Source organism: Heptranchias perlo, chromosome 7, assembly GCF_035084215.1.
Source record: "Heptranchias perlo isolate sHepPer1 chromosome 7, sHepPer1.hap1, whole genome shotgun sequence".
Classification (NCBI taxonomy): domain Eukaryota; kingdom Metazoa; phylum Chordata; class Chondrichthyes; order Hexanchiformes; family Hexanchidae; genus Heptranchias; species Heptranchias perlo.
In genome coordinates, this window is record NC_090331.1 from 85,337,818 (window position 1) to 85,478,969 (window position 141,152).

The 141,152-nt window shown below is 46.6% G+C and overlaps 1 protein-coding gene and 3 non-coding genes across 4 annotated transcripts; 1 reads left to right on the forward strand and 3 right to left on the reverse strand.

Moving 5' to 3' along the window:
* The first annotated feature begins 3,458 nt into the window (after positions 1 to 3,458).
* Positions 3,459 to 60,605, forward strand: LOC137324056 (cyclic nucleotide-binding domain-containing protein 2-like). The gene is made up of 16 exons (XM_067988226.1): positions 3,459 to 3,641; positions 7,472 to 7,507; positions 18,944 to 18,976; positions 22,208 to 22,243; positions 25,602 to 25,637; positions 26,770 to 26,910; positions 30,878 to 30,934; positions 32,103 to 32,266; positions 36,829 to 36,985; positions 37,794 to 37,945; positions 38,770 to 38,899; positions 44,023 to 44,137; positions 46,599 to 46,872; positions 53,108 to 53,258; positions 58,064 to 58,227; positions 59,290 to 60,605. The coding sequence occupies exons 1-16, from the start codon at positions 3,558 to 3,560 to the stop codon at positions 59,630 to 59,632; spliced, it is 2,073 nt and encodes a 690-aa protein (XP_067844327.1). The 5' UTR covers positions 3,459 to 3,557; the 3' UTR covers positions 59,633 to 60,605.
* Positions 60,606 to 65,968: 5,363 nt separating this feature from the next.
* On the reverse strand, positions 65,969 to 66,132 carry LOC137324088 (U1 spliceosomal RNA). The gene has a single exon (XR_010963493.1). It is a non-coding gene; the product is annotated as a U1 spliceosomal RNA (small nuclear RNA).
* A 6,143-nt stretch (positions 66,133 to 72,275) lies between these two features.
* Positions 72,276 to 72,439, reverse strand: LOC137324089 (U1 spliceosomal RNA). Its single transcript, XR_010963494.1, has one exon. It is a non-coding gene; the product is annotated as a U1 spliceosomal RNA (small nuclear RNA).
* An 11,556-nt stretch (positions 72,440 to 83,995) lies between these two features.
* LOC137324077 (U1 spliceosomal RNA) lies at positions 83,996 to 84,156 on the reverse strand. Its single transcript, XR_010963486.1, has one exon. It is a non-coding gene; the product is annotated as a U1 spliceosomal RNA (small nuclear RNA).
* Positions 84,157 to 141,152: the final 56,996 nt, after the last annotated feature.

The window sequence follows — 141,152 nt, forward strand, 5'->3', positions numbered from 1 at the left end:
TTGATTTTGGTCTTTACAGTGTCCAGTCTGTGGCTATGGTGTGCAATAAAATATTTAAACCAAAAACCTACCAGACACATTGTGAGTAATAAACACGTTACTGATACCTGCATGTGTTTGTGTATTGGAATTATACAATAATGAAGGGTTACAGTTAGACCATAAGAGATAGGAGCAGGAGTAGACCATTCGGCCCCTGGAGCCTGCTCCGTCATTTAATGAGATCATGGCTGATCTGATTTTTACCTCAACTCCACTTTCCTGCCCTTTCCTCATATCCTTAGACAAATTTTTGATCAGCAAGGGAGTCAAACTCCGCCTTGAATGTATTCAATAACTCAGCCTCCACAGCTTTTTGGGGTAAAAAATTCCAAAGATTCACCACCCTCTGGGAGAAGAAATTCCTCCTCATTTCCATCTTAAACGACCCCCTTATTCTGAAACTATGCCCCCTAGTTTTAGATTCACCATGAGGGGTAACATCCTCTCAGCATATACCCTATTCAGTCCCCTCAGAATCTTGTATGTTTCAATAAGATCTCCCCTCATTCTTCTAAAATCCAGTAAGTATAGACCGAACCTGTTCAATCTTTCCTCATAAGACAACCCTTCCATACCCGGAATCAACCTAGTGAACCTTCTCTGAACTGCCTCCAATGCAAGTATATCCTTCCTTAAGTAAGGGCACCAGAACTGTACACAGTACTCCAGGTGTGGTCTCACCAGCACCCTGTACAGTTGTAGCATGACTTCCCTGCTTTTATTCTCCATCTCCCTAGAAATAAAGGCCAATATTCCATTTTCCTTCTGGATTACCTGCGGCACCTGTATGTTGACTTTTTGTGTTTCATGTACGAGGATACCCAGATCCCTCTGTACCGCAGCATTTTGTAGTATTTCTCCATTCAAATAATATTTTGCTGCTTTATTTTTCCTCCCAAAGTGGATGACTTCACATTTTCCCACATTATATTCCATCTGCCAAATTTTTGCCCATTCGCTTAACCTGTCAATATCCCTTTGCAGACACTTTGTGTCCTCATCGCAACTTGCTTTTCCACCTATCTTTGTATCATCAGCAAATTTGGCCACAAGACATTCTGTTCCTTCATCCAAGTCATTGATATATATTGTAAATAGTTGAGGCCCCAGCACTGATCCTGCGGCACCCCACTAGTTACAGATTGCCATTTTGAAAATGACGCTCTTATCCGACTCTTTTCTGTTAGCCAATCCTCTATCCATGCCAGTATATTACCCCCAACACCATGAGTTGGAAGGAAAGACAGGTGAATTGGAAAATGTGCAGCTACAGTAAGTGAAGGTTTAGGATGAGATATTAGTGATCATTAGTCTATAAACAACAGATTAATATGAACTATAATTATTGTGAGTTAAGTGTATATGACAGCATACTGCAGTTTGTGTACCCAAAACTTTTAGCCCGAGTTAAGGAACATGGGAACAGGAGTAGTCCATTCAGCCCTGCAAGCCTATTCCGCCATACAATTAGATCATTGCCGATCTGTATCTTATCTCCATTTACCTGCCTTGGTTCCATAACCCCTTTTGCTCATGCCTAACAAAAATCTATCAATCTCAAGTTTTAAAATTTTCAATTAACCCCCAGCCTCAACAGCTTATTGGGGGAAGAGAGTTCCAGATTTCCACTACCCTTTGTGTGAAGAAGTGTTTCCTGACATCACCCCTGAAGGGCCTAGCTCTAATTTTAAGGTTTTGGACTCGCCCACCAGAGGAAATAGTTTCCCTCTATCTACTCTATCAAATACTTTAATCATCTTAAAACACCTCAATTAGATCACCCCATAATCTATACTCCAGGGAATACAAAACTGGTCTAGGCAATGTACAAGCATAGTCTATGCAAGGGGTTGTGATCAAAAGAAAACTTGACCAAGACAATGAATCTGGGTTCATTATTTGTCAGTTGAAATTTAATAATTTTGTAATATCTTACTCTTAAGAAATTAATTGTTTTGTAAACTTTCACTGCAAAGGTCAGGATTTTCCTCTTTCTAATTTAATTCCAGTTATATATATATATATCCAGTTGAGGGAACTGCGGATTGTCATAAGTGAAGTTTGTGACAACCTGCCCATTTCATTGGTCCATTATGTCTGCGCTTGTGTCGTATAGCGGATGTGTTAAAGATGAGAAGCAGTACATGTTGGACGACCAATGCATTGATTGAGATAAGTTTATTTTCCCATCTCTGCTGAGTTTTTGAACTCGACTGCAGCGAAAAGAGGAACTGAGCAGAGATCAGGTCCCTTCCTTTGAGAGGGACTAAAAATCACAGTGAGTCATCCCTTGACCATTCTTGCATCCCTCCTAGCAGCAGCCTTGACTATTATTGAAGTTCTGTCCCTGCTTGTTCATGTAGGCCATAGCTGTGCAAGGCCTCAGCAATGAGAAAGTAAGTTTTAAAAACCAAGCAAGTAGGGGAAAAAAGCTGGGAGGAGAGCACCACTGTAGCAACTCCATGAAATTCAGGGTGCAGGAAGGCTGACACAACTATTGTAAGCTGGGTTAAACTTGTACAGCACATCAGCTGCTATATAGGTTAATAATGTAAATCCATCAAGCACTCCACAATAGTTTTAAAGTTTAAGAAGTTGGGTGATGGGACTCTTATGGTAGCAGATGTGCATCCAGCTCATGATGCTGGAGGATTTTCTTTTACAAGGAATCCCAATCTAAGCATAGAATGTCAGTGTGCAGATCTTTAATTGATCCCATTATATAGAGTTGATGGTGGTGGGATTGTGCGATAAGCCATGCTGCGGAGTGGTACAACATGGGTCTGGCCTTGTACCTGGGCTCCTTTTAAAATGCGTGAAGGAGAGAATATTTGCTGTTGGAAGAAAATTAACCATCTCAACATCCCAGACCCCTCGTGCACTGTGTAGCCTGCTCAAGAGCTCTAGAAACCTGGTAACAAATGGCCTACCTGAGAGCTGGAGCATACATTGGAGAAGGGCGAGTTGAGAATTTGAAGTTGGAGTTAAAGATGCAATGTTGAGTGAGAAATTTATTTATGATCTGGTGGTTTAATGGTTATTGCTCAATTTTTTGTGAAATGCCCCTTCCCCCAGGTAGCTCTGTTCCTGCACGCCCTTTAACGTTTTAACATTTAGTTTATATATGCTCCTCATTCTTCCTCCCAGAAGTCAGTTGCCTTATCTTGCTCCAATGTTTAGGTGCTTGTTATCTTGAACTTTCCAACTAATTTGGGAAGAGGTTGAAGGTGGTGGGGATCGAAACTCAACGAAGGGCGCAGTGAAGTTGAAAGGGCGAGATCTCAACTTTTCTGTCTAATGTGTTGGGCTGCCCCCGGGGGTCCCGAGTGGATTCCAAGGGAGGACCTAACGAATTCCAAGAGTTCTTCTCGGATTGAGGTCACCAGGCTGGGCGACGTTCGGTGGTTGTTCCGATTCCAAACGGCGGGCTACTTTTCGAAAGATGCCGCGCACAAACGAAGCGAGAAACTGGCCAAAAGTTTCACCGCACTGGGGAGAGAGATCCGCGGTAGGGAATGAGCGCCTCAGAGAGTATAGACTTCTCTAGGAAAAGCAGCGAAGAGTCCGACCTCCAAGACAAGGCGGAGTCACCAACACAAGTAACACAACTTTAATCATATACGTGGCCATGAATTTCATCTTGGTTGCAATCCATTAATTTTGAAAATTTGGTTTTGCTTCTAGCCCATCGTTTGTATCACTGTGATTTATCTGCTCATTAACTTCGAAAGTTATCAAAAGCTGCCAAACAACTTTTTTTAAAAAAGTCTTAGGCAGTCCCCCAAAAGCCTGATCATTGAATCACACAGCACAAATGGAGGACATTCGGCCTATCGTGCTTGTGCTGGCTCTTTGAAAGAGCCAGCCAATTAGTCCCATCCACCCATAGCGCTGCAAAAATTGGCCCCTGCAAGTATATATCCAACTCCCTTTTGAAAGTTACCATTGAATCTGCTTCCACCGCCCTTTCAGGCAGATAATCCAATGGCATTGGTTGACCAGTCACGTGACAGGTGAAGACTAGTAGCTGCCCAGGCTTTTGGTAGAGCCAACATTTCTTCACTGGTGTTAGAAAGGCAAAAAAAAACACACACAAGTACGGGAAATTCTGATGGGGAAATCCAAACGTTCAAGGCACAGAATTTTATTTTCCAGCAGGACCCAAAGACATACACCCCCCCCCCCCTGAAAATGGTGCACTCGGTTCACTTAAAACATTTTCAAACTTTATATTAATAGATTTCTTAATCTTAAAAAAAGGAAAAATAAAGTCAGTTGACTAACCAGACCACCACGTCCCTAAAAAGCCACCTCAGCAGTCACTTTCCCTTGCCCCAGTTCACGGAGCCATTCGAACCCCACAAATACATTTTCTCCTCCTCCATCCTTCCCAGTTCATGCTTACACTGACCCTCCCCCCCACCCCCTCCCGGCCATTCAACCTGGTGCACCTCTCCTCCTCCTCATACATGCTGCCAATGACTTGTCTTCCAGCTTGATTCAAGATGGTATTCTTTTTCCAACCCTTGTTCAGTCTAGCACGATTTACCCTTGCCAGTTCAGGTTGGCACTCTTTTTCCCCCTCGAACCCCTTCAGTTCAAACTGGCGTTCACCCTTCCCTATTTCCTTTCAGTTAATGTTGGAGCATTCCTTCCCTTCATTTCCCCCTTCTTGCACTTGGTTCTTGCTCCTTACCTAAGTCCTACACTATTTAGAAGCAATTCTGGTTGTTGCATACTGTAGGTTGGAATTCCTGTTCTCATGACTGGAACAACTTCAAATAGCAGCAGGACTCGTACGTTTTGGGGAGAGGGTTACTGGCCCATGCTGACCTTTGTCTCTGAACACGAGCGTACAGACCGAGTTCCCAGAATGCTGATCGCTCATGGATGGTTGGCATGTATGAATTTAGTGCATCTCTATTTTTCATAATGCCAACTTGGTATTTTTCAGGGTCGACTGAAGTAGTTAATGCAGCTGCTGGTCACAGTTCATGGGTATGAAAGCAAGACAAAGTATTGCTGCTGGATAGTTTAGTCTTTGCTTGTATATTTCCTTTGTTCTAGAACACAAGAACAGGAATAGGCCATTTGGCCCCTCGTGTCTGTTCCGTCATTCAATTAGATCACGGCTGATTTGTATCTTAACTCCATTTACCCACTTTGGTTCCGTTACCATTAATACCCTTACTGTACAAAAATCTATCAATCTCAGTTTTGAAATTTTCAATTGACCCCCAGCCTCAACAGCTTTTTGGAGGAAGAGAGTTCCAGATTTTCCACTACCCTTTGTGTGAAGAAGTGCTTCCTGACATCACCCCTGAGACTCCTGGCTCTAATTTTAAGGTTATGCCCCCTTGTTCTGGACTTTCCCACCAGAGGAAATAGTTTCTCTCTATCTACCGTATCAAATCCTGTAACCATTTTAAACACCTGAATTAGATCATCCCTTAATCTTCTATACTCAAGGGAATACAAGCCTCGTCTATGCAACCTGTCCTCATAATTTAACCGTTTGCTCCGTATCATCCCCTCCAAGGCCAATATATCCTTCCTGAGGTGCGGTGTTCAGAACCTAGTTTGTCTTCTCTATACTACCTCCACACCAATATACACCAAGTTACCCTCACCATTATTACCTTCCCTTCTCATCCCTACCCTCAGGAATCAGCTGGCCTCCCCAAATCCATTGGAAGAGGAGACCTGGAATTGTCTATACTGTGCATCCTGTTCTGAAAGCGCTTTTGCTTTACTGCTAATTAAAATCCAGTTTCAGGAGAGCGCTACTACACTGACCCCTGTGGACTGTGCTCTCCCATTCACATTGGACTCACCCATAGGGCCGTAACATCACTTGCACTAAACTACCTCCACACATTTACAATTGGCCTGAAAGGGAGCCACTGAATCTGACGGCAGCTAGCAAAACCTAGTGGCTCTCAGCCTTTACAGCTAGAACAACAAAGATAGTAAATAGTATAGAAAAGGTAGACCCAGAACAGGACATTAAACTAAACTGTGACAGTAAGTCAAGGGAGCAGATTGAAAACTAGTAAAAGGCAAATTTAGGAGTGATGTTAGGAAGTTCTTCACACAAAGAGACATCAGCCGATGAAATACACATCCTGTGGACTAATGGAGGCACAATCTTTTAAGAACAGTTAGGTACTGTGATGGAACTGTAGTGTCTTTGTCAATAGATGCAGTAAGCTGGGTCAAATGCCTTCCTCATCTATCATTGATCTTGTTAACAGAACATCTCCATATAAAAGATTTGCATCTAACTCCTGTTTTGTCCATCACCATTCAGACACCAATCTGTGTCATATTTGCTCCCAATTAGGTCAAATTTCATATTCATAAAACAGTAACAGATTACAATTGAAGAGATTGGGAGTGTGCCAATGAGTAATTACCTACCAATCAAAAATGGACAGTCAGCAAACAGCTACAGGTAGCAATGACAGAAGGGGGAACCAATGAAATTGGCTCCAAATACTTTCTGAAAATCTTGACTGCCATCTTGCTTTTTCTCAAAGGTGAGGAATTAATGCTGGAAATAAGATTTTTAACATAATAAACACATAAACAGGATTACATTTATCTTTTGTTTAAAATGTCTCCAATAAGGGGTTTGGTCCCTTCCTGAGAAGCCTGAGACTTGAGGTCAGAGCTGTCAGTTGAATGAAGAGACTAAACGAGGTAGCAGACCACAACTCCCAAAATGCACTCATGCCATTCTCTGCAAGCAAGCAATGCACTGCAGCTGCTAGAATGAATTTAAGGCTGCCTCCTTCGAGTCTAATGAACTCCACCATGTTTTGGAGCTGGGTGAGGGGAGCATATAAGACACCCATGATTTTATGTAAATTGTGTCTGGCAGAAGTACTGTAACAATGTGTTATAGGTGGTGCATCTCAAACTCAACACACTTTCCAGCCAAAGCCCCAGCACTCCCTGAAACTCTGAATCTTTATCAACTGGCTCCTCAAGGAATGCAAATCTCCTACTAGATTTATTCCTCTGAAGTGACATCCCAATCAGCAATTTTAATTGAGTGTGATGAAAAGATTGTCTTTACTCTTAATTCATTTTCAGGCTGTAGGTGTTGCTGGCATGGCCAGCATTCATTGCCCACCCCTAGTTGCCCTGAGAAAGCATGAGACATCCGAGTGGCTGAGATTTAATCAGTGTTGTATTCTGATGGTAAATAGACCGATGAAGAAAGGGATGGACGGGACCAGGAGGGACTGTTGCAGTCCACTTGATTGGTCCCAAGGTTCAAGAAATACACCTGTCTGCACTGCCAGCCCAGGCAATCTGCTCCCCATGTTCACCACCCGCTGGAATTAAATCTAAGTTATTTGTTCACCTTCACCTCTTCTAAGCTCTTTATTCAAAGCCTGTATTTTTATTCCTCTTTCCCCAGAATCCTGAGTCTGATCATGAAGAGGACAATCTTGATGTGAGTTACAGTGTTATCTATTTCTTTCTGTGATGTGTTTTAGAGTGAAAATATCGCCTCCAGAAGGAGTAACACTGTAGGATTATGGGCACGGTTAATAACAGGCACTTAATAACAGAGAGTTATAATGTCCCGTGTCCTCGATATACCAGTGCGGTGACATTAAATTTAAAACCAGCCACAGTCTAACCTCCACTTTGTGCTGTAATCAACATGGATTACAGGTGCTGAAGCAAAGCTGATGGGCTGGTTTTGCATTGTTTAGATTTGAACTGCTGCAGTACAATCTGTGGTCTGTTACCTGTCGAATGAATCCATTATAACCCTAATCCTAGGTTATTGAAAGCATGGGGAAGGGGCAGGGAGATTATAGAGAGTACTAAATTGTTTCATAGAAAATTTGTCTGAACTTCAGTCTGGTTTCCACCCTGCTACATCACCAACACCTCCCTGATCAAAATTACCAATAACATAGTTTTTGAATGTGTTCTTGTCTTCCTTGATCATTGCATCCACCTCCACCATCTCTCCTCTGTGGCCCACCTCCAATGTATCACCTGGTTCCACTCCTACCTGTCCCAACATAGCCACCACATCTCCTTCAATGGCTTTAAACTAAAAAAAGGAGGGGGGGGAAGAGGCAGGTGAGGGGAACTTTAGAAATCTAATGAGGAAAGTCAAGACAACAGAGCAGTGTAGTGAGTTGGGTAAAGATAAGCAAAGTGTGGCAGGACAGAGAGTTTACCAATAATAGAGCATCAACAAATAATGTCAAAGCAGGAAAAAATGGTTTAAAAAGTCAAAATTAAAGGCTCTTTATCTGAATGCACAGAGCATTCGTAATAAGAAAGATGAATTAGTTGCACAAATAGATTTAAATGGTTTGATCTAGTAGCCATTACAGAGACATGGTTGCAAAATGACCAGGCTTAGGAACTAAATATTCCGGGGTAGTTGACGTTTAGAAAAGACAGGCAGAATTGTAAAGGAGGGGGTGTATCCCTAACAATAAAGGATGACATAAGGACAGTGGTGAGAAAGGATCTTCTCTCGGAAGATCAGGGAATAGAATCAGTATGGGTGGAAAGAAATAACAAGGGGCAGAAAACACTGGTGGGAGTAGTTTATAAGCCCCCTAATAGTGGCAATACCGTTGGACAGATTAAATAATAGGAGCTTGTAACAAAGGTAATGCAGTAATGATGGGGGACTTTAATCTGCATATAGACTGGGCAAATTAAATTGGCAAAGGTAGTTTGCTGGACAAGCTCATGGAATGCATTCGAGATGGCTTCCTAGAGCAATACGTCATGGAACCAACCAGGGAACAGGCTATTTTAGACCTTGTATTATGTAATGAGACAGGGTTAGTTAGTAATCGCACAGTAAGGGATCCTCTGGGGAAGAGTGATCATAATATGATAGAATTTTACATTGAGTTTGAGAGTGACATACTTAACAAAGTTGACAGAAACTAGAGTCTTAAACTTGAATAAAGCCAATTACATAGGTATGAGGGGCGAGTTGGCTACGGTAGATTGGGAAACCAAATTAGAGGGTATGATGGTTGTAAAGCAATGGCAAACATTTAAAGAAATATTTCAATAGTCTCAACAAATATACATTCCATTGAGAAATAAAAACTCCACGAGAAAAGTGATCCATCCGTGGCTAACTAAAGAAGTTAAGTATAGTATTAGTTTGAAAGTGAGGCCTATAATGTGGCCAAGAAGAATAATAAGCCTGAGGATTGGGAGAGTTTTAGAAACCAGCAATGGTTTCGACCAAAAAATTGATAAAAAGGGAGAAAATAGAATATGAAAGTAAAGTAGCAATAAATATAAAAATGGATTGTAAGAGCTTCTACAAGTATGTAAAAAGGAAGAGAGCAGCAAAAGTAAACATTGGTTCCCTAGAGGCTGAGACAGGAGAAATTATAATGGGGAAATCAGGAAAAGGCAGATATGATAAACAAATATTTTATATCTGTCTTCACAGTAGAAGACACAAAAAACATACCAGAAATAGTGGGGAACCAAGGGGTAAATGAGAATGAGGAACTTAAAGTAATTAATATCAGTAGAGAAGAAGTACTTGAGAAACTAATGGGACTAAAGGCTGATAAATCACCTGGACTTGATGGCCCACATCCTAGGGTTCCAAAAGAGGTGGCTGCAGAGATAGTGGATGCATTGGTTATGATCTTCCAAAATTCCCTAGATTCTGTAACGGTCCCAGCGGATTGGAAGGTAGCAAATGTAACCCCGCTATTCAAGAAAGGAGGGGAGAGAGAAAACAGGGAACTACAGACCAGTTAGCCTGACATCAGTAGTAGGGAAAATGCTGGAATCCATTATTAAGGAAGTGGTAACAGGGCACTTAGAAAATCATAATATGATTAGGCAGAGTCAACATGGTTTTATGAAAGCAAAATCGTGTTTGATAAATTTATTAGAGTTTTTTGAGGATGTAACTAGCAGGGTAGATAAAGGGGAACCAGTGGATGTAGTATATTTGGATTTTCAAAAGGCATTCGATAAGGTGTCACATAAAAGGTTGTTACACAAGATGGGGCTCATGGGTTGGGGGTAACATATTAATATGGATAGAGGATTGGTTAACAGACAGGAAACAGAGAGTAGGGATAAACGGGTCATTTTCAGGTTGACAGGCTGTAACTAGTGGGGTGCCGCAAGGATCAGTGCTAGAACCTCAGCTATTTACAATCTATATTAATGACTTAGATGAGGGGACCAAGTGTAGTGTATCCAAGTTTGTGAAGAAACAAAGTTAGGTGGGAAAGTAAGCTGTGAGGAGGACACAAAGAGTGTGCAAAGGGATATAGGCAGGTTAAGTGAGTGGGCAAGAAGGTGGCAGATGGAGTCTAATGTGGGAAAATGTGAGGTTATTCACTTTGGCAGGAAGAATAGAAAAACAGAATATTTTTTAAATGGTGAGAAACTATTAAATGTTGTTGGCCAGAGAGACTTGGGTGTCCTGGTACAAGAAACACAAAAAGTTAGCATGCAGGTACAGCAAGCAATTAGGAAAGCAAATGGAATGTTGGCCTTTATTGCAAGGGGGTTGGAGTACAAGAGTAAGGAAGCCTTACAATTGTACAGGGCCTTGGTGAGACCTCACCTGGAGTACAGTGTACAGTTTTGGTCTCCTTATCTAAGGAAGGATATACTTGCCTTAGAGGCGGTGCAACGAAGATTCACTAGATTAATTCCTGGGATGAGAGGGTTGTCCTATGAGGAGAGATTGAGTAGAATGGGCCTATACTCTCTGGAGTTTAGAAGAATGAGAAGTGATCTCATTGAAACATATAAGATTCTGAGGGAGCTTGACAGGGTAGATGCTGAGAGGTTGTTTCCCATGGCTGGTGAGTCGAGAACTAGAGGGCATAGTCGCAGGATAAGGGATCGGCCATTTAAGACTGAGATGAGGAGGAATTTATTCACTCACAGGGTTGTGAATCTTTGGAATTCTCTAGCCCAGAGGGCTGTGGATGCTGAGTCGTTGAATATATTCAAGGCTGAGATAGGCATATTTCTGGACTCTAGGGGAATCAAGGGAAATGGGGATCGGACGGGAAAGTGGAGTTGAGGTCAAAGATCAGCCATGATCTGATTGAATGGGGGAGCAGGCTCGGGGGGCCATGTGGCCTACTCCTGCTCCTATTTCTTATGTTCTTATGTTCTGCTCCCACCCCCACCTCCCCACAAAGTCACGTCAGCAGTGCCCCAACATGCCATGCTGGGACCCCAACTATTCCTTCAAATAACTACTTCCCCTCAGCGACATCATCTGTCAGTTTCTTTATGTCTGCTGATGACACCCAGTTCTACCTCTCCATGAATACCGTCAATTCCATGACCATCTGACTGGTTGGAAACATTAAGTCATGGATGAGACAGAGCTTCCTCCAAATTAACATCAGCGGGACCACCAGCAGCTCCCGGCAGAAACTCTACACCATTGCTGCCAACTCCACCACCCTCCATAGCTGCTCATTCAGGCCAAACCCAACGGTCCACAACCTCATTGTCTTGTTTAGGCCCGAGCTGAGTTCCAAAATCCGCCCATGTCCACCTCTGCAACATCACCTGCATCTGACCTTCACTCACCCTTTGGCACCTCTCGGCTTGACTTTTTAAAAAATTCGTTCACGGGATGTGGGCGTCGCTGGCGAGGCCGGCATTTATTGCCCATCCCTAATTGCCCTTGAGAAGGTGGTGGTGAGCCGCCTTCTTGAACCACTGCAGTCCGTGTGGTGACGGTTCTCCCACAGTGCTGTTAGGAAGGGAGTTCCAGGATTTTGACCCAGCGACAATGAAGGAACGGCGATATATTTCCAAGTCGGGATGGTGTGTGACTTGGAGGGGAACGTGCAGGTGGTGTTGTTCCCATGTGCCTGCTGCCCTTGTCCTTCTAGGTGGTAGAGGTCGCAGGTTTTGGAGGTGCTGTTGAAGAAGCCTTGGCGAGTTGCTGCAGTACATCCTGTGGATGGTACACACTGCAGCCACAGTGCGCCGGTGGTGAAGGGAGTGAATGTTTAGGGTGGTGGATGGGGTGCCAATCAAGCGGGCTGCTTTATCTTGGATGGTGTCGAGCTTCTTGAGTGTTGTTGGAGCTGCACTTATCCAAGCAAGTGGAGAATATTCCATCACACTCCTGACTTGTGCCTTGTAGATGGTGGAAAGGCTTTGGAGAGTCAGGAGGTGAGTCACTCGCCGCAGAATACCCAGCCTCTGACCTGCTTTTGTAGCCACAGTATTTATATGGCTGGTCCAGTTACGTTTCTGGTCACTGGTGACCCCCAGGATGTTGATGGTGGGTGATTCGGCGATGGTAACGCTGTTGAATGTCAAGGGGAGGTGGTTAGACTCTCTCTTGTTGGAGATGGTCATTGCCTGGCACTTATCTGGCGCGAATGTTACTTGCCACTTATGAGCCCGAGCCTGGATGTTATCCAGGTCTTGCTGCATGCGGGCTCGGACTGCTTCATTATTTGAGGGGTTCATTATGCGAATGGAACTGAACACTGTGCAGTCATCAGCGAACATCCCCATTTCTGACCTTATGATGGAGGGAAGGTCATTGATGAAGCAGCTGAAGATGGTTGGGCCTAGGACACTGCCCTGAGGAACTCCTGCAGTAATGTCCTGGGGCTGAGATGATTGGCCTCCAACAATCACTACCATCTTCCTTTGTGCTAGGTATGACTCCAGCCACTGGAGAGTTTTCCCCCTGATTCCCATTGACTTCAATTTTACTAGGGCTCCTTGGTGCCACACTCGGTCAAATGCTGCCTTGATGTCAAGGGCAGTCACTCTCACCTCACCTCTGGAATTCAGCTCTTTTGTCCATGTTTGGACCAAGGCTGTAATGAGGTCTGGAGCCGAGTGGTCCTGGCGGAACCCAAACTGAGCATCGGTGAGCAGGTTATTGGTGAGTAAGTGCCGCTTGATAGCACTGTCGACGACACCTTCCATCACTTTGCTGATGATTGAGAGTAGACTGATGGGGCGGTAATTGGCCGGATTGGATTTGTCCTGCTTTTTGTGGACAGGACATACCTGGGCAATTTTCCACATTGTCGGGTAGATGCCAGTGTTGCAGCTGTACTGGAACAGCTTGGCTAGAGGCGCAGCTAGTTCTGGAGCACAAGTCTTCAGCACTACAGATGGGATGTTGTCGGGGCCCATAGCAGTGTCCTAGGCCCAACCATCTTCAGCTGCTTCATCAATGACCTTCCCTCCATCATAAGGTCAGAAATGGGGATGTTCGCTGATGACTGCACAGTGTTCAGTTCCATTCGCAACCCCTCAGATAATGAAGCAGTCCGAGCCTGCATGTAGCAAGACCTGGACAACATCCAGGCTTGGGCTCATAAGTGGCAAGTAACATTCGCGCCAGATAAGTGCCAGGCAATGACCATCTCCAACAAGAGAGAGTCTAACCACCTCCCCATGACATTCAACGGCATTACCATCGCCGAATCCCCCACCATCAACATCCTGGGGGTCACCATTGACCAGAAACTTAACTGGACCAGCCATATAAATACTGTGGCTACGAGAGCAGGTCAGAGGCTGGGTATTCTGCGGCGAGTGACTCACCTCCTGACTCCCCAAAGCCTTTCCACCATCTACAAGGCACAAGTCAGGAGTGTGATGGAATACTCTCCACTTGCCTGGATGAGTGCAGCTCCAACAACACTCAAGAAGCTCGACACCATCCAAGATAAAGCAGCCCGCTTGATTGGCACCCCATCCACCACCCTAAACATTCACTCCCTTCACCACCGGCGCACTGTGGCTGCAGTGTGCACCATCCACAGGATGCACTGCAGCAACTCGCCAAGGCTTCTTCGACAGCACCTCCCAAACCCGCGACCTCTACCACCTAGAAGGACAAGAGCAGCAGGCGCATGGGAACAACACCACCTGCACGTTCCCCTCCAAGTCACACACCATCCCGACTTGGAAATATATCGCTGTTCCTTCATTGTCGCTGGGTCAAAATCCTGGAACTCCCTTCCTAACAGCACTGTGGGAGAACCGTCACCACACGGACTGCAGCGGTTCAAGAAGGCGGCTCACCACCACCTTCTCGAGGGCAATTAGGGATGGGCAATAAATGCTGGCCTCGCCAGCGACGCCCACATCCCGTGAACGAATAAAAGAAAAGCCTTTGCTGTATCCAGTGCACTCAGCCGTTTCTTGATATCACGTGGAGTGAATCGAATTGGCCGAAGACTGGCTTCCGTGACAGTGGGGATATCGGGAGGAGGCCGAGATGGATCATCCACTCGGCACTTCTGGCTGAAGATGGTTGCAAACGCTTCAGCCTTGTCTTTTGCACTCACGTGCTGGACTCCGCCATCATTGAGGATGGGGATGTTTGCAGAGCCTCCTCCTCCCGTTAGTTGTTTAATTGTCCACCACCATTCACGACTGGATGTGGCAGGACTGCAGAGCTTTGATCTGATCCGTTGGTTGTGGAATCGCTTCGCTCTGTCTATAGCATGTTGCTTCCGCTGTTTAGCATGCATGTAGTCCTGAATTGTAGCTTCACCAGGTTGGCACCTCATTTTTAGGTACGCCTGATGCTGCTCCTGTCATGCTCTTCTACACTCCTCATTGAACCAGGGTTGATCCCCTGGCTTGTTGGTAATGGTAGAGTGAGGAATATGCCGGGCCATGAGGTTACAGATTGTGCTGGAATACAATTCTGCTGCTGCTGATGGCCCACAGCGCCTCATGGATGCCCAGTTTTGAGCTGCTAGATCTGTTCTGAATCTATCCCATTTAGCACGGTGGTAATGCCACACAACACATTGGATGGTGTCCTCAGTGCAAAGACGGGACTTCATCTCCACGAGGACTGTGCGGTGGTCACTCCTACCAATACTGTCATGGACAGATGCATTTGCAACAGGTAGATTGGTGAGGACGAGGTCAAGTAAGTTTTTCCCTCGTGTTGGTTCGCTCACCACCTGCCGCAGGCCCAGTCTGGCAGCTATGTCCTTCAGGACTTGGCCAGCTCGTTCAGTAGTGGTGCTACCGAGCCACTCTCGGTGATGGACATTGAAGTCCCCCACCCAGAGTACATTTTGTGCCCTTGCTACCCTCAGTGCTTCCTCCAAGTGGTGCTCAACATGGAGGAGGACTGATTCATCAGCTGAGGGAGGACGGTAGGTGGTAATCAGCAGGAGGTTTCCTTGCCCATGTTTGACCTGATGCCATGAGATTTCATGGGGTCCAGAGTCAATGTTGAGGACTCCCAGGGCCACTCCCTCCTGACTGTATATCACTGTACCGCCACCTCTGGTGGGTCTGTCCTGCCGGTGGGACAGGACATACCCAGGGATGGTGATGGAAGAGTCTGGGACTTCATCAATGATGCCCTCGCTGACCTCTTTTGTTGCACCCTGCACAAACTCAAACTTTTCCAAAACCTTGCTGCCTGCAATCTATCCCACACTGAATCCCGCTCCCTGTCCTGCCCGTTCCACTCCCTGTCATGCCTGTCCCACCTGACCTGCTCCCTGTCACGCCTGTCCCACCTGACCCGCTCCCTGTCACATTTGTTGCAATCCCTGTCATGCCTGTCGCATTACCTGTCACATCTATGCTGCTCCCTGTCACACCTGTCCCGCTCCCTGTCACACCTGTCCCGCTCCCTGTCGCCCCTGCCCCGCTCCCTGTCGCCCCTGCCCCGCTCCCTGTCACGCCTGTCCCGCTCCCTGTCGCCCCTGCCCCGCTCCCTGTCACGCCTGTCCCGCTCCCTGTCGCCCCTGCCCCGCTCCCTGTCGCCCCTGCCCCGCTCCCTGTCACGCCTGTCCCGCTCCCTGTCACGCCTGTCCCGCTCCCTGTCGCCCCTGCCCCGCTCCCTGTCACGCCTGTCCCGCTCCCTGTCACGCCTGTCCCGCTCCCTGTCACCCCTGTCCCGCTCCCTGTCACCCCTGTCCCGCTCCCTGTCACCCCTGTCCCGCTCCCTGTCACGCCTGTCCCGCTCCCTGTCACCCCTGTCCCGCTCCTTGTCACCCCTGCCCCGCTCCCTGTCACCCCTGTCCCGCTCCCTGTCACCCCTGCCCCGCTCCCTGTCACCCCTGTCCCGCTCCTTGTCACCCCTGCCCCGCTCCCTGTTACCCCTGCCCCGCTCCCTGTCACCCCTGCCCCGCTCCCTGTCACGCCTGTCCCGCTCCCTGTCACCCCTGCCCCACTCCCTGTCACGCCTGTCCCGCTCCCTGTCGCCTCTGTCCCGCTCCCTGTCACCCCTGCCCCGCTCCCTGTCACCCCTGTCCCGCTCCCTGTCACCCCTGCCCCGCTCCCTGTCACCCCTGCCCCGCTCCCTGTCACCCCTGTCCCGCTCCCTGTCACCCCTGTCCCGCTCCCTGTCGCCCCTGTCCCACTCCCTGTCGCCCCTGTCCCATTCCCTGTTGCCCCTGTCCCGCTCCCTGTCGCCCCTGTCCCGCTCCCTGTCACCCCTGTCCCGCTCCCTATTGCCCCTGTCCCCTTCCCTGTCACCCCTGTCCCGCTCCCTATTGCCCCTGTCCCGCTCCCTGTCACCCCTGTCCCGCTCCCTATTGCCCCTGTCCCCTTCCCTGTCACCCCTGTCCCGCTCCCGGTCGCCCCTGCCCCGCTCCCTGTCACGCCTGTCCCGCTCCCTGTCGCCCCTGCCCCGCTCCCTGTCGCCCCTGCCCCGCTCCCTGTCACGCCTGTCCCGCTCCCTGTCACGCCTGTCCCGCTCCCTGTCGCCCCTGCCCCGCTCCCTGTCACCCCTGTCCCGCTCCCTGTCACCCATGTCCCGCTCCCTGTCACCCCTGTCCCGCTCCCTGTCACCCCTGTCCCACTCCCTGTCACCCCTGTCCCACTCCCTGTCACCCCTGTCCCACTCCCTGTCACCCCTGTCCGGCTCCCTGTCGTCTCTGTCCTGTTCCCTATCCCGCTCCCTGTCACGCCTGTCGTGCTCCCTTACATTTGTGGCATTCCCTGTCATGTCTGCTGCATTACCTGACACATCTATGCTGCTCCCTGTCCCGCCTGTCCCGCTCCCTGTCGCCGCTGACCCGCACCCTGCCACACTCCCTGTCACACCTGTCGTGCTCCCTGTCACGTTTATCCCGCTCCCTGTCACGTCTATCCCGCTCCCTGTCACGTCTATCCTGCTCCCTGTCATACCTGTCACGCCTGTCATGCTCCCTGTCACGCCTGTCGCCATTTACAAAATCCTCCATGGCTTTGCCCTCACCATACCATCTGCAACCACCTCCAGGGCACACTCTTCTGACTCTGGTCTTTGCATCCGGCCTCCCCCCGCGCCCCCCACCCCTCGTTCTACCATGGCTGGCAGAGCCTTCAACCATCTGGACCCTGCTGTCTGGTATCATGCAAACGGCAGTGAAATCAGCTCAGAAATCAGTTACAGTCTGGCTGCTGCCTGGCATGTGTGACGGAAGTGGATTGAAGGCGTTGATTTTTATGGGGGGCTGTGGGGGAGCCCATTAGCGGGCGGTGCACCCGGACAGGTCGGAGATGTGGAGGACCTGCCCACCTTAGCGGCAGAGCCTCATTTCATTAAAACTTCCCTGAGTCCCGCCAGACGTCGGGCCAGACTCACTACCTGGCCAGCAGGCAGGAGCAGGAACGCGGCCACAGCCGGGGAACCGTGGGAATAATCCTGGCAGCAACTGGGCTGGGGATTCCCTTGCCATCGGCCTAAGAATCGGGAGCGATGGCGATTCCCTGTTTATGCTGAGATCGGGAGGGCTGAGGATTCCCCGAAGACCGTGGTGGGGCCTGGGGGGAGCATTCCTGCTTCTCCTGGTCCACGAGGAGTTCAAAGAGAGGGAACATTTAATGACTTACCTGGGCGTCTTCTGGCCGGTCTCCCGCCGTGTTGCTGCAGACAGCGTAGGATTCCCCTGCGTGGGCATTAAAATTACCTCACAGCACCGATGACTTCATGGGGCCGAGACGTTTGCATCTTAAGTAGGCCCCCGCCTGCTTTTAGTGGGAGCCTCATCCAGGGCCTGAGTCACAGCCGTTAATATTAGGCCAGCTGGGAATGGAATGGAGTGAGGTTGGAGGCAGGATCTCGATTTTTAGGATTTTAACTCCTTGCTCGACCCTTTCCTGCCCATCGGGGAGAGGGGTTAAAATCGAGGCCGCAGTCTGTGGCTGATGGAAGTCACTATGATCACGGCATTTCAGCTCCTAGTTATTGACGCAGCAGATGTGACGGGCGACAAGGTGGTGCTGCCTTTCTAGGTTTTCAGGCACTCTACACGATGGCTAGGTCCCTTTAATCGGGCCCACTCAGGGCCTCAGGCCACAGTAGATCACTCAAGGGCACTGTGGGGGTAATTAACTCCTACCAAAGAAACACACTTTGTGGTGAAAATGAAAGGTGCCAGTGAAAAGAATGGCCTAAAGTCTGCGATTTCCACCCGAACTGCAGTGGCCTTTATAGATTTTTATTTCTGGCCACGGTTGCTCCAAAAGAGGCAGATTCCGTAAGTGACCCTGTTACATGTCGCTGTATGTTTTTTCTTATCTCCTTACCCTTCCTCCCGTCTCCTGGGTGAGGTGACTCCTGCTGCTGTCCGGCTCCTCGGGCAATGGCAGCCCTTCTGCACCTTGCCCACGTGGCCCATTCGACCTGCCCCAGCCTGAGAAGTGGGCTGTTTGTCCATGGGAGGCATTGGAATCGAGACTGTGTCTCCCCCTCTCCCCCCACCCCGTCTTCACTTGTTGCTGGCACTTCTTATCAGGGTTCGATGGATGGAGATAGGGAATCCTGGTAAATAGAGGCAATTCAGAATGAAGGTAATGCAAGATTGTTTTGTTCTCGATATTTTGCGTGTTAAATATTCAAACCTATATTTCTCGCCCCCCTTTCCACCTCTCTTTCCCCCCCACACAGGAAGCTGTAGGTCAAACAGAGGAGAAAGACACTGTAAGTTATGCCTTTGATTGTCTCTTTCACTCATTCTGACACATGGGAAAACACTCAATGTGAGCTAGTGACAGCTGAAGCAGGTCTAACACGTTCCAAGAGAGCCTAGACCTGCGAGAGCTGACACTATAACCCCACACACAGTGACCATTTTAATGTTATGATGCCCCATGGCACGACAGTCACATCAGCTCTGAAACCAGCCACAGTCTGATCTCTGTTCTGTCCTGGATTGAATCAGAGGTCTTCAGTGCTTCCTTTCAATCTGACGCTGATTTTAAAACAGGTGGAATCTGGAAACTTGACTCCCTGGGGGAAACCAAAGTGTGGTTATCACAGATTGGACCCTTCCGAGTGTAAACATTTAACATACTCTAAGTGAACACATTTTATGTACAACTACAGATTGTTATAGGGTGGTATGACCACGTCAGGTACAATAGTGTACTAGTTATGTCACTGGTCTAGTAACCCAGAGGCCTGGACTAATAATCCAGAGAACCTGAGCTCAAATCCCACTGTGGTAGTTTGAGTAATTTGAATTCAGTTGAAAAACAAAATCTAGAAATAAAAAGCTGGTCTCAGTAAAAGTGACCGTGAAACTGTTGGATTGTCATAAAAATCCAATCGGTTCACTGATGTCCTTTATGGAAGGAAACCTGCTGCCCTCACCCGGTCTGGCCAATATCTGACTCCAGTCCCACACCAATGTGGTTGACTCTAAAATGCCTTCTGAAGTGGCCTAGCAAGCAACTCAGTCAGGGCAACTAGGGATGGGCAATAAATGCCGACCTTGCCAGAGATACCCAGATCCTGAGAATGTTTTTTTAAAATCTGGAAGTTCTTGAGCAGGTTAAATTCCTGCAACAATGAGTCATATTCTAGTTTTAGTCTTGATGAGGGGGAAACAAAAATGAGTCAAAAATGAGTTTTTCTTTTTCTGCATTTTCATTCTCATCTTTTCAAGATTTTTTTTTAAAGTCCTCAAGCATCTCAGGAGGCTGCAAAAAAGGCCGAGGAATAACAAACTAGGGCTCGAGTAACGACGCAGACTTTACTCATCCCTTTCAATTCCCAGTGTCTGTTCCAAAAACTGAGCATGACTGACCAGTGTCTCAGTGTGGGGGCTCATTTTAACCGAACCCGCCCGGCGGGAAACTGAACGGGATGAGATGAAGGCCGGGCACCCATCCTGCACGGTTTAACTCTCCATTGAAGTCAACGGAGAGCAAAATCGGGTGGGATCTAAAACCAGCCTTCAACAAGATCTGTCCAGAACCTCGCCCAGCAAGTTAGGTTAAAATTAGTCTCTCGAAATAGTTCCATTTTAATTTTAGTCTCATCTCTTTATCTCATATTTGCCCTGGTTTTAGTTTTAGTCTTCACGAGAAATTTTTATTTGGTGACTGAAATACAATCATTTTAGTCGATGCCTGTTTTCTTCCTCATTTTCCATTGATGGACCATCTCTGGCTCACAACAGTCAAACCAGCCACAACCCGATCTCCATTCTGTACTGTAAGGCCTCGAATCACAGGTGCTGGATCAGAATGGGCAAAAATTGGCCCACTGCCGGTACAGGTGCTATTGTATGGGGGTGATTTCCCGCCCTGATTAATCCCAAACTAGTTGTCAGGGGGTTTAAGAGATCTTACAGAGAAATGAGAAGCCAAGAGGAGCTGGAGAGATTCACCTTCTTGGAGGGAGATTGTCAAATACTTTACCTGCTGTCTGTGCCCTTCATTGGGGCACACGGGCACTACAGGGAGTAATAAATTGTTACCAAACAAACCTGCTTTCTTATAAAAGGTAAACTGTGCTACTGAAAGGAATGGACTAACGTCTCTCCACAATAGCGGCACTAATTAAATTTCTATAGTGCTTCCCATGTGCGAAAACTTATCAAAGTGCTTTATAGGGTGGGGGACAGGTAGTGCTAACCAAGAAGGGATAAAGGGAGTAATTGAAAGGTTGGAGGGCAAAGGCACAGTTGAAGGGAAGGGTTTTTAGCAGACATTTGAAAGTGGGGAAGGGAGTTCCTGAGTGGCTAAAAGAGCCGAAGGGGCTGGAAAAAGAAGTAAGCTGTATGGGATGTGGAGGATGTGCGGCCAGAGTATTGCTGGAGGGGATCATTGAGGTTGGGTGGGGGTGAGGCCATGGAGGGATTTGAAATCGAGCTTGAGATCCACTTAGTCAATTGTCTGAGGCATTGGGAGCCAGTGGAGATGGCAAGGAGGGGGATGATTTTAGCTCAGAGCTTCACGGGGAGAAAACACGGGAGTTCTGAATGGATTGTAATTTGTGGAGGTTGGCTGGGGGAGAATTGGTAAGTGAAATCTTGAAGTGATTAAGAAATAGGTTAGGATTGAAATCTTCTTGTGTCCGATGCCTGGAACTGCAGTTCTTTCCTTCTTTCTTTCTTTCTTTCTCTCTTTCTTTTTCTCTTTCTCTCTTCCTTCCTTTCTTTTTCTCTTTCTCTCTTTCTTTCTCTTTTCTTTCTTTCTCTCTCTCTTTCTCTCTTTCATCTTCCTCTTTCTCTCTTTCCTCTTTCTCTCTCTCTCTTTCTTTCTCTTTCCTTCTTTCTTTCTTTCTCTTTCTCTCTCTCTTTCTCTCTTTCATCTTCCTCTTTCTCTCTTTCCTCTTTCTCTCTCTCTCTTTCTTTCTTTCTCTTTCTTTCTCTTTTTCTTTCTTTCTCCCTTTCTTTTTTCTTTCTTTCTCTATCTCTCTTTATCTCTTTCTCTCTTTCATCTCTCTTTCTTTCTTACTCTCTCTTTCTCCTCCCTCCATTAGAAAAGCACTGTATTTTTTCTCCCCTAATTTCCTCTCCGATTCCCCTCCCTTTACCGTACTGCTGAAGCCCGTGACTCACACTGGGATAAAGTTCCACTGCCCCCTTCCCCCCCACCTCCTCCCCGCCTCACCCAGGAGATCAAGCCACATATTGAATCACTGCCCACCATACCCATACAGTGTGAGGCAGCAATAAACAAAGAGATTAAGATCCATGTGATGAGTGAGCAAACGACTGAGGGAGTTTTGAGTGTGGGGGGCCTCAGAACGGAGCCTGGTGAACCAGCGGCAGATGTCACTGGACAGTAATCAGGAGCAGAAACCTCGACCAACATCAGGAACGTCAATGGAACATGATGAAAATATTTGTTGAAATTGCTGTCATTTTCAGATTTTCAAAGCCTGGGGGTATTCTCATTCTCTTCACCGTTTACTCTACAGGACCTTGTGGTCGATGCTGAATTTCAGGTTCTCGATGTAAGTTGCACTGTTCCCTATTTCTCTCACAATGCGCTTTGTGATATGTTTACAATCAAAACACTTCTGAGTGAGTGTTGTGGCTCAGTTGGTATCATTCGCACTTTGGAGTCAGAAGGTTAGGGTGTTCAAGTCCCACTCCAGAGACTTGAGCACAAAATCTAGGCTGACACTCCTAGTGCAGTATTGAGGGAGTGCTGCGCTGTCAGAAGTGCCATCTTTCAGATGACGTAAAAGATCCCATTGCTCTATTTCTCCCCATTGTGCTGGCCAAAATTTATTCCTAAACGAACATCTAAAAACAAATTACCTGATCATTATCACATTGCTATATGTGGGATCTTGCTGTGCGCAAATTGGCTTCTGTGTTTCCTACATTACAACAGTGACTGCACTTCAAAAGAACTTCATTGGCTGTAAAGTGCTTTGGGATGTCCTGTGGTTGTGAAAGGCCCTATAGAAATGCAAGTTCACTCTTTCTTTATAGTGTCAGCCTGAGAAGGAATAGCCCAGGATCACAAGCCGGCAGGGGCCTGGACCTGTGTTACTGTTCCCCAGTGAGTGCGGGCATAGAGTGACACTTTCTATTTGTGTTGTCCTGTGACCCTCTCTATACCCAAAGCAGGACAGTGACATTGGCTCTGAAATCAGCCACAGTCTGACCTGTGTTCTATACTGGAAGCTGCATTCCTTCCCCCCTCGCCCTCCATTTCCAGCTATTCTGGCCTTCAGATTAGCATAGAATCATACAGTAAAGAAGGAGGCCATTCAGCCCATTGTGTCTGTGCCGGCTCTTTGAAAGAGCTATCCAATTAGTCCCACTCCCCCTGCTCTTTCCCCATAGCCTTGCAAATCTTTCCTGTTCAAGTATATATCCAGTTCTCTTTTGAAAGTTATTATTGAATCTGCTTCCACCACCCTTTCAGGCAGTGAATTCCAGATCATTACAACTCGCTGCTTAAAAAAAATTCTCCTTATCTCCCCTCTGGTTCTTTTGCCAATTATCTTAAATCTGTGTCCTCTGGTTACCGACCCTCCTGCTCGTGGAAACAATTTCTCCCTATCTACCCTATCAAAACCCCTATATTAACGCATTCACACATTGCACTGTGTGAATATTAGTGTCGGAATGCTTAGCATTCATTGGAAATTCCATTATTTGCTTTTTCAAGGGAGCATTGGCTCATTTATTTTAAAGGGTTCAGCTTCTGTTAAAATAGCAGTCAAGCAGATTTTCATTCAAACTCCTTACACGTTTGTGCACTAATATCTGCAGCAAGATCTTAATGCCTGTGTGCTTTTCGAAATGTGACTCTGGGTTGTTAAAGAGACAGTGTACACACTGGGGAGTTTTCCAGCAGGTGAAATTCCTAAAGGAGCCTGTACAAACTTCACTCCGATTGTGCCTGCGTCCTGCTCCCCGCTGCACAGCACAGCAGTGGGTTTGGTAATCTACGTGGTGCAGACACATCCATGAAGCAACATGTCCCATCCGTGTTTTAAACCTTCGGCTGCCAGAACCTCCGAGGCAATTCTGATCTTCCCAGGTGCATCATTTTTTTACATCAGAACTGTCACATTGCTTTACAGTGATAGTGTTGTTTAGATATAAGGTTTATCACTGTAATGTTAATGTGAAATTAATAAGGTATACACTCTTAATTAGGTTGCATTTGAAAAGTGTCACAGCACATAAAGTTTTTCTTCAATATTTTACTTGTCCTATGTTATAGGATTGTTCACTTTAGAGCAGAGAAGGTTAAAGGGAGATTTAATAGAGGCATTCTAAATCATGAAGGCTTTTGATAGAGTAAATAAGGAGAAACTTTTTCTTGGCAGGGAGGTCGGTAAGCTGAGGACACAGAATTAAGGTAATTAGCAAAAGAACCAGAGGAGGAGATGAGGAGAATGCACTGCCTGAAAGGGTGGTGGAAGCAGATTCAATAATAACTTTCAAAAGGGAATTTGATAAATACTTGAAGGGGAGAGATTTCCAGGGCTATGGGGAGAGAGCTGGGAAGTGGGACTAATTCGATAGCTCTTTCAGAGAGCAGGCATGGGCACCAAGCCTCCTGCTGTGCTCTATGATTCGCTAATAACTTTTATTTTACATTTTTGTTAATTTTTTCCCCTTGAGCTGGGACTCACATCAATAAAATTTGGTTTCTGATTGACTCTAAAAGTTCAACATTAGTGTTTGACCTTGTTGCATCATTAAAATCAAACCTCTGAGTTTTATTTTTCCTTTTTTTAATCTCTCTCTCAGGAGATTACATGATTGGGAGAGGGCCAGTTGAGTCAATGATGAATGAGGCTGCACCATGTCTGAATGGGATATTTGGGCAGAGGGAGCTGGCTCGATAAACCAGATAGTCTTCTCCCATCTTCCTTTTTCCTATGTCAGGCACTCAAATGCATTGAACAAGATCATTTGGCAGCAGCCCAGGGAGATAGGCATACTGAAACAAGTGAGTCGTGACAAACGGGTTATCGTTTATGAAGCACTAGACGTGATTGGTGGTGCTTGGCATCAGTGCATCGCAAACCAGGTCTTTTTGCTCCCCTCTGTTTAAAGACCGCCTCAGATACTTTACCTATAGGAACATAGGACCGGGAATAGGCCATTCAGCCCCTCAAGCCTGTTCCTCCATTCAATTAGATCATGGCTGATCTGTACCTTAACTCCATTTACCCGTCTTTGCTCCATATCCCTTAATACCATTACTCATCAAAAATCTGTTAATCTCAGTTTTGAAATATTCAATTGACCCCCAGCCTCAACAGCTTTTTGGAGGAGAGAGTTCCAGATTTCCACTACCCTTTGTGTGAAGAAGTGTTTCCTGACATCACCCCTGAACGGCCTAGCTCTAATTTTAAGGTTATGCCCCCTTTTTCTGGACTCCCCCACCAGAGGGAATAGTTTCTATCTACCCAATCAAATATTTTAATCATCTTAAACACCTCAATTAGATCACCCCTTAATCTTCTATACTCAAGGGAATACAAGCCTAGTCTATGCAACCTGTCCTCATAATTTAATCCTTTTAGCCCAGGTATCATTCTGGTGCTGCACCTCCTCCAAGGCCAATATATCCTTCTTGAGGTGCAGTGCCCAGAACAAAACGCAGTACTCCAGATTGATGGTGTCCCTTTAATGAAGTAATTACGGGGCACTGTAGGACATTAAGGGGCACTGCAGGGTAATAAATTGTTGCCAAACAAGTACGCTTATGTTTAACAATAAAATATGCCAACAAGCGGCACACACAAAGCCCTCCTGTGGCCAATCCTGCTTTTCATCAGGTACGCTCAGACCTGGAGTAGCCTTTCTATTGATCTTTTACTTTGTCCCTCGTAGGGTTCTGTGGTCAATGCCTCAGAGCAGGAAGATGTGGTGAGTGATTTTTGCATATTTGAAAATTCCACATTAGATTGTAAGGGCCTGAATGCTGTCAGTTCAGGTGAAGCTCCATCCAAAGTGCTGGTCACAATAGGAGTGCCAGAGCTCGTCTTCTGAAGCAAGACCCTTAAAGGGAACTGATGGCGTCACACGTTCCAGATCTGCCATAGATATTCTCTAGGGTACAGCAATGCTGGTCACTCCCATAAGAGGTCCAAATTTCTTCTGTTCAGGAGCGCGTCTGAACTACCCAATATCTTATTATGCAACAGCGTAACCCAGGGGTGTAACAATAGGACCCCCCCTCATTATGTGAACTGTACATCGTGTCTTTTGCACATAGCCTCACACGAACATCTCCAACCTTTCAGTAAGAGGACTGAGAAGCACTAACGAGATGAGGCTGATAAAAATCGTTAAGTTGCTTTATTTGCAGATGACACGTGAATGTACGGAGTGACAGTCAAAGCGAATCCCACTTGTGTCACTCGAGTGGTAGCACCCTGGCCTCTGAGTTGGAAGGTCATGGGTTCAAGTCCCACTCCAGAGACTTGAGCACAAAACCTAGGGTAATACTTCAGTGCAGTACTGAGGGAGTGCTGCACTCTCAGAGCTGTTGTTTTTCAGATGAGATATTAAACTGAGGTTCCATCTGCCCTCTCAGGAGGATGTAAAAGATTCCATGGCACTATTTCGAAAAAGAGCAAGGGTGTTCTCCCTGGTGTCCTCATCAATATTTATCCCTCAACTAACATCACTAAAACAGATTATCTGATCATTATCACATTGCTGTTTGTGGGACCTTGCTGTGCGCAAATTGGCTGCTGCATTTCCTACATTACAACAGTGACTACACTTCAAAAGTACTTAATTGGCTGCAAAGCGCTTTGGAATGTCCTGAAGTCATGAAAGGCGCTATATAAATGCAAGTTCTTTCTTTTGTGATATCAATGTTTAATGTGTATTCTGAAAACCTGCAGGAGTTTCTGGTCCTGAAAGGTGGCCCTTCTCTTGGACCAGCCAGCAGTCTAAAGAGTAAAGGTTAATTCCTGCAGCTGTGCACTGTGAGCTGGTCACAGCAGATGTCCTTATTGTTTGCTTTTGAGTTCAAATTTTGTTCTTCCAGTCACCTCACCTGTTCCTGCGCATCGCAAGAAAAGTGGTGCTGATGTGCCGGGTCTGCATGAGGTTACGTGTGGCGTCTAAGGCCTTCATGGAGGTCTGGGCGACAGTGGCAAAGTATGGCAGCAAGCATCAGACCGATGAGGTAAGGCCACCCACCACTGTTCTGAAAATGTTAGCCGCAAACGTTATATGATGGGAAGTTTAGCCCACTCCTGTTAATGCAAATACTCAGTTGCACAGCTCTCATATTAACAGGAATTGCCAGGAGAATTCATCAAATTGGAGTGATCCAGTTGAGAAATGAGGAAACTTGATTGAGAGTTGGAGAAGGGGAGCCAGTACTGGCTATTTACAAGTAATTCTAGGGTTGGTGAAATGGAATAAGGCAGAATCTGGCACTGTGTGCGGCCCGTTCTAGTAACTGACGATGTTCCTATTGTTTTACTAAATGTCAGGACACTTTGATTGAATCTCTGTTTCATTGGTGCTTGTATGAATTTGGGGAGACAAGGGGAGATCTGCTTATCCAAAGCTCAGAGCTGAGCACTTAGCTGGGCTTCGGTGTTTGGGGTGGGGGGGATGCTACAGGTATAGTTGTATGTTGCTAAGTTCTTTTTTGGGGGGTGATGAGAGGAGAGAAGGTGAGACACATAGAATTACATGGAATTTACAGCACAGAAACAGGCCATTTGACCCAACTGGTCTATGCCAGTGTTTATGCTCCACATAAGCCGCCTCCCATCTTACTTCATCTAATCCTATCAGCATATCCTTCTATTCCTTTCTCCCTCATGTACTTATCTAGCTTCCCCTTAAAGGTATCTATACTATTCACCTCAACCACTCCATGTGGCAGCAAGTTCCACATTCTAACCACTCTCTGGGTAAAGAAGTTTCTCCTGAATTCTTTATTTGATTTATTAGTGAGCATCTTGTAGTAATGGCCCCTAGTTTTGGACTCCCCACAAGTGGAAACATCTTCTCTACATCAACCCTAGCAAACCCCTTCATAATTTTAAAGATCTCTATCAGGTCACCCCACAGCCTCCTTTTCTAGAGAAAAAAGCCCCAACCTGTTCAATCTTTCCTGATGGGTATAATCTCTCAGTTCTGGTATCATACTTGTGAATCATTTTTGCACCTTCTCCAGTGCCTCTATATCCTTTTCGTAATACGGAGACCAGAACTTTTTTTTTTCGTTCATGGGATGTGGGCATCGCTGGCGAGGCCGGCATTTATTGCCCATCCCTAATTGTCCCTGAGAAGGTGGTGGTGAGCCGCCTTCTTGAACCGCTGCAGTCCGTCTGGTGAAGGTTCTCCCACAGTGCTGTTAAGAAGGGAGTTCCAGGATTTTGACTCAGCGACGATGAAGGAACGGCGATATATTTCCAAGTCGGGATGGTGTGTGACTTGGAGGGGAACGTGCAGGTGGTGTTGTTCCCATGTACCTGCTGCGCTTGTCCTTCTAGGTGGTAGAGGTCGCGGGTTTGGGAGGTGCTGTCGAAGAAGCCTTGGTGAGTTGCTGCAGTGCATCCTGTGGATGGTACACACTGCAGCCATGGTGCGCCGGTGGTGAAGGGAGTGAATGTTTAGGGTGGTGGATGGGGTGCCAATCAAGTGGGCTGCTTTGTCCTGGATGGTGTCGAGCTTCTTGAGTGTTGTTGGAGCTGCACTCATCTAGGCAAGTGGAGAGTATTCCATCACACTCCTGACTTGTGCCTTGTCGATGGTGGAAAGGCTTTGGGGAGTCAGGAGGTGAGTCACTCGCCGCAGAATACCCAGCCTCTGACCTGCTCTTGTCGCCATAGCATTTATGTGGCTGGTCCAGTTAAATTTCTGGTCAATGGTGACCCCCAGGATGTTGATGGTGGGGGATTCGGCAATGGTAATGCCGTTGAATGTTAAGGGGAGGTGGTAAGACTCTCCCTTGTTGGAGATGGTCATTGCCTTGCACTTGTCTGATGCGAATGTTACTTGCCACTTATCAGCCCAAGCCTGGATGTTGTCCAGGTCTAGCTGCATGCGGGCTAGGACTGCTTCATTTTCTGAGGGGTTGCGAACGGAACTGAACACTGTGCAATCATCAGTGAACATCCCCATTTCTGACCTTATGATGGAGGGAAGGTCATTGATGAAGCAGCTGAAGATGGTTGGGCCTAGGACACTGCCCTGAGGAACTCCTGCAGCAATGTCCTGCGGCTGAGATGATTGGCCTCCAACAACCACTACCATCTTCCTTTGTGCTAGGTATGACTCCAGCCACTGGAGAGTTTTCCCCCTGATTCCCATTGACTTCAATTTTACTCGGGCTCCTTGGTGCCACACTCGGTCAAATGCTGTCTTGATGTCAAGGGCAGTCACTCTCACCTCACCTCTGGAATTCAACTCTTTTGTCCATGTTTGGACCAAGGCTGTAATGAGGTCTGGAGCCGAGTGGTCCTGGCGGAACCCAAACTGAGCATCAGTGAGCAGGTTATTGGTGAGTAAGTGCCGCTTGATAGCACTGTCGATGACACCTTCCATCACTTTGCTGATGATTGAGAGTAGGCTGATGGGGTGGTAATTGGCCGGATTGGATTTGTCCTCTGCACAGTACTCCAAGTGTGGTCTATCCAAGGACACACCTTATTGGTTAGATATTTTTCCCAGCTCACTACCCCTAGGATGGGCAGTTACTCCAGTGTCTGCTTGCTGCCATTCTACAGCAGCTGACACAGCACAATTCCACCCATTGTAGAAGGTTGTAGAGCAGTGTTGCCCAGTAGAAATTGTTCACAAGCCACAGTGGCTATTCAGTCAATGGAAATAAAAATCAGGGAGAGATACAAAAAGGATTGCTGATTCGCTATTGCCAGTCTTACACTATCGCGCAAAGTCAAGATTTTGGTTGAGTGGGACTAATTGGTAACACTTTCAGAGAGCCGGCACAGGCACGATGGGCCGAATGGCCTCCTCCTGTGCTGTTTGATTCAACGTTTCGACCCCCTAATGTCGGAGGGCTGAGTTATGAGGAAAGCTTCCAAATACTTGGAAATGAGGCAAATGAGAGGGGATTCTCTAGCGCCATGTAAGAGATGAAGTTTGTTGGAAAAGGTTAATCTTGATCACTATTTTAAGTTAAGCTGTGACTTTAGGACAAGGGGGCATCAGTACTAACTGGAAAAAGGCCAGTTCAGAAATAATATCAGAGCAATTCTTCAGGTGAAGAGTGTTCAATACCTGGAATGAGCTCTGGGTCGGGCAGTGGAGGGAAAAGGTCTGGAATCATACTGGATGAAGGACTCTGAATGGGTTCCTAGGCCCCAATTTTAACTCCTGGGCCGGGGGGAGCAGTTAAAATGAGGCCAGTCACTTACCCCCCCCCCCCCCGATCCCGCTGCCTTCCCGCTGTGTCCCCATATTAACCTGCTCTTTGAGCAGGCAGGGAGGCAGCAGGTCCTTTTTTTAATATGCAGATCAGGTCCGATGACTTTATCGGGACACGACTGCAATTTTAGTCATAGGCCTGAACGTGGGCGCAGGGACGGCTTCCTCCCCACCGCAGGCCGGACCTGCCAGGAGTGGGGGATCGAGGGCCAGAGAAGGCCCAGGTAGGTACGGTTTAACTTTTCATTTAGCTCTCCCTGTGGGCGGGAGTGCTCCTTTGGGCCTCACAAGGAAGCCTTGAGCCTCTCTTGCCCCGGACTCGACCCCCCCCATCCCCGATCGCATCCAGAGCTCTCCCCCCACCCCCCTCACCGCTTAACTGACTGTCGGGGACCGTTCCTGTGGGTCCCCGGCTGCGGCCTCCTGCTGTCCGAATTCTGGGTTCGGGTTGTGATGGTGGCGGGGGGTGGGGAGTGGGGAGCCGGAGAAAATTGATGGATGTGAGGCCCAGCCGCTAAAATGGTCCGGGCCCTGAGCTCTCAGTTACGCCCGGGTGTGCCGTTCCCACTTCCACATTCAAATCGGGGCCCTAGTTTTGGGATTCTAGCTCCTGCACTGATCACAAGGAGGTGAAAATTACCACACAACGCACCTTCAGTTATCTCTCAGATCTCCTCTCCTTCCCTCCTGAGCTACCACTCTTGAGGCTTTGAAAAGGTTAACTTTCTATTTTATTCTAACAGGAACAGAGGGAAAGCAGCAAAGCAGCTTTTGACTTCCAGTACTTCAAGTCACAGCATGTAAGTCGGTTCCTGATATACCCGGTTTGACTGATTTGCAGAAGGATCAAAAAAAAAAGAAATAGTCAGGGCCTTGGCGGGAATTCGCTGCCCTTTATGCTTTGGTTGGGTTGATAGTGGGGAGAAAGCAACAGGGTAAATCCAGAGCATTTCTTCAAAATAAATCAGACCAACAGGGCCAGAGGACTTAAATTAGTGAAAAGAGCATTTGGAACAAAGAATTACATAGAAATTACATAGAAACAGGCCCTTCGGCCCAACCAGTCCCTGTTGGTGTTTATCCTCCACACGAGCAGTACCCTAATCCCACGTGCCCAGCCTGTTTCTACATCCCTCAGTAGCACTCTCGCCTCTGAGTCCGGTGCCCCAGGGCACACCTATACACCAGTCATGGATGGGAAAAGACCAGTTAGCCTTCAAGGCCTATCTCTTCAGTACCCTAATTCTCATTGCCTACCTGAGAGGGCAGACGGGGCCTCGGTTTATCGTCTCATCCAAAAGACGGCACCTCCGACAGTGCAGCACTCCCTCAGTACTGCACCGGAGTGTCAGCCTAGATTTTGTGCTGGAGTGGGACTCGAACCCACGAGCTTCTGACTCAGAGGACAAGAGTGCTACCCATTGAGTCAAGGGTGACACCTAAAGCTGCTGCAGCTGTTTGATGCCTGGGCAGCCTTTTCCCATCCCCTCCCCCAAGAGGCGAACCTCCCAGCACAGGTGACACCACCACCTGAAACCTGCCAAAATTACGTTAGTCAATCTGACCTCAATAAATCCGTTAGGTTCAGGACTGAATACCATGGGCAGGTCGAAACCCCAGCCTGCCATGCTTAACGCCAGGGAACGCACAAGTATAGAATCTCTCAGCTTTGTTTTTTATGAATTCAATCTGGGGATGTGGGCGTCGCTGGCGAGGCCGGCATTTATTGCCCATCCCTAGTTGCCCCTTGAGAAGGTGGTGGTGGGCCTTCTTCTTGAACCGCTGCTGTCCGTGTGGTGGAGGTTCTCCCACTGCGCTGTTAGGTGGAGAGTTCCAGAATTTTTGTTGTCATGAGATCTACCGCATTGCTGGAGCAGATCCAGATTCCCCTCGTTCTGTTCTTCATCACATATTAAAGCGCAAATATCAGCGATTTCAATGTGATCGATACTTATTTGTATTCCACAGAATAAACTTTCCAACAGAGCGATTCAGACCACTGAAAAAACTTCCGAGTGCAGGTCGATGGAAGAGTTGGAATTGCTGTTAGTTGCACTGAGATCTTTGCTGAGCATCAGACACTACAAGAAGTCCTACCAGCTTTTGCTGGCGAAAATAATGAGATATGAACGGTAGGTGGGCCACACTGAGACATCACCAAGCAGGAGGATCGATCAACACCTCGAGCAAAGAGTTTTGGTGCAAGCAGTAATGGGGAACAGTGTGTTGCTGTCTTCCTGCTCTGTACCATAGTCTGCTAAAATACCCTCAGGGTGAGTTCCTGATTTATGTTCTCTGAATGAGACAATGATCTCAACTTAAGCAAAAAGGAAGGAGGAAGTCTCCGAAAGCTTGTGAATTTAAAATAAAATTGCTGGACTATAACTTGGTGTTGTAAAATTGTTTACAATTGTCAACCCCAGTCCATCACCGGCATCTCCACATCATAAGCAAAATACTGCAGATGCTGGAAATCTGAAATAAAAGCAGAAAATGCTGGAGAAGCTCAGCAAGTCAGGCAGCGTCTGTGGAGAAAGAAACAGAGTTTTCATCAGAACTGGAAGATGTTAGTGATTTAACAGCTTTTAAGCAAATACAGAGCCAGGGGAAAGGCGGGGGGGGGTGGTGGGGGGGAGAACAAAAGGGAAGGTCTGTGATAGGGTGGAGGGCAGGAGTGAATAAATGACAAAAGGGATGATGGTGCAAGGCAAAAGTAGGTGGTAATGGGATAATGGGACAAGTAAAGAAAGAAAGACGGGCCCAGAGGAGGTGTAAATGGTTACAGCAGGACCATTACCAGCACCTGCAGTCTGAGAACACGGGAGCAGTGGTTATGATCTGAAGTTATTGAACTCAGTGTTGAGACTGGAAGGATGTAAAGTGCCTAATGGAAAAGTGAGGTGCTGTTCCTCGAGGATCTAAAATTACCTGATGCTGTGGACTCACAGCCACTAGTAAGTGGATTTTATTTTACACACAAACGTGAAATAACAGGTAAAGGAAGTCTAGCTGGTCCATCAAGCATGTTCCACCCTGGCATTGTGTAATATCTGCACACTAACAACCCCCTCTTTCCAAATCCACACACGCAGCCATGCAATCTACTGGGAGAGGCAAACATAGAAAATAGGCCCTTCTAGCCTGCTCCGCCATTCAATATGATCATGGCTGATCCCCTATCTCAATACCATATTCCCGCTCTCTCCCCATTCCCCTTGATGCCTTTTGTGTCGAGAAATCTATCTATCTCCTTCTTAAATATATTCAGTGACTTGGCCTCCACAGCCTTCTGTGGTAGATAAATCGTAGGCCAATTTAGCAAATAAACTTTGGGAAATTTCCCATCTGGTCCCTGAAGCCAATCAAACAAGCTCTAGGAGAATGTGTTAAGCAAGCTCCAGGAGACCATGTTAAGCAAACTCCAGGAGACCATGTTAAGCAAGCTCCAGGAGACCATGTTAAGCAAGCTCCAGGAGACCATGTTAAGCGAGCTCCATAATATCATGTTAAGCAAGCTCCAGGAGACCATGCTAAGCAAACTCTAGGAAACCATGTTAAGCAAGCTCCATGATATCATGTTAAGCAAGCTCCAGGAGACCATGTTAAGCGAGCTCCAGGAGACCATTTTAAGCAAACTCCAGGAGAATGTGTTAAGCAAACTCCAGGAAACCATGTTAAGCAAACTCCAAGAGAATATGTTAAGCAAGCTGCAGGAGACCATGTTAAGCAAGCTCCAGGAGACCATGTTAAGCAAGCTCCAGGAGACCATTTTAAGCAAACTCCAGGAGAATGTGTTAAGCAAGCTCCAGAAGACCATGTTAAGCAAACTCCAGGAGACCATGTTATTAGAGCTCCAGGAGAATGTGTTAAGCAAGCTTCAGGATATCATTTAAAGCAAGCTTCAGGATATCATTTAAAGCAATCTCCAGGAGACCATGTTAGGCAAACTCCAGGATATCATGTTAAGCAAGCTCCAGGAGACCATGTTAAGCAAGCTGCAGGAGACCATGTTAAGCAAGCTCCAGGAGACCATGTTAAGCAAGCTCCAGGAGACCATTTTAAGCAAACTCCAGGAGAATGTGTTAAGCAAGCTCCAGAAGACCATGTTAAGCAAACTCCAGGAGACCATGTTATTAGAGCTCCAGGATATCATTTAAAGCAATCTCCAGGAGACCATGTTAGGCAAACTCCAGGATATCATGTTAAGCAAGCTCCAGGAGACCATGTTAAGCAAGCTGCAGGAGACCATGTTAAGCAAGCTCCAGGAGACCATGTTAAGCAAGCTCCAGGAGACCATTTTAAGCAAACTCCAGGAGAATGTGTTAAGCAAGCTCCAGAAGACCATGTTAAGCAAACTCCAGGAGACCATGTTATTAGAGCTCCAGGATATCATTTGAAGCAAGCTTCAGGATATCATTTAAAGCAAGCTCCAGGAGACCATGTTAGGCAAACTCCAGGATATCATGTTAAGCGAGCTCCAGGAGACCATGTTAAGCAAACTCCACACTTACCTTATGCATCATCATGTTTAAAAATTGACTGTCCTTTATATCATGCAATTACAGAGCAAATAGTGATCCAGTCACATTTATTGGAGTAATCCAGCACATCATTAATCTGGCGGGTAATATACTGATACTCAATGGTGAACTAATATTGGGTTAGGAATATCAGTTGGCATGTACCCAGGATAATTCAGGTTTATAATGATAATGATAGGCTTTGTAGGACACCAGTTTGATGCGTGGCCAACACAATATCATCAGTGACACAGAGCTGGGAAAGAGAAATTCAGTGGTGCTTTGAGGTTTGTACCTGTCAGGATGACTGAGAAGAAGTGGTCACAATTCTGGTGAAGGGACAGGCAGATGCTTTGAATTAGGACTACATTGACATCATGCCCTTTCCCACCATCCCCCCACTCCCCCCCCTCAAAAAAAAGCTCCAGATTTAATGTTTGTCTTCTAAAAGATTAATATTTTGAAAAAGTGTAAATTTTTGTCTAATTTGGGACGATATGAAGTTGCCTGTCCCTTTAACCAAAGTGTGGGCAGAGTACGGGGAGTGGAGAGAGTTTTACTGGTGTTTGCCCTTCTGCGATAGCACAGTGCCACTTTGAAGTTTCTGCGTCTGTGTTCAACAGTAATATCAGGGGACTGGTGCCATTGATAAGAAGTATTTCTTGAGAGTTTGTTACGTGTCCAGAGCCTTTTATTTGGTAGACTTGATGCTGGGTCCCTTATCTATGATGATTGCACATTTATTCGAACTACACCCTCCCGGTCCGCACTCGAGGTACACCCTCTCGGTACACCCTCCCGGTCTGCACTCACAGTCCACACTCAAGGTACACGATCCTGGTCCACACTCCCGGTACACAATCCTGGTCCACACTCCCGGTACACGATCCAGATCCACACTCAAGGTACACGATCCTGATCCACACTCCCGGTACACGATCCTGGTCCACACTCCCGGTACACGATCCTGGTCCACACTCCCGGTACACGATCCTGGTCCACACTCCCGGTACACGATCCTGGTCCACACTCCCGGTACATGATCCTGGTCCACACTCCCGGTACACGATCCTGGTCCACACTCCCGGTACACGATCCTGGTCCACACTCCCGGTACACGATCCTGGTCCACACTCCCGGTACACGATCCTGATCCACACTCCCGGTCTGCACTCACAGTCCACACTCCCGGTACACGATCCTGGTCCACACTCCCGGTACACGATCCTGGTCCACACTCCCGGTACACGATCCTGGTCCACACTCTCGGTACACGATCCTGATCCACACTCCCGGTACACGATCCTGGTCCACACTCCCGGTACACGATCCTGGTCCACACTCCCGGTACACGATCCTGGTCCACACTCCCGGTACACGATCCTGGTCCACACTCCCGGTACACGATCCTGGTCCACACTCCCGGTACACGATCCTGGTCCACACTCCCGGTACACGATCCTGGTCCACACTCCCGGTACACGATCCTGGTCCACACTCCCGGTACACGATCCTGGTCCACACTCCCGGTACACGATCCTGGTCCACACTCCCGGTACACGATCCTGGTCCACACTCCCGGTACACGATCCTGGTCCACACTCCCGGTACACGATCCTGGTCCACACTCCCGGTACACGATCCTGGTCCACACTCCCGGTACACGATCCTGGTCCACACTCCCTGTACACGATCTTGGTCCACACTCCCGGTACACGATCCTGGTCCACACTCCCGGTACACGATCCTGGTCCACACTCCCGGTACACGATCCTGGTCCACACTCCTGGTACACAATCCCAATCCACCCTTCTTCTCACTTAAGGTGCTGACCCCTGACATCGATGGGCTAGGGAGGGGAGCAATTGGGCCAAGATCCACATTCCAATTGCTATCCAATAACTCCTACTGGAGGGCCTGCTTGCATGGATATTGGATGAAGACAGGATTGGGCTTGAACTTGATGCCTCTCACAGTTGAATGGCCTTCCAACACTCACGGTCAAAGCTCGACGGTGAAGTAAGACCACTCAAGTGAGGTATTGAAGGACACCCCATGGAATCGTGCTGTAATGTGAGTCAGAAGAGGCAGGCAGGCAAAGGAAGGATATTGGGAGGAGAAAGGGGACAAAAACGGCTGCATGATATTCACCCAGTTTGTTGCATCTGCCCTAGGTTTAGGAGGAGGCGGGTGATAACAAAGAAGGGACATTGTGCAAACAGTTTCTATTTCATATATTCGGGGGGAGTTAGCTTCACCACTGACGAAGATGGAAGCAGCGCCTTTGAAGAAGAACACCCAGCGGACTTGCGAAAGGGCGCCAGGTTTGGAGTGAGTACTTTCAGTGTGCGCGTTTGTCCAGACAACTGAGGTGCAACATCTGGGGTAGTGAAATGGGGAGGGATGCGATTGGATGCATCTTCGCCCACCACCCCCACCCCCCCCCCCTCAACAATCATGCTACATCCTTGAGCATGAAAATGAGAATGAGGAGAGAAAATAAACCATGAGGGAAGGAAGGTTTTGATGAAAATAAGAGTCAGAGAGCTCCAATTTCAAGCATTGTATTTTGTTGCCTTTTCCAATGCGTCACATTTTGTTAAACAGCAAAATACAACCCATTTTCTTTAAATACCCTTGGCTCCAATTTTGTCCACCAGCTATAATGTAACTTGAGTCAAAGTGATGCTTGTACCCAGATAGTGTTGTTTGGCTCTATTGGCGGCACCATTGCCTCTTGGGCAGAAGGGTCAAAGGTTGAAGCCTCACTCCAGAGTTTGCGCACGGTCTAGGCTGACACTCCAGCGCAGGACCAAGGGAGGAGGGAAGAGCAGCACCCCATTCCCAGACCAGTGCTGGTGCGGCCATGGCAACCAATGACCAATAGGAGCAGGCGTAGAGTCCAGCCACCTCTCTCTGCTTCCCCCTCCCTCCTTGTTGAGAAAGCCTTCGTTCTTCCACTTGACACGTGCCGACAGTGTCACAGCCGAGATATGGAATTCACTGGGTGTGCGATCCCGAGCATAGGCAAACGGCCTGCCCTGGCCTGCCACCCTCGGGCGCTTTATGAATGACTTGCGAGCTTCCTGTTTACTAAGGAGCACATGGGCCAGATGTAATCCCTTTGTTCCCCTTGCAGGAAATTCCGGTGCTCAAAGGCCTGCAAAGGAGCTACACCACTGTGTGCATGGAGGAGACTGAGTTACTGGTTGTGGACAAAGAGGACTTCTTTGCAAACAAACTCGACGAGGTGCTGGTGGAAGAATCTCATCATCGCTTTATATTTTTCAGGTAGAACAGTTCCTCCAGTCGAGCCCATTTATTCGTTATTGCTGATTCCTTTCCAAAAATTCAAGAAAATCACCACCATGTTCCATACATTACGTGGGTTATTCCAAGGTAGTTTGCGCATGAGATAGAAACTGTTTGCATGCGTGACCTTACAGCACGCATGTAAACAGTGTGGGCTTCAAAATTGCAGCTTATGGACCACAGACGGGTTTTGATAGAGTAAATAAGGAGATACCATTTCCACTGGCAAGGACAGTCGGTAACCAGAGGGCACAGATTTAAGATAATTGGCAAATGAATCAGAGGGGAGATAAGGAGAATTTTTTTTAACGCAGTGAGTTGTTATGATCTGGAATGCACTGCCTGAAAGGGTGGTGGAAGCAGATTCAATATAACTTTCAAAAGGGAATTGGATAAATACTTGAAAAGAGAAAATTTGCAGGGCTATGGGGAAAGTGCAGGGAAGTGGGATTAATTGGATAGCTCCTACAAAGAGCTGGCACAGGCACGATGGGCCAAATAGCCTCCTTCTTTGCTGTATGGTTCTATGATTCTACGTGCAGTCTCCAAGCCCTCAAAGCTCAACGAGTCAGTTCTCTTTGCTTTATATTTCTCATTCGTGGACCATCTTGTATGAACTTTGTGAGACTGAAGGTTGGCGCTGTTGCCTCATTGGTGCATAGACCCCAAAGGTCCACTGGCATTAGCAGCTTGAGATGTATGCTTATTAAGGAGAGCGCTGAGTCAAACTTTATAAGTGGGCCTCTCCCAAATTTCTAGGCAGGTCTGTTTTTTCTCACTCATAGCTTCATTTATTCTTCCAGATCATTAAATCTTCTGGAGTCTTTACCCGACAGTTCCATCGAGGTCCTTTCCAATCACTCAACAACAGAAGAGTTCCTGTACGGCCAGGTTATTCCCAATGATATGGACCACCTCATTTTTGTGATCAAGGTGAATTTCTAAACAAGAGCTGAGCTCTCCTGCTTCATTGAATAGCGTGGTGTTGAGCGGAGCGAGAAGAGTCCCGGGGGTAGCATAGTGGTTATGTTACTGGGCTAGTAATCCAGAGGCCTGGACTAAAATCCAGAGTCATGAGTTCAAATCCCGCCACGGCAGCTGGCGAATTTAAATTCAATTAATTAATTAAATTCAATTAATTAAATAAAAAAAAAATCTGGAATTAAAATGCAAGAATCAGTAATGATGGCCATGAAACTACCGGATTGTCGTAAAAACCCATCTGGTTCACTAATGTCCTTTAGGGAAGGAAACCTGCCGCCCTTACCCGGTCTGGCCTATATGTGACTCCAGACCCACAGCAATGTGGTTGATTCTTAATTGCCCTCTGAAATGGCCGAGCAAGCCACTCAGTTGTAAAATCTCGCTACGAAAAGTCATAATAAGAATAAAACCGGACGGACCACCCGGCATCGGACCACGAGGCACCGGACACGACAACGGCAAAACACTAAGCCCAGTCGACCCTGCAAGGTCCTCCTTACCAACATCTGGGAACTTGTGCCAAAATTGGGAGAGCTGTCCCACAGACCAGTCAAGCAACAACCTGACATAGCCATACTCACAGAATCATATCTTTCAGCCAACGTCCCAGACTCTTCCATCACCATCCCTGGGTATGTCCTGTCCCACCGGCAGGACAGACCCACCAGAGGTGGCGGTACAGTGATATACAGTCAGGAGGGAGTGGCCCTGGGAGTCCTCAACATTGACTCTGGACCCCATGAAATCTCATGGCATCAGGTCAAACATGGGCAAGGAAACCTCCTGCTGATTACCACCTACCGTCCTCCCTCAGCTGACGAATCAGTCCTCCTCCATGTTGAACACCACTTGGAGGAAGCACTGAGGGTAGCAAGGGCACAAAATGTACTCTGGGTGGGGGACTTCAATGTCCATCACCAAGAGTGGCTCGGTAGCACCACTGCTGACCGAGCTGGCCGAGTCCTGAAGGACATAGCTGCTAGACTGGGCCTGCGGCAGGTGGCGAGTGAACCAACACGAGGGAAAAACTTACTTGACCTCGTCCTCACCAATCTACCTGTCGCAAATGCATCTGTCCATGACAGTATTGGGAGGAGTGACCACCGCACAGTCCTCGTGGAGATGAAGTCCTGTCTTTGCACTGAGGACACCATCCAACGTGTTGTGTGGCACTACCACCGTGCTAAATGGGATAGATTCAGAACAGATCTAGCAGCTCAAAACTGGGCATCCATGAGGCGCTGTGGGCCATCAGCAGCAGCAGAATTGTATTCCAGCACAATCTGTAAGCTCATGGCCCGGCATATTCCTCACTCTACCATTACCAACAAGCCAGGGGATCAACCCTGATTCAATGAGGAGTGTAGAAGAGCATGCCAGGAGCAGCACCAGGCGTACCTAAAAATGAGGTGCCAACCTGGTGAAGCTACAACTCAGGACTACATGCATGCTAAACAGCGGAAGCAACATGCCATAGACAGAGCTAAGCGATTCCACAACCAACGGATCAGATCAAAGCTCTGCAGTCCTGCCACATCCAGTCGTGAATGGTGGTGGACAATTAAATAACGAACGGGAGGAGGAGGCTCTGCAAACATCCCCATTCTCAATGATGGCGGAGTCCAGCACGTGAGTGCAAAAGACAAGGCTGAAGCGTCTGCAGCCAGAAGTGCCGAGTGGATAATCCATCTCAGCCTCCTCCCGATATCCCCACCATCATGGAAGCCAGTCTTCGGCCAATTCGATTCACTCCACGTGATATCAAGAAACGGCTGAGTGCACTGGATACAACAAAGGCTATGGGCCCCGACAACATCCCAGCTGTAGTGCTGAAGACTTGTGCTCCAGAACTAGCTGCGCCTCTAGCCAAGCTGTTCCAGTACAGCTACAACACTGGCATCCACCCGACAATGTGGAAAATTGCCCAGGTATGTCCTGTCCACAAAAAGCAGGACAAATCCAATCTGGCCAATTACCGCCCCATCAGTCTACTCTCAATCATCAGCAAAGTGATGGAAGGTGTCGTCGACAGTGCTATCAAGCGGCACTTACTCACCAATAACTTGCTCACCGATGCTCAGTTTGGGTTCCGCCAGGACCACTCGGCTCCAGACCTCATTACAGCCTTGGTCCAAACATGGACAAAAGAGCTGAATTCCAGAGGTGAGGTGAGAGTGACTGCCCTTGTCATCAAGGCAGCATTTGACCGAGTGTGGCACCAAGGAGCCCTAGTAAAATTGACGTCAATGGGAATCAGGGGGAAAACTCTCCAGTGGCTGGAGTCATACCTAACACAAAGGAAGATGGTAGTGGTTGTTGGAGGCCAATCATCTCAGCCCCAGGGCATTGCTGCAGGAGTTCCTCAGGGCAGTGTCCTAGGCCCAACCATCTTCAGCTGCTTCATCAATGACCTTCCCTCCATCATAAGGTCAGAAATGGGGATGTTCGCTGATGACTGCACAGTGTTCAGTTCCATTCACAACCCCTCAGATAATGAAGCAGTCCGAGCCTGCATGCAGCAAGACCTGGACAACATCCAGGCTTGGGCTCATAAGTGGCAAGTAACATTCGCGCCAGATAAGTGCCAGGCAATGACCATCTCCAACAAGAGAGAGTCTAACCACCTCCCCTTGACATTCAACGGCATTACCATCGCCGAATCCCCCACCATCAACATCCTGGGGGTCACCATTGACCAGAAACTTAACTGGACCAGCCATATAAATACTGTGGCTACGAGAGCAGGTCAGAGGCTGGGTATTCTGCGGCGAGTGACTCACCTCCTGACTCCCCAAAGCCTTTCCACCATCTACAAGGCACAAGTCAGGAGTGTGATGGAATACTCTCCACTTGCCTGGATGAGTGCAGCTCCAACAACACTCAAGAAGCTCGACACCATCCAAGATAATGCAGCCCGCTTGATTGGCACCTCATCCACCACCCTAAACATTCACTCCCTTCACCACCGGCGCACTGTGGCTGCAGTGTGCACCATCCACAGGATGCACTGCAGCAACTCACCAAGGCTTCTTCGACAGCACCTCCCAAACCCGCGACCTCTACCACCTAGAAGGACAAGGGCAGCAGGCACATGGGAACAACACCACCTGCATGTTCCCCTCCAAGTCACACACCATCCCGACTTGGAAATATATCGCCGCTCCTTCATTGTCGCTGGGTCAAAATCCTGGAACTCCCTTCCTAACAGCACTGTGGGAGAACCGTCACCACACGGACTGCAGCAGTTCAAAAAGGCGGCTCACCACCACCTTCTCGAGGGCAATTAGGGATGGGCAATAAATGCTGGCCTCGCCAGCGACGCCCACATCCCGTGAACGAATAAAAAAAAAGATGGTAAAGTATAGAATACTCGAGCCCAGTCTTCAGTTGCTTCCAAGCCTTTATTCACAGAGATCCACATTACCCACTCTACACCCTCGAAAGCTCTCACATAAATGGATACGAGTGTCCCCACCTGATACGCACCACCTGAATACAATTAACACTAATTGATATAAATCATATGGATACAATTAACACCGGGTTTAGTCCCTGCTCTTTGCTAAATTACCAGAATATACTTGGAACATTGATGGGGATGTCGGTGGATAGTTTTTATTCATAATTAGATATTCGATCTATTACTCAAAAATCAATCAGGTTCTTGAAACATTGAGGTCAGCTGCTCATAGTTTTATTAGACAGTACATGCAATAGCACTTAAACATACAATTAAAAGATTGGACTTACAACCATAACTGATGGTTGAAGACTCATACACGTTACAGTTCTGTGCTCAGTATTCAGATTGATTGAAACTTTCCGAAGCCAAATCCTACTCTCAAATCGCCACTTTTTATAAATTTCTCTTACCCCTACCCTGTGACCCCCAGCGTTTCTCCACATTACAGTCGCATCAAAATGTAACAACTCCATATAAGGAGAAACCAATCAGCACCTAGCAATACTCAGTTAATAAACCACTTCCCACCCTAACAAGCTCTTTTTTTTTGTTGAACTAAAAAAAGATCAGCCTGACTCCCTACTTCAGTTATCTTTAAGTTTGTCTTTGATTATGTATCATTCAACACTGGTTTCATAGAATCATACAACACAGAAGGAGGCCATTCGGCCCAGCATGCCTGTGCCAGCTCTTTGAAAGAGCTATCCAATTAGCCCCACTCCCCACTGCTCTTTCCTCATAACCCTGCACATTTTTCCTTTTCAAGCATTTATCCAATTCCCTTTTGAAAGTTACTGTTGAATCGGCTTCCTCTGCTCTTTCAGGCCGTGCATTCCAGTTTTGAACCAATCAATGGTTTGATTCTAAACTCTGGTTGGAGACAGTGTCTTACACAGACGTTTTGTCCTTCCACCTACAGATCAGAGCTGCAATGATTGACACGAGTGAAGCTGTAAACATCTTGCTTTCCACTTTATCAGGCTCCTTAATTCTTTTTCAAGGTCACTGAGCCAAGCTTTAATTAAGTCTCAATGGGCTACTGCCACGTAGTACCATGCTCAAAGCTCAGGGAACGATAAGGTGCCAGGTGGGATCTGCCTTTCGTTAAACTGGTGATGTAGTGGAGAATGGAATCTTTGCTATGCGACAGTTCTCTGAACTACTGTCAGCCATGGCTCAGTGGGTAGCTCTCTCGCCTCTGAGTCAGAAGATTGTGGGTTCAAAGACTGGAGCACAAAACTTAGGCTGACACTCCCAGTGCAATACTGAGGGAGTGCTGCACTGTCGGAGGTCCTGTCTTTCAGATGAGTCGTTAGACTGAGGCCCTGTTTGCCCTCTCAGGTGGAAGTAAAAGATCCCATGGTGCTATTTTAAAGAAGAGCAGGGGGGTTCTCCCCGGTATCCTGGCCAATATTGATTGCTCAATTGACATCACAAAAAAAGATTATCTAGTCATTTATCTCATTGCTGTTTGTAGGAGCTTGTAAATTGGTTGCTGCATTTCCACTCAAATCTCTGGAGTGGGGCTTGAACCCACAACCGTCTGACTCAGAGGGTCACGGCTGACACCTTGAGTGGCTCCTCTCTAATTATTTTGGTCTGTTTGCAGGGGCGGTTCGTTATTCTACGTTTGGTGGATCTCACACGCTGTCACTCCTATCACAAGTTAATTATTCAAGAGCTGCCTTTTATGAATGGCTCTATGCACCAAACGGAATCATTTGGTGAGAACCAGGAAAAGTTAACTCCGTGGAGACTTGTTCAATAAGGGATCTTGTTGGTTGAATTGTCTGCAGCAGAAATCACTGAATCAGCTGCGCTAGCGCTGCCACTAAAGAGAGGTGGGAGGTTGTCAGAGGCTGGCTAATGCATTGGGATAAACCATTTTCCTTTCATCTCTGGTGTCTGGGTTAGAATCCATCAGAGACTGGGGCTAAAAGGGTTAAATTATGAGGCCAGGTTGCATATACTAGACTTGTATTCCCTTGAGTATAGAAGACTAAGGGAGAACCAGTGGATGTGGTTTATTTGGATTTTCAGAAGACCTTTGATAAAGTCCCACATAAGAGGTTAGTGTGCAAAATTAAAGCACATGAGATTGGGGGTAATATACTGGCATGGATTGAAAATTGGTTAATAGACAGGAAACAGAGAGTAGGAATAAATGGGTCTTTTTCAGGGTGGCAGGCAGTGACTGGTGGGGTACCGCAGGGATCAGTGCTTGGGCCCCAGCTATTCACAATATATATCAATGATTTGGATGAGGGAACCAAATGTAATATTTCCAAGTTTGCTGACGACACATAACTAGGTGGGATCGTGAGTTGTGAGGAGGATGCAAAGAGGCTTCAAGGCGATTTAGACAAGTTGAGAGAGTGGGCAAATACATGGCGGATGCAGTATAATGTGGATAAATGTGAAGTTATCCACTTCGGAAGGAAAAACAGAAAGGCAGAGTATTATTTAAATGGAGATAGATTGGGGAATGTTGATGTACAAAGGGACCTAGGTGTCCTTGTACACCAATCACTGAAAGCAAACATGCAGGTGCAGCAAGCAGTTAGGAAGGCAAGTGGTATGTTGGCCTTCATTGCAAAAGGATTTGAATACAGGAGCAAGAATGTCTTACTCCAGTTATACAGGGCCTTGGTGAGACCACACCTGGAATATTGTGTGCAGTTTTGGTCTCCTTACCTAAGAAAGGATATACTTGCCATGGAGGGAGTGCAGCAAAGGTTCACCAGACTGATTTCTGGGATGGCAGGACTGTCATACGAGGAGAGATTGGGTCGACTCGGGTCGAGTTTAGAAGAATGAGAGGGGATCTCATTGAAACATATAAAATTCTGACAGGGCTAGACAGACTGGATGCAGGGAGGATGTTTCCCCTGGCTGGGGGGTCCAGAACGAGGGATCACAGTCTCAGGATATGGGGTAGGACATTTAGGACTGAGATGAGGAGAAATTTCTTCACTCAAAGGGTGGTGAACCTGTGGAATTCTCTACCAAAGAAGGCTGTGGAGGCCAAGTCACTGAATATATTTAAGAAGGAGATAGATAGATTTCTAGACACAAAAGGCATCAAGGGGTATGGGGAGAGAGTGGGAATATGGTATTGAGATAGAGGATCAGCCATGATCATATTGAATGGCGGAGCAGGCTAGAAGGGCCGAATGGCCTACTCCTGCTCCTATTTTCTATGTTTCTATGTTTCTAAGAGGTGATCTAATAGAGCTGTTTAAGATGATTAAAGGATTTGCCAGGGTAGATAGAGAGAAACTATTTTCTCTGGTGGGGGAGTCCAGAACAAGGGGGCATAACCTTAAAATTAGAGCTGTGCCATTCAGGGGTGATGCCAGGAATCACTTCTTCACACAAAGGGTAGTGGAAATCTCAAACTCTCCCCCAAAAAGCTGTTGAGGCTGGGGGTCACTTGAGAATTTCAAGATTGAGATTGATAGATTTTTGTTAGGTAAGGCTATTAAGGGATATGGAACCAAGGCAGATAAATGGAGTTGAGATCAGCCATGATCTAATTGAACAGACTCGAGGGGCTGAATGGCATACTCCTGTTCCTATGTTCCTACAAAGAAACTTAGAGCTGGCCCATCAAATACAGGCTACCTAACTGAATGGAGCGATGTATTGCTCATTAGTGCTGTTTTCTCCAATTCACATCTGTTAGGGTGGGGGGGGAGAAAAATCCTTTATACCGACCTTAGCCTCCTCAGAGTCTGTAAGGTGGTCCATACCTTGCGTGGCAGACCCAACTTCCCTCAGCATCCTATCCAGTGCACTTTCAGTGGCCAGTTGGTTTGGCCGCGCTGGCTGGCAATGGCTGCCAACTGGTGTGCAGGTGCATTGAAAACGCAAGGGAGCGGAAGATGTCATTGGTCACCACTCCCCCAGCACTCTGCCTGGATGGATACAGGTGGTGATGTCATCGGAAGTGACGTCACCAACGATAACCAAACGCGGGCAGACTGTTGACACCATCGGGCTGACTGGCAACCTGGACGTACCCGCACGGTGTCGCTAATCACTCTGAAAATCATCAAAGGCAATGGCAGAATGAATTGAAAGATCTGCATACGCAGACATTGGGGCCAACGTACTTGTGTAACAGCCCTTACTGCATGTTGCAGGAACCATTGTGAGTTGTATTCCTTTCTTTATGTATGATAGATACTTTTCTAGTTGACAAAAGATTGCTCAACTTAACCGGGAGAAGAGCGTCAGCCCAACGCCAACTCGGAGCGACAGAAAACTCTTCCAAACGCAAAGCCAGGCCAGTGAGCTTATCCGGGTCCATTGCCCAACGCTATCCAGCCAACAGCATCAAAGACATAGATACCTACAGTTCAGGTGCTTCCATTACTATTGAAGCAGCAGATTCTTCTGATTCGCAACGTCTTGTGAGGTTCAGAGGTGAAAAGCGGAGACAGCAAAACATGGGCAGGTAGATTTATTTTATGTATCTTCTGCAGTCTTGACATGGTGTTAGCTGATGCATCAACAAGTGCAACAGGATCTATTTGAATCTATATAGCACCTTGAACACAGTAAAATGTCCCAAGGTGCTTCACAGGAGCGCTATCAAGCAAAATTTCTCATGAGATATTAGGACAGGTGACCAAAAGCTTGGTCAAAGAGGTACGTTTTAAGGAGCATCTTAAAGAAGGAGAGAGTGGTAGAGAGACAGAGAGGTTTAGGGAGGGAATTCCAGAGTTTAAGGCCTAGGCAGCTGAAGGCACGGCCGACAATGGTGGGACGAAGGAAGTGAAGGATGCGCAAGAGGCCAGAATTGGAGGAGCGTAGCGATCTCGGAGGGTTGAAGGGCTGGAGAAGGTTACAGAGATAGGGAGGGGCGAGGCCTTGGACGGATTTGAACACAAGTAAGTGTTTACAAGTGGGAGAGAATTAACCAGTATAGTCCCAGCAGATCCGAGGAACTTCAGGTTTCCAGGGCCAAGCATTTAAATTTTAAAAAACCTCTTCCGCACACAATAGGGGTAACATTCCATTTCGGAGTGGGCTGCCCACTTTATATTCCACTCAATTGTTCCTTATCTTGACGTCAATGGAAAGGAAAATTAGCAGGGGTACACTCAAATCGGTGATACTCAAATAACGCATATTGGCTCGATTACTGTAATATTAATTCTATGCAATAAAATAATCAAATAACAAGGAAAAAGATCAATAATTTTCTTTTCCTCACTTGTCCCTTTTTCTTTCTCTACATTATAAGAACATAAGAAATAGGAGCAGAAGTAGGCCATATGGCCCTTGAACCTGCTCTGCCATTCAATAAGATCATGGCTGATCTTCTACCTCAACTCCATTTTTCCACCCGATCCTCATATCTCTTGATTCCCTTAGTGTCCAAAAATCTATCGATCTCAGTCTTGAATATACTCAACGACTGAGCATCCACAGCCCTCTGGGGTAGAGAATTTCAAAGATTCACAACCCTCTGAGTGAAGAAATTTTTCCTTATCTCGGTCCTAAATAGCCGACCTCTTATCTTAAGACTATGACCCCCTAGTTCTAGACTCTCCAGTCATGAGAACCAGCCTCTCAGCATCTACCCTGTCAAGCCCTCTAAGAATTTTATATGTTTCAATGAGATCACCTCTCATTCTTCCAAACTCCAGAGTATAGGCCCATTCTACTTAATCTCTCCTCATAAGTCAACCCGCTCATCCCAGGAATCAATCTAGTGAACCTTTGTTGCACACCCTCTAAGGCAAATATATCCTTCCTTAGGAAAGGAGACCAAAACTGTTCACAGTACTCCAGGTATGGTCTCACCAGAGCCCTATATAGTTGTAGCAAGACCTAATCTTATACTCAACCCCCTTGCAATAAAGGCTAACGTACCTGCATCTTAACTTTCTGTGATTCGTGTACAAGGACACCCAAATCCGTCTGAATACCAACATTTCTTAGTCTCTCAACTTTTAAAAAATATTCTACTTTTCTATTCTTCCTACCAAAGTGGATAATTTCACATTTTCCCACATTATACTCCATCAGCCACCTTCTCCCCCACTCACTTAACCTGTCCATATCCTTTTGTGTCCTCCTCACAGTTTACTTTCCCACCTAGCTTTGTAACGTCAGCAAACTTGGATACATTACACTCGGTCCCCTCATCTAAGTCATTGATATAGATTGTAAATAGCTGAGACCCAAGCACTGATCCTTGCAGCACTACGCTAGTTACAACCTGCCAACCCGAAAATAACCCGTTTATTCCTACTCTCTGTTTTCTGTCCGTTAACCAATCCTCTATCCAAGCTAATATATTACCCCCAATTCCATGAGCCCTAATCTTGTGTGGCACCTTATCGAATGCCTTTTGAAAATCCAAATATACTACATCAACTGGTTCCCCTTTATCTACCCTGCTAGTTACATCCTCAAAAAACTGTAATAAATTTGTCAAACACGATTTCCCTTTCATAAAACAGTGTTGACTCTGCCTAATCATATTGTGATTTTCTAAATGCCCTGTTACTAAGTCCTTAATAATAGATTCCAGCATTTTCCCTACTACTGATGTCAGGCTAACTGGTCTGTAATTCCCTGTTTTCTCTCTCCCTCCTTTCTTGAATAGCAGGGTTACATTTGCAACCTTCCAATCCATGGTGACCGTTCTAGAATCTAGGGAATTCTGGAAGATCAAAACCAATGCATCCACTATCTCTGCAACCACCTCTTTTAGAACCTTAGGATGTAGGCCATCAGGTCCAGGGGATTTGTTAGCTTTTAGTCCCATTAATTTCTCCAGTACTTTTTCTTTACTAATCTTAATTACGTTAAGTTCTTCACTCTCATTAGACCCTTGGTTCCCCACTATTTCCATTATGTTTTTTGTGTCTTCTACTGTGAAGACAGATACAAAATATTTGTTTAACATCTCTGCCATTTCCTTTTCCCCATTATAATTTCTCCTGTTTCTGTCTCTAAGAGACCCACATTTCCTTTCACTACTCTCTTCCTTTTTACATACTTGTAGAAGCTCTTAGAATCTGTTTTTATATTTCTTGCAAATTTACTCTCATATTTAATTTTTTCCCTCTTAATCAATTTTACAACAGTGACTACACTTCAAAAGTCCTTAATTGGCTGTGAAGTGCTTTGAGATGCCCTGAGGTCTTGCAAGGCTCTGTTCTTTCTTTTATTCTGAGAGATATGATATTATAGAAGCAAGTCTTTCTTTTATTTGTTCTTCTTCCTAATTCATTTCCTCCTATTTTTATTATTTCAACTTTTAATATTAGTGTTAACGCAGCAAGGTCCCACAAACATCAATGTGATAATAACCAGATAATCTGTTTTTTTTAGTGATGTTGGTTGAGGGATAAATATTGTTCAGGACAACGGGGAGTGCCACGAGATCTTTTATATCCACTTGAGAGGCCAGACAGGACCTTAGTTTAATATCTCATCCGAAAGACAGCACCTCTGACAGTGCAGCACTCCCTCAGTAGTGTACTGGAGTTTCAGCCTGAATTATATGCTCAAGTCTCTGGAGTGGGACTTGAACCCACAGCCTTCTGACGCAGAGATGATCAGAGATGAGAGTGCTACCACTGAGCCACAGCTGATGCCTGTGTCTGGGGCAATTCAAATCGTTTGCAGGTGTTACTGAACATGGTGGAATTCACACGGTCATGGTGGAATTCACACTACAGCTGCAGTGTTGGTGAGAAGCAGTTTCACTTTGCACCAATGCTGCAGTTATATATGTAAATACTGTCTGAATCCAGAGTCACCTAACTCCGGAATGAAGTGGAGTGAGACACACAGGAGGAAGGAATTCTCACTTCACATCGGGCTTTCACACTGGACTTATGTTCTGATTTCAGTATTGGTGGAAAGTGATTTTGGTTTCCCACCGGCATTAACTTGTGTAATGTGAATCACCGATGATCGCCTACAAATGCTCACATTATAAAGCATCTAGGAACTCTCCATACATGAGCTGGAAGAAAGAAAGGAAAATAATTGCAGCCAGTGAAGTACTTTTGAAGTCTAGTCATTGTTTTAACATAGGAATTGTTCGAAGGAAAAAGACCAAGACATCTAGTTCGCCATCCTGGTAGTCACATGATACAACGATACATTGACTAATCATAGCAATCAAATTCTATCAATTAGTCTACAACAGACCCGGAAATCACACAACTTCCTTAACGTGGTTCTGCTAAATCATAAAGCTCATGATTTGGTGCATCAAGAGTTACTAGATACTGAGTAACTTAAAACAGTGTTTTCTTTTAAGTTGCTAGGAGCTAATTGGGACTGAGGGGCTGAACTTTCTATGAAGGAGTTTGATCTTAGTTTCTTTCCCTGCTTGTTGCCAGGAGGTGATGGTGAGTGAATGCATTTGGGTTGAGTTGTGAGCAGGTCTCTGAAGATTAGAGCATTCTTGAGATGCAGTGAAGAACTGACGCAACGTGCAGATGATACCAAATTGAAGGGGTATGGGTAATAATATGGAGGAACAAAATACAGGAAGACATTTAACAGGCTTGTAGAGTGAGCAGATAAATGCAAATTAAATTCAATATAGCAAAGTGTGAGATGGTTCATTTTGGTAGGAGGAATAAAGAGGCCACTTATTCCTTAGAAGGTAAGCAACTAAATAGGGTAGATAGGCAAAGAGATCTGGGAATACAGATGCATAAATCACTAAAAAGTAGCAACACAAGTTGACAGGGCCATAAAGAGTGCAAACAAAGTACTGGAGTTCATTGCTAGAGGAATAGATTACAAAAGTTAATGTTAATCTTATATAGAACCTTGGTTAGACCACACTAGGAGTACTGTGTGCAGTTCTGGTTTCCATACTACAAAAATTATATTGAAGCACTGGAGAAAGTGCAGAAAAGATTCATGAGGATGATACCGGAATCGAGAGGTAGCAACTATCAGGAAAGATTGAGCAGGCTGGGGTTCCTTTCTCCGGAAAAGAGAAGACTAAGAGGAGATCTGACAGGTCTTTAAAATTATGATGGGGTTCGACAGGGTGGATGTTGAGAAATTGTTTCCACTTGTGGGGTGAGTCCTGAACAAGGGGGCATGAGATAGCCACTAACAGATCAAATAAAGAATTTAGGGGGAATCACATGGAGTGGTTGAAGCAGATAAGTTTGCCACACTTAAGGGTGGCTTGATGCATACATGAGGGAACAGGGAATGTAGAGATATGGGGGCAGGGTGGGAAGAGGTAATTAGATTGGGAGGAGGGTCATGTGGAGTATAAACACTGGCGCAGACCAATTGGGCTGAGTGTGTTTAGACTGTCCTGCAGTGTGGCTCCATGTTCTCATTGTTCTTTCATAGCTTGTTTGCACCTAAACAATTTGTAAATTTTGAGAATAACGTGGAGTAATATTCATTATATCCCACATGTGAAAATAAATTCCATAAATCATGGGTTGGTAATTGGTTGGGAGATAGGAGACAGAGAGTGGGGATAAAGGGTTTGTTAAAGTGGTGTTCCCCAGGGACCTGTTCTGGGGCCTCAGCTTTTCACCATATATATTAATGACTTGGATGAAGGAATAGAGAGTTGTATATTGAAGTTTGCAGATGACACTAAGTTAGGAGGCACAATAAGTTGTATAGATGGCAGGAGGAAGGGACAAAGGGCATAGACAGACTAAGTAAGTGGGCAAAACTGTGGCAGATGGAGTTCAATGTGGGGAAGTGTGAGCATCCACTTTGGATCTGAGAAAGACAAATCAGAATATTTTCTTAATGGTGAGAGACTATAACTGTGGAGGAGCAAAGGGATTTACGTGTCCAGGTGCATAAATCACTAAAACCTAGTGCACAGATATAAAAAGTAATCAAAGAGGTTAATGGATTGTTGGTCTATCTCAAGGGAGTTGGAATACAAAAGTGAGGAAGTGATGCTTCAGTTGTACTGAGCCTTGGTCAGCTTCCATCTGGAGTACTGTACCCAATTCTGGGCACCGCATTTCAGGAAAGATATACTGGCCTTGGAGGGGCTGCAATGAAGATTCACCAGGATGATATCAGGGCATAAAGGGTTAAATTATGAGGACAGGTTGCATAAATTTGGCTTGTATTCCCTTGAGTATGGAAGGGTGAGGGGTGATCTATCTAATCAAGGCCTTTAAAATGATTAATGGATTCAACACGGTAGATACAGACAAACTATTTCCTCTGGTGGGGGAATCCAGAACAAGAGGGCATGATCTTAAAATTAGAGCTGGGCCATTTAGGAGTGAAATCGGGAAGCACTTTTTCACACAAAGGGTAGTAGAAATCTGGAACTCGCTCCCCCAAAAGGCTTTGGATGCTGGGGGTCAATTAAATTTTCAAGTCTTGACTTCGATAGATTTTTGCTATATGAGGGTATGGAGCAAAAGCAGGTAAATGGAGTTGAGGTACAGATAAGCCATGATCTAATTGAATGGCAGAACAGGCTCGAGAGGTTTAATGGCCTACTTCTGTTCCTATGCTCCCACAGTTATTAAATTTTATAAATATAGAAATAACTTGCAGGAAAGAATGGTTATCATTTGATGGTCAGAATAGATGGGCCAATGCTCTTCTCCTGTGGGCGATACGTGTTACTACAGATCAATCATGCTGCAGAAGTGTTACGAATATTCCAAGTATTCCCATTAAATATTTCTGTATGTCTGCAGTTCCACCAGTCTGTCAGAGTCAGAAGACATTCCACTCTCAACAAGAAGATCCTCAAGGAAGAGCATCGGCAGCCGCCCATTACAGCTCCCCAAAGCCCTGGCTGTTGCTGTCTACATGAAGTTAGATTCAATTGAACCAGGAGAGGTTTTTGTAAGTTGTTACTGTAGTTCTGCCACCTTTGAAAATGTAAGGAATCTTACAACACCAGGTTATAGTCCAACAAATTTATTTTAAAATCACAAGCTTTCGGAGATTATCCCCTTCGACAGGTGACGAAGGGGATAATCTCCGAAAGCTTGTGATTTTAAAATAAATTTGTTGGACTATAACCTGGTTTTGTAAGATTCCTTACATTTGTCCACCCCAGTCCATCACCGGCATCTCCACACCTTTGAAAATGTCTTGGGTAATGATTTGAGATATCTGACGACTAAAAGGATGCAAGTTTTGACCATTCCCGACCTACCTATATGCTGTGACCTAAACCTACAGTGATGCTCACTGGGTTTGATAAAATTGAGGGGTGCAGAGTTACTATTATATCATGTCTCCAATTTTGGTCATACATCTGCACTTGATCTCATGTGGTTTTGATAATCCTACTTGTATCCTTCCTATCATCTTTCTCTTATTCTTGGTCTCTATACACTACATCAACTCTTTACCCCTCAAAAAGATGCCTAGGGACTAGGGTTGCCAACTCTCCAGGATTGCCCAGGAATCTCCAGGAATTAAAGACTAATCTCCAGGACACTGCTGCAAGCAACGCAGGAGATAAGTCATCGGGGCATTAAAAAACTGTTTTTTAAAAAAAAATTCTTTGAACACATTCGATTATTAGTTATAAAAATATTGGACATGGGAAAAGTTGACAGTCAAGAATCATCCAGTCGGAAGAGTCCGTTTGCTTTTTGATTGGTGTGGGAAGGCGGGGCACCATGAGGATAGGCATGTCGGGCGACCAATGGCAGGATTGTGGGGGCAGGTGGTTGGAGGCAGGAGGTCATGTGATGAAATCTCCAGGAATATGTCCAACCAGAGTTGGCAACCCTACTAGAGACTGACTTAAAAATTGAAGCTAATGGACAGTTAAAGGCCCACAATAATGTAGTCATCACAGAGCAAGGCTTCTCATATTAGATGGCTGAAGCTTAATTTTCCTACGCTGTATTAGCACTCTCCCGCCTCTGAGTCAGAAGGTGGTGAGTTCAAGTCCCACTCCAGAGACTTGAGCACACAATCCAGGCTGATACTCCCAGTGCAGTACTGAGGGAGTGCTGCACTGTCGGAGGTGCCGTCTTTTCGATGAGACGTTAAATCAAGGTCCAGTCTGCCTTCTTGGGTGGACTTAAAAGATCCCACGGCACTATTTCGAAGAAGAGCAGGGGAGTTCTCTCCAGTGTTCTGGCCAATATTTATCCCTCAACCAACATCATTAAAAACAGATTATCTGGTCATTATCACATTGCTGTTTGTGGGACCTTGCTGTTTGCAAATTGGCTGCCACGTTTCCTACATTACAAGTGACTACACTTCTAAAAGTATTTCATTGGCTGTAAAGTGCTTTGGGACGTCCTGAGGTCGTGAAAGGTGCTATAGAAATGCAATGAAAACCCATTTGGTCTGTGATTGGTCTGTAGGGGCTAAACATATTCACAGCAGTGACACTGAGATGCTCCCTCAGTCATAAGAACCTAAGAACATAAGAGGTAGGAGCAGGAATAGGCCATTCGGCCCCTCGAGCCTGCTCTGCCATTCAATGAGATCATGGCTGATCTGATTCTGGCCTCAACACTTTCCCGCCTATTTCCCATATACTTTGACTCCTTTGCTGATCAATAATTGACTAACTCAGCCTTGAATATATTCAATGACTCAGCCCCCACCGCTCTTTGGGGCAAAGAATTCCAAAGGTTCACAACCCTCTGAGAGAAGAAATTTCTCCTCATCTCCGTCTTAAATGGGCAACCCTTTATTCTGAGACTATACCCCTTAGTTCTAGATTCGCCTATGAGGGGAAACATTCTCTCAGCATTTACCCTGTCAAGCCCCCTCAGAATCTTATATGTTTCAATAAGATCTCCTCTCATTCTCCTAAACCCCAGTGAATTTAGGCCCAACCCGCTCAGTCTTTCCTCATAAGAAAACCCTCCTTACCTTGAATCAACCTAGTGAACCTTCTCTGAACTGCCTCCAATGCGAGTATATCCTTCTTTAAATAAGGGGACCAAAACTGTACTCCAGGTGTGGTCTCACCAGCACCCTGTACAGTTGTAGCAAGATTTCCCTGCTTTTATACTCCATCCCCCTTGAAATAAAGGCCAATACTCCATTTGCCTTCCCAATTACCTGCTGCACCTGTATGTTAATGTTTTGTGTTTCATGTACGAGGACACCGAAATCCCTCTGTACCACAGTATTCTGAAGTCTTTCTCCATTTATATAATATTTTGCTTTTTCATTCTCCCTACCAAAGTGGATGACCTCACATTTTCCCACATTATATTCCATCTGCCAAATTTTTGCCCACTCGCTTAACCTGTCTATAATCCCTTTGCAGACATTTTGTGTCCTCCTCACAACTTGCTTCTCCACCTAACTTTGTATCCATGATGTGGAGATGCCGGTGATGGACTGGGGTTGACAATTGTAAACAATTTTACAACACCAAGTTATAGTCCAACAAATTTATTTTAAATTCACAAGCTTTCGGAGGCTTCCTCCTTCCTCAGGTGAATGTTGTTTCCACACCGTTCACCTGAGGAAGGAGGAAGCCTCCGAAAGCTTGTGGAATTTAAAATAAATTTGTTGGACTATAACTTGGTGTTGTAAAATTGTTTACAATTATCTTTGTATCATCAGCAAATTTGGCCACAGTACACTTGCTTCCTTCATCCAAGTCATTGATATATATTGTAAATAATTGAGGCCCCAGCACTGATCCTGCGGCACTCCACTAGTTACAGATTGCCATCCTGAAAATGACCCCCTTATCCCGACTCTCTGTTTTCTGTTAGTTAGCCAATCCTCTATCCATGCTAATATATTACCCCCAACACCATGAGCTCTTATCTTGTGCAGTATCCTTTTATGTGGCACCTTATCGAATGCCTTTTGGAAATCCAAATACACTACATCTCCTGGTTCCCCTTTATCCACCCTGCTCGTTACTTCCTCAAAGAACTCTAATAAATTTGTCAAACATGATTTCCCCTTCATAAAACCATGTTGACTCTCCTTGATTTTATTTTGAGTCTCCAAATGTCCTGCTACTACTTCCTTAATAATTGATTCTAGCATTTTCCCAATGACAAATGTTAGGCTAACTGGTCTATAGTTACCTGCTTTCTGTCTCACTCCCTTCTTGAATAGGGGTGTTACATTTGTGGTTTTCCAATCCGCTGGGACCTTTCCAGAATCTAGTGAATTCTGGAAGATTACAACCAGTGCATCCACTATCTCTGTAGCCAATTCCTTTAAGACCCTTGGATGCAAGCCATCAGGTCCAGGGGACTTGTCAGCCTTTAGACCCATTAGTTTACCTTGTACTTTTTCTCTAGTGATAGTGATTGTTTTTAGTTCCTCCCTCCCCTTTGCCCCTTGATTTTCTACTATTATTGGTATGTTATTAGTGTCTTCTACCGTGAAGACAGATACAAAATATCTGTTCAATTCCTCTGCCATTTCCTTGTTTTCCATTATTATTTCCCCAGTCTCATCCTCTAAGGGACCTATACTTACTTAGCTACCCTCTTTTTATATACTTGTAGAAGCTTTTACTGTCAGTTTTTATATTTCTTGCTAGTTTACTCTCATAATCAATTTTCTCCCTCTTTAATATTTTTTTAGTCCTCCTTTGCTGGTTTTTGAAGTTTTCCCAATCTTCGAGCTTACCAGTAATCTTTGCCACGTTGTATGCCTTTTCTTTTAACTTGATACTATCCTGAATTTCCTTAGTTAGCCAGTCCTCTGTTTAGGTCACAGCACTCATTGCTGTTTCTACAATGAATGGACTGGACTTAGTTAGAGAAAAGGGACAGACCAGGTGAATGGATACAGGGCTCTATCGAACAGGTATTTTAAAAAGTACAATGTACTCTATAATGTGGCATAATGAAGGGGGCATAATGGAAGTTGACGGATAATTTAGAGTTCCTGATTTTTGTTCTTGCGTGTATGGCATATCGAAAGCCTATGACATGGGAATAAAGATAATTCGTATTTATATAACAATATCTCAAAATTCTTCACACACTAAATTAGCTTTTGGAGTTCAGTGACTGAAGGAAGCCATTCTGTGGCAGCACTGTCCCCTAAACAGCAATCAGATGAATGACCAGTCAATCTGTTTATTGATGGTATTGATTAAGGGAAGAGTGTTGATCAGGACATCAGAGGAAATCACTGCTCTTTTACATGAGAACCTGAACCACCAGAACAGGCAGACAGGGTATCGCAATAGTGTCTCATCTGAATGACACCACCTCCAACAATGTAGCACTCCCTTGCGCTGGACTGTCAACCTCGATATGTGCGGGTGTGGGGATTGAACCTACAACCTTCCAAGCTGACAAGAGCCAGGTGAGAAATTACGCATAAGGCCCTTGAACCAACTCCAGCCAAAAGTGCAGCAGAGGGATACAATTCACAGATATTTTTTCCCCTTATATGAAACTGCTTAGCTTTTTCCCTTGGTAAGATATGTGAGACCATGGACCATGGTGTGCGATATCATAATCACTCTCCAATGTCCAGCTATTCTGTTAGAGTGTTTATTTGGGATGAAGTGTTTTTGGGATTCTCCGATGGATGAATGATGTGTTGAACCGGACAGACTAGGGAATTCCCACATTTGACCTATTGCCTGTGTTGAGTTGCCTGATCTCTCAGTGTGTGCGACCAGGGAGCCAATAGATTGGGCGTGCTGTAATGGTCTTGCTGTTGTCTGTATGCAGGGCTTAAGGCAATACTTTGTGTCCAATAACGTTAAGGATAGGCGACCCTTCAGTATCCAAAGCCAAGGCACGAAAATCGTAAGGATTGGCATGGAGATCTTTACTGAAATAGCCGACCAGAAAACATTGCAGAAAGTTAGGAAGCTGAAGTCTTTTTACCCAAGGTGAGTGAAAATCAAAGCGTGGGGAGGTGGGGGAGGAAATTATCACATTCATATCGAAGGATAAAAATGGTCTGCAGTGATAGACGGTGGACTGAACCCAAACACTGTGCAACCTGGATCACGCCTGCGAGTGCCCAGATGGTGAGTTCCTGATCCTGGCCCTGCCACTGCAAGGAGGTCCCAGATGAACTTCCTAATGGGGAAGGAGGGAGGGAGCGATGATCAGAAGGAAGGCCCACAGTCTGGTGTACTACATAATGGCACAGAGTAGGTTCCCTGTCCCCTCTCTTTGCCACGATGATGGACGATGCAACAAGGTAAATCTAAGGGATAAATTAAGTACTGTGAAAAATAGCCATTTGACTGAAAACTTAAAGTTAAATTATAGGGAACATTGGCACAGGAGTAGGCCATTCAACCTCTCAAGCCGGTTCCACCATTCAATTAGATCATGGCTGATCTGTAACTTAACTCCATCTACCTGCCTTGGTTCAGTAACCCTTAATACCCTATCAATCTTAGTTTTAAAATTTTCAAAAAACTGAAAATTGAAGGTGTTTCCACTTGTGGGGAAACCAAAACTAGGGGCCATAAATATAAGATAGTCACTAATAAATCCAATAAGGAATTCAGGAGAAACATCTTTACGCAGAGAATGGTAAGAATGTGGAACTCGCTACCACAAGGAGTAGTTGAGGTGAATAGCATAGGTGCATTTAAGGGGAAGCTAGATAAGTACAATGGAGAAAGGAATGGAAGGATATGTTGATGGGGTTAGATGAAGTAGGGAGGGAGGAGGCTCGTGTGGAGCATAAACACCGGCACAGACCTTTTGGGTCGAATGGCCTGTTTCTGTGCTGCACATTGTACGTAAATCTATGAGTGACCCAGCCTCAGCAGCTTTTGGTAGAGAGAGTTCCAGATTTCCAGCATCCTTTTCTGTGACATTATCCAACACTACAGTTACTTTTGCAACAAAGGGTTTGCTTTAAACTCCGTTAGTGTCAATCCAGCTATCTTTTCTCCGACAAGGTCAACGACCATTTTTTCTTTTCTTTTAAGCGACGACCAGCTCTGTGAGCACTTTATCAAAAATAATATCTGGAAAATCTTTAAAAAGAATATGATTGCCGAGCTCACCAGTAAGTCTCACCACCGTTTGACTATTGGCCAGGACCCAGAGTCAGGACAAGATGAGGCCGTGTACGAGATTGACAAAATTGGCATCTTGAACCTTCCTGCCATTGCCAAGAATCCAAACCTCGTCTTCTCAAAGCCTCCATATTACTTAGCGCCTGCTGAAACAGTGAAGGAAGATGGCAGCACCACATTACCAGAGATAAAACTCCAACTGATTCATGGGATGGCCAAGGCTCCAGCTAGTTTAAAGCACCTACTGTACTGAGCACATCCAGGCCATTCCAGTACACACTTTACTTCCCTTCAGCCAGTTCCAGGTTATTTGTTTACTGTTATTTTGTTTCAGTTCCTTCTCCCCCTTGCTGTGATTGCTGAATAAAATTGTACGGGGATTTTTCTTTCATTGTTTCTTACTCATTCACATGTTTGGCTCTTACCTCGCTCATTCCCTCCCCCATCAGCGCCACCACCATCGCCACAAGTGTTCATTTCATGTGTCCCAGTCAGGAGACTTAGTGACAGAACCAATGCCTTAAAGGCCCAATGTCATAAAGACCCAATTCCATGAAGACCCAGTATCATAAAGACCCAATGCCATGAAGACCCAATGCCATTAAGACCCAATGCCATAAAGGCCCAATGCCATGAAGACCCAATGCCAATGAAGACCCAATGCCATAAAGGCCCAATGCCATGAAGACCCAATGCCAATGAAGACCCAATGCCATTAAGACCCAATGCCATGAAGACCCAGTATCATAAAGACCCAATGCCATGAAGACCCAGTATCATAAAGACCCAATGCCATGAAGACCCAGTATCATAAAGACCCAATGCCATGAAGACCCAATGCCATGAAGACCCAATGCCATTAAGACCCAGTATCATGAAGACCCAATGCCATGAAGACCCAATGCCATTAAGACCCAGTATCATGAAGACCCAATGCCATGAAGACCCAATGCCATTAAGACCCAGTATCATGAAGACCCAATGCCATGAAGACCCAATGCCATCCCACTGGCCATTCCAAATGAACTGGCATCCTTTTGATGATGCCGGCTGCTCTTATTTCAAGAGAAACAATCTGGCAGAAACCCTTACAAAAGAAACCGTTGAATTGAGCACTTACCCCCCCCCCCCCCGGGAGTATTGCTTATTACAGGTGTTTAATTACAGCCTGAAAGGATTCTCGGTTAAGTTTCAACTGTTTGGTTTTTATCAATAAATGAAGAATTGGCCTGTAAAACTGTCCTAATGTAGGAAATGCAAAATAAAAAAAAATAGCATTCATTTTGGCAGTTGTCAGTCATTTGTAAGATGTTTATGATAAAGGATGTTAACCCTATGTCAGTAACTGTAGAAGCACTGGGGGCAGCAGCACTTTTAGTAACATCGTGATCACAACAGCACACCTGCATCTGTGCTGTTAAAGTGAACACGAGCCCTGAAGACCTTGGGAGTGGAGCTAGAATGGGCAGAGAGAGAAAGCAGGAAAGCGCACGGAGCATAACAACGGAGAAAATGTAGCAGTTTCAAAGTTTGCAAATGACACGAAACTCAGGAATGTAGTAAACAATGTGGAGGATAGTAACAGACTTCAGGAGGACACAGACATACTGGTGAAATGGGCAGACACACGGCAGATGACATTTAACACAGAGAAGTGTGAAGTGATACATTTTGGTAGAGTGAATGAGGAGAGGCAATATAAACTAAATGGTACAATTATAAAGGGAGTGCAGGACCAGAGAGACCTGGGGGTTCACATACACAAATCTTTGAAGGTGGCAGGACAAGTTGAGACAGCTGTTAAAAACGCATATCGGATCCTGGGCTTTATTAAGAGAGGCAGAGAGTACAAAAGCAAGGAAGTTATGCTAAACCTTTATAGAACACTGGTTAGGCCTCTGCTGAAGTATTGTGTTCAATTCTGGGCACCACACTTTAGAGAGGGTGCAGAAGAGATTTACTAGAATGGCACCAGGGATGAGAGACTTCAGTTATGTGGAGAGAGACTGGAGAAGCTGGGATTGTTCTCCTTAGAGCAAAGAAGGCTAAGAGGAGATTTGATAGAAGTGTTCAAAATCATGAAAGGGTTTGATAGAGTAAATAAGGAGAAACTGTTTCCTGTGGCAGAAGGGTCGCTAACCAGAGGACACAGAATTAAGGTGATCGGCAAAAGAATCAGAGACGACGTGAGGAAAAACATTGTTTTACTCAGCGGGTTGCCTGGAATGCACTGCCTGAAAGGCTGGTGAAGGCAGGTTCAATAGTAACTTTCAAAAGGGAATTAAATAAATACTTGAAGGGGAAAAAGTACTGGGCTACGAGGAAAAAGCAGAGGAGTGGAAGCAATTGGATAGCTCTTTTAAAGAGCCGGCACAGGCACGATGGGCCGAATGGTCTCCTCTGTGCTGTAACACAGGAAGAAGGAAACAGTGTTTGAGAAATAGAGTGAAAAAAATGAACAAATAAAAGAGACTGTGTCAGCTGGGCTGAATGGAGATCACTGATACCTCTTGGTCAGTTGATAGTGAGTTTGAGTCTCATTACTCGGGTTTGAGTGCATGATCCAGGTTGGCACGCCAGTGCGATCAAACATACCAACATTCAAAATTGATGGGCAGGAAAAGACCAGCTGGACCATCAAGCCTGCCCCACACTCACAATGGCCGGAGTACCATGACTAGATACTTCCTCCCCCCCCCCCACCCTCCCGCAGACATGTAATCTCCCGGGAAAGTTAAAAAAAAAGTGAAAGGAACCCAGGGCCAATAAAGGAAAAAATACTCTGGAAAATTCCTCTCCGACCCCCTCAGGCGATCAAAACCATTCCAGGAGACCACATGGACCAAGTGTTATCTGTAAAGTCACTTACCTTCTATATGATGTGATCTCTGGCCCAGTCAAGAATCGGTCCAGCTCCCTCTTGTAGACATACAGAGAGTCAGCACCCATCACACCATCCGGTAATGTATTCCAGAGACAACACTGAGGGAATGATGCATTGTCAGGAGGTGCCGTCATTCAGCGGAGATGTTAAAGCAAGGTTCTGTCTGCCTTTTCAGGTGCACATTGATGGGAAAATGTTCTGGAGGGATCAGATCAAATAGGGTGAAGGGCATTCTTCATCTGAACATATCAGATATAAAAAGAGAACACTATATAAATATAAGGACAGCATCATAATTATATATTTTTTATATATCTATATATAATTATATATATATAAAATACTTAACCAACACCACCAAAAATAGATGATCTGGTCGTTATCTCATTTCTGTTTGTGGGAACTTACTGAGCGCAAATTGGCTGCCGCGTTTCATAAAATCATAGAAAGGTTACAGCACGGAAAGAGGCCATTCGGCCCATTGAGACCGTGCCAGCTCTATGCAAGAGCAATCCAGCTAGTCCCACTCCCCCGTCCTAGCCCCGTAGCCCTGCAATTTTTTTCCTTTCACGTACTTATTCAGTTGCCTTTTGAAGGCCATGATTGAATCTGCCTCCACCACCCGCTCTGGCAGTGCATTCCAGATCCTAACCACTCGCTGTGTAAAAAAGTTTTTCCTCATATCATCTTTGGTTCTTTTGCCAATCACCTTAAATTAACGCCCTTTGGTTCTAACCCTTCTGCCAATGGGAACAGTTTCTCTCTATCTACTCACAAGACCGTTCATGACTTTAAATACCTCTATCAAATCTCCTCTCAACCTTCTCTATTCCAAGGAGAACAACCCGAGCTTCTCCAGTCTATCCATGTAACTAAAGTCCCTCATCCCTGGAATCATTCTAGTAAATCTCTTCTGCACCATCTCTAAGGCCGTGACATCTTTCCTAAAGCGCGGTGCTCAGAACTGGACACAATACTCTAGTTGTGGCTGAACCAGTGTTTTATAAAGGTTCATCATGACTTCCATATTTTCGTACTCTATGCCTCTATTTATAAAGCCCAGGATCCCTTATGCTTTTTTAACCGCTTTTTCAACCTGCCCTACCACCTTCAACGATTTGTGCACATATACCCCCAGATCTCTCTATTCCTGTACCCCTTTTAGAATTGTGCCCTCTAGTTTATATTGCCTCTCCTCGTTCTTCCTACCGAAATGTATCACTTTGCATTTTTCTGTGTTAAATTTCATCTGCCACGTGTCCGCCCATTCCACCAGTCTGTCTATATCCTCTTGAAGTCTATCCTATCCTCCTCACTGTTCACTACCCTTCCAAGTTTCGTGTCATCTGCAAATTTTGAAATTGTGCCCTGTACACCCAAGTCCAAGTCATTAATATATATCAAGAAAAGCAGTGGTCCCAGCACCGTCCCCTGGGGAACACCACTGTACATCTCCCTCCAGTCTGAAAAACAACCGTTCTCCACTACTCTGTTTCCTGTCACTTAGCCAATTCTGTATCCATGTTGCTACTGCTCCCTTTATTCCATGGGCCGCAATCTTGATGACAAGCCTACCATGTGGTACTTTATCAAATGCCTTTTGAAAGTCCATATACACCACATCAACTGCATTGCCCTCATCAACCCTCTCCGTTACTTCAAAAAACTCTATCAGGTTAGTTAAACACGATTTGCCTTTAACAAATCTGTGCTGCCTTTCCCTAATCAATCCACACTTGTCTAAGTGACTGTTAATTCAGTCCCGGATTATTGTTTCTAAAAGTTTCCCCACCATTAAGGTTAAACTGACTGACCTGTAGTTGCTGGGTTTATCCTCACACCCTTTTTTGAACAAGGGTGTAACATTTGCAATTCTCCAGTCCTCTGGCACCACCCCCTTATCTAAGGATGTTTGGAAACTTATGACCAGTACCTCCACAATTTCCACCCTTACTTCCCTCAGCAACCTAGGATGCATCCCATCCGGACTGGGTGACTTATCTACTTTAAGTACAGCCATCCTTTTCCATAGCTATTCTAAACCTTATGATACTATGATCGCTGCTCCCTAAATGCTCCCCCACTGACACTTGCTCCACTTGGCCCACATCATTCCCTGGAACCAAGACCAGCAATGCCTCCTTCCTCGTTGGGCCAGAAACCTACTGGTCAAGAAAGTTATCCTGAACACATTTCAAAAATTCCTCCCCCTCTATATTATTATTATTGCAGTCTATATTAGGATGGTTGAAGTTCCCTGTTTTCACTACTCTATAGCTTTTGCACCTCTCTGTGATTTCCCTGCAAATTTGTTCTTCTGTCTCCTTCCCACTAGTTGGTGGCCCCCCCCCGCTTTCTTTCCTTCCCTATCCTTCCTGAACACCTTGTATCCAGGAATATTTAGAACCCAATCCTGCCCTTTTTTGAGCCAGGTCTCCGTTATCGCCACTACATCATATTCCCACGTGGCTATTTACTCCTGCAGCTCACCAACCTTATTTACCATGCTTCATGTGTTTACACAAATGCGCTGCAAACCAGTCTTAGACCTTCTTGTACTCTCTCTTAGTATGATCCCACCTAGTACTGTACTATTTCTTACTCTAGTGCTATCTTTCTCTCCCGATCCACAGCACGAGTGAACCTCCCTGCGAGGACATTGGTCTCAGCTCCATTAAGGGGCCTGTACAGGTCCCACCTCCCCCAGAACTGGTCCCAGGAATCTAAAGCCCTCCCTCCTGCACCATCTCTCCAGCCACGCATTCATCTGCTCTATCCTTCTATTTCTATACTCACTAGCACGTGGCACCGGGAGTAATCCGGAGATTACCACCATTGAGGTCCTGCTCATTAATCTTTTTCCTAACTCCATAAAATCTGCCTGCAGGACCTCTTCCCTCTTTCTACCTATGTCGTTGGTACCGATATGGATCACGACCTCTGGCTGTTCACCCTCCCCCTTCAGAATGTTCTGCAGCTGCTCAGTGATATCCTTGACCCTGGCACCAGGGAGGCCATATACCATCCTGGAATCATGTCTGCAGCTGCAGAAACGCCTGTCTGCTCCCCTAACTATAGAATTCCCTATCACTATTGCTCTCCTGACCTTTCTCCTCCCACCCCCTGCACAGCTGAGCCACCCATGATGCCGTGGACTTGGCTCCGCAGAGGAACCCTCTTCCTCACCAGTATTCAGAACTGAATACTGGTTAGGGGCGAGATTTATTTTTTCAAAAAATATACTTTATTCATAAAATTTGCAGAAAAACATACAATACAGTTGTCATATCACATTCCAGATGTACACAATACAGATTATACAATTTGCAGGTTACATCAAGCACAGTTCAATGTACACATTGGACATAATTACAATGATGTGGAGATGCCGGTGATGGACTGGGGTTGACAATTGTAAACAATTTTACAACACCAAGTTATAGTCCAGCAATTTTATTTTAAATTCACAAGCTTTCGGAGGCTTCCCCCTTCCTCAGGTGAACGATGTGAAATAATTACAGTTCATGACACTCTAGGGTGCCTCATTGCATTACACTCAATACACATTCTTTCCAGGTTCATTACAAATTCATTACATTTACATCACATCAATTAGAATTTTACATCTCTGCCCGAGAGGGGTTTTTCCCACGAACGGAAATGGCCAAACCATAAATGATTTTAGATCTATTTTTAATTCTAAGCCAGGGGAGAGCGCGAACGCAGTCCCCCACTACCACAAATTTTGCAGTCGAGTATCCCGCATTTGGGGACATCGCAGGCGTCAGCACACCCGAAGTGCAATGGGCTAGCCTCGTCCTGGGAGAACCTCCTTCGTGATCAAGGTCTCTCCCCTGCCAGGTAAGTATGCTTAAATATCGTCGCAGATCCCCATCCAACGGCAATCAATACTCTTTAACATTAAGGCAAGTAAGTAGCTTAAACCCTTCATTTCCATTTTGCTATGGAATATTCACTGGAAATTTAAGTGTGATTGATTTTCCATAATTTCTTTCGTTACCTACGGTCATTTTGAAGATTGTACTGTATTCACTGCCTCATTTGCATACCACCCATAAAAGGAAAGAGCGCCACCATTGGCCGCATGGAACGGAGCATTCCTGAATGGCTCTGCCCATTTAAACCTCCTCCAAACCCATCTTTCGTTTCTTTCCTTGTCCCATTACCTCCCTCCTTGCACAATCTTTAATCACTCCTGCCCTCCCACCCGATCACAGACCTTCCCCTTGGTTCTCCCCCTTTCCCTTGCTCTGTACTTGCTTGAAATCTGTTAAACCTTTAACTTCTTCCAGATCTGACCTGAAACGTTTTTTTTTCAAAAAATATACTTTATTCATAAAATTTGCAGCAATACATACGATACAGTTCTCATATCACATTCCAAACGCACACAATACAGATTATACAATTTGCAGGTTACATCAAGCACAGTTCAATGAACACATTGGACATAATTACAGTTCATGACACTCTCGGGTGCCTCATTGCAATACACTCAATACACATTTTTGATAACGTTACAGATTCTTTCCAGGTTCATTACAGATTTATTACGGGTACATTACATCAGTTAGAATTTTACATTCTGCCCGAGGGGGTTTTTCCCTGATTTCAGCCCCTCGGTATACAATGGCGGGATGGCTCTAAACGGTTGCCTTTCCCCACAGGGCCTTTGCAGCAGCCGCACCCATCCTCAGTGCGTCCCTCAGCACGTAGTCCTGGACCTTGGAATGTGCCAGTCTGCAACACTCGGTCGAGGACAGCTCCTTGCACTGGAAGACCAGCAAGTTTCGGGCAGACCAAGGGCGTCTTTCACCGAGTTGATGGTCTTCCAGTAGCAGCTGATGTCCGTCTCGGTGTGCGTCCCCGGGAACAGCCCGTAGAGCACAGAATCCTGTGTTACGGAACTGCTCGGGACGAACCTGGACAGATACCACTGCATCTCTCTCCAGACCTTCTTTGCAAAGGCACATTCCAGAAGGAGATGGGTGACGGTCTCGTCTCCACAGCAGCCTCCTCTGGGACAGCGTGCGGTGGCGCTGAGAGTCCGGGAGTGCATGAAGGATCTGACGGGAAGGGCCCTTCTCACCACCAGCCAAGCTAGGTCTTGGTGCTTGTTTGAAAGCTCTGGCGATGAGGCGTTCTGCCAAATGACATTGACAGTCTGCTCGGGGAACCAACCGACAGGATCCACCATCTCCTTTTCCCGCAGGGTCTCGAGGACGTTACGTGCGGACCACTTACTGATCGCCTTGTGGTCAAAGGTGTTTTCCTGCACAAACCTTTCCACGAAGGACAGGTGGGGCGGAACGGTCCAACTGGACGGAGCGTTCCATGGCAGCGTGGCCAGGCCCATCCTTCTCAACACCGGGGACAGGTAGAACCTCAGCACGTAGTGACACTTTGTGTTTGCGTACTGAGGGTCTATGCACAGCTTGATGCAGCCGCACACAAAGGTGGCCATCAGGATGAGGGCCACGTTGGGCACGCCTTTCCCCCCTTTCTCTGGAGATTTGTACATCGTGACCCTGCGGACACGGTCCATTTTTGATTTCCAGATAAAGCGGAAGATGGCTCGGGTGACTGTCGCGGCGCAGGAGCGAGGTATGGGCCAGACCTGCGCCACGTACAGCAACACCGAGAGCACCTCGCACCTGATGACCAGGCTCTTGCCCACGATCGAGAGGGATCCTCGATCCCACAGTCCCAGTTTCTTCTTAACCTCCCAGTTTTTGGTGCACGCCCCGCCCGGCCCCCCCGAACCAGATCCCCAGCACCTTCAGGTAATCCGACCTGACGGTGAAGGGGACAAAGGATCGGTCGGTCCAGTTCCCAAAGAACATGGCCTCGCTCTTGCTACAATTTACTCTGGCCCCCGAGGCCAGTTCGAAACGGTCGCAGATGCTCATCAATCTGCGGACCGAGAGCTGATCCGAGCAAATGACGGCGACGTCATCCATGTACAGGGAGGCCTTGACCTGAGTGCCTCCGCTGCCTGGGATCGTCACCCCTCTTATGCCCGCATCCCTCCTGATGGACTCGGCAAAGGGTTCGATGCAACACACGAACAAGACGGAGGAGAGAGGACAGCTCTGCCTGACTCCAGATTTGATCGGAAAGCTTTCTGATTCCCACCCGTTGATTGAAACTGCGCTACTGATGTTTGTGTAGAGCAGTTGGATCCAATTGCGGATTCCCTCCCCAAACCCCATTTTGGAGAGTACGTCCATCATGTACATGTGGGACATTCTGTCAAAGGCCTTCTCCTGGTCCAGGCTGATCAGGCAGGTGTTCACCCCCCTGTCCTGTACGTAGGCAATCGTATCCCTGAGTAGCGCCAGGCTATCAGAGATCTTCCTGCCGGGTACGGTGCAGGTCTGATCGGGGTGGATCACCACCTTCAGGGCTGACTTGACCCGATTGGCGATGACCTTGGACAGAATTTTGTAGTCCACGTTAAGTAGTGAGATGGGTCGCCAATTTTTGATTTCTTCCCTTTCCCCCTTCCGCTTGTAGATGAGGGTGATGATGCCTTTCCTCATGGAGTCTGACATGCTGCCTGCCAGAAGCATCCCCCCGTACACTTCCAGCAGGTCTGGGCCTATCCAGTCCCACAGAGCCGAGTACAACTCCACCGGTAAGCCGTCGCTTCCGGGAGTCCTACTCTTCTCGAAGGAACGGATGGCCTTTGTCAGCTCGTCCAAAGTCAGCGGCTGATCCATGCTCTCCCGCTCACTGTCCTCTAAAACCTCTGTGATAGACAACACTGGGAGGCCGCGCTGTCTGTGGGCTTTGCGTCGTACAGTCCGGCATAAAAGGATTTGCAGATCCTCAGTATGTCGGGCTGCGAGGACGTGACCGAGCCGTCCTCTTCCTTCAGGCTGCTGATCACAGAGCTCTCTCTGTGCACCTTTTGGAAGAAGAAACGTGAGCAGGTCTCGTCCTGCTCCATGGAGCGGACTCTGGACCGGAAAATGATCTTGGAGGCCTCGGAGGCAAAGAGCGAGGCTTGCTGGTCCATCACCTCTCTGAGTTCCTCCCCGATATCGATCCCCATCGACTGCAGCAGAATATTCTGCATGCTTTTCTGGAGTCGGGACATTTCCCTCTGCCTCTCTCTCGCCTTCTGAACACCTTTGAGGATGAAGAACCTCTTGATGTTCGCCTTGATGACTTCCCACCAGTGCACTGGGGAATCAAAGAGGGGCTTTAAGGTTCTCCAACCTTTGTAATCCCTCGTCAGTTCCTCAATGTTTCCTGAGGTCAACAGTTTCACGTTCAGATTCCATGTCCCCCTGCCCACTCTCTGATCGTCCTGCAGGTGACAGTCGGCCAGGAGGAGGCAGAGGTCAGAGTAGAACACCGGTGTGACCTTGGTGGATCTGACCTTGAGCTTCGGGGATACAAACAGGAAGTCTATCCTGGAACGGACGGACCCGTCTGGTCTGGACCAGGTGTATTGACGCGCCGCTCCGTCTGCAGGGTTGCTGATGACGTCGCACAGCTTGGCTTCTTTCACCGCTTCCATTAGGAGTTTGGATGTGGCGTCCAGTTTGCTGTCGGCTCTGCCGGATCGTCCAGCCGCATCGATGATGCAGTTGAAGTCACCGCCGAGAATGACCGGCCTGGACGTCACCAGCAGCAGTGGGAGCTGCTGGAAGACGGCCAGCCGCTTGTTCTTTAGAGCCGGGGCGTGCACGTTGATCAGTTGGAGCGGAGTGTTTTTGTACATTACGTCTGCTACGAGGAGACGACCCCCCACCACCTCCTTTACTTCGGTGATGGTGAAGTTGCCTCCCCGCAGCAGAATCCCCAGGCCGGAGGCACGGTTATCGTTGCCTCCCGACCAGATAGACGGCCCGTGTGCCCACCGCTGCGACCATTGCCGGTAATTGCTGAGATGCGGCAGGCCGCACTCCTGTAAGAACAGCAGGTCGCTCTTGACCTTGGCCAGGTAGTCCAAGGTCGACACACATCGCGTAGTGCATTTAACGCTACGCACGTTAATGGATGCGACTTTCAGACCCATTTTAACAACAGTTTAAAGTCTCACCCGACAGTCCGTTTGCTGTTTCCAGCTCTTGGCCGTGTCTCTGCATCCCGGTGATCTGTGCAAAGTGTTCCACGCTCCCTGAGCTGAGGTACGAGTCCTGTTCTGCCTCAGAGAGGGGGTCGTCATTCCGCCGGGGTGACGTTGGCGGCCTGGTGTCGGGTGAAGAGTCCGTGCGATCCTCGATCGGTTGGGGCTCCTCGTTGTTGCTTCTCCCGTTTTCCCGGAGCCGTTCTTCGCTCTCTGCGGTGCTGCTCCCGGTGTCCCGGAGCTGGTGTGCGCTGGGCACTGCGATGCTGCCGGCTTCCCAGAGCTGGAGGGTACTGGAGGCGTTGTCGCTCCCAGTGTTCTGGAGATGGGGGCTGCTGATCTCGTCGATGTCACCTTGGACATTTTGCCGCTTTCGGTGGGACATCTGACCACTTCGCTCCTGTCGTCTCTCCTCGTCAGACACGGGGCAGTCTGACTGCGACTCGAGTGCTCTTTTAACCCCTGCTGTAGTGTCGGCAGAGGCTCGTTTCCTTTCCTCTGGCTTCCTCTTTCTGTTTTTCTTGCTCACCAGCTGCCATTCTCCCTCTGCTGCCTCCTCGTCCATGGACTCTGTCGTCTGGTGGGGAGGCTCGGAGCTGGGTGTCGGGGTGTGGCAGTTTTCGGCTTGACCCTTTCCTCGCTCCTTGTCTTCCTGGGCCAGGGACTTCTTGGAGGGGGTCGCGGCCGGGCGAGGACTCTTGGCCTTTTTTGGGGCAGCCTTGCTTGTTGCCCCCTCCTCCTCCGCTGAGTTGCTCTTGGCCGCCTGGGCGTAGCTGAAGCTGCGTTTGGGGCAGACCCTGTAGAGATGGCCTTCCTCCCCGCACAGGTTGCAGCGCTTGCTCTCCTTGCAGTCCTTAGTCTGGTGTCCTTCCTGCTTGCAGTTCTTGCAGACGGTTGCAGTGCAGGAGGCCGCCACGTGGCCGGATTTGCCGCAGGTGCGACAGACTCTGGGTTGCCCCACGTACATGATGTACCCTCGACTTCCTCCGATGGTGAAGCTGGAGGGAGGGTGGACGATGTTGCCATGGTCGTCCAGTCTCAACGTTGCCGTGACCTCCCTCTTGCTGGTCCAGATCCCAAACTGTTCTCCGCCCCGTTGACGTGTCTGGCGAGGAACGTCAGCACATCGGCGACCGGGACGTGTGGGTTGTACACGTGTACAATCAGCTTCCGATTCCTCTGCGTTGGGAGGGTGAAGAGCGGCTCCGCAGTGAGAATCGCCAGCGGTCCTTCGCTCTCCTTCTCCTCGTAGACCTGAAGAAGCTTCTGGCATCCAGCGACGGTCTTAAAGGTGACATCAAAATGTCCGCTTCGAGGGAAATCCTGTAGGCAGAAGATGTCCGATGCTTTGAATCCACAGCAGTCGAGTTAAAACTCGTTTGACGATAAACTCAGGATCCACCGACGGAACACATTCGACTGTCGTTACCGTCACCCTGACGGTGTTTGGCACACCATGGCCAGGTGCCCGGGTGCCCTTTCCTGCCATTGCAGTGTCGATGTGGTCCTTATGCAAATTTAGGGGCGGAGCCAGCACTCGAAACGACCAATCAAGGCAAAGTCCGCACTTTGCGAGCGCATGAGGTCGCAGCCAGCGTTCCAATCCGCTCAGATCCAAATAAGCCCGAATAGGAACAGACTTGATCGTAGCCTCTCAGAGTTACTGGTGAACAGAGCGGGGTGGTGGGGGCTCTGGGTCTGTGTGATTTAGTGTTGAGAATCGTTCATTAACCAGCTGAACTGGAGGGGGTGTGATGGAAGTTTTATCTGTTCCTTTTCACGTGATGCTGAATTTTTGGTTTGAGAGGAAGTTTATATTATTTTTGGCTGATCTGAGAAATATTACTAAATGCCCCACGAACGGAAATGGCCAAACCGTAAACGTTTTATGATCTATTTTTAATTCTAAGCCAGGGGAGAGCGCGAACGCAGTCCCCCACTACCACAAATTTTGCAGTCGAGTATCCCGCATTTGGGGACATCGCAGGCGTCAGCACACCCGAAGTGCAATGGGCTAGCCTCGTCCTGGGAGAACCTCCTTCGTGATCAAGGTCTCTCCCCTGCCAGGTAAGTATGCTTAAATATCGTCGCAGATCCCCATCCAACGGCAATCAATACTCTTTAACATTAGGGCAAGTAAGTAGCTTAAACCCTTCATTTCCATTTTGCTATGGAATATTTACTGGAAATTTAAGTGTGATTGATTTTCCATAATTTCTTTCGTTACCTACGGTCATTTTGAAGATTGTACTGTATTCGCTGCCTCATTTGCATACCACCCATAAAAGGAAAGAGCGCCACCATTGGCCGCATGGAACGGAGCATTCCTGAATGGCTCTGCCCATTTAAACCTCCTCCAAACCCATCTTTCGTTTCTTTCCTTGTCCCATTACCTCCCTCCTTGCACAATCTTTAATCACTCCTGCCCTCCCACCCGATCACAGACCTTCCTCTTTGTTCTCCCTCTTTCCCTTGCTCTGTACTTGCTTGAAATCTGTTAAACCTTTAACTTCTTCCAGATCTGACCTGAAACGTTTTTTTTTCAAAAAATATACTTTATTCATAAAATTTGCAGCAATACATACAAAACAGTTCTCATATCACATTCCAAACGTACACAATACAGATTATACAATTTGCAGGTTACATCAAGCACAGTTCAATGAACACATTGGACATAATTACAGTTCATGACACTCTGGGGTGCCTCATTGCAATACACTCAATACACATTTTTGATAACGTTACAGATTCTTTCCAGGTTCATTACAGATTTATTACGGGTACATTACATCAGTTAGAATTTTACATTCTGCCCGCGGGTGTTTTTCCCTGATTTCAGCCCCTCGGTATACAATGGTGGGAAGGCTCTAAACGGTTGCCTTTCCCCACAGAGCCTTTGCGGCGGCCGCACCCAGCCTCAGTGCGTCCCTCAGCACGTAGTCCTGGACCTTGGAATGTGCCAGACTGCAACACTCGGTCGAGGACAGCTCCTTGCACTGGAAGACCAGCAAGTTTCGGGCAGACCAAAGGGCATCTTTCACCGAGTTGATGGTCTTCCAGCAGCAGCCGATGTCCGTCTCAGTGTGCGTCCCCGGGAACAGCCCGTAGAGCACAGAATCCTGTGTTACGGAACTGCTCGGGCCGAACCTGGACAGATACCACTGCATCTCTCTCCAGACCTTCTTTGCAAAGGCACATTCCAGAAGGAGATGGGTGACGGTCTCGTCTCCACCGCAGCCTCCTCTGGGACAGCGCGCGGTGGCGCTGAGAGTCCGGGAGTGCATGAAGGATCTGACGGGAAGGGCCCTTCTCACCACCAGCCAAGCTAGGTCTTGGTGCTTGTTTGAAAGCTCTGGCGATGAGGCGTTCTGCCAAATGACATTGGCAGTCTGCTCGGGGAACCAACCGACAGGATCCACCATCTTCTTTTCCCGCAGGGTCTCGAGGACGTTACGTGCGGACCACTTACTGATCGCCTTGTGGTCAAAGGTGTTTTCCTGCACAAACCTTTCCACGAAGGACAGGTGGGGCGGAACGGTCCAACTGGACGGAGCGTTCCGTGGCAGCGTGGCCAGGCCCATCCTTCTCAACACCGGGGACAGGTAGAACCTCAGCACGTAGTGACACTTTGTGTTTGTGTACCGAGAGTCTACGCACAGCTTGATACAGCCGCACACAAAGGTGGCCATCAGGATGAGGGCCACGTTGGGCATGCCTTTCCCCCCTTTCTCTGGAGATTTGTACATTGTGACCCTGCGGACACGGTCCATTTTTGATTTCCAGATAAAGCGGAAGATGGCTCGGGTGACTGTCGCGGCGCAGGAGCGAGGTATGGGCCAGACCTGCGCCACGTACAGCAACACCGAGAGCACCTCGCACCTGATGACCAGGCTCTTGCCCACGATCGAGATGGATCATCGATCCCACAGTCCCAGTTTCTTCTTAACCTTGGAAATACGCTCCTCCCAGTTTTTGGTGCACGCCCCGGCCCCCCCGAACCAGATCCCCAGCACCTTCAGGTAATCCGACCTGACGGTGAAGGGGACAAAGGATCGGTCGGTCCAGTTCCCAAAGAACATGGCCTCGCTCTTGCTACAATTTACCCTGGCCCCCGAGGCCAGTTCGAAACGGTCGCAGATGCTCATCAATCTGCGGACCGAGAGCTGATCCGAGCAAATGACGGCGACGTCATCCATGTACAGGGAGCCCTTGACCTGAGTGCCTCCGCTGCCTGGGATCGTCACCCCTCTTATGCCCGCATCCCTCCTGATGGACTCGGCAAAGGGTTCGATGCAACACACGAACAAGACGAAGGAGAGAGGACAGCCCTGCCTGACTCAAGATTTGATCGGAAAGCTTTCTGATTCCCACCCGTTGATTGAAACTGCGCTACTGATGTTTGTGTAGAGCAGTTGGATCCAATTGCGGATTCAATCCCCAAACCCCATTTTGGAGAGCACGTCCATCATGTACGTGTGGGATATTCTGTCAAAGGCCTTCTCCTGGTCCAGGCTGATCAGGCAGGTGTTCACCCCCCTGTCCTGTACGTAGGCGATCGTATCCCTGAGTAGCGCCAGGCTATCAGAGATCTTCCTGCCGGGTACGGTGCAGGTCTGATCGGGGTGGATCACCACCTCCAGGGCTGACTTGACCCGATTGGCGATGACCTTGGACAGAATTTTGTAGTCCACGTTAAGTAGTGAGATGGGTCGCCAATTTTTGATTTCTTCCCTCTCCCCCTTCCGCTTGTAGATGAGGGTGATGATGCCTTTCCTCATGGAGTCTGACATGCTGCCTGCCAGAAGCATACCCCCGTACACTTCCAGCAGGTCTGGGCCTATCCAGTCCCACAGAGCCGAGTACAACTCCACCGGTAAGCCGTCGCTTCCGGGAGTCTTACTCTTCTCGAAGGAACGGACGGCCTTTGTCAGTTCGTCCAGAGTTAGCGGGTGATCCAGACTCTCCCGCTTGCTGTCGTCTAGAACCTCCGTGATAGACGACAAGAAGGAGTGGGAGGCCGCGCTGTCTGTGGGCTTCGCGTCGTACAGTCCGGCATAAAAGGATTTGCAGATCCTCAGTATGTCGGGCTGCGAGGACGTGACCGAGCCGTCCTCTTCCTTCAGGCTGCTGATCACAGAGCTCTCTCTGTGCACCTTTTGGAAGAAGAAGCGCGAGCAAGTCTTGGAGGCCTCGGAGGCAAAGAGCGAGGCTTGCTGGTCCTTCACCTCTCTGAGTTCCTCCCCGACATCGATCCCCATCGACTGCAGCAGGAGAAGATTCTGCATGCTTTTCTGGAGTCGGGACGTTTCCCTCTGCCTCTCTCTCGCCTTCTGAACACCTTTGAGGATGAAGAACCTCTTGATGTTCGCCTTGATGGCTTCCCACCAGTGCACTGGGGAATCAAAGAGGGGCTTTACGGTTCTCCAACCTTTGTAATCCCTCGTCAGTTCCTCAATGTTTCCCGGGGTCAACAGTTTCACGTTCAGCTTCCATGTCCCCCTGCCCACTCTCTGATCGTCCTGTAGGTGACAGTCGGCCAGGAGGAGGCAGTGGTCAGAGAAGAACACCGGTGTGACCTTGGTGGATCTGACCTTGAGCTTCGGGGATACAAACAGGAAGTCTATCCTGGAACGGACGGACCCGTCTGGTCTGGACCAGGTGTATTGACGCGCCGCTCCGTCTGCAGGGTTGCTGAAGACGTCGCACAGCTTGGCGTCTTTCACCGCTTCCATCAGGAGTTTGGACGTGGCGTCCAGTTTGCTGTCGGCTCTGCCGGATCGTCCAGCCGCATCGATGATGCAGTTGAAGTCACCGCCGAGAATGACCGGCTTGGACGTCGCCAGCAGCAGTGGGAGCTGCTGGAAGACGGCCAGCCGCTCGTCCTTCAGAGCCGGGGCGTACACGTTGATCAGCCGGAGCGGAGCGTTTTTGTACATTACGTCTGCTACGAGGAGACGGCCCCCCACCACCTCCTTTACTTCGGTGATGGTGAAGTTGCCCCCCCGCAGCAGAATCCCCAGGCCGGAGGCACGGTTATCGTTGCCTCCCGACCAGATAGACGGCCCGTGGGCCCAGCGCTGCGACCATTGCCTGTAATTGCTGAGATGCGGCAGGCCGCACTCCTGTAAGAACAGCAGGTCGCTCTTGACCTTGGCCAGGTAGTCCAAGGTCGACACACATCGCGTAGTGCATTTAACGCTACGCACGTTAATGGATGCGACTTTCAGACCCATTTTAACAACTGTTTAAAGTCTCACCCGTCAGTCCGTTTGCTGTTTCCAGCTCTTGGCCGTGTCCCTGCATCCCGGTGATCTGTGCAAAGTGTTCCACGATCCCTGAGCTGAGGTACGAGTTCTGTTCTGCCTCAGAGAGGGGGTGGTCGTTCCGCCGGGGTGACATTGGCGGCGTGGTGTCGGGTGAAGAGTCCGTGCGATCCTCGATCGGTTGGGGCTCCTCGTTGTTGCATCTCCCGTTTTCCCGGAGCCGTTCTTCGCTCTCTGCGGTGCTGCTCCCGGCTTCCCGGAGCTGGAGGGCACTGGAGGCGTTGTCGCTCCCAGTGTTCTGGAGATGGGGGCTGCCGATCGCGTCGGTGTCACCTTGGGTATTTTGCCTCTTTCGGTGGGACGGCTGACCACTTCGCTCCTGTCGTCTCTCCTCGTCAGACTCGGGGTAGTCGCTGTAGTCCGACTGCGACTCGAGTGCTCTTTTAACCCCTGGTGTAGTTTCGGCAGGGGCTTGTTTCCTTTCCTCTGGCTTCTTCTTTTTGGTTTTTTTGACCACCAGCTGCCATCCTCCCTGTGCTGCCTCCTCGTCCATGGACTCTGTCGTCTGGTGGGGAGGCTCGGAGCTGGGTGTCGGGGTCTGGCAGTTTTCGGCTTGACCCTTTCCTCGTTCATTGTTTTCCTGGGCTAGGGGCTTCTTGGAGGGGGTCGCGGCCGGGCGCTGACTCTTGGCCTTCTTTGGGGCAACCTTGCTTGTTGCCCCCTCCTCCTCCGCTGAGTTGCTCTTGGCCGCCTGGGCGTAGCTGAAGCTGCGTTTGGGGCAGACCCTGTAGAGATGGCCTTCCTCCCCACACAGGTTGCAGCGCTTGCTCTCCTTGCAGTCCTTAGTCTGGTGTCCTTCCTGCTTGCAGTTCTTGCAGACGGTTGCAGTGCAGGAGGCCGCCACGTGGCCGGATTTGCCGCAGGTGCGACAGACTCTGGGTTGCCCCACGTACGTGATGTACCCTCGACTTCCTCCGATGGCGAAGCTGGAGGGAGGGTGGACGATGTTGCCATGGTCGTCCAGTCTCAACGTTGCCGTGACCTCCCTCTTGCTGGTCCAGATCCCAAACTGTTCTCCGCCCCGTGGACGTGTCTGGCGAGGAACGTCAGCACATCGACGACCGGGACGTGTGGGTTGTACACGTGTACAATCAGCTTCCGATTCCTCTGCGTTGGGAGGGTGAAGAGCGGCTCCGCAGTGAGAATCGCCAGCGGTCCTTCGCTCCCCTTCTCCTCGAAGACCTGAAGAAGCTTCTGGCATCCAGCGACGGTCTTAAAGGTGACGTCAAAATGTCCGCTTCGAGGGAAATCCTGTAGGCAGAAGATGTCCGATGCTTTGAATCCACAGCAGTCGAGTTAAAACTCGTTTGACGATAAACTCAGGATCCACCGACGGAACACATTCAACTGTCGTTACCGTCACCCTGACGGTGTTTGGCACACCATGGCCAGGTGCCCGGGTGCCCTTTCCTGCCATTGCAGTGTCGATGTGGTCCTTATGCAAATTTAGGGGCGGAGCCAGCACACGAATCGACCAATCGCAGCAAAGTCCGCACTTTGCGAGCGCATGAGGTCGCAGCCAGCGTTCCAATCCGCTCAGATCCAAATAAGCCCGAATAGGAACAGACTTGATCTTAGCCAAAAGTTTGAGATTTTTTTTTTCAAAAAATATACTTTATTCATAAAATTTGCAGCAGTACATACAAAACAGTTCTCATATCACTTTCCAAACGTACACAATACAGATTATACAATTTGCAGGTTACGTCAAGTACAGTTCAATGAACACATTGGACATAATTACAGTTCATGACACTCTAGGGTGTCTCATTGCATCGTACTCAACACAGATTATTGCTTACAGATTCATTTCAGATTCATTACAGGTACATTACAGCAATTTGAATTTTACATTCTGCCCGAGGGGGTTTTTCCCTGATTGCAGCCCCTCGGTTTACAATGGCGGGAAGGCTCCAAACGGTTGCCTTTCCCCACAGGGCCTTTGCGGCGGCCGCACCCATCCTCAGTGCGTCCCTCAGCACGTAGTCCTGGACCTTGGAATGTGCCAGTCTGCAACACTCGGTCGAGGACAGCTCCTTGCACTGGAAGACCAGCAAGTTTCGGGCAGACCAAAGGGCGTCTTTCACCGAGTTGATGGTCTTCCAGTAGCAGCTGATGTCCGTCTCAGTGTGCGTCCCCGGGAACAGCCCGTAGAGCACAGAAACCTGTGTTACGGAACTGCTCGGGACGAACCTGGACAGATACCATTGCATCTCTCTCCAGACCTTCTTTGCAAAGGCACATTCCAGAAGGAGATGGGTGACGGTCTCGTCTCCACCGCAGCCTCCTCTGGGACAGCGCGCGGTGGCGCTGAGAGCTCGGGAGTGCATGAAGGATCTGACGGGAAGGGCCCTTCTCACCACCAGCCAAGCTAGGTCTTGGTGCTTGTTTGAAAGCTCTGGCAATGAGGCGTTCTGCCAAATGACATTGACAGTCTGCTCGGGGAACCAACCGACAGGATCCACCATCTCCTTTTCCCGCAGGGTCTCGAGGACGTTACGTGCGGACCACTTGCTGATCGCCTTGTGGTCAAAGGGGTTTTCCTGCACAAACCTTTCCACGAAGGACAGGTGGGGCGGAACGGTCCAACTGGACGGAGCGTTTCGTGGCAGCGTGGCCAGGCCCATCCTTCTCAACACCGGGGACAGGTAGAACCTCAGCACGTAGTGACACTTTGTGTTTGCGTACTGAGGGTCTATGCACAGCTTGATGCAGCCGCACACAAAGGTGGCCATCAGGATGAGGGCCACGTTGGGCACGCCTTTCCCCCCTTTCTCTGGAGATTTGTACATTGTGTCCCTGCGGATATGGTCCATTTTTGATCTCCAGACAAAGTGGAAGATGGCTCGGGTGACTGTCGCGGCGCAGGAGCGAGGTATGGGCCAGACCTGCGCCACGTACAGCAACACCGAGAGCACCTCGCACCTGATGACCAGGTTCTTGCCCACGATCGAGAGGGATCGTTGATGCCACAGTCCCAGTTTCTGCTTAACCTTGGAGATACGCTCCTCCCAGGTTTTGGTGCACGCCCCGGCCCCCCCGAACCAGATCCCCAGCACCTTCAGGTAATCCGACCTGACGGTGAAGGGGACAAAGGATCGGTCGGTCCAGTTCCCAAAGAACATGGCCTCGCTCTTGCTACGATTTACCCTGGCCCCCGAGGCCAGTTCGAAACGGTCGCAGATGCTCATCAATCTGCGGACCGACAGCTGATCCGAGCAAAAGACGGCGACGTCATCCATGTACAGGGAGGCCTTGACCTGAGTGCCTCCGCTGCCTGGGATCGTCACCCCTCTTATGCCCGCATCCCTCCTGATGGACTCGGCAAAGGGTTCGATGCAACACACGAACAAGACGGAGGAGAGAGGACAGCCCTGCCTGACTCCAGATTTGATTGGAAAGCTTTCTGATTCCCACCCGTTGATTGAAACTGCGCTACTGATGTTTGTGTAGAGCAGTTGGATCCAATTGCGGATTCCCTCCCCAAACCCCATTTTGGAGAGCACGTCCATCATGTACGTGTGGGATATTCTGTCAAAGGCCTTCTCCTGGTCCAGGCTGATCAGGCAGGTGTTCACCCCCCTGTCCTGTACGTAGGCAATCGTATCCCTGAGTAGCGCCAGGCTATCAGAGATCTTCCTGCCGGGTACGGTGCAGGTCTGATCGGGGTGGATCACCACCTCCAGGGCTGACTTGACCCGATTGGCGATGACCTTGGACAGAATTTTGTAGTCCACGTTAAGTAGTGAGATGGGTCGCCAATTTTTGATTTCTTCCCTCTCCCCCTTCCGTTTGTAGATGAGGGTGATGATGCCTTTCCTCATGGAGTCTGACATGCTGCCTGCCAGAAGCATACCCCCGTACACTTCCAGCAGGTCTGGGCCTATCCAGTCCCACAGAGCCGAGTACAACTCCATCGGTAAGCCGTCGCTTCCGGGAGTCTTACTCTTCTCGAAGGATCGGACGGCCTTTGTCAGTTCGTCCAGAGTTAGCGGGTGATCCAGACTCTCCCGCTTGCTGTCGTCTAGAACCTCCGTGATAGACGACAAGAAGGAATGGGAGGCCGCGCTGTCTGTGGGCTTCGCGTCGTACAGTCCGGCATAAAAGGATTTGCAGATCCTCAGTATGTCGGGCTGCGAGGATGTGACCGAGTCGTTCTCTTCCTTCAGGCTGCTGATCACAGAGCTCTCTCTGTGCACCTTTTGGAAGAAGAAGCGCGAGCAAGTCTCGTCCTGCTCCACGGAGCGGACTCTGGACCGGAAGATGATCTTGGAGGCCTCGGAGGCAAAGAGCGAGGCTTGCTGGTCCATCACCTCTCTGAGTTCCTCCCCGACATCGATCCCCATCGACTGCAGCAGGAGAAGATTCTGCATGCTTTTCTGGAGTCGGGACGTTTCCCTCTGCCTCTCTCTCGCCTTCTGAACACCTTTGAGGATGAAGAACCTCTTGATGTTCGCCTTGATGGCTTCCCACCAGTGCACTGGGGAATCAAAGAGGGGCTTTACGGTTCTCCAACCTTTGTAATCCCTCGTCAGTTCCTCAATGTTTCCCGGGGTCAACAGTTTCACGTTCAGCTTCCATGTCCCCCTGCCCACTCTCTGATCGTCCTGTAGGTGACAGTCGGCCAGGAGGAGGCAGTGGTCAGAGAAGAACACCGGTGTGACCTTGGTGGATCTGACCTTGAGCTTCGGGGATACAAACAGGAAGTCTATCCTGGAACGGACGGACCCGTCTGGTCTGGACCAGGTGTATTGACGCGCCGCTCCGTCTGCAGGGTTGTTGAAGACGTCGCACAGCTTGGCGTCTTTCACCGCTTCCATCAGGAGTTTGGACGTGGCGTCCAGTTTGCTGTCGGCTCTGCCGGATCGTCCAGCCGCATCGATGATGCAGTTGAAGTCACCGCCGAGAATGACCGGCTTGGACGTCGCCAGCAGCAGTGGGAGCTGCTGGAAGACGGCCAGCCGCTCGTCCTTCAGAGCCGGGGCGTACACGTTGATCAGCCGGAGCGGAGCGTTTTTGTACATTACGTCTGCTACGAGGAGACGGCCCCCCACCACCTCCTTTACTTCGGTGATGGTGAAGTTGCCCCCCCGCAGCAGAATCCCCAGGCCGGAGGCACGGTTATCGTTGCCTCCCGACCAGATAGACGGCCCGTGGGCCCAGCGCTGCGACCATTGCCTGTAATTGCGGAGATGCGGCAGGCCGCACTCCTGTAAGAACAGCAGGTCGCTCTTGACCTTGGCCAGGTAGTCCAAGGTCGACACACATCGCGTAGTGCTTTTAACACTACGCACGTTAATGGATGCGACTTTCAGACCCATTTTAACAACTGTTTAAAGTCTCACCCGTCAGTCCGTTTGCTGTTTCCAGCTCTTGGCCGTGTTTCTGCATATAGGTGATCTGTGTAAAGTGTTCCACGATCCCTGAGCTGAGGTACGAGTTCTGTTCTGCCTCAGAGAGGGGGTCGTCGTTCCGCCGGGGTGACATCGGCGGCCTGGTGTCGGGTGAAGAGTCCGTGCGATCCTCGATCGGTTGGGGCTCCTCGTTGTCGCTTCTCCCGGTTTCCCGGAGCTGGTCTTCGCTCTCTGCGGTGCTGCTCCTGGTGTCCCGGAGCTGGTGTGCGCTGGGCACTACGATGCTGCCGGCTTCCCAGAGCTGGAGGGTACTGGAGGCGTTGTCGCTCCCAGTGTTCTGGAGATGGGGGCTGCCGATCGCGTCGGTGTCACCTTGGGTATTTTGCCTCTTTCGGTGGGACGTCTGACCACTTCGCTCCTGTCGTCTCTCCTCGTCAGACTCGGGGTAGTCGCTGTAGTCCGACTGCGACTCGAGTGCTCTTTTAACCCCTGGTGTAGTTTCGGCAGGGGCTTGTTTCCTTTCCTCTGGCTTCTTCTTTTTGGTTTTTTTGACCACCAGCTGCCATCCTCCCTGTGCTGCCTCCTCGTCCATGGACTCTGTCGTCTGGTGGGGAGGCTCGGAGCTGGGTGTCGGGGTCTGGCAGTTTTCGGCTTGACCCTTTCCTCGTTCATTGTTTTCCTGGGCTCGGGGCTTCTTGGAGGAGGTCGCGGCCGGGCGAGGACTCTTGGCCTTTTTTGGGACAGCCTTGCTTGTTGCCCCCTCCTCCTCCGCTGTGTTGTTCTTGGCCGCCTGGGCGTAGCTGAAGCTGCGTTTGGGGCAGACCCTGTAGAGATGGCCTTCCTCCCCGCACAGGTTGCAGCGCTTGCTCTCCTTGCAGTCTTTAGTCTGGTGTCCTTCCTGCTTGCAGTTCTTGCAGACGGTTGCAGTGCAGGAGGCCGCCACGTGGCCGGATTTGCCGCAGGTGCGACAGACTCTGGGTTGCCCCACGTACGTGATGTACCCTCGACTTCCTCCGATGGCGAAGCTGGAGGGAGGGTGGACGATGTTGCCATGGTCGTCCAGTCTCAACGTTGCCGTGACCTCCCTCTTGCTGGTCCAGATCCCAAACTGGTCGGTGACGTCGACGCTGTTCTCCGCCCCGTTGACGTGTCTGGCGAGGAACGTCAGCACATCGGCGACCGGGACGTGTGGGTTGTACACGTGTACAATCAGCTTCCGATTCCTCTGCGTTGGGAGGGTGAAGAGCGGCTCCGCAGTGAGAATCGCCAGCGGTCCTTCGCTCTCCTTCTCCTCGAAGACCTGAAGAAGCTTCTGGCATCCAGCGACGGTCTTAAAGGTGACGTCAAAGTGTCCGCTTCGAGGGAAATCCTGTAGGCAGAAGATGTCCGATGCTTTGAATCCACAGCAGTCGAGTTAAAACTCGTTTGACGATAAACTCAGGATCCACCGACGGATCCACTGTCGTTACCGTCACCCTGACGGTGTTTGGCACACCATGGCCAGGTGCCCGGGTGCCCTTTCCTGCCATTGCAGTGTCGATGTGGTCCTTATGCAAATTTAGGGGCGGAGCCAGCACACGAATCGACCAATCGCAGCAAAGTCCGCACTTTGCGAGCGCATGAGGTCGCAGCCAGCGTTCCAATCCGCTCAGATCCAAATAAGACCGAATAGGAACAGACTTGATCGTAGCCTCTCAGAGTTACTGGTGAACAGAGCGGGGTGGTGGGGGCTCTGGGTCTGTGTGATTTAGTGTTGAGAATCGTTCATTGACCAGCTGAACTGGAGGGGGTGTGAGGGAAGTTTTATCTCTTCCTTTTCACGTGATGCTGAATTTTTGGTTTGGGAGGAAGTTTATATTATTTTTGCCTGATCTGACAAATATTACTAAATGCCCCACGAACGGATATGACCAAACCGTAAATGTTTTTTGATCTATTTTTAATTATAAGCCAGGGGAGAGCGCGAACGCAGTCCCCCACTACCACAAATTTTGCAGTCGAGTATCCCGCATTTGGGGACATCGCAGGCGTCAGCACACCCGAAGTGCAATGGGCTAGCCTCGTCCTGGGAGAACTTTTTTTTTCAAAAAATATACTTTATTCATTAAATTTGCAGCAGTACATACAATACAGTTCTCATATCACTTTCCAAACGTACACAATGCAGATTATACAATTTGCAGGTTACGTCGAGTGCAGTACAATGAACACATTGGACATCATTGCAGTTCATGACACTCGAGGGTGTCTCATTGCATCATACTCAACACAGATTATTGCTTACAGATTCATTTCAGATTCATTACAGGTACATTACAGCAATTTGAATTTTACATTCTGCCCGAGGGGGTTTTTCCCTGATTTCAGCCCCTCGGTTTACAATGGCGGGAAGGCTCCAAACGGTTGCCTTTCCCCACAGGGCCTTTGCGGCGGCCGCACCCATACTCAGTGCGTCCCTCAGCACGTAGTCCTGGACCTTGGAATGTGCCAGTCTGCAACACTCGGTCGAGGACAGCTCCTTGCACTGGAAGACCAGCAAGTTTCGGGCAGACCAAAGGGCGTCTTTCACCGAGTTGATGGTCTTCCAGCAGCAGCCGATGTCCGTCTCAGTGTGCGTCCCCGGGAACAGCCCGTAGAGCACAGAATCCTGTGTTACGGAACTGCTCGGGACGAACCTGGACAGATACCACTGCATCTCTCTCCAGACCTTCTTTGCAAAGGCACATTCCATAAGGAGATGGGTGACGGTCTCGTCTCCACCGCAGCCTCCTCTGGGACAGCACGCGGTGGCGCTGAGAGTCCGGGAGTGCATGAAGGATCTGACGGGAAGGGCCCTTCTCACCACCAGCCAAGCTAGGTCTTGGTGCTTGTTTGAGAGCTCTGGCGATGAGGCGTTCTGCCAAATGACACTGACAGTCTGCTCGGGGAACCAACCGACAGGATCCACCATCTCCTTTTCCCGCAGGGTCTCGAGGACGTTACGTGCGGACCACTTGCTGATCGCCTTGTGGTCAAAGGTGTTTTCCTGCACAAACCTTTCCACAAAGGACAGGTGGGGCGGAACGGTCCAACTGGACGGAGCGTTCCGTGGCAGCGTGGCCAGGCCCATCCTTCTCAATACCAGAGACAGGTAGAACCTCAGCACGTCGTGACACTTTGCGTTTGTGTACCGAGAGTCTACGCACAGCTTGATGCAGCCGCACACAAAGGTGGCCATCAGGATGAGGGCCACGTTGGGCATGCCTTTCCCCCCTCTCTCTGGAGATTTGTACATCGTGACCCTGCGGACACGGTCCATTTTTGATCTCCAGACAAAGTGGAAGATGGCTCGGGTGACTGTCGCGGCGCAGGAGCGAGGTATGGGCCAGACCTGCGCCACGTACAGCAACACCGAGAGCACCTCGCACCTGATGACCAGGTTCTTGCCCACGATCGAGAGGGATCGTTGATGCCACAGTCCCAGTTTCTGCTTAACCTTGGAGATACGCTCCTCCCAGTTTTTGGTGCACGCCCCGGCCCCCCCGAACCAGATCCCCAGCACCTTCAGGTAATCCGACCTGACGGTGAAGGGGACAAAGGATCGGTCGGTCCAGTTCCCAAAGAACATGGCCTCGCTCTTGCTACGATTTACCCTGGCCCCCGAGGCCAGTTCGAAACGGTCGCAGATGCTCATCAATCTGCGGACCGACAGCTGATCCGAGCAAAAGACGGCGACGTCATCCATGTACAGGGAGGCCTTGACCTGAGTGCCTCCGCTGCCTGGGATCGTCACCCCTCTTATGCCCGCATCCCTCCTGATGGACTCGGCAAATGGTTCGATGCAACACACGAACAAGACGGAGGAGAGAGGACAGCCCTGCCTGACTCCAGATTTGATCGGAAAGCTTTCTGATTCCCACCCGTTGATTGAAACTGCGCTACTGATGTTTGTGTAGAGCAGTTGGATCCAATTGCGGATTCCCTCCCCAAACCCCATTTTGGAGAGCACGTCCATCATGTACGTGTGGGACATTCTGTCAAAGGCCTTCTCCTGGTCCAGGCTGATCAGGCAGGTGTTCATCCCCCTGTCCTGTACGTAGGCAATCGTATCCCTGAGTAGCGCCAGGCTATCAGAGATCTTCCTGCCGGGTACGGTGCAGGTCTGATCGGGGTGGATCACCACCTCCAGGGCTGACTTGACCCGATTGGCGATGACCTTGGACAGAATTTTGTAGTCCACGTTAAGTAGTGAGATGGGTCGCCAATTTAGGATTTCTTCCCTCTCCCCCTTCCGTTTGTAGATGAGGGTGATGATGCCTTTCCTCATGGAGTCTGACATGCTGCCTGCCAGAAGCATACCCCCGTACACTTCCAGCAGGTCTGGGCCTATCCAGTCCCACAGAGCCGAGTACAACTCCATCGGTAAGCCGTCGCTTCCGGGAGTCTTACTCTTCTCGAAGGATCGGACGGCCTTTGTCAGTTCGTCCAGAGTTAGCGGCTGATCCGGACTCTCCCGCTTGCTGTCGTCTAGAACCTCTGTGATAGACAACACTGGGAAGCCGCGCTGTCTGTGGGCTTTGCGTCGTACAGTCCGGCATAAAAGGATTTGCAGATCCTCAGTATGTCGGGCTGCGAGGACGTGACCGAGCCGTCCTCTTCCTTCAGGCTGCTGATCACAGAGCTCTCTCTGTGCACCTTTTGGAAGAAGAAACGTGAGCAAGTCTCGTCCTGCTCCATGGAGCGGACTCTGGACCGGAAAATGATCTTGGAGGCCTCGGAGGCAAAGAGCGAGGCTTGCTGGTCCATCACCTCTCTGAGTTCCTCCCCGATATCGATCCCCATCGACTGCAGCAGAATATTCTGCATGCTTTTCTGGAGTCGGGACATTTCCCTCTGCCTCTCTCTCGCCTTCTGAACACCTTTGAGGATGAAGAACCTCTTGATGTTCGCCTTGATGACTTCCCACCAGTGCACTGGGGAATCAAAGAGGGGCTTTACGGTTCTCCAACCTTTGTAATCCCTCGTCAGTTCCTCAATGTTTCCTGAGGTCAACAGTTTCACGTTCAGATTCCATGTCCCCCTGCCCACTCTCTGATCGTCCTGCAGGTGACAGTCGGCCAGGAGGAGGCAGTGGTCAGAGAAGAACACCGGTGTGACCTTGGTGGATCTGACCTTGAGCTTCGGGGATACAAACAGGAAGTCTATCCTGGAACGGACGGACCCGTCTGGTCTGGACCAGGTGTATTGACGCGCCGCTCCGTCTGCAGGGTTGCTGATGACGTCGCACAGCTTGGCGTCTTTCACCGCTTCCATCAGGAGTTTGGACGTGGAGTCCAGTTTGCTGTCGGCTCTGCCGGATCGTCCAGCCGCATCGATGATGCAGTTGAAGTCACCGCCGAGAATGACCGGCCTGGACGTCACCAGCAGCAGTGGGAGCTGCTGGAAGACGGCCAGCCGCTCGTTCTTCAGAGCCGGGGCGTGCACGTTAATCAGTCGGAGCGGAGTGTTTTTGTACATTACGTCTGCTACGAGGAGACGGCCCCCCACCACCTCCTTTACTTCGGTGATGGTGAAGTTGCCCCCCCGCAGCAGAATCCCCAGGCCAGAGGCACGGTTATCGTTGCCTCCCGACCAGATCGACGGCCCGTGGGCCCAGCGCTGCGACCATTGCCGGTAATTGCTGAGATGCGGCAGGCCGCACTCCTGTAAGAACAGCAGGTCGCTCTTGACCTTGGCCAGGTAGTCCAAGGTCGACACACATCGCGTAGTGCATTTAACGCTGCGCACATTAATGGATGCGACTTTCAGACCCATTTTAACAACAGTTTAAAGTCTCACCCGACAGTCCGTTTGCTGTTTCCAGCTCTTGGCCGTGTCTCTGCATCCCGGTGATCTGTGTAAAGTGTTCCACGCTCCCTGAGCTGAGGTACGAGTCCTGTTCTGCCTCAGAGAGGGGGCGTCATTCCGCCGGGGTGACATTGGCGGCGTGGTGTCGGGTGAAGAGTCCGTGCGATCCTCGATCGGTTGGGGCTCCTCGTTGTTGCTTCTCCCGTTTTCCCGGAGCCGTTCTTCGCTCTCTGCGGTGCTGCTCCCGGTTTCCCGGAGCCGTTCTTCGCTCTCTGCGGTGCTGCTCCCGGTGTCCCGGAGCTGGTGTGCGCTGGGCACTGCGATGCTGCCGGCTTCCCGGAGCTGGAGGGTACTGGAGGCGTTGTCGCTCCCAGTGTTCTGGAGATGGGGGCTGCCGATCGCGTCGGTGTCACCTTGGACATTTTGCCGCTTTCGGTGGGACGTCTGACCACTTCGCTCCTGTCGTCTCTCCTCGTCAGACACGGGGCAGTCTGACTGCGACTCGAGTGCTCTTTTAACCCCTGCTGTAGTGTCGGCAGAGGCTCGTTTCCTTTCCTCTGGCTTCCTCTTTCTGTTTTTCTTGCTCACCAGCTGCCATTCTCTCTCTGCTGCCTCCTCGTCCATGGACTCTGTCGTCTGGTGGGGAGGCTCGGAGCTGGGTGTCGGGGTCTGGCAGTTTTCGGTTTGACCCTTTCCTCGCTCCTTGTCTTCCTGGGCTAGGGGATTTCTTGGAGGAGGTCGCGGCCGGGCGAGGACTCTTGGCCTTTTTTGGGGCAGCCTTGCTTGTTGCCCCCTCCTCCTCCGCTGAGTTGCTCTTGGCCGCCTGGGCGTAGCTGAAGCTGCGTTTGGGGCAGACCCTGTAGAGATGGCCTTCCTCCCCGCACAGGTTGCAGCGCTTGCTCTCCTTGCAGTCCTTAGTCTGGTGTCCTTCCTGCTTGCAGTTCTTGCAGACGGTTGCAGTGCAGGAGGCCGCCACGTGGCCGGATTTGCCGCAGGTGCGACAGACTCTGGGTTGCCCCACGTACATGATGTACCCTCGACTTCCTCCGATGGCGAAGCTGGAGGGAGGGTGGACGATGTTGCCGTGGTCGTCCAGTCTCAACGTTGCCGTGACCTCCCTCTTGCTGGTCCAGATCCCAAACTGTTCTCCGCCCCGTCGACGTATCTGGCGAGGAACGTCAGCACATCGGCGACCAGGACGTGTGGGTTGTACACGTGTACAATCAGCTTCCGATTCCTCTGCGTTGGGAGGGTGAAGAGCGGCTCCGCAGTGAGAATCGCCAGCGGTCCTTCGCTCCCCTTCTCCTCGAAGACCCGAAGAAGCTTCTGGCATCCAGCGACGGTCTTAAAGGTGACGTCAAAGTGTCCGCTTCGAGGGAAATCCTGTAGGCAGAAGATGTCCGATGCTTTGAATCCACAGCAGTCGACCAAAACTCGTTTGACGATAAACTCAGGATCCACCGACGGAACACATTCAACTGTCGTTACCGTCACCCTGACGGTGTTTGGCACACCATGGCCAGGTGCCCGGGTGCCCTTTCCTGCCATTGCAGTGTCGATGTGGTCCTTATGCCAATTTAGTGGCGGAGCCAGCACACGAATCGACCAATTGCAGCAAAGTCCGCACTTTGCGAGCTCTTGAGGTCGCAGCCAGCGTTCCAATCCGCTCAGATCCAAATAAGCCCGAATAGGAACACACTTGATCTTAGCCAAAAGGTCGAGATTTTTTTTTTTTTTCAAAAAATATACTTTATTCATAAAATTTGCAGCAGTACATACAATACAGTTGTCATATCACTTTCCAAACGTACACAATACAGATTTTACAATTTGCAGGTTACGTCAAGTGCAGTACAATGAACACATTGGACATAATTACAGTTCATGACACTCTAGGGTGTCTCATTGCATCATACTCAACACAGATTATTGCTTACAGATTCATTTCAGATTCATTACAGGTACATTACAGCAATTTGAATTTTACTTTCTGCCCGAGGGGGTTTTTCCCTGATTTCAGCCCCTCGGTTTACAATGGCGGGAAGGCTCTAAATGGTTGCCTTTCCCCACAGGGCCTTTGCGGCGGCCGCACCCATCCTCAGTGCGTCCCTCAGCACGTAGTCCTGGACCTTGGAATGTGCCAGTCTGCAACACTCGGTCGAGGACAGCTCCTTGTGCTGGAAGACCAGCAAGTTTCGGGCAGACCAAAGGGCGTCTTTCACCGAGTTGATGGTCTTCCAGCAGCAGCCGATGTCCGTCTCAGTGTGCGTCCCCGGGAACAGCCCGTAGAGCACAGAAACTTGTGTTACGGAACTGCTCGGGACGAACCTGGACAGATACCACTGCATCTCTCTCCAGACCTTCTTTGCAAAGGCACATTCCATAAGGAGATGGGTGACGGTCTCGTCTCCACCGCAGCCTCCTCTGGGACAGCGCGCGGTGGCGCTGAGAGCCCTGGAGTGCATGAAGGATCTGACGGGAAGGGCCCTTCTCACCACCAGCCAAGCAAGGTCTTGGTGCTTGTTTGAGAGCTCTGGCGATGAGGCGTTCTGCCAAATGACATTGACAGTCTGCTCGGGGAACCAACCGACAGGATCCACCATCTCCTTTTCCCGCAGGGTCTCGAGGACGTTACGTGCGGACCACTTGCTGATCGCCTTGTGGTCAAAGGTGTTCCAAAAGGTCGAGATACCCTCAAGGGACTCCTGCACTGCCTACCTGGTTCTCCTTGTCTGCCTGGTGGTCACCCAGTCCCTCTCTGCCTGCACCCTCTTAAGCTGTGGGGTGACCACCTCTTGAAACGTGTTATTCACGGAGCTGTCAGCCTCACAGATGCACTGCAGTGTCCTACATTACAACAGTGACTACACTTCAAAAAAAGTACTTAATTGGCTGTAAAATTCTTTGGGATGTCCTGAGGTCATGAAAGGTGCTATGTAAATGCAGTTCGTTCATTTACATATGCACTGAAGTGTCCCACAAAGAGAAAAGCTTGGATGTTCCTGAGCTAGGTGGTCAGGAAGAAACTATGAGGGGTCAGCACAGACTACACTGCACACGGGTCTCAGCTTGGCGATGAGTGGTTGAATGCTGAGCAAAACCCTCTACAATTTCACTCGGAAGCTATGAGGCAGGAGGATGGCTCTCTGGTCAACTTTGTGTCGTGGGGAAGCCAATCTGAGCTGCACATCATTCGAAGTGATGATAAAAGGTCAGTCTGCCCTCCAGTGAGAGAGCGGACAGTTTTCCTGTCCCCCAGCCAACGGTGACAGTCAGTGACAATGGTCCAGCTCACACCCTCTCCACCTGGATGATCTGACGCGCTGGGCAGCGGTGAGTTTGTTTCTAATGGGTCACAGTTTAAAGGGGTCTCCCATTTAAGACGGAGATGAGGAGAAATTTTTTCTCTGAGGGTCGTGAGTCTGTGGAACTCCCTTCCCCAGAGAGCGGTGGAGGCAGGGTCATTGAATATTTTTAAGGCTGAGTTAGATAGTTTCCTGATTAACAAGGGAGTCAAAGGTTATAGTAGGTAGATGGGAAAGTAGGGTTGAGGTCACAATCAGATCAGCCATGATCTTATCAAATGGCACAGCAGGTTCGAGGGGCCGAATGGCCTATTCCTGCTCTTAATTCGTACGTTCATATACGTTTCTAATAAAAAGTTTGCAAAGAGGGGAGTTGGCTTCTCATACCCCTGATATTGAGTCCTTTTTTAAAAATCCTTTTTTTAAAAAAGTCCTTGGCCCCGAGATTTACTCCTTACAATTTTGATGTAAGGATTTTTACATTTTTTCTGCAGGTTTCCAGTGTATCAGCTGGCCGTCTGTCAGATGGGAAAAGAGCCTGGGAATTGATGCCAGCAGATAAGTCTTAAATCGGGGGCTTGGGGCCGATCATCGGGAGGTGGGGCACACATCGGGGAGGTCGCACATCGGGGGGGTCAGACATTGGGGTGGGGGTCGAAGATCGTGAGGAGAGGGTCGCTCATCGGAGGGGGGGGTCGGCGATCGTGGGGGAGCCAGAGATCGTTGGAGGGGGTCGGAGATCGTGTGGGGGGTCGGACTTCGTGGGGGAGGTGGATATGGGCAGAGGGGTCGGAGATCGTGTGGGGGGTCGGACTTCGTGGGGGAGGTGGATATGGGCAGAGGGGTCGGAGATCGTGGGGGGGGTCGGACTTCGTGGGGGAGGTGGATATGGGCAGAGGGGTCGGAGATCGTGTGGGGGGTCGGACTTCGTGGGGGAGGTCGAATAGGGGAGAGGGGTCGGAGATCGTGTGGGGGGTCGGACTTCGTGGGGGAGGTCGAATAGGGGAGAGGGGTCGGAGATCGTGTGGGGGGTCGGACTTTGTGGGGGAGGTGGATATGGGGAGAGGGGTCGGAGATCGTGTGGGGGGTCGGACTTCGTGGGGGAGGTGGATATGGGCAGAGGGGTCGGAGATCGTGGGGGGGGTCGGACTTTGTGGGGGAGGTGGATATGGGGAGAGGGGTCGGAGATCGTGTGGGGGGTCGGACTTCGTGGGGGAGGTGGATATGGGGAGAGGGGTCGGAGATCGTGGGGGAGGTGGATACGGGGAGAGGGGTCGGAGATCGTGGGTTTGGGGGGGGTCGGCGATCGTTGGGGTGGATCAGACACGGGTTGGGGTGGGGGTCGGCTGATCGCATGTGTGGTATCGCTGCAGGTAAGCTTGATGGGCTTGGAGGAAACACTCCTGCTCCTCCTGGCCCATAAGCAGTGAAGTAAAGGCACTTAGCTGTTGATCTGGGCCTTCTCGCGTCCTCTTAGGTGCTGTGAATCAGGCGTTAAAAATAAAAAACCTATTAAAATAGAGGCCTGCAGCCTCCTTAAGAGATTTTACCGACTGACCCACCTCCTGAGAGCGGATTGGTCGCTTGCCCCCTCCACCGCCTCTGTTAAAATCGGAAGGAGGCGGGTTGGGGTTTTACATTTTTACAATTTTCACTTTGCTACCTGCCCCCAACCCCGTTCTTGGGGGTTAAAATTTACCCCCTTGTTTTCAAATCCCTCCAAGGCCTCGCCTCTCCATACCTCTGCAACCTCCTCCAGCCCTACAAACCTCCGAGATCTTTGCGCTCCTCCAATTCTGGCCTCTTGCTCATCCCCAACTTCCTTCGCCCCACCATTGGTGGCCATGCCTTCAGCTGCCTAGGCCCCAAGCTCTGGAATTCTCTCTCTCCCGCTGTCTCCTCCTTTAAGGTGCTCCTTTAAACCTACCTCTTTGACCAGGCTTTTCGTCACCTGTCCTAATATCTTATGTGGCTCAGCATCAAATTTTGTTTGATAACGCTCCTGTGAAATGCGCTGGGATGTTTTACTATGTTAAAGTTGCTATATAAATGCAAGTTGTTGTTCTTTTTTTTTTTGAAAGGGGTTTCATGAGGAAGTGTGTTGACAAATTGTTTCATGTTCGGTGAGGCAAACGGGCCAGAACAGAGCGGCCATATCTCATTTCCACCACGATAACCAAATGGAATCTGTTGCAAGTACAACATGGCCTTGATGTTCTTCTACTGTCTCAATCTTGGTCAGATTAGAGCAAGGTTTTTTTTTTCTGTGTAGGAGGGGGATAGTAAAATTTGAAAATCTGATGACTTCACAGCAGGGATGAGCGCCCTGAATTAAATAAATCACCAAATACAAAACATAGGAGGGAACACAGGAGTAGGCCATTCAGCCCTTCGAGCCTGTTCCGGCATTCAATTAGACCATGGCTGATTTGTATCTTAACTCAACCTGCCTTGGTTCCATGTCCCTAAATATCCTTACCCAGCAAAAATCTTTCAATATCAGTTTTGAAATTTTCAATTGACCCCCAGCCTCAACAGCTTTTTGGGAGAGACAGTTCCAGATTTCCACTACCCTTTGTGTGAAGAAGTGTTTCCTGACATCACCCCTGAACGGACCAGCTCTAATTTTAAGGTTATGCCCCCTTGTTCTGGACTCCCCACCAGAGGAAATAGTTTCTCTCTATCTACCCTATCAAATCCCTTAATCATCTTAAAGACCTCAATTAGATCACCCCGTAATCTTCTATACTCAAGGGAATATAAGCCTAAGACTAGGCTGCAACCTGTCCTCATAATCTGACCTTTTTAGGCCAGGTAACATTTTGGTGAACCTGCGCTGCACCCCCAGTATACTCTTCCTTAGGTGCAGTGCCCAGAAGTGAATGCAGTACTCCAGATGGGGTCTAACCAGACCCCTGTACATCTGTAACATAACTTCCACCACTTTGTATTCCAGCTCCTTTGAGATAATGGCTAACATTCCATTAGGCTTTTATATTATTTTTTTGTACCTGTCCAATAGCTTTTAGTGATTTCTGTACTTGGACCCCTAAATCTCTCTGCTCTCTAGTCCTTCATCCAAATCGTTAATAAATAATGTGAAAAGCTGAGATCCCAGTACAGATCCCTGGGGGACATCACTCGTCACATCCTAACAATTTGTATATATACCCATTATCCCTACTCCGTCTCCCACCTCCGAACCAATTCCCTACCATGTCAATAGGTTACCTCCAATTCCATGTGCTCTCAGTTTTGTTAACAGTCTTTTGTGTGGAACCTTATCGAATGCCTTCTGGAAGTCCATGTAAATAACATTCATAGACACTCCCTTATCTACCATGTTTATTACCTCCTCAAAAAATTCAACTAGTTTCGTTTGACATGACTTACCCTTAACAAATCCAAGCTGGCTCTATCTGATCAGTTCATGTTTGTCCAAATGCTCAGACACCCTAATAACAGATTCTAGTAACCTTCCCATAGATGACATTAGACTAATAGGGCTATTATTTCCTAGTTTATCTCTCCTACCCGTCTTAAATAATGGTATGACATTGGCAATTTTCCAATCCAAGCAGACAATTCCTGAATTGAGAGAGTTTTGGAAGATCATGACGAGAGCATCAACAATTTCCCCACCCACTTCTTTTAATATCCTGGGGCGGGAATGATCGGGTCCTGGAGATTCACCTATCTTTAATCTCATTAATGTCTCCAGCGTCATTTTTTTACTTATATAAAACCTTTCTAAACTCTTCTTCCAGTAATGGTGTCAGCTTTGGCTCAATTGGGAGCTCTCTCACTTTTTGAGTCAGAAGGTTGTGGGTTCATAATCCCACTCTGGAGACTTTAGCACAAAATCTAAGCTGATACCGCCAGTTCAGTACTGAGGGGAGTGCTGTATTGTCAAAGATGCCGTCTTTCATGTGAGAATGTGCCCCATCTGCCCTCTCAGGTGGACGTAAAAGATCCCGTGACTCTATTTTGAAGAGGAGCAGGAGAGTTCTCCCCGGTGTCCTGGCCAATATTTATCCCTCAACCAACATCACTAAAACAGATTATCTGGTCATTATCACATTGTTGTTTGTGGGACCTTACTGTGCGCAAATTGGCTGCCACGTTTCCTACATTACAACAGTGACAACACTTCAAAAAGTACTTCATTGGCCGTAAAGCGCTTTGGGGCGTCCTGAGGCCATGAAAGGCGCTATATAAATGCAAGTCTTGCTTCCTTTTAACTAAAATCCGTACAATTGATTGCAACCAAACCACTGACCACTGAGCATGTTGGTTGAGTTCCCTCAGTTGATTCTGCAACAAGCAAAGATTCTTTTATAAAATGACACTGAGCAATGTGTCAATTGGGGCAATTTTTTCACTCAAAGGGTGGTGAGTGTCTGGAACGAGCTGCCAGAGGCAGTAGTAGAGGCGGGTACAATTTTGTCTTTTAAAAAGCATTTGGACAGTTACATGGGTAAGATGGGTATAGAGGGATATGGGCCAAGTGCAGGCAATTGGGACTAGATTAGTGGTATAAACTGGGCGACATGGACATGTTGGGCCGAAGGGCCTGTTTCCATGTTGTAACTTCTATGATTTTATGATTCTATAATATCAGTTACCAGCCTAGTGCAGAGACAGAGAAGGATTGGGGGTAGGAGGTCCTATCAGTGCATGAACTATTTGAGATATGAATAACTAGCAGGTCCATGGAGCAAACATGATGACTATGGACAAGTGACAAGACATGGCACCTTCTCATTGTCCACCTCACTAACCACAGCGTTCACAATCAAAGTGACAGGCATCACCAAGTGACATGCACTGGAAAATGTATAAAGGGCAACCAGAGCTAATTACATCTCAGGACGGAGAGCTCCAATGTGAGAAGGAACTCCACCCAGTGCAGAGGCGTCTGTTGAACACAGCTGCATTGTCGGTCAAAACTTGTTGACTTTTTTAACAACGTGAGTTTGACGTTAGAGAAGGTGAGCCCGGTGCTAGTCCATCTTAACAAGGACATTGCCTACCAAGTTCTCACCACGCCTGACTAATTTGTCCGGGTCATTCAGCACTCCAGACGCGTGTACACGCTCTCCATCGAGCTCTCCATTGAGTTTCTAAGTACATGGGGTCTGACCAAGACTCTGTACAACTGGTTCATCACTTCCTCCCCTTTGTATTCCAGCCCCCTTGAAATAAAGGCCAACATCTTATTATTATTTTTGATTACTTTTTGTACCTGTGCTCTAGCTTTTAGTGATTATCCATGGACACCCAAATCCCTTTGCCCTCCACAGCTTCTAGTCTCTCACCATTAAGAAAATATTCGGATTTGACTCCCTCGGATCCTCACACTTCTCCGCGTCAAACTCAATCTGCCGCCGTTTTGCCCACTCACATAATCTGTCTATGTCCCTTTGTAATTTTCTGCTCCCATCTACACAACTTACTGGGCCGCCTAACTTGGTGCCAAGCTGCGGAGAAACGCAACCACCTGCTCTTATTGGACCATATCACACAAGCCCAAAGCACTCATCCTTAATGAGGTTTTGTGTGAGCTGAAATGTCGACTGTTTTATTTCAACAGCGCAGTTGGCTCGGAGTCTGTTTTCTATAAATATTGCTATTGTTTACAACACATAAACAAGCCCCTCTGGCAAGCTAGCTGTGATGAGCTAAGTCATTAAATAGATAAATGATAGCATGAGCTCCACAGCATCACATCGGAGCTGAATCCCTGGCCCAGCCACACCAGGGTTTCTTTATTCATTTCCGTTTTGATCCCTCTCTTCTCCCAAGCGCTGGCCTTTGCTTGGGCATGGTTCCATGGTTGCTAGCGACCCTCTGGTACCACGCACGAGCGGCCATCCTTCCTGTGCGAGCCTAGAAAGTGAGTGTTTGCAGGATATTCAACCAGAGAGAGCATCACAGCGAAGCCCGATCCCCCCTCTCAGCCACCGTAAGCAAACTGCAGTATTAAAAGGTGCAATATTATATTATAATGGCGAGGACTTCTAGGGCCACCAGAATTTACAGGTGCTATATAGAATCATAGAGCACAGAAGGATGCCACTCAGCCCGTTGTGCCTGTGCCAGCTCTTTGTAAGAGCTATCCAATTAGTCCCACTTCCCTACTCTTTTCCCACAGCCCTGCAAATTGTTCCTTGAAATGTTATGTTACTCTTTCTAATGCCTGTCCTTGCCCTGAGAGGTTGGTGTCTATCTGTACTGTGCGTGTTCTTTATATTGTAGTTTATCCAAACCTCCATTTAAAAAAATAGATGTATATGTAAGGGCAAAAGAACAAATCAGGTGTCTTGTTGCCAGCTGTGTTGTGTGGAGAAGTTTCCATCTGGAGAGAATTCAGATAATGGCTCCCCATTGTTTTCTTTCTGTGTAGGAAAAGTGCTTCCTGCCAAGAAGATACCAATTGGGCAGAGGCTGGCACCGATGCCACACATCCCACTGACTCCAAACGGGAAAAGGAACGCTCATAAAATACCCGTAAGCTTCAATTCCATGTATCCATTACAGTAAGTACAGGCACACAGAGATTGCTGGAATAACAGCATCTGAAAAGGGAAAAGGTAGGTTAACATTTCAGGGAGAGACTTTTCCAGGTCCAATAAAGTCTTATAGCCAACTATCTCAGAGGTGGCAATATTGATCTGAGAGAGTGATCTGAAAGAAAACAACTTTCAAGAGGAATGGAGACAGGAAGAACTACGAAATTCATAATCTAGAATGAGATTTGCTTAGTTCAGTGAAGACTAGACATGAAGGTCTGGGCATAATGAGGTCTATATATGAAGAACTGGGCATAGTGAGGTCTAGACATGAAGAACTGGGCATAGTGAGGTCTAGGCATGAAGAACTGGGCATAGTGAGGTCTAGACATGAAGAACTGGGCATAGTGAGGTCTAGACATGAAGAACTGGGCATAGTGAGGTCTAGGCATGAAGAACTGGGCATAGTGAGGTCTAGACATGAAGAACTGGGCATAGTGAGGTCTAGACATGAAGAACTGGGCATAGTGAGGTCTAGACATGAAGAACTGGGCATAGTGAGGTCTAGACATGAAGAACTGGGCATAGTGAGGTCTAGACATGAAGAACTGGGCATAGTGAGGTCTAGACATGAAGAACTGGGCATAGTGAGGTCTAGACATGAAGAACTGGGCATAGTGAGGTCTAGACATGAAGAACTGGGCATAATGAGGTCTGGGCATAGTGAGGTCTAGACATGAAGAACTGGGCATAGTGAGGTCTAGACATGAAGAACTGGGCATAATGAGGTCTAGACATGAAGAACTGGGCATAGTGAGGTCTAGACATGAAGAACTGGGTGCAATGAGGATCAGACATGAATTGAGTACAGTGAAGATTACACATAAAGACTGGAAGAATGAGAATAAACAACTAGACACACTGAGGATTAGACAAGAATTGGGTACTGTGAAGAATAAATATGAGGATTCATGTGAAGAACTAGGTGCAGTGAGGATTAGACAAAGAATTGAGTGCAGTGAGGATTAGACACGAAGAACTGAACAGTGGGGATTAGAGATGATGAACACGGATGCAGTGAGGATTAGATTTGAAGAATTGAGTGCAATGAAGATGAGTCGTGACGATGTAGAGCATCTTTACTTTACATTGAAGTAATATTGAATCAGATTCCTTATCCAATAAATGAAAATAGTGTTTGCCCCTCTGCCCAGACGTGTTGGATGGAAACTTGATCAGAAGCTGATGCTCTGTGTAAGAGTGACCATAGAGAGTTGGGGAGAACAGGAGGCAGCAGAGTGGGAGCAGCTCCGAGGAAATCGCTGGCATATGTCTGCGACTAAATGTGTCTCCATTTTTACAGAGAAAGGAGTTGACAGGGATAATCCCTGAGGCTTTAGTTCACCTGGAGAGGACCAGGCGAACTTTCCCCAGAATCTGAACCATTATAAGAAACATTCCAGTGTAAACCATCGAAAGGCAAAACAAATGTGTGAGATAATGAATGAGCTAAACCATGGCCTGGAGAAGCTGACTGCAAAGGTAAGATTTGAGGGAAAAAACACTTGTGCAATGAAGAGAAAATAGCCTGAATTGGTAAGTTACACAAACATTCCACTATTGAAAGCATTGGTGGTGTTTCCATGGTGACTTGGTCAATCCACACACCAAGCTGTGTGCTACTAAGCCTTGTAGAAAAGGAAAGTCTCAGGTTCAATCTTTGGTTTCTAAGGAGCTAGCTAGGGCTGTTATAGTTAGTGTCTCTGATTTAAGGAGTGAAAGAACTCGAAATAATGGGAACAAATCTATCTCTCCTGACAGCCGGTTACAGAGAAGAAGCCTGGTTAGTTGGCCATAAATGAGGCACCTTGACTCAGGAACAATAGTATGTCTGATTGGCTCAGTTGGTAGTACTCTTGCCTCTGAGTCAATAGTTGGAAAGTCAATTCCTATTACAGGACTTTAAGCGTGTGAACTGGGCTGATAGTCAGTGCTGGAATGTTGGAGATCAGGGGGGTAATTTTAACCCCAAGAAAGGGTGGGCTGGGGGCAGGTGGGCAGTAAAAACAGTTGATTTGTGGAGCGGGACCGCATCCTGGCTGCAATACGCCCACTTCTGGGTTTGGATGCACGTGCAACAGAAACCTGGAAGTCCCGTCCCCACTTAAAGCCGGCGGGCCGATGTTTAAAAGGGACAATGTACCTAAATGCCATAGTTGAGTCACTTAATTTTTCGTGTATTACAAATGTCAAATGAACTTTACCTTACCTATTCGTGTTTCCCATTGTTTCTGATTCACGTCAGGTGAAATCAGGGGGGAAGGGCCAGATCCACGAGGTGAGTGCCTTGTTTGCACTGTTTGTGTGCCTGAAGGAGCAGGAGTGCCTCATCCAGGCCCAACAAGCTTACCTGGCCGACAGGACTCCTGCGATCAGCCGACCCCCCCACCCGATGCTGGAACCCCCCTGATGGTGGACCCCCAATCTTCTCCAAGGCCATCCCGGTGTCGTCCACATCCCCCATCGCCCCCCGCCCCTCCGATTTCCTCTACTGCCCACGGTCTGTCTCCCTCCCTCCCCCCTCTCCAATTCGCGGCTCCTTTCATTCCTGACAGTCTGTCAGTCTGGTTGCCTGGTGTGTGGGAAACCCAGAAGCACGAATACTTACCTTCAATTGAGATGCGATCGCAGATTGCAACACACTCACTTGACTTCTGGGTGCCCCAGGCGAATATCTACGGACCCACTGAGTTCCCGGCTCCCAGCTAAAATCATGCCCCAGACGTTAAACTGAGGATCTGTCTGTCTGTTCCGATGTTTCGGCTGGATGTAAAAGACCCCATGACACTATATGTGTCCCAGTGTCCTGGCCAACATTCCCCCCTCTACCAAAAACACCGAAAAACTGATTAGCTGATTATTTGTTTCATTGATTGTTTTTTTTGGGACCTCGCTCTGTGCAAATTGTCTGCTGTGTTTGATTACATAACAACAGTGACTGCACTTCAGAAGTATTTCACTGCTTGTGAAACACTTTGGGATGTCCTGAGGATGTGAAAGGTGCTATATAAATGCAAGTTCTTTCAAATATTTTAAAGGTATCTTAAAGTTTGGAATACAAGCTGTGAAAAAAGGTCACCTGGAACAGGGGTGGTGGGCTGATGATGAGGGTCGGTGATTATTTTTCGTGAATTTGTGGCACTGAAATCTGTCAAGTGTCGTACGCAATGAGAGGAACTGTCGTTCTACTGAGCACATTAAACTGTTGACCATGTGCTCAGCCTACGGTCGCCAACTCTCCAGGATTGGCCTGGAGTCTCCAGGAATTGAAGATTAATCTTCAGGACACTGCTGCGAGCAACACCAGGAGAAAAATCATCGGGGCGTTAAAAAAGCTGAGTGCTTTTTTATCACTTTCTTTGACCTCTTTTGTTTATTAGTTATAAGAATATTGAAAATGGGAGAGAGGTTGTTTTGACTGACAGTCAAGAATCATCCAATCGGCTTTCCAATTGGCATGGGTAGGCGGGACACTGTGAGGATGGATGTGTTGGGTGACCAATGGTGGGAGCGTGGGGGCGGGGCAATTGAAGGCAAGAGCTGATATGATGAAATTTCCAGGAATACGTACAACCAAAGTTGGCAACCCAAGGTTAACTGAGGGTCAAGTATCTGCTGATGGTGGAGGAATTTGAGATGGAATTTTCACTCCGCCACTCATCTCCCAACTATAGTCACTAGGAAAAAAAATATGACTCCAAGGGTTTACAATAATGTTAAGAATCATTAATTATTGATTATTAGTGTCTGCGATACAGGTGCAGTAACTCTCTGGATGTGACATATCTCATAACAGCCATTCTGTTTATAGTGAGTGTTCCCTTTATATTGGTTAGCTCTTTTCCTGAGGCTACTCACTCATCCCAGGCTATGGTTCCACAGGTACTGAGAGCTGTCAGGAGCCTTTTCTAAATTAAGAATTGTCATGTTTGAGCCTAAGGAGTATCTGCAGGCTATTCAACCATAGAAGCATCACAGACAAGCACAATTGCACCCTCATCTGATATGGTTTCTCACCTCCCTAGCCCACGGAGGATTGTGGGACCCAAGCTGATGTCCCAGCACACATACACAATGCATTCACAAGTTTCTTTTTCAATTTTTCATCGATGTGCAAGGTCCACATTGCAGACATGTGACATACAGCATGGTCGGATTGCTTGTGCAATGAGTGTACACAACAGTGACTACACTTCAAAAGTACTTCATTGGCTGTAAAGCACTTTGGGACGTCCTGAGGTCGTGGAAGAAGCTATATAAATGGAAGTCTTTCTCTCTTTCTCTATTTCTTTTACTTTCCAGACTGAGTAAAAATCCTGAAATAAGAAACTATTGTAATGCTGCAATGTGGGGAATATAGGAAGGAAGAAGGGCCGAATGGCCTTCCTCATCCGAATATATCCTGTTCTCTTGTGAAATGACCAATAAACATCTTAGGTAAGCTATTAAATAGCACAAATCCAAAGCCATTAAAACAGCAACATTTAGCAAAACACTGAAATAAGCTCATTATTCTCAAACTTTTCTTGATGCATTTTTGCTCGCAAATTGAAGGGAAAAATACATATTTTATTCCAAACATTGCTGGGACAACCACCACATTAAATAAAGTATCCGGTAATGGTTCTCAACAAATAGACTAGCCCATTAAAGAAAATCTCTAATCGGAAAGCACCACTAACAATTGTAAAAATCTCAAATATTCGTTACTTTATTTACGCTTATACTCACACTTCCCCTTGGAATAATCTATTTATCTGAAAGTTGTATTTAGAAGCAGGAGTGTCAATTATATTTATGAAACTTAATTTTGTGACAAGACTGCACAAGCTGCAATAATCAGCTGTGTGCACTAGAGGGCGCCAACACCAAATAATCCAACAGTGCTTCATCATCCATCACTTTAAACATCCAGAAAATTTTAATCACTAAAAACTAGTGGACAGATATAAAAAAATAATTTAAAAGGCTAATAGAATGTTAACCTTTATCTCAAGGGGGCCAGAATACAAAGGGGTGGATGTTATGCTTCAGTTATATAAATCTCTGGTTAGACCACATCTGGAGCACTGTGTTCAACTTTGGCCACTGCACCTCAGGAAGGATATATTGACCTTGGAGGGGGTGCAGCATAGATTCACCAGAATGATACCGGGGCTAAAAAGGGTTAAATTATGAGGACAGGCTGCATAGACTAGGCTTGTATTCCCTTGAGTATAGAAGATTAAGGGGTGATCTAATTAAGATGATTAAAGGATTTGATCGGGTAGATAGAGAGAAACTATTTCCTCTGGTGGGAGAGTCCAGAACAAGGGGGCATAACCTTAAAATTAGAGCTGGGCCGTTCAGGGGTGATGTCAGGAAGCACTTCTTCACACAAAGGGTGGTGGAAATCTGGAACTCTCTCCCCCAAAAAGCTGTTGAGGCTGGGGGTCAATTGAAAATTTCAAAACTGAGATTGCTAGATTTTTGATGGGTAAGGATATTAAGGGATATTGATGGAAGGTGGGTAAATAGAGTTAATATACAGATCAGTCATGATCTAATTGAATGACAGAACAGGCTCGAGGGGCTGAATGGCCTACTCCTGTTCTTATGGTGACTGAGTTCTCTGACATTTGAACAGACCGATATTCTGTTTCTCTAACTTTGGAAAAGAAGGCATAAAAACTAATTCCTTGAAGTTGTGTTTTGATTTCAAGTAGTAATTCACTGTGTGACTCATTTTGAAATGGTTTGGCATGAAGTATGAATCTAACTGTTTACAGGATGCTAGACATTAGATCTACGGCATGGAATGAGAAGAGGCTATTCAGTCATCAAATCCATTCCTTCTACAAACCACATGCAAGCCACTTGGCCTCTACTCTGGTTAATATCCTGAGAAAAGGTCTTTAAATTATCTTGCTGACCTACCCCTTCCCCTCCCCCTCTCCACCCACCCAACCCCTAAAGGTAAATCAAGCAACACTGCAAAATATCGATTGGACTCTAGGCCTGATGCCTTTCTTGGCTCGATGTTCCCATGGTCCCAACAGTTCAGCAGCCATCAAATTTTACACAACATTCAAACGTTATTATCTGTACTTATACTTCTAACTCCCCCGTCTTATTCCACAAAGTGCTAATTCATACTGCATTAACTACTTAAGCTGGGAATCTTTTCCATAGTAACAATGGTAGGCCATTCAGCCCTTCGAGCCTTTTCTGCCATTCAGTTAGATCATGGCTGATCTGTAGCTTAACTCCATTTACCCGCCTTGGTTCCATATCCCTTAATACTCTCCTAACAAAAATCTATCTATCTCAGTCTTGGAAATTTCAATCGTCCCCCAGCATTTACAGTCTTTTGGGGGAGGGAGTTACAGATTTCCATCGTTAACCCTCTAAGGCCTGGTATCATTCTGGTGAATCTACACTGTTTCCCCTCCAAGGCCAATATATCTTTCCAGAGGTGCGGTGCCCAAAACTGAACCCAATACTCCAGATGGGGTCTGACCAAGGCTCTGTATAAATGAAACACAACTTCCTCACTTTTGAATTCCAATCCCCTTGAGATAAAGACATGTATCAAAGTATTGGGGGAGGGTGAGGGGTATTCCTTCTAATCTTAAATGCTGCTTCAAGTGTTCTGTAGTTCTGCATATTTAAATTAAATTAAATATCTAAATTAAAAAGCCTGCCTTTGTCTAAATCACCCATTCCTCTCAGCATTTGAAAAACCTGGATCATGGTCTTCTCTTGAATAAAAGTGAGCTAAGCTCTGTCAATCTCTCGTCATGATTTAGAGCCCTAAATCCTTGATTTATCCTCTTCACTTTTCGCGAAACCTTCTTAATGCACCAATATCCCTTTAAAGTTAGATGAACTCAAATTGCATATGATAATTACAAACATGATCTCACTAATGACATATGGAAGGATGGAATAACTTGTACAGTTATTCTTGGGATATAAGATATATCAGAGGTCTTGATTAGCTTTGTTGCTAAAAGCTTCACATTGATTGGACAATTTCACTGAGTGGTCGCTAACCATCTCAACTCCTTGTCATGTTCCACTTCTGTTAATGCAGGCCCTTTGTATTGTGCGTGTTTCATGTTAGCTGTTCTAACTGCCCCAGTGAGTTGACTTCAAGATCCTTGTACTCATTGTCCTTGCCCCTCCATATCTGTGCCATCTCCTCCAACCGGATGTCCCTGCGTGTCCCCTCTGTTCCTCCGACAGAGGTCTCATTCTCATTTCCTGCTCCTTCTTCTCTACCATTGGCTGTCTCCCCTTCACCCACTATTCCCCTGCCCCTCTGCAACTCCCCCTCTCAGCACATCCATCTGTCCCCGATCTCCCTGCCCCAAATCACTCTTTTCGTTGACCATTCTTTCACTCCTTGCCCACTGCTGCTCTGTAAAGGGCTTGGCAGTAGAAAAAAAGACTTGCATTTAATTTAGCACCTTTCACGTCCCAAAGCACTTTACAGCCAATGAAGTACTTTTGAAGTGTACTGCAGCAGCCAATTTGTGCACAGCAAGCTCCCTCAAACAGCATTGTGATAATGAGCAGATAATCTGTTTTAGTGATGTCAGTTGAGGGATAAATATTGGCCAGGACACTGGGGAGAACTTCCCTGCTCTGCTCTTCTTCAAACTAGCACCATGGGATCTTTTACATCCACCTGAGAGGACAGACAGGGCCTTGGTTTAACATCTCATCTGAAAGACACCACCTCTGCCTCAGTACTGCACTGGAGTGTCAACCTAGATTATGTTTCTGGAGTGGGATTTGAACCCACAACCTTCATGACTCAGAGAGGCAAGAGGTGCTACCCACTGAGCCACAGCTGACACTAGCATATTTATTTTTCCTTGAGGGGTGCTGTATAAATGCGAGCTGGTGTAACCTTAGACTAACCTTCATTATGGACTCATGAGTCAAAGTGACTGGATCCCGAGTTTGTCCAAAGTTTTTATTTGTGACACCCACCATTTCCTGATCCCTAGAACATGTCCATTGACCTCTCAGGTCCTCAACACCCAACCACTGGCTAAAATATTCCTTGCAGTCCACATTCTGCCTTCCTATTGCCCTGGTACCATTTCAAACATTCCTTTTTGGGCTCTCTTCAACTGAAGTTGTATGACTCTCAATCCTCACTGTTATTATTTGTGTTTTTAAAAATATTTCTGCTTTGTTTGGACCTGGTGGGAAATTAAAGAGAATAATTAATAAGGAGCCATCCATTGTCAAAGGATGATTGGGCCCATCTCTCTCCTTAACCTGAGGCAGCCTAACCCACTATCCCCAGCGACACTCCTGTACTTGACAACCTTTGGATAAGCCAAGAATGCCAAGGCAGCAAAAACTGAGGCGGCCCCACTCTAAAAGTTAATAAATTACTGCATCTATAACACTGCCAAAAAGTAACCTCAGTCCACTATTCCAGCCTGCGAGAGTCACCACAACTCATTACAAAACCAGCATCCAACTCAAAGTTCAAGATCATTCAATCCTCAAACTATTGATTCATTTCTCAATTTTATTCCTGAGACACAGTTTTCAATGAATACTCTTTAACTAGTCCCATATAAATTAACTCCAACCAACTCCGCTGAAGTACTAACTCATTAAGGAGGTTGTGGTGGTGGGGGAGGGGGGGATGCGGGGAGGGTCGTATCTTAACTCCTCATCGCTCTCTCTGTTCAGCAGAAACCAGGCAGGATGGGAGGGGACAGTTCAAATGAATTACCCGCTCCATTACCATTTTATAATGGCCGATTTTTCAGGCGCATGAGACGCCTGCCTGAGTTAAGAAGGCATCTCAGACGTTTATGTAAATCAGGATCCTATTACATCAATAGGATCACAATACCCTTCCCACCAGAAAATAGCAAAGAAACAACTGAAATTTCTATAGTGCCTTTCATGACCTCAGGACGTCCCAAAGCGCTTTACAGCCAATGAAGTACTTCATAAAAGTGTAGTTACTGTAGTAATGTAGCAGTTAATTTGCACGCAGTAAGTTCCCACAAACAGCAATGAGGTAATGACCAGATAATTTGTTTCAGGGATAAATATTGGCCAGGTCACAAGGGAGAACTCACCTCCTCTTGTTTGAAATACTGCCACAGGATCTTTTACATCCACCCTAAGAGGTTAGACAGGGCTTTGGTTTAATGTCTCATCCAAAAGACGGCACCTCCAACAGTGCAGCACTCCCTCAGTACTGCACTGGGAGCATCAGCCTAGATTTTGTGCTTAATTCTCTGGAGTGGGACTTGAACCCACAACTACTGACTCAGAGGCAAGACTGCTACCAACTGACTCACAGCTTACACCTGTGGTTAAGGGATAATGACCAGATAATCCACTTTAGTGATGCTGGTTGAGGGATAAATATTGGCCTGCAGTGAGGAAATCAGGTGTAGAAAACCGAGCCAATTTTTTCTCTGCACTCAGGGACAGAGATGCCCAATTGTATTGTCTCAAATGGGTCGTGTTCTTACAGGGAAGAGAATGGGGCACTCAGCAATTAGGGTAAGAGTAATAAAGCTACTCCCGTAGAGTTCTCAAGAGCTGGTGGTGGGTTTTTGCATGTGGCAAGTACAAAATATAATTTAAAAGGCTAATGATTGTTATCTCAAGGGATGGAAGTTATGTTACAGTTTTATAAAGCTCTGGTCAGACCCCATTTAGAGTATTGTGTTCAGTTCTGGGCACTGCACCTCAGGAAGGATATATTGGCCTTGGAGGGGCTGCAGCGCAGATTCACCAGAATGATACCGGGGCTAAAAGGGTTAAATTATGAGGATAGGTTGCGAAGACTAGGCTTGTATTCCTTTGAGTTTAGAAGATTAAGGGGTGATCTAATTGAGGTGTTTAAGATGATTAAAGGATTTGATCGGCTAGATAGAGAGAAACTATTTCCTCTGGTGGGGGAGTCCAGAACAAGGGGGCATAACCTTAAAATTAGAGCCAGGTCATTCAGGATGATATCAAAAAGGGTAGTGGAAATCTGGAACTCTCTCCCCCAAAAAGCTGTTGAGGCTGGGGGTCAATTGAAAATTTCAAAACTGAGATTGATAGATTTTTGTTCGGTGACGGTATTAAGGGATGTGGTTGAAAGACAGGTAAATGAGTTAAGATACAGATCAGCCGTGATGTAATTGAATGGTGGAGCAGGCTTGAGGGGCTGAATGGCCTATTCCTGTTGCTATGTTCATAGATATTTAGCTGACCGGTTAAATAAGAAGCACGACACCTGTCCCCAGCATGAGAAGAAGTCGATGGGATGCCCTGAGATCATGAACCTGATCAGGCCACCGAGGAGGCCCTGAAAGGTCAATTTAAGACTTTTCTTTGTGAGGCCTTTCAGGAGGCACAGGTGTGCGGGAAATGAGCGGTGGGGGGGGCGGGGGCTCCTTTCCCCCACCATCTGCGATTCTAACGGCGCTGGTTTTGGGGCCGGATGAGCCTAGTTATTAAATGCAAATCGGGGTCCCGTGACATGAGGGTCGCCAACTCACCAGGATTGTCCTGGAGTCTCCAGGAATTAAAGATTAACTTCCAGAAACCTGCTGCGAGCAAACCCGGGAGAAAAATCACAGGGGCATTAAAAAATTGTGCATTTTGTTAATTTTCTTTGAACACTTTAGTTTAATAGTTATAAAAATATTGGAGATGGGGGAACAGTGCTGTTTGACGGTGTGACGGTTGGAGGCGGGAGGTCATGTGATAAAACCTCCAGGAATACATCCAAACAGAGTTGGCAACCCAATATGACGTACGTGGGATTCCGAGGGCATTTCAAACGGCTCCCAAGTGGGGTGAACCAGTCGGGAAAGGATGTAAGTTAGCAAAAAAAAAACTGTCCTTAGTGGGACCTAGGGGAGTAGGAGTGCTCCTCCGGGCCCCACAAGGAACACTTAGGCCTCCGCTGCTCTGGGCTTCCCCCCCTCCGCTGCTGCGAGACCCCTGGAAACCGTCCCCTCCCCTCCGACTGGATTTACTTTGCTGCTGGCAGCCTTCTCCTGGCCGGCCTCCCACCTTCCACCCTCCGTAAACTTCAGCTCATCTGAAACTCTGCTGCCCTGTATCCTAACTCGCACCAACTCCCGTTCACCCATCATCCCTGTGCTCACTGACCTACATTGGCTCCCGGTCTGGCAAGTCTAGGTTTTAAAATTCTCACCCTTGTGTTCAAATCCCTTCGTGGCCTCTCACTCCCTATCTCTGTAACGTCCTCCAACCCTCCAAAAACTCTGCACTCCTCCGATTCTGGCCTCTTGTGCTTCCCCGGTTACCATCCCCCACCATCGGCGGCCGTGCCTTCAGCTGCCTAGGGCCTAAGCTCTAGAATTCCTTTCCTAAATCTTTCTGCCTCCTTTAAGACGCTCCTTAAAACCTACCTCTTTGACCAGGACTTTTGGTCACCTGTCCTAATATCTCCCTATGTGGCTTGGTGTCAATTTTGTCTGATAACGTTCCTATGAAGCGCCTCAGGACATTTTACTACATTAAAGGCACTGTATAATTGCAAGTTGTTGTTGTTCACTGTGTTCTGGAGTAAACTATCCAGATATTCCTCTCACTCCCTCGTGTGTTGGAGTGTCTCTAACTTGGGCTCCACCTCAACAAATGAGCCCGAGTGACTCAAGGCAGAGACGATTTCTACAGAAATTCTGACGGCAGAATGTGGGAATTTGTGGATAGTGAGAATGTCCTGGATGAACTGGACAACTCGGCCTTCAGTTTCTAATTTCTGACTCTGGAACAACTTAACTGTAACAAGATTTGTCAAACAGAGTTACATGCGCTCAGAGTGTTCGAATCCCTGGAATACTTAGTACCGTTTGGCCCAGCCATTTTTAATTTTCATTTCAGTTAAATAATTTTTCGTGCCTCATATAATTAGGCATTAGAATTGGAATATTAATGCAATATGTGGACGCATAGAAGAATCATAGAATCATACAGTGCAGACGGCGGCCATTCGGCCCATCGTGCCTTTGCCGGCTCTTTAAGCTCTCCTTGAAGCAGAGAAGGTTAAGGTGAGATTTAATAAAGGTGTTCAAAATTATAAAGGGTTTTTCTGCAGCGAGTTGTTATGATCTGGAACGCACTGCCTGAAAGGGCGGTGGAAGCAGGTTCAGTAGTAGCTTTCAAAAGGGAATTGGATAAATACTTGAAGGGGAAAGATTTGCAGGGCTATGGGGAAAAAGCGGAGGGGAGTGGGACTAATTGGATAGCTTGTTGAAAGAACAGGCAGGGTGGGCCGAATGGCCTCTTTCTGTGCTGTGAGATTCTATGATTCTAACAGAGGGGCGAGATAGAAACACACTGTAACTCTCCAGAAATAGTCAGAAGCACTGTGGCTTTTTTTCTGCCACCTGCCTCTCCCCCAGAATCTAGGACAATGGGAGCCTTCAAAAAACAGCTATCACTGCACTGAGCAGCAGTCTGTTGTCTCTCCGTCACCAGTCTAAGGTTACCACCACTCTGGTTTTGGACCGGACAGTCTGGTTTACGAGTGGGCTGACCGGAAAACTTCTAAAAATGTAAACCAGAGAGAAAAGAAGTCCGTTTTGTTTTTAAAAATAGGAAGACGTTTCTCTCTCTCTTCCTTCTACATCTGACAGTGCATAGCATTGGAAAAAGGCATCAGAACTGAGGCTGGGACACCACCTCCTGCCCTGCCCTATCCTGCCTCCTGTCTGGTTTGGCACTTATCAGTAGTTGTTGACCCTGCTGTATGATTAAACTAATATAATTATACGTTGGCCCCCCCACAAAACTGAGACTCCACATCCTTTCCTGTGGCCAGGGTTTCCAGATTCTCCCCCGCTCCGCATGGTTCTAACACACAAGGCTCCTAATCACACACACACACACACAAGCCGGTGTTATTAAAAACATCGAGAGAAAAAATAAAATAGGCAGCCACGTATTGCAGGCTTTGTTGCAGGTGCCACTGAATCGCAACCAGGAATCCTGCACTGGGTCACAGGAGCATAGGAAGAGGAGTAGGCCATTCTGCCCTCCGAGCCTCAGGGGGCAATTTTAACCTAGCTCACCGGGCAGGACACCCACGGGATCGGGTGCAACGCTGGTTTTACACCCTGCCCAATATTACCGTGCACTGACTTCGATGGAGAGTAAAACCAGCTTTGCACCCAGTCCCGTCGGTCTCAGGTGGGGTGGGTTGGGTTAAGATGATTCTATGGCGAAAACACTGCGGGTTTTCGTCATTCCCCAGTCACCAGCTGCTTTCTTCCCCTCCCCCGCACCCCATGCTCGCGAGCGCAAATGGCCTTTTTCCACCTCCCCGATTGGTCTTCCACTGACCTGCACCGTCCTCGGGCCACTGGTTGTGAGAAGGGACAGCCTCGTTACCATTAGACATGTCATCAGGCTTGTGACGAGAGAAAGTAAAAGACGGCAGGGATTTTATCCGGAATCCAGTTGTGGGAGCATCGCCTGATTCCCCGTGCGTGGAGCTAGACACAGTGACGTTTTGTTTTTGGAGCAGCAATCCATGACACAGAAGCAGAGTCGGCTGCTAATTATTCTGTAAATTCATTCGCCTTTCCCAGCAAGAACACAGGAACAGGAGTAGGCCATTGCGCTTTGCCTTTGATTATCATGCATTTAGTGTCAAGCGGGAGAAAAGGTTTTTTCTCCCCCTGTCAACTCGTGCCCACTTAGAACCAGATTGCATCTGCCTCAGCTTCTCACACTGGGTACTTCAGCTTAATCTGTGCCCTCCACTGTATTGTGATCATGGCATAGAGCATTTTCTCACATCAGTACATAGGAACATAGGAACAGGGGTAGGCCATTCAGCCCTTCGAGCCTGTTCCGCCATTCAATTAGATCATGGCTGATCTGTATCTTAACTCCATTTACCCGCCTAGGTTCCGTATCCCTTATCACCCTTACCCAACAAAAATCTATCAATCTCAGTTTTGAAATTTTCAATTAACCCAAGCATCCGCAGCCTTTTGGTGGAGAGAGTTCCAGATTCCCACTACTCTTTTTGTTTGAAGAAGTGCTTCATGACATCACCCCTGAACGGCTTGCCTCTAATTTGAAGGTTATGCCCCCCTTGGTTGGATAGTCCAGGAAGGTTATCTACTCTGCCCTGCTTGAACTAGTTCAGTAATGACTGATTGGACATGGGGACAAGCGAAGATCCACATCGCCTTTCTTTGGCTGCAAACGCTCTGCGGATAAACAGCGGTGACGACACTTCTTGTTTGTCAGGCAGGAGGAGAGGGCGGGCCGGGGATTTCAAATTTCGTCATGGTGCTCCTCTGTATTTGTGGCGATTGACCATTTCCCCTCGACGGTAAAGGCTTTCTTCTGGCTAGCTCTGCTCCAGAGTTGCCAACTCTGATTGGATGTATTCCTGGAGATTTCATCACATGACCGTCGGTCTCCACCCGCCCCGCCATTGGTCGCCTGACACGTCCATCCTGGTGGTGCCCCGCCTCCCCACACCGATTGGAAAGCGAATCGATTCTCCGTCATCCGATTGGACGATATTGACTGTCAGTCAAACAGCCTTTTATCCTCCATTTGCAATAATTTTATCACTAATCAACAAAAGTGTTCCAAGAAAATGGAAAATTCACACCATTTTGTTTAATGCCTCTATGATTTTTCTCCTGGGTTTTGCTGGCAGTAGTGTTCTGGAGATTAATCTTTAATTCCTGGAGAATGTTGGCATCCCTACCGTGCCCCCAAACCGCTGTCTGCGTCCACTGAACAGCGGCCCCGCACTGACACATCTGGGTTCCTGATGTTGCTGCCAGGGTTGAATTTGAATGAAGCAGCAGATTTCACCAGTCAGGTGCCATTTGCGTTGGGAATATGTACAACAAATTCAATGCAAGGAGCTGTCCTCGACCGAGTGTTGCAGACTGGCACATTCCAAGGTCTAGGACTACGTGCTCAGGGACGCACTGAGGATGGGTGCGGCCGCCGCAAAGGCTCTGTGGGGAAAGGCAACCGTTTAGAGCCTTCCCGCCATTGTAAACCGAGGGGCTGAAATCAGGGAAAAACCCCCTCGGGCAGAATGTAAAAGTCAAATTGATGTAAAGTACCTGTAATGAATCTGAAATGTACCTGTAATGAATCTGTAATGTACCTGTAATCAATAATCTGTATTGAGTGTAATGCAATGAGGCACCCTAGAGTGTCATGAACTGTAATTATGTCCAATGTGTTCATTGAACTGTACTTGATGTAACCTGCAAATTGTATAATCTGTATTGTGTACGTTTGGAATGTGATATGAGAACTGTATCGTATGTATTGCTGCAAATTTTATGAATAAAGTATGTTTTTTGAAAAAAAAATGTCTCCAACAAGTTCAGTGGACATGGTGGCCAGGGCTTCCCGAGCACGTGAGCAGGGAGTACGCAATACCGTCAGGCTGACCGCAAGGACGGGTGAAGGAACCTCGCAGTGGCAGCGGGACGTCTTTGTGAGGAAGGCTCTGCTGGAAGCCTCTGGTTTTGAGGCCGCGGACATCTTCTGCCGGCGGGATTTCCCGAGGAGCGGATACTTCGACGTGACCTTCAAGGATGCCTGAAGACGTTCCAGGCCTTCAAGGAGAAGGGGAAGGCAGCGCGTCGTCACTCGCCCGCTCTTTGCGCTCCCTCAGCAGTAGGAACGGATGTTGACGCTCCACACGTTCAACCCGCATGTGCCCGTCGTGGATGTGCTGATGTTCCTCAAGAGATACGTGGGAGCATCGACATCCAGGACATGCATGGGATCTGGACCAGCAAGAGAAGCATCAAGGCGACACTGAGAGCAGATGCTAACGGAAACATCATCCACCTCCCGTCAAGTTTTGTGATTGGGACGAGCCGTGTGTCGATCCTGCAGCGAACCTGGGTACAAGGCGGCCTCCTCCAAGGCGGTGATCTGCAGGAAGGAGGGCTACCAGGCACTGGATTGTCAGGAGGCCAAGTTCTGCAACCTGTGTGGAGAGCCTGGTCACCTGTACAAGACCTGCCCAAACTACAGAATACAGCTATGCACAGGCAGCGAGAGGTGAGGTGATGCAGGAGAAGAGAGCAGCAGTCGTAACTGGCCCAAAGGAGGCCAGACCCCTTCCCTCCGCACCCCTCCGCCCCCACCCCCCCCCCCCCACGCCCTGCCATGGACCCCAGTGAAAGAGCCAAAGACCAAGGGGAGGACAAAGAGCAGGAAGTGAGAGTCGAGGAAAGTGACCAAACCCCACACCCAGTCCCAAGACCTCCCCTGAGAACGCAGAGTCAAAGGAAAGTGACCCAGGGACGGAAGAAGGATGGATAACACAGGGAAAGAAAAAGAGGAAGTCCCATAGCTCCAGAGGGATGAACGCCAAAGGTGTGACCAGCCGCAAGAGGTACTTAGAGTCCCCAACGGACAACAGCGACCGCTCCTCGGCTGATGAACAAGGGAAAGGGGGGAAATCCCACCTTCATCAAAGGAAGAGGCAAAATGCAACAGTGACCAGTGACACCGGCAATACCCTCCAGCTCCAGGAACCTGGGAGCAGTAACACTCAACTCCGGGCCACCGGGAGCAGTGACGCACCCAGCGCACTCCAACTCCGGGCCACCGGGAGCAGCGACGCACCCAGCGCACCCCAACTCCAGGCCACCGGGAGCAGTGACGCACCCAGCGCACCCCAACTCCGGGCCACCGGGAGCAGCGACGCACCCAGCGCACCCCAACTCCGGGCCACCGGGAGCAGCAATGCAGAGAGCCAGGTCTCCCGACTCCAGGAAACCGTGAGTAGCGACGCGGAGAGTGAGCTCTCCCGACTCCGGGAAACCATGAGTAGCGACGCGGAGAGTGAGCTCTCCCGACTCCGGGAAACCGTGAGTAGCGACACGGAGAGTGAGCTCTCCCGACTCCGGGAAACCGTGAGCAGCGAAGCGGAGAGCGAGGTCTCCTGACTCTGGGCCACCGTGAGCAGCGACGCACCCAGCGCACCCCAACTCCGGGATACCAGGAGCAGTGACGCACCCAGCGCACCCCAACTCCGGGATACCAGGAGCAGTGACGCGGAGAGTGAGGTCTCCCAATTCCAGGAAACAGGGAGAAGCAACGCGGAGAGCGAGGGCCCCCAACTCCAGGATATGGGGAGCAGCGACACGGAGAGCGAGGTCCCCCAACTCTGGGATACCGGGAGCAGCGACACGGAGAGCGAGGTCCCCCAACTCCAGGATATGGGGAGCAGCGACACGGAGAGCGAGGTCCCCAACTCCGGGATCCCGGGAGCAGCGACACGGAGAGCGAGGGCCCCCAACTCCGGGATCCCGGGAGCAGCGACACGGAGAGCGAGGGCCCCCAACTCCGGGATCCCGGGAGCAGCGACACGGAGAGCGAGGTCCCCAACTCCGGGATCCCGGGAGCAGCGACACGGAGAGCGAGGGCCCCCAACTCCGGGATACCGGGAGCAGCGACACGGAGAGCGAGGTCCCCCAACTCCGGGATATGGGGAGCAGCGACACGGAGAGCGAGGTCCCCCAACTCTGGGATACCGGGAGCAGCGACACGGAGAGTGAGGTCCCCCAACTCCGGGATATGGGGAGCAGCGACACGGAGAGCGAGGTCCCCCAACTCTGGGATACCGGGAGCAGCGACACGGAGAGCGAGGTCCCCCAACTCCGGGATACCGGGAGCAGCGACACGGAGAGTGAGGTCCCCCAACTCCGGGATACCGGGAGCAGCGACACGGAGAGCGAGGTCCCCCAACTCCAGGATATGGGGAGCAGCGACACGGAGAGCGAGGTCCCCCAACTCCGGGATACCGGGAGCAGCGACACGGAGAGCGAGGTCCCCCAACTCCGGGATATGGGGAGCAGCGACACGGAGAGCGAGGTCCCCAACTCCAGGATACCGGGAGCAGCATGACGGTCATGGAGAGTGAACCACCAGCGACGGCCAAGGAGCCGAACCTCATGGCGGCAGATCTCACGGACGCACCACCACACGAGACCTGCAGATGGAGCGCCGCAGAGATACACCTGGTCCAGGCCAGACAGGTCCGTCCGTTCCAGCACAGACTTCCTTTTTGTGTCCCCAACGCTCAAGGTCAGATCCGCCAATGTCCAGCCGGTGTTCTCTGGTCGCTGCTTCCTACTGGCTGACTGTCAATCGCAGGAGGACCAGAGGGTGGGCAGGGGGATATGGAAGCTGAAAGTGAGACTGTTGACCCCAGGAAACATCGAGGAACTTAAAAGGGATTACAAAGGTTGGAGGGTCGTGAAACCCCTCGTCGACTCCATCGTGCACTGGTGGGAAGCCATCGAGGTGAACATCAAGAGGTTCTTCATCCTCAAAGGTGTTCAGAAGATGAGAGAGAGAGACAGAGGGAAGTGTCCTGACTCCAGAAAAGCATGCAGAATCTGCTCCAACTGCAGTCGATGGGGGTCGATGTCCGGGAGGAACTCAGAGAGGTGAAGGGTCAGCAAGCCTCGCTCTTCACCTCTGAGACCTCAAAGATCATCTTCCGGTCCAGAGTCCGCTCCGTGGAGCAGGGCGAGAAGCACTCGCGCTTCTTCCAGAAGCTGCACAAAGAGACCTCTGTGATCAGCAGCCTGAAGGAGGAAGACGGCTGACTGACATCTTCACAGGCCGACATACTGAGGATCAGCAAGTCCTTTTATGCAGGGTGGTATGACGTGAAGGACGCAGGTATTAGGGGGGGTGACGATCCCAGGCAGCGGAGGATCTCAGGTTAAGGCTTTCCTGTACTTGGACGACCTCACCCTTTTTTGCTCTGATCAGCGATGGACATCTGCAACCGTTTCAAGCTGGCCTCGGGGGCCAGAGTGAACCGAAGTAAGAATGAGGCCCTATTTTTTAGCAGATGGGAAACCCGATCCTTTGTCCCCTTCACTGCAGGTCCAACTACCTGAAGGTGCTGGGGATCTGGTTCGGGGGCCCCAGGCCTGCACCAAAAACTGGGAGGGGCGGGTCGCCAAGGCCAAACAAAAGCTTGGTATGTTGGGCGGGGAGCGCTCCCTCTCCATAACCGTCAGGAGCCTTGCGATAAGTTGTGAAGTACTCACGGTGTTGCTCTACTTGGTCAGGGTCTGGCCCATTCCCCACAACTCCTCTGTCATAGTCACCCGAGCTATCTTCCACTTTGTCTGAAGGTCCAAGGTAGAACGTGTCCACAGGGCCACCATGTACAAGCCCCCAGACAAAGGGAGGAAGAGCATCCCCAATGCTGCTCTGATCCTGATGGCTACCATTGTGTGTGTGGCTGCCTCCTCAGGATGTGTGTTGAGCCCCACGCAAACACCAAGTGTCACTACGTACTGAGTTTCTACCTGTCCAATACACTGAGAAGGCTGGGTCTGGCCACATTGGCCGAGCAGACGCAGGACGTCCCAACCCCAACCTGTCCCAAGTGGAGAAGTTCCTGAGGAGGAACCCCTTCGACCACAAGGCGTCAGACAGTGGGTGACATGGAACGTTCTGAGAGTCCTGCAGGGAAAGGAGAGGGTAGATCCGATCGGGCAGTTCCCTAACCAGTCGGTCAATGCCATTTGGCAGAACATCTCATCATCAGAACTGGCCAACAGGCACTGGGATGTAACCTGGGTGATGGTGAGAAGGGTCCTCCCAGTACGGTCCTGCCAACACGCATGGAACCTCAGCGTCATCGCGAGCTGCCCTTGAGGCTGCGGCGGGGAGGAGACCATCGTCCGCCTCCTGATGGACTGCCCCTTCACACAGAGGGTGTGGAGAGAGATGTGTTGGTATCTGTCCCGGTTCATCCCCAACAGTTTGGTAACACAGGATTCTGTGCTCTATTTGCTGTTCCCCAGGACACACACTGAGTCAGATATCACCTGCTGCTGGAAGACCATCAACTCAGTGAAGGAGGTCCTTTGGTCCGTCCAAAACCTGCGGGTCTTCCTGCTGAAGGAGCTGTCCATGACCGAGTGTTGCCGACTGGCACACTCCAAGGTCCAGGAGTATGTGCTACAGGACACACTGAGGCGAGGTGCGACCTACGCAAAGGCTCTATGGGGAAAGGCCACCGTGTAAGGCCACCCTCCCTTGTATTGTGCAGACTTTATTAGAAGATATATACGGTGATTAAAATTGTAATAATGAGATCATTGTGTATATGATCTGCACTGTATTGTTTGAACTGCCTGCTGGAATTTGTGTCTTCTTCCCTGAAATGTGTGTAAACTGTGTGTATTTTTAAATTTTATGAAATAAAGTATATTTTGAAATTTAAAAAAAAGTTAAACAGTATGTAATTATCTAAGTGTGTTGGACAGTGTCAGCCCTAACTCAATGGGTGACACTTTTACCTCTGAGTGAGAAGGTCGTGAGTTCAAGTCCCACTCCAGAGACATGAGCACAAAATCTCGGCTGACAATCCAGTGCAGCACTGAGGGAGTGCTGCATTGTCGAAGGTGCTGTTTTTTGCTTGAGATGTTAAACTGAGGCCCCGTCTGCACTTTTTCGAAGAAGAGCATGAGAGTTCTCCCGGGTGTCCTGGTCAATATTTATCCCTCAGCAAACATCACTAAAACAGATTATCTGTCATTATCACATTGCTGTTTGTGGGACCTCGCTTTGCAAAAATTATCTGCCGCGTTTCATACATTACAACAGTGACTACATTTCAAAAAAGTACTTCATTAGCTGTAAAGTGCTTTGGGATGTTGTGAAATGCGTTATATAAATGCTAGTTCTTTCTTTTCTTATTTAAGACACTCTAGACTGTATGTTTTACAGTATATAACTTGCCCTGAACTGTATGTTTTACAGTATATAACTTATTCAAGACTGTATGTTTTACAGTATGTAACGTGCCCTAGACTGTGTTTTACAGTATATAACTTGCCCTGCACTGTATGTTTTACAGTATATAACTTGACCTAGACTGTGTTTTACAGCATATAACTTGTCCTAGACTGTATGTTTCACAGTATATAACTTGCTCTAGACTGTGTGTGTTACAGTATATAACTTGCCCTAGACTGTGTTTTACAGTATATAACTTGCCATGGTCTGTATGTTTAACAGTATATAACTTGCCCTAGACTGTATTTTTTACAGTATATAACTTGCCCTAGACAGAGTTTTACAGCCTATAACTTGCCCTGGACTGTATTTTTTACAGTATATAACTTGGCCCAGACTGTGTTTTACAGTATATAACTTGTTATAGACTGTATGTTTTACAGGATATAACTTGCCCTAGACTGTATGTTTTACAGTATATAACTTGCCCTAGACTGTGTTTTACAGTATATAACTTGCTCTAGACTGTGTGTTTTACAGTATATAACTTGCCCTATACTGTATGTTTTAAAGTATATAACTTGCCCTATACTGTATGTTTTACAGTATATTACTTGCCCTAGACTGTTTGTTTTACAGAAAAAAACTTGCCCGAGACTGTGTTTGACAGTATATAACTTGCCCTAGACTGTTTGTTTTACAGTATATAACTTGCCCTAGACTGTGTTTTACAGTATATAACTTGCTCTAGACTGTGTGTTTTACAGTATATAACTTGCCCTATACTGTATGTTTTACAGTATATAACTTGCCCTATACTGTATGTTTTACAGTATATTACTTGCCCTAGACTGTTTGTTTTACAGAAAAAAACTTGCCCGAGATTGTGTTTGACAGTATATAACTTGCCCTAGACTGTTTGTTTTACAGTATATAACCTGCCCGAGACTGTGTTTTACAGTATATAACTTGCTCTAGACTGTGTGTTTTACAGTATATAACTTGCTCGAGACTGTGTGTTTTACAGTATATAACTTGCTCTAGACTGTGTGTTTTACAGTATATAACTTGCCCTATACTGTACGTTTTACAGTATAAAACTTGCCCTAGACTGTTTGTTTTACAGTATATAACTTGCCCTAGACTATGTTTTACAGTATATAACTTGCTCGAGACTGTGTGTTTTACAGAAAATAACTTGCTCTGGACTGTGTGTTTTACAGCATATAATTTGCCCTAGACTGTGTTTTACAGTATATAACTTGCCCTAGACTGTTTTACAGAAAATAACTTGCCCTAGACTGTGTTTTACAGTATATAACTTGCTCTAGACTGTGTGTTTTACAGTATATAACTTGCTCCAGACTGCGTGTTTTACAGTATATAACTTGCTCTAGACTGTGTGTTTTACAGTATATAACTTGCCCTAGAATGTATGTTTTACAGTATATAACTTGCCCTAGACTGTATGTTTTACAGTATATAACTTGCTCTAGACTGTGTGTTTTACAGTATATAACTTGCCCCATACTGTATGTTTTACAGTATATAACTTGCCCTAGACTGTATTTTTTACAGTATAAAACTTGCCCCAGACTATGTTTTACAGTATATAACTTGCTCTAGACTGTGTGTTTTACAGTATATACCTTGCCCGAGACTGTGTTTTACAGTATATAACTTGCCCGAGACTGTTTGTTTTACAGTATAGAACTTGCCCTGGACTGTGTTTTACAGTATATAACATGCTCTAGACTGTGTGTTTTACAGTATATAACTTGCTCTAGACTGTGTGTTTTACAGTATATAACTTGCTCTACACTGTATGTTTTACAGTATATAACTTGCCCTAGACTGTGTTTTACAGTATATAACTTGCCCTCGAATGTGTTTTACAGTATATAACTTGCCCTAGACTGTATGTTTTACAGTATATAACTTGCCCTAGACTGTATGTTTTACAGTATATAACTTGCCCTAGACTGTATGTTTTACAGTATAAAACTTGCCCTAAAATGTATGTTTTACAGTATATAACTTGCCCTAGACTGTATGTTTTACAGTGTATAACTTGCCCCAGACTGTATGTTTTACAGTATATAACTTGCCCTAGACTGTATGTTTTACAGTATATAACTTGCCCTAGACTGTGTTTTACAGCATATAACTTGCCCTAGACTGTGTTTTACAGTGCATAACTTGCCCTGGACTGCATGATTTACAGTATATAACTTGCCCTAGACTGTATTTTTTACGGTATATAACTTGCCCTAGACTGTATGTTTTACAGTATATAACTTGCCCAAGACGGTATGTTTTACAGTATATAACTTGCCCTGGACAGTATTTTCTACAGTATATAACTTGCCCTAGACTGTATTTTTTACGGTATATAACTTGCCCTAGACTGTATGTTTTACAGTATATAACTTGCCCAAGACGGTATGTTTTACAGTATATAACTTGCCCTGGACAGTATTTTCTACAGTATATAACTTGCCCTAGACTGTATTACAGTATATAACTTGCCCTAGACTGTAGTTTTTACAGTATATAACTTGCACTGGACTGTATTTTATAGAGAATAAATCTTGCCCGAGACTGTATGTTTTACAGGAGAAAACTTGCCCCAGACTGTTTGTATTACAGTATATAACTTACCCCAGACTGTATTTTTTACAGTATATAACCAGCTCTAGACTGTATTTTTTACAGTATATAACTTGCCCCAGACTGTATTTTTTACAGTATATAACTTGCCCTAGACAGTATGTTTTACAGTATATAACTTGCCCTAGACTGTATTACAGTATATAACTTGCCCTAGACTGTAGTTTTTACAGTATATAACTTGCCCTAGACTGTGTTTTACAGTATATAACTTGCTCTAGTCTGTGTGTTTTACAGTATATAACCTGCCCTATACTGTGTGTTTTAAAGTATATAACTTGCCCTAGACTGTATGTTTTACAGTATATAACTTGCCCTAGTCTGTATGTTTTACAGTATATAACTTGCCCGAGACTGTGTTTTACAGCATATAACTTGCCCTAGACTGTGTTTTACAGTGTATAACTTGCCCTGGACTGCATGATTTACAGTATATAACTTGCCCTGGACTGTATTTTTTACGGTATATAAATTGCCCTAGACTGTATGTTTTACAGTATATAACTTGCCCTAGACGGTATGTTTTACAGTATATAACTTGCCCTGGACAGTATTTTTTACAGTATATAACTTGCCCTAGACTGTATTACAGTATATAACTTGCCCTAGACTGTAGTTTTTACAGTATATAACTTGCACTGGACTGTATTTTTTAGAGAATAAATCTTGCCCGAGACTGTATGTTTTACAGTAGAAAACTTGCCCCAGACTGTTTGTATTACAGTATATAACTTGCCCTAGACTGTATTTTTTACAGTATATAACAAGCTCGAGACAGTATTTTTTACAGTATATAACTTGCCCCAGACTGTATTTTTTACAGTATATAACTTGCCCTAGACTGTGTTTTACAGTATATAACTTGCTCTAGACTGTGTGTTTTACAGTATATAACTTGCTCTGGTCTGTGTGTTTTACAGTATATAACTTGCCCTAGACTGTTTGTTTTGCAGAATATAACTTGCCCTCGACTATGTTTTACAGCATATAACTTGCTCCAGACTGTGTGTTTTACAGTACATAACTTGCTCTAGACTGTGTGTTTTACAGTATATAACTTGCCCTATACTGTATATTTTACAGTATATAACTTGCCCTAGACTGTATTTTTTACAGTATAAAACTTGCCCTAGACTATGTTTTACAGTATATAACTTGCTCTAGACTGTGTGTTTTACAGGATATAACTTGCCCTAGACTGTGTTTTACAGTATATAACTTGCCCTAGACTGTGTTTTACAGTATATAACTTGCTCCAGACTGTGTGTTTTACAGTATATATGTTGATCTACACTGTATGTTTTACAGTATATAACTTGCCCTAGACTGTGTTTTACAGTATATAACTTGCCCTACACTGTATGTTTTACAGTATATAACTTGCCCTAGACTGTGTTTTACAGTATCTAACTTGCCCTAGACTGTGTTTTACAGTATATAACTTGCCCAAGACTGTATGTTTTACAGTATATAACTTGCCCTAGACTGTATGTTTTACAGTATAAAACTTGCCCTAGAATGTATGTTTTACAGTATATAACTTGCCCTAGACTGTATGTTTTACAGTATATAACATGCCCTAGACTGTGTTTTACAGTATATAACTTGCCCTGGACTGAATGTTTCATAGGATATAACTTGCCCGAGACTGTATGTTTTACAGTATATAACTTGCCCTAGACTGTACGTTTTACAGTATATAACTTGCCCTAGACTGTGTTTTACAGTATATAACTTGCTCTGGACTGTATGTTTAACAGTATATAACTTGCCCTAGACTGTATGTTTTACAGTATATAACTTGCCCCAGACTGTATTTTTTTACAGTATATAACTTGCCCTAGATTGTATTTTTTACAGTGTATAACTTGCCCTAGACTGTATGTTTTACAGTATTTAACTTGCCCGAGACTGTATGTTTTACAGTATATAACTTGCCCTAGAATGTATGTTTTACAGTATATAACTTGCCCGAGAATATATGTTTTACAGTATATAACTTGCACTGGACAGTATTTTTTAGAGTATATAACTTGCCCCAGATGGTTTGTATTACAGTATATAACTTGCCCTAGACTGTATGTTTTACAGTATATAACTTGCACTGGACAGTATTTTTTAGAGTATATAACTTGCCCTGGACTGTATGTTTTACAGTATATAACTTGCTCTAGACTGTATTTTTTACAGTATATAACTTGCCCTGGACTGTATGTTTTACAGTATATAACTTGCCCTAGACTGTATGTTTTACAGTAAATAACTTGCCCTGGACTGCATGTTTTACAGTATATAACTTGCCCTATACTGTTTGTTTTACAGTATATAACTTGCCCTAGACTGTGTTTTACAGTATATAACTTGCTCGAGACTGTGTGTTTTACAGTATATAACTTGCTCTAGACTGTGTGTTTTACAGTATATAACTTGCCTAGACTGTTTGTTTTACAGTATATAACTTGCCCTAGACTGTGTTTTACAGTATATAACTTGCTCCAGACTGTATGTTTTACAGTATATAACTTGCCCTAGACTGTGTGTTTTACAGTATATAACTTGCCCTAGAATGTATGTTTTACAGTATATAACTTGCCCTGGAATATATGTTTTACAGTATATAACTTGCCCTAGACTGTTGGTTTTACAGTATATAACTTGCCCTAGAATGTGTGTTTTACAGTATATAACTTGCCCTAGACTGTGTTTTACAGTATATAACTTGCCCTAGATTGTGTTTTACAGTATATAACTTGCCCTGGACTGTATGATTTACAGTGTATAAATTGCCCTAGACTGTATTTTTTACAGTATATAACTTGCCCTAGACTGTATGTTTTACAGTATATAAACTGCCCTGGACTGTATGTTTTACAGTCTATAACTTGCCGTGGACAGTATTTTTTGGAGTATATAACTTGCCCCAGACGGTTTGTATTACAGTATATAACTTGCCTTTGACTGTATTTTTTACAGTATATAACTTGCCCTGGACTGTTTGTATTACAGTATATAACTTGCTCCAGACTGTATTTTCTTACAGTATATAACTTGCCCTGGACTGTATGTTTTACAGTATATAACCTGCCCTAGACTGTTTGTATTACAGTATATAACTTGCCCCAGACTGTATTTTTTACAGTATATAACTTGCCCTGGACTGTTTGTATTACAGTATATAACTTGCTCCAGACTGTATTTTCTTACAGTATATAACTTGCCCTGGACTGTATGTTTTACAGTATATAACCTGCCCTAGACTGTTTGTATTACAGTATATAACTTGCCCCAGACTGTATTTTTTACAGTATATAACTTGCCCTAGATTGTATTTTTTCCAGTATATAACTTGCCCTGGACTGTTTGTATGACAGGATATAACTTGCCCCAGACTGTATTTTCTTACAGTATATAACTTGCCCTGGACTGTATGTTTTACAGTGTATAACCTGCTCTAGACTGTATGTTTCACAGCATATAACTTGCCCTAGACTGTATTTTTTACAGTATATAATTGCCCTAGACTGTATTTTTTACAGTATAAAACTAGCTCTAGACAATATGTTTTACAGGATATAACTTGCTCTAGACTGTATTTTTTACAGAAAATAACTTGCCCTGGACTGTAGGTTGTACAGTATATAACTTGCTCTAGACTGTATTTTTTACATTATATGACTTGCCTTGGACTATATGTTTTACAGTATATAACTTGCCCTAGACTGTATGTTTTTCACTATATAACTTGCCCTATACTGTATGTTTTACAGTAAATGACTTTTTTTAAAAATTCGTTCACGGGATGTGGGCGTCGCTGGCAAGGCCGGCATTTATTGCCCATCCCTAATTGCCCTCGAGAAGGTGGTGGTGAGCCGCCTTCTTGAACCGCTGCAGTCCGTGTGGTGACGGTTCTCCCACAGTGCTGTTAGGAAGGGAGTTCCAGGATTTTGACCCAGCGACAATGAAGGAATGGCGATATATTTCCAAGTCGGGATGGTGTGTGACTTGGAGGGGAACGTGCAGGTGGTGTTGTTCCCATGCGCCTGCTGCCCTTGTCCTTCTAGGTGGTAGAGGTCGCGGGTTTGGGAGGTGCTGTCGAAGAAGCCTTGGCGAGTTGCTGCAGTGCATCCTGTGGATGGTGCACACTGCAGCCACAGTGCGCCGGTGGTGAAGGGAGTGAATGTTTAGGGTGGTGGATGGGGTGCCAATCAAGCGGGCTGCTTTATCTTGGATGGTGTCGAGCTTCTTGAGTATTGTTGGAGCTGCACTCATCCAGGCAAGTGGAGAGTATTCCATCACACTCCTGACTTGTGCCTTGTAGATGGTGGAAAGGCTTTGGGGAGTCAGGAGGTGAGTCACTCGCCGCAGAATACCCAGCCTCTGACCTGCTCTTGTAGCCACAGTATTTATGTGGCTGGTCCAGTTAAGTTTCTGGTCAATGGTGACCCCCAGGATGTTGATGGTGGGGGATTCGGCGATGGTAATGCCGTTGAATGTCAAGGGGAGGTGGTTAGACTCTCTCTTGTTGGAGATGGTCATTGCCTGGCACTTATCTGGCGCGAATGTTACTTGCCACTTATGAGCCCAAGCCTGGATGTTGTCCAGGTCTTGCTGCATGCAGGCTCGGACTGCTTCATTATCTGAGGGGTTGCGAATGGAACTGAACACTGTGCAGTCATCAGCGAACATCCCCATTTCTGACCTTATGATGGAGGGAAGGTCATTGATGAAGCAGCTGAAGATGGTTGGGCCTAGGACACTGCCCTGAGGAACTCCTGCAGCAATGCCCTGGGGCTGAGATGATTGGCCTCCAACAACCACTACCATCTTCCTTTGTGCTAGGTATGACTCCAGCCACTGGAGAGTTTTCCCCCTGATTCCCATTGACTTCAATTTTACTAGGGCTCCTTGGTGCCACACTCGGTCAAATGCTGCCTTGATGTCAAGGGCAGTCACTCTCACCTCACCTCTGGAATTCAGCTCTTTTGTCCATGTTTGGACCAAGGCTGTAATGAGGTCTGGAGCCGAGTGGTCCTGGCGGAACCCAAACTGAGCATCGGTGAGCAGGTTATTGGTAAGTAAGTGCCGCTTGATAGCACTGTCGACGACACCTTCCATCACTTTGCTGATGATTGAGAGTAGACTGATGGGGCGGTAATTGGCCGGATTGGATTTGTCCTGCTTTTTGTGGACAGGACATACCTGGGCAATTTTCCACATTGTCGGGTGGATGCCAGTGTTGTAGCTGTACTGGAACAGCTTGGCTAGAGGCGCAGCTAGTTCTGGAGCACAAGTCTTCAGCACTACAGCTGGGATGTTGTCGGGGCCCATAGCCTTTGCTGTATCCAGTGCACTCAGCCGTTTCTTGATATCACGTGGAGTGAATCGAATTGGCCGAAGACTGGCTTCCGTGATGGTGGGGATATCGGGAGGAGGCTGAGATGGATTATCCACTCGGCACTTCTGGCTGAAGATGGTTGCAAACGCTTCAGCCTTGTCTTTTGCACTCACGTGCTGGACTCCGCCATCATTGAGAATGGGGATGTTTGCAGAGCCTCCTCCTCCCGTTAGTTGTTTAATTGTCCACCACCATTCACGACTGGATGTGGCAGGACTGCAGAGCTTTGATCTGATCCGTTGGTTGTGGAATCGCTTAGCTCTGTCTATAGCATGTTGCTTCCGCTGTTTAGCATGCATGTAGTCCTGAGTTGTAGCTTCACCAGGTTGGCACCTCATTTTTCGGTACGCCTGGTGCTGCTCCTGGCATGCTCTTCTACACTCCTCATTGAACCAGGGTTGATCCCCTGGCTTGTTGGTAATGGTAGAGTTAGGAATATGCCGGGCCATGAGGTTACAGATTGTGCTGGAATACAATTCTGCTGCTGCTGATGGCCCACAGCGCCTCATGGATGCCCAGTTTTGAGCTGCTAGATCTGTTCTGAATCTATCCCATTTAGCACGGTGGTAGTGCCACACAACACGTTGGATGGTGTCCTCAGTGCGAAGACGGGATTTCATCTCCACGAGGACTGTGCGGTGGTCACTCCTACCAATACTGTCATGGACAGATGCATTTGCGACAGGTAGATTGGTGAGGACGAGGTCAAGTAAGTTTTTCCCTCGTGTTGGTTCGCTCACCACCTGCCGCAGGCCCAATCTAGCAGCTATGTCCTTCAGGACTCGGCCAGCTCGGTCAGTAGTGGTGCTACCGAGCCACTCTTGGTGATGGACATTGAAGTCCCCCACCCAGAGTACATTTTGTGCCCTTGCTACCCTCAGTGCTTCCTCCAAGTGGTGTTCAACATGGAGGAGGACTGATTCATCAGCCCTTGACTTTATGTTTTACAGTATATAACTTGCCTAGACTGTTTGTTTTACAGTATATAACTTGCCCGAGACTGTTTGTTTCACAGTATATAACTTGCCCTGGACTGTGTTTTACAGTGTATAACTTGCTCGAGACTGTGTGTTTTACAGTATATAACTTGCCCTAGAATGTATGTTTTAATTTGTATAACTTGCCCCAGACTGTATGTTTTACAGTATTTAACTTGCCCTCGACTGTATGATTTACAGTATAAAACTTGCCCGAGAATGTATGTTTTACAGTATATAACTTGCCCTAGACTGTACGTTTTACAGTATATAACTTGCCCTAGACTGTGTTTTACAGTATATAACTTGCACTGGACTGTATGTTTAACAGTATATAACTTGCTCCAGACTGTATGTTTTACAGTATATAACTTGCCCCAGACTGTTTGTTTTACAGTATATAACTTGCCCTGGACTGTTTGTTTTACAGTATATAACTTGCCCTAGACTGTATGTTTTACAGTATATAACTTGCCCTAGAATGTATGTTTTACAGTATATAACTTGGCCTAGTCTGTATGTTTTACAGTATAGAACTTGCCCTGGACTGTATGTTTTACAGTATATAACTTGCCCTAGACTGTATGTTTTACAGTATATAACTTGCCCTAGAATGTATGTTTTACAGTATATAACTTGCCCTAGAATAAATGTTTTACAGTATATAACTTGCCCTGGACTGTTTGTTTTACAGTATATAACTTGCCCTAGAATGTGTGTTTTACAGTATATATCTTGCCCTAGACTGTATGTTTTACAGTATATAACTTGCCCTAGACTGTGTTTTACAGTATATAACTTGCCCTAGATTGTGTTTTACAGTATATAACTTGCCCTGGACTGTATGTTTTACAGTATATAACTTGCCCTAGACTGTATGTTTTACAGTATATAACTTGCCCTGGACAGTATTTTTTAGAGTAGAAACTTGCCCCAGACGGTTTGTATTACAGTATATAACTTGCCCTCGACTGTATGTTTTACAGTATATAACTTGCCCTAGACTGTATGTTTTACAGTATATAACTTGCCCTAGAATGTATGTTTAACAGTATATAACTTGCCCTAGACTATATTTTTTACAGTATATAACTTGCCCTAGACTGTATTTTTTACAGTATAAAACTAGCTCTAGACAGTATGTTTTACAGTATATAACTTGCCCTAGACTGTATTTTTGACAGTATATAACTTGCCCTAGACTGTATTTTTTACAGTATATAACTTGCCCAATACTGTATTTTTTACAGTATATAACTTGCCCTGGACTGTATGTTTTACAGTATATAACTTGCCCCAGTCTGTATTTTTTACAGTATATAACTTGCCCTAGACAGTATGTTTTACAGTATATAACTTGCCATAGATTGTATTTTTTACAGTATATAACTTGCCCTCGACTGTATGTTTTACAGTACATAACTTGCCCTAGACTGTTTGTATTACAGTATATAACTTGCCGCAGACTGTATTATTTACAGTTCATAACTTGCCCTAGATTGTATTTTTTACAGTATATAACTTGCCCTAGACTGTTTGTATTACAGTATATAACTTGCTCTAGACTGTATGTTTTACAGTATATAACTTGCTCTGAACTGTATGTTTTACAGTATATAACTTGCTCTAGACTGTATTTTTACAGTATATAACTTGCCCTAGACTATGTTTTACAGTATATAACTTGCCCTGGATTGTTTGTTTTACAGTATATAACTTGCCCTAGACTGTATTTTTTTCAGTATATAACTTGCCCTAGACTGTATTTTTTACAGTATATAACTTGCCCTCGACTGTATGTTTTACAGTATATAACTTGCCATAGACTGTATTTTTTACAGTATATAACTTACCCTAGACTGTATTTTTTACAGTATATAACTTGCTCTAGACTGTATGTTTTACAGTATATAACTTGCCCTGGACTGTATGTTTTACAGTATATAACTTGCTCTAGACTGTATTTTTTACAGTATATAACTTGCTCTAGACTGTATGTTTTACAGTGTATAACTTGCCCTGGACTGTATGTTTTACAGTATATAACTTGCCCGAGACTGCATGTTTTACAGTATATAACTTGCCCTAGACTGTATGTTTTACAGTATATAACTTGCCCTAGACTATATTTTTTACAATATATAACTTGCTCTAGACTGTATGTTTTACAGTATATAACTTGCTCTAGATTGTATGCTTTACAGTATATAACTTGCCCTAGACTGTTTGTTTTACAGTATATAACTTGCCCTCGACTATATTTTTTACAGTATATAACTTGCCCTAGACTGTATGTTTTACAGTTTTTAACTTGCCCTGGACTGTATTTTTTACAGTATATAACTTGCCCTGGACTGTATGTTTTACAGTATATTACTTGCCCTAGACTGTATGTTTTACAGTATATAACTTGCCCTAGACTGTATGTTTTACAGTATATAACTTGCCCTAGAATGTATGTTTTACAGTATATAACTTGCCCTGGACTGTATGTTTTACACTATATAACTTGCCATAGACTGTATGTTTTACAGTATATAACTTGCTCTAGACTGTATGTTCTACAGTATATAAATTGCCCTGGACTGTATGTTTTGCAGTATGTAACTTGCCCTAGACTGTATGTTTTACAGTATATAACTTGCCCTGGACTGTATGTTTTACAGTATGTAACACACTGTAGACCATATGCTTTACTTTACCCTCAAGCCTGTGTGTTCTACGGTATTGTGTCACAAGGGACACAGTTGTATTGATGCCACCTTGAACATTTTGTGCTGTTTTTGCCTGTCAGAATGGTTGCTCCCCTGAGGCAGGACGGTGAAGCAACTATTGATTGAGAGTCAGGGAATATTACAGGCCGGGGCAGCTGCAGTCAGCGATTCTATTCTGATTATAAATGCAACTAAATTTTTAAAACAAAACCTTCACCAAGCTAACAAAAAAAAAGTACGAAATAAACTTGAAAACTGACTGATGAGCCAGGCTTGAGAGGGACGAGCAATGTTAAAGTACCTCCCACCCCAGATGATGGCAATGTAACGGCTGTCAGGGGAAGTTCACATCCTGGCTCTTTCAGCTGTCATCCTCCTTGGTGTTTTGCAGTGCACTCTGGCACTTGCAGTGAAGTCCTTTTGAAGTGTCGTCACTGTTGTCATGTAGGAAACATGGCAGCTAATTTGCACACAGCAAGGTCCCACAAACAGCAATGTGATAATGATCAGGTAATGGCCCAGAAATTGCTCATAAAATAATGGAGAGCCGAACAGCGCTCACCGTTATATCAGGGAAAATGGAAGAGCAAGTTCTGGAGAGCACACATGCAGTCAAACACGGAAATATGGAAATTGCTCTTCCTGATTCCCTCATTCTCTGAATGAGGTAGAGAGGTCTTGCCAGCTGAATGAATGGACCAGCGCAAACTTGCTCTCCTGTCCAGCTGGAAAAGGACTAATCTTGCCAGAAAAGAGGTACACTCGGTTTTTTAGGTCTAAATAAGAACATAAGAAATAGGAGCAGGAGGAGGCCAATCGGCCCCTCGAGCCTGCTACGCCATTCAATAAGATCATGGCTGATCTGATCCTAACCTCAAATCTAAATTCATGTCCAATTTCCTGCCCGCTCCCCGTAACCCCTAATTCCCTTTACTTCTAGGAAACTGTCTATTTCTGTTTTAAATTTATTCAATGATGTAGCTGCCACAGCTTCCTGGGGCAGCAAATTCCACAGACCTACTACCATCTGACTGAAGAAGTTTCTCCTCATCTCAGTTTTGAAAGAGCAGCCCCTTATTCTAAGATTATGCCCCCTAGTTCTAGTTTCACCCATCCTTGGGAACATCCTCACCGCATCCACCCGATCAAGCCCCTTCACAATCTTATATGTTTCAATATGATCGCCTCTCATTCTTCTGAACTCCAATGAGTAGAGTCCCAATCTACTCAACCTCTCCTCATATGTCCGCCCCCTCATCCCCGGGATGAACCGAGTGAACCTTCTTTGTACTGCCTCGAGAGCAAGTATGTCTTTTCTTAAGTATGGAGACCAAAACTGTATGCAGTATTCCAGGTGCGGTCTCACCAATACCTTATATAACTGCAGAAATACCTCCCTGTTTTTATATTCTATCCCCCTCGCAATAAAAGCCAACATTCCGTTGGCCTTCTTGATCACCTGCTGCACCTGCATACTGCCCTAGACTGTATGTTTTACAGTATATAACTTGCCCTAGACTGTATGTTTTACAGTATATAACTTGCCCTAGACTGTGTTTTACAGTATATAACTTGCCCTAGACTGTATGTATTACAGTATATAACTTGCCCTGGACTGTATGTCTTACAGTATATAACTTGCCCTAGACTGTGTTTTACAGTATATAACTTGCCCTGGACTGTATGTTTTACAGTATATAACTTGCCCTCGACTGTATGTTTTACAGTATATAACTTGCCCTAGAATGTTTGCTATACAGTATATAACTTGCTCTAGACTGTATGTTTTACAGTATATAACTTGCCCTGGACTGTATGTTTTACAGTATATAACTTGCTCCAGACTGTATTTTTTACAATATATAACTTGCCCTAGACTGTATGTTTTACAGTATATAACTTGCCCTGGACTGTATGTTTTACAGTATATAACTTGCCCTAGAATGTGTTTTACAGTATATAACTTGCCCGAGACTGCATGTTTTACGATATATAACTTGCCCTAGACTGTATGTTTTGCATTATATAACTTGCCCTAGACTGTGTTTTACAGTATATAACTTGCCCTAGACTGTATGTTTTACAGTATATAACTTGCCCAAGACTGTGTTTTACAGTATATAACTTGCCCTGGACTGTGTTTTACAGTGTATAACTTGCTCGAGACTGTGTGTTTTACAGTATATAACTTGCCCTAGAATGTATGTTTTAATTTGTATAACTTGCCCCAGACTGTATGTTTTACAGTATTTAACTTGCCCTCGACTGTATGATTTACAGTATAAAACTTGCCCGAGAATGTATGTTTTACAGTATATAACTTGCCCTAGACTGTACGTTTTACAGTATATAACTTGCCCTAGACTGTGTTTTACAGTATATAACTTGCACTGGACTGTATGTTTAACAGTATATAACTTGCTCCAGACTGTATGTTTTACAGTATATAACTTGCCCCAGACTGTTTGTTTTACAGTATATAACTTGCCCTGGACTGTTTGTTTTACAGTATATAACTTGCCCTAGACTGTATGTTTTACAGTATATAACTTGCCCTAGAATGTATGTTTTACAGTATATAACTTGGCCTAGTCTGTATGTTTTACAGTATAGAACTTGCCCTGGACTGTATGTTTTACAGTATATAACTTGCCCTAGACTGTATGTTTTACAGTATATAACTTGCCCTAGAATGTATGTTTTACAGTATATAACTTGCCCTAGAATAAATGTTTTACAGTATATAACTTGCCCTGGACTGTTTGTTTTACAGTATATAACTTGCCCTAGAATGTGTGTTTTACAGTATATATCTTGCCCTAGACTGTATGTTTTACAGTATATAACTTGCCCTAGACTGTGTTTTACAGTATATAACTTGCCCTAGATTGTGTTTTACAGTATATAACTTGCCCTGGACTGTATGTTTTACAGTATATAACTTGCCCTAGACTGTATGTTTTACAGTATATAACTTGCCCTGGACAGTATTTTTTAGAGTAGAAACTTGCCCCAGACGGTTTGTATTACAGTATATAACTTGCCCTCGACTGTATGTTTTACAGTATATAACTTGCCCTAGACTGTATGTTTTACAGTATATAACTTGCCCTAGAATGTATGTTTAACAGTATATAACTTGCCCTAGACTATATTTTTTACAGTATATAACTTGCCCTAGACTGTATTTTTTACAGTATAAAACTAGCTCTAGACAGTATGTTTTACAGTATATAACTTGCCCTAGACTGTATTTTTGACAGTATATAACTTGCCCTAGACTGTATTTTTTACAGTATATAACTTGCCCAATACTGTATTTTTTACAGTATATAACTTGCCCTGGACTGTATGTTTTACAGTATATAACTTGCCACAGTCTGTATTTTTTACAGTATATAACTTGCCCTCGACTGTATGTTTTACAGTACATAACTTGCCCTAGACTGTTTGTATTACAGTATATAACTTGCCGCAGACTGTATTATTTACAGTTCATAACTTGCCCTAGATTGTATTTTTTACAGTATATAACTTGCCCTAGACTGTTTGTATTACAGTATATAACTTGCTCTAGACTGTATGTTTCACAGTATATAACTTGCTCTGAACTGTATGTTTTACAGTATATAACTTGCTCTAGACTGTATTTTTACAGTATATAACTTGCCCTAGACTTTGTTTTACAGTATATAACTTGCCCTGGATTGTTTGTTTTACAGTATATAACTTGCCCTAGACTGTATTTTTTTCAGTATATAACTTGCCCTAGACTGTATTTTTTACAGTATATAACTTGCCCTCGACTGTATGTTTTACAGTATATAACTTGCCATAGACTGTATTTTTTACAGTATATAACTTACCCTAGACTGTATTTTTTACAGTATATAACTTGCTCTAGACTGTATGTTTTACAGTATATAACTTGCCCTGGACTGTATGTTTTACAGTATATAACTTGCTCTAGACTGTATTTTTTACAGTATATAACTTGCTCTAGACTGTATGTTTTACAGTGTATAACTTGCCCTGGACTGTATGTTTTACAGTATATAACTTGCCCGAGACTGCATGTTTTACAGTATATAACTTGCCCTAGACTGTATGTTTTACAGTATATAACTTGCCCTAGACTATATTTTTTACAATATATAACTTGCTCTAGACTGTATGTTTTACAGTATATAACTTGCTCTAGATGGTATGCTTTACAGTATATAACTTGCCCTAGACTGTTTGTTTTACAGTATATAACTTGCCCTCGACTATATTTTTTACAGTATATAACTTGCCCTAGACTGTATGTTTTACAGTTTTTAACTTGCCCTGGACTGTATTTTTTACAGTATATAACTTGCCCTGGACTGTATGTTTTACAGTATATTACTTGCCCTAGACTGTATGTTTTACAGTATATAACTTGCCCTAGACTGTATGTTTTACAGTATATAACTTGCCCTAGAATGTATGTTTTACAGTATATAACTTGCCCTGGACTGTATGTTTTACACTATATAACTTGCCATAGACTGTATGTTTTACAGTATATAACTTGCTCTAGACTGTATGTTCTACAGTATATAAATTGCCCTGGACTGTATGTTTTGCAGTATGTAACTTGCCCTAGACTGTATGTTTTACAGTATATAACTTGCCCTGGACTGTATGTTTTACAGTATGTAACACACTGTAGACCATATGCTTTACTTTACCCTCAAGCCTGTGTGTTCTACGGTATTGTGTCACAAGGGACACAGTTGTATTGATGCCACCTTGAACATTTTGTGCTGTTTTTGCCTGTCAGAATGGTTGCTCCCCTGAGGCAGGACGGTGAAGCAACTATTGATTGAGAGTCAGGGAATATTACAGGCCGGGGCAGCTGCAGTCAGCGATTCTATTCTGATTATAAATGCAACTAAATTTTTAAAACAAAACCTTCACCAAGCTAACAAAAAAAAAGTACGAAATAAACTTGAAAACTGACTGATGAGCCAGGCTTGAGAGGGACGAGCAATGTTAAAGTACCTCCCACCCCAGATGATGGCAATGTAACGGCTGTCAGGGGAAGTTCACATCCTGGCTCTTTCAGCTGTCATCCTCCTTGGTGTTTTGCAGTGCACTCTGGCACTTGCAGTGAAGTCCTTTTGAAGTGTCGTCACTGTTGTCATGTAGGAAACATGGCAGCTAATTTGCACACAGCAAGGTCCCACAAACAGCAATGTGATAATGATCAGGTAATGGCCCAGAAATTGCTCATAAAATAATGGAGAGCCGAACAGCGCTCACCGTTATATCAGGGAAAATGGAAGAGCAAGTTCTGGAGAGCACACATGCAGTCAAACACGGAAATATGGAAATTGCTCTTCCTGATTCCCTCATTCTCTGAATGAGGTAGAGAGGTCTTGCCAGCTGAATGAATGGACCAGCGCAAACTTGCTCTCCTGTCCAGCTGGAAAAGGACTAATCTTGCCAGAAAAGAGGTACACTCGGTTTTTTAGGTCTAAATAAGAACATAAGAAATAGGAGCAGGAGGAGGCCAATCGGCCCCTCGAGCCTGCTACGCCATTCAATAAGATCATGGCTGATCTGATCCTAACCTCAAATCTAAATTCATGTCCAAATTCCTGCCCGCTCCCCGTAACCCCTAATTCCCTTTACTTCTAGGAAACTGTCTATTTCTGTTTTAAATTTATTCAATGATGTAGCTGCCACAGCTTCCTGGGGCAGCAAATTCCACAGACCTACTACCATCTGACTGAAGAAGTTTCTCCTCATCTCAGTTTTGAAAGAGCAGCCCCTTATTCTAAGATTATGCCCCCTAGTTCTAGTTTCACCCATCCTTGGGAACATCCTCACCGCATCCACCCGATCAAGCCCCTTCACAATCTTATATGTTTCAATAAGATCGCCTCTCATTCTTCTGAACTCCAATGAGTAGAGTCCCAATCTACTCAACCTCTCCTCATATGTCCGCCCCCTCATCCCCGGGATGAACCGAGTGAACCTTCTTTGTACTGCCTCGAGAGCAAGTATGTCTTTTCTTAAGTATGGAGACCAAAACTGTATGCAGTATTCCAGGTGCGGTCTCACCAATACCTTATATAACTGCAGAAATACCTCCCTGTTTTTATATTCTATCCCCCTCGCAATAAAAGCCAACATTCCGTTAGCCTTCTTGATCACCTGCTGCACCTGCATACTGCCCTAGACTGTATGTTTTACAGTATATAACTTGCCCTAGACTGTATGTTTTACAGTATATAACTTGCCCGAGACTGTGTTTTACAGTATATAACTTGCCCTAGACTGTATGTATTACAGTATATAACTTGCCCTGGACTGTATGTCTTACAGTATATAACTTGCCCTAGACTGTGTTTTACAGTATATAACTTGCCCTGGACTGTATGTTTTACAGTATATAACTTGCCCTCGACTGTATGTTTTACAGTATATAACTTGCCCTAGAATGTTTGCTATACAGTATATAACTTGCTCTAGACTGTATGTTTTACAGTATATAACTTGCCACAGTCTGTATTTTTTACAGTATATAACTTGCCCTCGACTGTATGTTTTACAGTACATAACTTGCCCTAGACTGTTTGTATTACAGTATATAACTTGCCGCAGACTGTATTATTTACAGTTCATAACTTGCCCTAGATTGTATTTTTTACAGTATATAACTTGCCCTAGACTGTATGTATTACAGTATATAACTTGCCCTGGACTGTATGTCTTACAGTATATAACTTGCCCTAGACTGTGTTTTACAGTATATAACTTGCCCTGGACTGTATGTTTTACAGTATATAACTTGCCCTCGACTGTATGTTTTACAGTATATAACTTGCCCTAGAATGTTTGCTATACAGTATATAACTTGCTCTAGACTGTATGTTTTACAGTATATAACTTGCCACAGTCTGTATTATTTACAGTTCATAACTTGCCCTAGATTGTATTTTTTACAGTATATAACTTGCCCTAGACTGTTTGTATTACAGTATATAACTTGCTCTAGACTGTATGTTTTACAGTATATAACTTGCTCTGAACTGTATGTTTTACAGTATATAACTTGCTCTAGACTGTATTTTTACAGTATATAACTTGCCCTAGACTATGTTTTACAGTATATAACTTGCCCTGGATTGTTTGTTTTACAGTATATAACTTGCCCTAGACTGTATTTTTTTCAGTATATAACTTGCCCTAGACTGTATTTTTTACAGTATATAACTTGCCCTCGACTGTATGTTTTACAGTATATAACTTGCCATAGACTGTATTTTTTACAGTATATAACTTACCCTAGACTGTATTTTTTACAGTATATAACTTGCTCTAGACTGTATGTTTTACAGTATATAACTTGCCCTGGACTGTATGTTTTACAGTATATAACTTGCTCTAGACTGTATTTTTTACAGTATATAACTTGCTCTAGACTGTATGTTTTACAGTGTATAACTTGCCCTGGACTGTATGTTTTACAGTATATAACTTGCCCGAGACTGCATGTTTTACAGTATATAACTTGCCCTAGACTGTATGTTTTACAGTATATAACTTGCCCTAGACTATATTTTTTACAATATATAACTTGCTCTAGACTGTATGTTTTACAGTATATAACTTGCTCTAGATGGTATGCTTTACAGTATATAACTTGCCCTAGACTGTTTGTTTTACAGTATATAACTTGCCCTCGACTATATTTTTTACAGTATATAACTTGCCCTAGACTGTATGTTTTACAGTTTTTAACTTGCCCTGGACTGTATTTTTTACAGTATATAACTTGCCCTGGACTGTATGTTTTACAGTATATTACTTGCCCTAGACTGTATGTTTTACAGTATATAACTTGCCCTAGACTGTATGTTTTACAGTATATAACTTGCCCTAGAATGTATGTTTTACAGTATATAACTTGCCCTGGACTGTATGTTTTACACTATATAACTTGCCATAGACTGTATGTTTTACAGTATATAACTTGCTCTAGACTGTATGTTCTACAGTATATAAATTGCCCTGGACTGTATGTTTTGCAGTATGTAACTTGCCCTAGACTGTATGTTTTACAGTATATAACTTGCCCTGGACTGTATGTTTTACAGTATGTAACACACTGTAGACCATATGCTTTACTTTACCCTCAAGCCTGTGTGTTCTACGGTATTGTGTCACAAGGGACACAGTTGTATTGATGCCACCTTGAACATTTTGTGCTGTTTTTGCCTGTCAGAATGGTTGCTCCCCTGAGGCAGGACGGTGAAGCAACTATTGATTGAGAGTCAGGGAATATTACAGGCCGGGGCAGCTGCAGTCAGCGATTCTATTCTGATTATAAATGCAACTAAATTTTTAAAACAAAACCTTCACCAAGCTAACAAAAAAAAAGTACGAAATAAACTTGAAAACTGACTGATGAGCCAGGCTTGAGAGGGACGAGCAATGTTAAAGTACCTCCCACCCCAGATGATGGCAATGTAACGGCTGTCAGGGGAAGTTCACATCCTGGCTCTTTCAGCTGTCATCCTCCTTGGTGTTTTGCAGTGCACTCTGGCACTTGCAGTGAAGTCCTTTTGAAGTGTCGTCACTGTTGTCATGTAGGAAACATGGCAGCTAATTTGCACACAGCAAGGTCCCACAAACAGCAATGTGATAATGATCAGGTAATGGCCCAGAAATTGCTCATAAAATAATGGAGAGCCGAACAGCGCTCACCGTTATATCAGGGAAAATGGAAGAGCAAGTTCTGGAGAGCACACATGCAGTCAAACACGGAAATATGGAAATTGCTCTTCCTGATTCCCTCATTCTCTGAATGAGGTAGAGAGGTCTTGCCAGCTGAATGAATGGACCAGCGCAAACTTGCTCTCCTGTCCAGCTGGAAAAGGACTAATCTTGCCAGAAAAGAGGTACACTCGGTTTTTTAGGTCTAAATAAGAACATAAGAAATAGGAGCAGGAGGAGGCCAATCGGCCCCTCGAGCCTGCTACGCCATTCAATAAGATCATGGCTGATCTGATCCTAACCTCAAATCTAAATTCATGTCCAAATTCCTGCCCGCTCCCCGTAACCCCTAATTCCCTTTACTTCTAGGAAACTGTCTATTTCTGTTTTAAATTTATTCAATGATGTAGCTGCCACAGCTTCCTGGGGCAGCAAATTCCACAGACCTACTACCATCTGACTGAAGAAGTTTCTCCTCATCTCAGTTTTGAAAGAGCAGCCCCTTATTCTAAGATTATGCCCCCTAGTTCTAGTTTCACCCATCCTTGGGAACATCCTCACCGCATCCACCCGATCAAGCCCCTTCACAATCTTATATGTTTCAATAAGATCGCCTCTCATTCTTCTGAACTCCAATGAGTAGAGTCCCAATCTACTCAACCTCTCCTCATATGTCCGCCCCCTCATCCCCGGGATGAACCGAGTGAACCTTCTTTGTACTGCCTCGAGAGCAAGTATGTCTTTTCTTAAGTATGGAGACCAAAACTGTATGCAGTATTCCAGGTGCGGTCTCACCAATACCTTATATAACTGCAGAAATACCTCCCTGTTTTTATATTCTATCCCCCTCGCAATAAAAGCCAACATTCCGTTAGCCTTCTTGATCACCTGCTGCACCTGCATACTGCCCTAGACTGTATGTTTTACAGTATATAACTTGCCCTAGACTGTATGTTTTACAGTATATAACTTGCCCTAGACTGTGTTTTACAGTATATAACTTGCCCTAGACTGTATGTATTACAGTATATAACTTGCCCTGGACTGTATGTCTTACAGTATATAACTTGCCCTAGACTGTGTTTTACAGTATATAACTTGCCCTGGACTGTATGTTTTACAGTATATAACTTGCCCTAGAATGTTTGCTATACAGTATATAACTTGCTCTGGACTGTATGTTTTACAGTATATAACTTGCCCTGGACTGTATGTTTTACAGTATATAACTTGCTCCAGACTGTATTTTTTACAATATATAACTTGCCCTAGACTGTATGTTTTACAGTATATAACTTGCCCTGGACTGTATGTTTTACAGTATATAACTTGCCCTAGAATGTGTTTTACAGTATATAACTTGCCCTAGACTGCATGTTTTACAATATATAACTTGCCCTAGACTGTATGTTTTGCATTATATAACTTGCCCTAGACTGTGTTTTACAGTATATAACTTGCCCTAGACTGTATGTTTTACAGTATATAACTTGCCCAAGACTGTGTTTTACAGTATATAACTTGCCCTAGACTGTATGTTTTACAGTATATAACTTGCCCTAGACTGTGTTTTACAGTATATAACTTGCCCTAGACTGTGTTTTACAGTATATAACTTGCCCTAGACTGTATGTATTACAGTATATAACTTGCCCTAGACTGTGTTTTACAGTATATAACTTGCCCTAGACTGTGTTTTACAGTATATAACTTGCCCTAGACTGTAAGTTTTACAGTATATAACTTGCTCTAAACTGTATGTTTTACAGTATATAACTTGCCCTAGACTGTGTTTTACAGTATATAACTTGCCCTAGACTGTGTTTTACAGTATATAACTTGCCCTAGACTGTATGTTTTACAGTATATAACTTGCCCTAGACTGTGTTTTACAGTATATAACTTGCCCTAGACTGTGTTTTACAGTATATAACTTGCCCTGGACTGTATGTTTTACAGTATATAACTTGCCCTAGACTGTGTTTTACAGTATATAACTTGCCCTAGACTGTATGTTTTACAGTATATAACTTGCCCTGTACTGTATGTTTTACAGTATATAACTTGCTCTTGACTGTATTTTTTACAGTATATAACTTGCTCTGGACTGTGTTTTACAGTATATA

Coding starts and splice junctions, on each gene's coding strand:
- LOC137324056 (XM_067988226.1), top strand. CDS start 3,558: ATGAGCGCCTCAGAGAGTATAGACTTCTCTAGGAAAAGCAGCGAAGAG. Junction 38,900..44,022: donor ACCTCATTTTTGTGATCAAG/GTGAATTTCTAA, acceptor GTCTGTTTGCAG/GGGCGGTTCGTTATTCTACG. Junction 58,228..59,289: donor CTGAAGTCTTTTTACCCAAG/GTGAGTGAAAAT, acceptor TTTTCTTTTAAG/CGACGACCAGCTCTGTGAGC.